General features: G+C 33.4%; 1 long non-coding RNA gene across 1 annotated transcript; it reads right to left on the bottom strand.

Annotated features, from left to right (window-relative positions):
- Positions 1-23611: 23611 nt before the first annotated feature.
- On the bottom strand, positions 23612-112348 carry LOC127539720 (uncharacterized). Its single transcript, XR_007948025.1, has 3 exons — positions 112268-112348; positions 29678-29749; positions 23612-25398 (listed from the first exon to the last, which is right to left on the bottom strand). It is a non-coding gene; the product is annotated as an uncharacterized LOC127539720 (long non-coding RNA).
- Between the last annotated feature and the right edge of the window lie 31831 nt (positions 112349-144179).

Below are 144179 nucleotides of genomic sequence, written 5' to 3'. Positions count from 1 at the left end.
CTGAAGGAGTCCTACTAAATTCCTTTTATGACACAGACATGGTACTGATACCTAAACTAGGAAGATTGAAAAGAGAGAAAGAAAATTATAGACCAATCTCCCTAGTGAATATTGATGCTAAAATCTTTAAAAATATATATTAGCAAAAAAATTACAGAAAATCATCCCCAGGATAGTACACTTTGACCAAGTAGGATTTATCCCAGGAATGCAGGGCTGGCTCAATATTAGGAAAGCATAATTGACTATATCAATAATCAAATTAACAAAAACCATTTGATCATCTCAAAAGATGCAAAAAAAGTGTTTGATAAAATCCAATATCCATTCCTAATAAAAATACTTGAGAGGATAGGAATAAATGGATTTTTTCTTAAACTAGTCAGGAGCATATATTTAAAACCATCAGTAAGCATCATATGTAATGGGGGAAAACTGGAACCTTTCCCAGTAAGATCAGGAGTGAAAGAAGCTTGCCCATTATCACCATTAGCATCCAATATTGCATTAGAAACACTAGCCTCGGCAATAAGACTTGAGAAAGAGAAATAAGATTAAATGAATTAGAGTATTGAGGAAACCAAACTATCCCTCTTTGCAGATTATATAATGGTATACTTAGAGAACTCCAAAGATTCTACTAAAAAGCTATTAGAAATAATTCATAACTTTAGCAAAGTTTCAGAATACAAAATAAATCCACATAAATCCTTACCATTTTTATACATTACCAACAAATCCAACAGCAAGAGATACAAAGAGAAATTCCTTTTAAAATAACTGTCAATAGCATAAAATATTTGGAAATCTATTTACCAAGGGAAAGTCAGGAAAAAAATGTTGTCTCCTCTTTGAATCATCTCCCCTCCCCCACCCCCGGCCGCAACAAATTAATTAATACAAATAAAGAAATGAATGAAAAAAAGCCCTAGAAAAAAAAAGAAAGAAAACATGAGATTTTCCTGCAAGTAAAAGCTTATGATAATAGCAAATATTATGCAATTTCCTAAATGTAATCTATCCTGTTCTTTTTTTCTATTTCTTTATTTGTATGTCTAGCTTACTGCTATCCTCAGTGTCCATCAAAGATAGAATATTGATAAATCATCACCCTGGGTTATCCTCCAATTGAGGGGGTCGGTAATGGAGGGAAATGTAGATGATATAAAAACAAAATATTAATTCTATTTTTAAACAAAGAGGAGAATTCTATTTTAAAAAATGAAGAGAAGGAAAAAACAGGAAAATATTTTCACCTTCACAAAAAATTTACAACTTAGAATCCAAAGGAAAAGAATCCCTCTTCACAAATGATCTTGTCCTGATTGTCTCCATCCTTATAACACTTCAGAGCTCTTGAGAAAAGAAAACAACTATAATCACTTATAATCATCCCTCCCTATCCACATAGGAAGAAAAAAAGAATGAAGATGACATATTGTCCAAACGATGCCATGCAGTTGGGGGACAACATGCACTTAAGGGACAATGACTCTAGCTTTAGCTATAATTGAAGAGGAAGAAGAGAACAAGATTGATTATATTTAGGAAACTGCATAGTATTTGTAATGATCATAAACTTCTACCTAAAAGAAAACCTCATGTTTTCTTTCTTTTGTTTTTATAGAGCTTTTTTGGGGTGGTAGAAGTGAGACAAAGAAGTTTTAAGTTAAACATCAGTTGATTAACTTTTCTAAGTATAGTCAAGAAAAATAAATTCATTCCTTACCCATGTACAAAAAATATGTGACTTATTCTGATAATTGAGTCTATCACTTCTCTTTTAGGAGGTATATAGCATGCTTCATCACTGATCCTCCACAGTTATGATTGGTTCCTACCTTACTAAATATGTTTCTTACATTGTTCAAAGAATATACATCTTTTCAAAGATGTAAATTAATATCCCAATTAATACATCATAAGATGATCACATTTATCAATCAATGTAAAACCCCTTAAAGAGAGACTATAAATATTTTTGTGCATTTAAGTCCTTTTATTCTTTCTTTGACCTCTTTGGTACTATAAGTTTTGCTGTATCATCACCTAATTAAAGATTTTATGCAATTTACTTTTCATAATGATTGGACCGATTAACAACTTTGCTTAGAGTAAGTAAATGCGCCTGTTTTCCAACAATTCTTCCAAATTTGATATTTTCCTTTTCTTTGTTTCTTTCCGGATGCACTCCTGACTCTCATAAACTTTCTCTCTGATATCTAAGAAACCTTCACCCTGAGACTTTACACATTAGAAGTAACTTCATCTTTTCCCAAGATACACTTTAATCTTCTTTTTATATCTTTGTTTTCCTGCACTGGAATGTAAGCTATTTAAAATTGGGACTTCTTTTTTCTTGCCTTTATATTACCAGTGCTCATTGAGCATAGTGTTCCTGGAACATAGCATATTATGTAATAAGACTTACTCTGGTGAGTTTGTGTCAAATTTGTCTAACTGATAGGTGTAGAATCTCAGTATGTATTTCTTTAATTACTGGTGATTTCACAGCATTTTTTTTTATTGTAGCTATAGTTAGTATGGATTTCTTATTTTGGAAACTTCCTGTTCATATTCTTTGATAATTTATCAATTAAGGAATGACTCTAATTCTTATAAATTTGAACCGGTTGCTAAGGGAAAAAAATTTCTGTAATAAACTATGTAAAATTTACTTGTTTCCTTACTAATTTTAGTTATACTGATTTCGTGTCAAAAGTTTTTAATCTAATGTAATCAAAACTGTCTATTTTATTTTCTAGGATCTTCTATATCTATTATTTGTTAACAAATTATTACTTTATGTGAAAAGTAAATTTTTCCTTGCTCCTCTAATCTATTAGTAATTTCTATGTTATGTTCTATTTGGAGATCATCTTGGATTATAATGTAAGACATTTGTTCTATACTAATACCTGCCAAACTGCCTTCCAGTTTTCCCTGTTGTTGTTGTTGTTTTGAGGGGATTTTTTTTTATTAAATCATGGGCTCTTATCCCAGTGGTTGAGGTTTTAGGATTTATCAAACATAGGTTAATAAATTCATTTATTTATATTTCTTGAGTAAGTAATCTATTCCCTGGATCAATATTCCTATTATTTAGCCAAATCAAATAATTTTTATGATTAGTGCTTTGTAATATACTTTAAGAAATGGAACTGCTAAGCTCCCTCTTTCCTCTTTTTTCCCGTCCCTTGAGATTGGTTGTTCCACCAGATGAATTTTTTTTGGTTTGTTTTTTGAGCTTAATAAAGTAATCCGCTGACAATTTAATTGACATAATACTGAATGGACCAATTGCTTTAAGTAATATCATTTATATTATATTCAGCTGGCCTACCTCCAGGATGAATTAATATTTTCCCAATTATTTAGATTTCTCTTTATTGTTGTAAAGAGTGTTTTAAATTTATATTCATACAATTTCTCTGTCTCAACAGCAGATTCTGAAATATTTTACATATTCTACAATTGTTATGAATGAAATTTCTCTCTCTTTTCTTGCGGAATTTTATTGATAATCTAGAGAAATATATCCTGCTGAAGATGGATATCCTTAAATATAGATATGTGTAGATATAACATATATATGTATATTTTTATTGAAATTATTGCTTAATGCATTTTAATGGACTTTCTAAGGTTTTATAAGTAAACCATGTTACATTATCTGTAAAAAAGCTATATTTTGTTTCTTCTTTACGTATGAATATTCCCTTTCACAATTTCTTTTTCTTGTCTTACAACTAGTATTTCTAATAGGACAACAAATAATAATGATAATAATAATGGCCTTCCTTGACCTTCTTGTAGAGGTCTCTAGGTTATTACCATTATAAGTAATCAATGCTGATTCTTGATTTTAGATGCATACTATTTATCACATACTAGTTCTATTAATGTTTTTAAGAGAAATAGATGTTTTGTTCTCAGTTAGCTAATAATTACGAGGCATTTAATCAGTGGTAAGTATTTTGCTAAATGCTAGGGAAAATCAAAGGGAAGAGAGAGGGAATTTATGTTTTAAATGCCTGATATCAATTCTAACTGTAATAAAACCCTTAATCTAGCTTAAGTTTTAAAAGTCTTTAGAGAAATAAAGAAAATAACAAGAAATGGAAAAATATTCATCAGAAATTTGGAATAATATTACTTTAATTCAAATGTTATCCTTAAATGAAGACCATTTGTAAATGGTCAAAGTATATGCATAGACAATTTTCAGATGATGAAATTGAAATTATTTCTAGTCATATAAAAAGGTGTTACATATCATTATTGATCAGAGAAATGCAAATTAAGACAACTCTGAGATACTACTATACAGCTCTCAGATTGGCTAAGATTACAGGAAAAGATAATGATCAATCGGAGGGGATGTGGGAGAACTGGGACACAAATACATTGGTTTTTTTTTTTGTTGTTGTTGTTGTTGTTGTTGTTGTTTTTTTTTTTTTTTTTTTTAACAAATACATTGTTGGTGGAGTTGTGAATGGATCCACCCATTCTAGAGAGCAATTTAGAACATGTTCAAAAAGTTATCAAACTGTGCCTTTGACCCAGCAGTGTTTCACTGGGCCTATATCCCAAAGACGTTTTAAAGGAAGGAAAGGGATCCCCACATGTGCAAAAATGTTTGTGGCAGCCCTTTTCATAGTAGCAAGAAACTGGAAACTGAGTGGCTATCCATCAGTTGGAGAATGACTGAATAAGTTATGGTCTATTAATGTTATGGAATATTACTGTTCTATAAGAAATGATCAGGAGGATGATTTTAGAAAGGCCTGGAGAGTCTTACATGAATTGATGCTAAGGAAAATGAGTAGAACCAGGAGATCATTGTATATGATAACATCAACATTATACAACAATCAATTCTGATGAACGTGACTCTTTCCAACAGTGAGATGACTGATGGCAGTTTCAATGATCTTGTGATGAAGAGAGCCATCTACACCCAGAGAAAGGACTATAGGAACTGAATATGGATCACAACATAACATTCTCACTTTTTGTTGCTCACTTGCATTTTGTTTTCCTACTCATTTATTTTCTTTTTGTTTTTAATCTTATTTCTCTTACACAGCAAGAGAATTGTAAAAATATGTTTATAGATATTGGATTTAACATAGATCTTAACATGATATTAACTGGAACATAGATCTTCACATTAATATATATTGAATTGGTTGCCCACTAGGAGAGGGGGAGAGGGAAAGGAGGAGAAAATCTGAAACATAAGTCAAATTATCCATGCATAAGTTTTGAAAATAAAAAGGTTAAAAATATTTTTAAAAATGAAGTCCATTTGAAAAGTACCCATCTTGGTTGACAGTCTGTTTTTATCATGTTAAACCAGTCTGCACAAAGTAGGAAAGAAAAATATCTCCCATTCAATGAGACAACCAATTCAAGGCTATGTGTCGTCTTCAGTTACACAGTGAAATGTTTCAAATGTATGCACTATGCCATGACTAAGTTCATTAATAACCTCTTAGCTCAGAGTTTGCTTCATTTGTTAACATCAAGGAGTTCTCTCATTTCTACAGAACTGAAAAGCTGCCTGTGGTTCACAATATAGCACACACAAAAAAGCACACAGCTGCTGTTCATATTCTCAAAGAAGTCTATTATGATAATGATGTCATGGAAAAGGACTGGGATCTATTAAATGTGTCAGACAGGCAAGTCGTTCAATCTCTTTAGACAACATTGGTGTGTACACACATGAGAGAGAGTGTGTGTGTGTGTGTGTGAGAGAGAGAGAGAGAGAGAGTGTGTGTGTGTGTGAGAGAGAGAGAGAGAGAGAGAGAGAGAGATATTGCACACAGAACATTACATTAAACTATAAAAAGGCAAAAAGTTCAGGTCTTAAAAGAAATCACTGAGGACAGGTAATTAAAGCCTTTTCATAGTTTTATTTTAATAAACTGTATTTACTACTGGAACTACCCAATAAAGTAACAAAGTCACTCACTCTCACAGTGAGCCACAGAAGGCTTTTAAGGGGGAAAAGACAGAAAGAAAAAGAGCTATGGAATACTACTTTCAGATTAGTAGGAAGATCAGGGAATTGAAAAGTTTGTTTAATCTAAGAATAAAAATTTCTTAGTGAATAACGGAAATTTTATACAGAGGGTGATTGTTGTCTTCTAAGAAACTCAAAACAATCCTACAATATGAATAATTATCATTTCACTGTGAGATTAGTTGTTACCATTCTTCTTTATACTTTTGTTGTTGTTTGGTCATTTTCAATCTCGTCTGACTTTTCAAGACCCCATTTGGCAAAGATATTGGAGTAGTTTGCCATTTTCTTTTCTAGATCATTTTTACAGAAGAAGAAACTGAAGCAAACTGGATTGCCATGGGTCATGCAGCTAGTAAGTATCTGAGGCTGGACATCATTTTAGGTCTTCCTGACTCCAGCTAGCATTCCCACTGTCCTTTTATATGTAGCAAAGATGACAAAGAGTTAAAACATCTGGTTAATAAGTCAGCAGAAGAGGAAAATCAGTGTTCAGTTTTACTGGTTGTAAACATATTTTACACGAAATGATGCCCACTGGCTTCCTCAAATTCTATAACTAAAAAGATTTACTCTTCATGATTTAGAATATTTGAGTTGATATTTGGAAATTCAGATTTGAAGAATGGAAGAAGTTTAAATAATTTAGAGTTATAAATGTCAATCTAACCTTTTCATGTTAACTATGAAACTTCTGGGGACAGATTTGAGTATTAAGAGAAAAGGTCAACAAGCAACATAATCAAGTGGGGAAAACAATGAAATTAAAGAATTCTGTGTTCTACTATCTGTTCCATTACTAGGACTAAAAAAACCATTTGGTAGAAGTTCGGAACTATCTTTTGACTCAAATATTATCATTATATGAAGTCCATTTTAAGATACAACTGACCTATGTTGTATGTATCAAGAAAGATTATTTATGTATCAAGATATATGTATTAAGAAAGATTATTCCTTGTTGGTCCTTCATTTTCAGAGGCCCATGACATCAGAAAAGTAGTGAGTTAAGGTGCAAGTGAGTGAAATTTATGTGAGGCCGGGCTGTGCAAAGTCTCCAGCCTTACTCTATCCTTCAAATTCATCTGGATTCAGTGGCAAGATATAAAAAAGGGCAAGTGGGAGTTGATCTTTTTAAGTTAAGGTCCTGCCCAGGTCTCAGTCTGATTGAGGGAAGGATCCTTCAGTAATTAGGACTGAGGCAAAGAAAAGCCTTTTTACCTAATCAAAACAACAGCAACGACCATCTGGGATAGATTCCTCAAGGTTTCTGGCTAAAACAGAAATGACTCCTATATACACCCACTCAAGGTCATCAATACTCAAACAAGGATCAAGTAAGACTTGAGCAGGCAACTACTGCTGGCCAAAAATGAGGGCCAAATGAGGAGCCTGGAGACCTGGGTTATACAGCCAGGGTTCCAACATTAAAGCACTGAGGCAATGATGCCTCAATGAAATAGAAATAGATTTCTGTGAGCAGCATATTAATAAAATTAATTAATACTATCTATTAACAAATTGGTTGGTTTACTAATTGGAAATAATCATTAATTGATTGAAATTAAAACCATCTTTTAACATACTTTATAAAGTATTAACATATTTTAAAGAGTATTCTTTATCTTGTAAAATATTTCCTATTTACATTTTAATCTAAATTTGTTCAAACAAACAGTATTGGTGTCAAATTGACATCTCTGAAGTAAGTGATCTTAGCCAAGTCATTTAACCCCTTAGGCTTCAGGTCTATTATATGAAAAGGTAAGGCTTTATTTTAAAAGATCTTCCTACTCTAAATTTTTCACAACAGGAAAACCTGGGCTATAGTAAAGGCTCAGGGCATTGGAATGGTCTATCTAAACTTTCTTGCTAATTGACCAAATTATACTTTTATTATTGTAGAATCAGTGTATAATCATAAAATGTCACATCTGTCAAAAGGAATTAGAACAGGAGTTATTAATATAGGTTCCTGTGTCTATCAATAAATTTCAGGAAATCCATGGACTTGCATGGAGAAAAAAGTCCATTTTTATTTTCTCTAATTTCTATTTTCAATTTAACCTTTTTTTTCAAATATCTAAAAACATTACTCTGAGGAAGGATCCAAATCTCTCTCTTTCTCTCTCTCTTTCTCTCTCTCTCTCTCTCTCTCTCTCTCTCTCTCTCTCTCACACACACACACACACACACACACACACACACATTGGGAATTCCAGGCTAAGATTATCAAGTCCAACACTCCCATTACATAGATGAAGAAACTAAGACACAAAACTATAAAGATACAAATTAACTTAGTGATTTCAGACCTTGCAGTGCCTCAGAGTGGTAAATGAAAACAGTCCTCAGTTTTCAGGATTTTATATGTGGACAACATAATTAAATGTAATTCTGCATGCTACCTACTTGTTTCTTTTGTTTCATTAACTAAATGCCTAAACCTCAACTTATCTTAAAATTTGCCCCCCTTTTCCAAAATGTTATTCAAGTCAAAAAACATTAGTGAAAAAGAAAAAAATCTGAATAATTTAAGGTTCTAGCTAAGTTGACTTCTGGAAATTATATTTTTCTCAAAAGATGCTATATATATATATATATATATATATATATATATATATATATATATATATATATTATATATATATATTTACAAGGGAATTATGCTTTAAAGAGTGCCACTTAGTTGCATAGGTATAAAACATCTAATCAGGGTCTGCCATTGTTAGCTAAATTATCTGCACATATGCTTTTACTTAAAATGGTATTAATGGAAAGAATGTGATCTTAAAGTGAGATTCCCAAGACAGAAGCCATTCCAATTTCATCTTAGTTATATGGAGAATTTCAAAGCAGTATCTGCTACCTATCACTACTAAAAGATTTTTAGGGGCAGCTAGTTGGTGTAGTGGATAGAGCACTAACCCTGAAATCAGGAGAATCTGAGTTCAAATCTGACCTTAGTTACTTAATACTTCTTGGCTGTGTGACCCTAGGCAAGTCACTAAACCCCAATTGCTAAGAAAAAAAGAAGATTTTTCATTCAGAAAGAAAGGTAATCACTACTATGGTGAACCAAAGTGAAAACTATGAAAAAGTACTAACCAAATATGGGAAACACTTTCATATTTTTATATTTCATATATTCATCAACAAATTCTAGTTCAAAAAATGATAAAATTTAGAAAATTTTTGCTTACAATAAAATTATGCTTCTTCCATCCCTCCTTATATAAGTTACTCTAAAAACTGATTTCTTCTGTCCTCAAACAAAACAAAACATCTTAAGGAATATTTTTAAAAGATTTAAGTGAGAGAGTATAAAAGAGTTACCATTTTGTAATATAATTAACACATAGCAATTTCTCTATGAAAAAGGGTACTTCTACCCATAAGTTATCCAAAGCAAGAATTTCCCAACAGTATTGGAAATTTCATTGCTCATTTTATATTGAAATTATTTGCTCCCAGCATTAAGAACTGTTCTGAAAAATCAAAGTATTTCAAAGAATTACAGATATATGAATATATTATCATTTGTAGTACAATGAGTAGCTATGCATATCTGATATGCTAAGTTTGGGGTTTTTTTGGCCTAAATGAGATATAAACTTCAAAATATTTCTATATGTTTGAATCTGTAAATATTATAGATCAAAAATTAACAAATCTTAGCTCTACAAGGAAACTTCTGTTTCATTTATTACGCTCAAGAATTGACAAAGATATCAGTTTGGTTTTTCTAAGGAGGCAATATTACTCATAAATTACTGAGAGTGGTCTAACTAACAGCCTTCTTTTTATCTTCCCACAGCTGTGAAAATAAAATTATCCTGGCCTTGTGAAATTCTTTCTAGCCACAACATTAATATATCAGCCAAAACACACAAGGTTAGAGTAAAATCTATTTTCAACAGCTGTGCTGCACACAAAACAATCACAACTCACCCACTTCCTACTTCTTTAAACCAATAACATCCACTTAGACTTCTGTTTACCCCCATGAAAGAGTCTCCCAGTCTTTATCCCATATTATGGTCAAGGACTAGAGAATACCTATTACAATGACTATTCAGAAGATAAAAGTCCTATTAATATACCAGAAGTCATTCAAAGGGTATATATAAGACACAGATGGGGAAACACCTTTGATAATAAAAAGCAAAAGCTGGGACCATGTAACAATCAAATCAAGGGAATGCTCTAGAGAACATTCTCTGCAATCTTTCTAGACTCAAGAATTTTAGGAGTGTATCAAAAAAATTGCAAGAGATAATCCATAAATATTTCTGCATTTCACTCATGTTGATTCAAACATGACTTTTTCTTCTGTAAAACTAATGTTTTTACATTAGGCCAATTAGGGCAAGGTGACATCATAGACAATGAGTGGGCCTCAAAGCCAGGAAGACCTGGCTTTCAACTCCAGCCTCAAGAAATACTCTGGGTAAGTCACTTAATCTTTGTTGGAATCTTTACAAACTGCTAACTCATTAGAGTTGATGTTTTGGGCCAGAACCTGAAACTAGATACTAAACAGAACTAATTAATACAATGCTTGTGTTTACATCTTTACTCATTGGAGTTCACAAGTATGGGAGATTCACAAAGTAAACTTTGTAACTTTGTGAATTCACACCTCCCTTGAAACTCTTAGGGCCAGAGAGCACTATGGGAAAAAACCCATAATCCCATTCTCTCAGAAGAGTCATATGTCATATATAAGCCCAGTGAAGAGAGATTCATTCCAATATTTTCCACTTGGCTGGCTGGTGGCAGAAGGGAGTTCAGCTGAATTACATTGGAGAAGAGCATGCTGGGACAGACTCAGAGCACTCTCAGAGGCAAGATAGATTCAAGTTGGAGCTGACTCTGGAGGCTGAAGAAAGCAGAAGCAAAGGACAAGGCTGCAAGAGCTCTTAGAACCAAGCAGAGAGATAGGCCTAAACTAACCTGGCTATACTGGAGGCAATAAAAGATCTGAACTTTTATCACCTGGCTGCGTTTTGGGTGATTATTTACTTTCAACTGCAACTAAGGCTGCCTCCAAGAAAACCTCCCCGAGAAACCTACTCCCTCCCCCAGAGAGAACCTTTATATTATTTTAAAGAAGTAAAAGAACACCACAAATCTCTCAGTACATGAGCAACTTAAAACTAAAAGTTGCAGAGAAAATTTCACCTTGCATTAGAAGAAAGTTTTCTTTCATCTTAAAACTTCCTAGATTAATGAAATCACATATATTGGTCTCCTCTCCCTCACCCCTAACAAACCAACAAAGTTTTAAACATACTTAGGGAGATAATCTTTTCTAGTTCAAAAGCCCTAATTTATAAAGCAACAACATCTCTTTATATAGGCTAAACTGGAAAAGAATAGCAATTCAGAGTTAGAAAAGACCATCCAGCCAGACCTCTCCTGAAGCCCAGGAAAGTGAGAGACACAGCTTTCAATTGAGAAAGGGCAGAGCTGATTTTTAAACCAAGTCCTTTGACCTTTCCAATAAATCAATAAACCTTATTACTGGATATGGATAATTTCATTTTTTCAGTTATGTTTAAGTTTTCCTTTTTCTTTGTACAGATCATCATTTTCAATTTGTGCTAGCATTTTTTCCCAATACAAATCTAAACTGATAGAACTGGAAAAAGCTCTAGAAAGAAAAATATGATTTAAATCATGCAATTCCAAATGACACCTTGAGTAATCAAAACAGATCTTGGCACCTCATCTTTTAATCTCTATCACCAAGAAAGGATAAGGAACATGAGATTAAGAATGAATTTTCCCATTTAACAATTAAATTATTCTACAAGACCCACTGGCATGAGAGAGTAGAAGCTCACTGCCAAGCTCATATATTCAGTGAGAACCTCAGTTTTTTTTTTTTAATAATAACACAACTAATAAGATGAATTAAAGTATAGACACACCTGGTTCAATTCTATTGGCTTCTGTCCAGGGTGAAAAAATAATAATAAATAAATTATAAAGTAATATGATTGAGTTATTAAAACATTCAACACTTTTATGAAATAACTGGGTTTATTTTTTTCCAGTTTCTAAAAGTTCATTTAAATTAGCTAATAAGAATGCAGTCATTACCTATTGTGTGCCTAATATTATATATTCTAGAGCAGCAGGGTCAAACAACTAGAAAATAGGATTACTGAACCATACACAAGGATTCCTGTTGGTCACATATTAACTATGTTAAAATGTCGTATTATCAATTTTACTGCATTTTGTAAATATTTTCCAACCACATCTTTATTTTGTTTGAGCTACAATTGGGAGTAAAATAGGCCAAATGCATGTCTGCCACCTCAGATATAGAGAATGTAATGACTGTCATGCAAGAACCACAGTGGATCTGGAACTATATAGAGGGAAGAAAGTGTAAGAATTGAGCAAATCACACATTCCATCTTGTGAGTCAATTCTAGATATAGCTCAGTTCATTTTTTTATTCTGTTATGGATCTAGTTCTACTTCTGTCTTGTGAGAAAATTTTATTCAATGATGGTAATTTTGGCAAAGTTTGAAGCTTGCCTTTCCTGACTGGGAAGTGGAACGACCTCCATCTGCTGCTTAGAGACTTTTAGCTAAAAAGTTACATTATGTTAACTGGTAGAAATCCAGTCAGTCAGATCCAAAGACTGGTACAAGGAGTTTTCTTAAAATTATACATTTCAAGCACCCATATATCTTAACTGAAAACAAACTTCACAGTAGTTGATCAATTAATGTTTTTATGTGCCTTTATTTGAATATACATACAGATATGAGGGGATTAACATCTTTTTCTACTTGAAGGAAAATGCACCTATTTACTTTCCCCCAACCATCATAGAAAGAACTTAATCTTTTTTCCAATTAGAAATTACATTGCTTAATTTTTTCAATATAGCTTTTTATTGAGAAAATATATGCACAGGTAACTTTTCAACAATGACCCTTGCAAAAATTTCCGTTTCAACTTTTCCCCTGTTTCCCCCCACCTTGTCCTCTAGATGACAGATACTCCAATACATGTTAAATACATTAAAGTATATGTTAAATAGAATATATGTATACATCTTTATACAGCTGTATTATGGGCCAGAACTTGAAACAAGGTACTAACTCCTTGATAGAATTGATAGAATTGATAGAAACTATGCTTATGTACTTGAGTTCACACCTTTAAAAGATCATATATAAAAAGCTCTTGGAGCCTCAGCCTGGAGTCAGTTGGGGAGAGTGAGAAGCCAGAAGTCGGAGATGAGCTAGAGACAGAAGCTGGAAGACAGAAGCTAAAGGACTAGCAACAAAAGCTCTCAGAACCAAGGAGAGAGATAGGCCTCTAAGAAAACTAACTGAGCTATTTTGAAGGAGACAATAAAGGATTGAACTTTAAACAGCTGGCTGCATTTGAGGTGATTATTGATCTGAACTGAAACTAAGGCTGCCTCCAGAAGCCCCCTGAGAAACCTGCTCCCAGAAAACCATCATATTTTAGAAAACAAGAGAACACCACAGAGATGTATTACTACACATGAAAAATCAGATTTAGAAAAAAGGTAAAAATAATCTGGGAAGAAAAACAAAAATGCAAGTAAACTAAATGCTAAGTCACTGGGTGTAGCTAGTTCTGTTCATTACTGATCAATTGGAACTGAGTTGGAACCTCTCATTGTTGAAGAGAGCCACTTCCATCAGGATTGATCCTCATATAGTATTGTTGTTGAAGTGTATAATGATCTCCTGGTTCTGCTCATTTCACTTAGTATCAGTTCATGTAAGTCTCTCCAACCTCTCTGTATTCATCCTGCTGGTTATTTCTTACAGAACAATAATATTCCATAACATTCATATACCATAATTTACCCAGACATTCTCCAATTGATGGGCATCCATTCAATTTCCAGTTTCTAGCCACTACAAACAGGGCTGCCACGAACATTTTTGCACGTACAGGCCCCTTTCCCTTCTTTAAAATCTCTTTGGGATATAAGCCCAGTAGTTACACTGCTGGATCAAAGGGTATGCACAGTTTGATACCTTTTTGAGCATAGTTCCAAATCGCTCTCCAGAATGGCTAGATTCATTCACACCTCCATCAGCAATGTATCAGTGTCCAAGTTTTCCCACTTCCCCTCCAACATTCATCATTATCTTATCTTGTCATCTTAGCCAATCTGAGAGGTGTGTAGTGGTATCTCAGAGTTGTCTTAATTTGCATTTCTCTGAAGAGTAGTGATTTGGAACACCTTTTCATATGGGTAGAAATAGTTTGAATTTCATCATCTGAAAATTATCCTTTGACCATTTGTCAATTGGAGAATGGCTTAATTTCTTATAAATTAGAGTCAGTTCTCTATATATTTTGGAAATGAGGCCTTTATCAAAACCTTTAACTGTAAAGATGTTTTCCCACTTTATTGCTTCCTTTCTAATCTTGTCTGCATTAGTTTTGTTTGTACAAAAACTTTTTAACTTGATATAATCAAAATTTTGTGATCAATAATGATCTCTAGTTCTTCTTTGGTCACAAATTCCTTCCTCCTCCACAGGTCTGAGAGATAAACTATCCTATGCTCTTCTAATTTATTTATGATCTCATTCTTGATGCCTAGATCAAGAACCCATTTTGATCTTATCTTGGGGTATGTTATTAAGTGTGGGTCAATGCCTAGTTTTTGCCATACTAATTTCCAATTTTCTCAGCAGTTTTTGTCAAATAAAGCATTCTTATCTCAAAAGTTGGGGTCTTTGGGTTTGTCAAACACTACATTGCTATAGTTATTGAATTTTTTGTCCCATGAACCTAACCTATTGTACTAATAGACTAGTCTATTTCTTAGCCAATACCAAATGGTTTTGGTAACCGCTGCTTTATAATATAATTTTATATCTGGTACAGCTAGGCCACCTTCATTTGATTTTTTTTCCATTAATTTGGGATCTCCTTCTGTAGGTGATCGATGAGTTCTTTCAATATCTCTTTTACCTTCTGTTTCCATGACATCTGGGCCATTCTCTTTAATGATTTCCTGAAAAATAGTGTCTAGGTTCTTTTTTTCATCATATATTTCAAGGAGTCCAATAATCCTTAGATTGTCTGTCCTAGATCTGTTTTCCAGATCGGTTGTTTTCCCCATTAGGTATTTTCTATTTTTTTCTATTTTTTCATTTTTTTGGTTTTGCTTGAATGATTCTTGTTGTCCTATTGAGTCATTCATTTCCATTCGTTCAAGTCTGAATTTTAGTATGTTATTTTCTTCATATACTTTTTAAAACTACTTTTTGTAGTTGTCCAATTGAATTTTTGAATGTTTTTTGTTTTGTTTTGTTTTGTTTTGTTTTATGGAATATTTTTCCACTTCACAAATTCTAATTTTTAGGGAATTATTTTCTTTTTCCATTTCACAAATTTTTATTTTTAATAAGTTATTTTCTTTTCTTGTTTCACAAATTCTGTTTTTCTGGGAGTTGTTTTCTTTTTCCAATTTATCAAATCTATCTTTTAATGAGTAATATGCTTTTCCATATCACTGTGTCTATTTTGTGTTGCCTTTTCTGGACTCTCTTGCAAGGCTTTCATTTCCATTCCGCACTTTTCCTCACTTTCTTTTAAGATCCTTTGTACGTTCTTCTAGGAGAGCTTTGTGTGATGGGGATCATATTATTTCACCCCTTTGAGCTTCATCTGGAGATAATGTGCCTTTAGTCTCCTCAGGGTTTTAAATCTTCTCTTTTGCCATAAAAGCTGTCAATTGTTATAGTCCTCTTTACTTTTTTATTCATTTTTTTAAAAGTTAAGGTCTGCCTTTAAGGTAGGAGAGGTTTTCCAGGCGATTGTGGTCAGCTGTTTGTGCTTCGCTGCCTCTCTCCCATTTCTGATTGATATAGGTCTTTTCTGGTCTGTTTCCTCCCATAAATTCTCTACTCCAAAACACTAAGCTATCTGCACTGGAGTTTGTGATCAGCTGTTTGTGCGGGCTGCCTCCCTCCCATTTCCAATTGAAACAGAACTTTTTTTGTAATTATTGAGAGGATTGTAAATAAGGTGGGAGAGAAATGTGTATCATCTCTGCTATCTTGGATCTGCCCCTGCCTAATTTTTTAATCCAAGTTGTTTTAATTGGTTGGTTTCATTTGGTTAACTTTTTTTTAATGCATAACAATCTGTATTCAGAGTTCAGTGCCAAACCTGAGAAAGAATTGGGGAACCAATTTGTTATTTAATTAATATGCATTGTTTTATCTAAAAATTCAGAAGTTTAAATCTTTGTTTCCTTAATCATTTCATCTTTCTTCAACTACAATAAAAAGAAAAAACTAATTTAAATAAAGTGATTTGAAAACATAAAGCATCAGACTGCATGGTATTGTATATGATGCAACATAAAAATTCAAGATAGGGGTTGACTAGAAGGACATCTTTAAGGATAAATAGTGCTTCAATAGCTCAAAGATGGTTTTTTAAAAAGAGCATTACACACATTGTTTAACAGTATAAGAAAAAGATGGATGATGAAAACTTTTAAAAATTCTATTATCACAATTTAAAAATTAATTGTAATATAAGAATAATACAATATTTTATAATATGATATAATGTAAGATTGAAAGATGGAAGGACTAGGGGCAGGAAGACTAGTGAAGACATTATTATAAGAATCAAGATATGAAGTGAAGATAGTGGTAGTGATAGGAATGAAGAGAATAAGAGGAACCACAGAAATTAAAGAATTAGGAAAAGAATTCAATGAACATCTATCCATACCCAACTGCCCCCAAAAGAAATCTCACTGCAACGTAGGAATAAGGGATTATATAGCCTGTGTTGAAAATTTCTAATAATTCAGAATATACCACTTTCTGAGGCACCCATTGCCCTTTAGGAAAAATCTAATTATTTGAAAGCTTTTACTGTCATCAATCCTAGATGTGCCTCTTTGAAAAATTTCTACATTTGCTTCTGGTTCTCTTTTCTGGAATTAACAACCACAACCACTAACACCACCAACAATTATGACCAACACAATAAAAATAACTAGCATTTTCACAAACCCTTAAGGATTGCAAAGTTCTTTGCAAGTACTAAATCATTTTATTCTCATGACAGTTCTAGGGATGAGATACTCTCATTATCTCCTTTTAATATGAAAGAACTGAAGCAGCAAAAAGTCAAGTGCTATATACCCACAATAAGAAAGGTCATACAGTTTTTGCCTATTGTTTGAGGACAGATTTGAACTCAGTTTTCCTGCATCCAGGGGTCCAGGATTCTCTCCACTGTGCCAACTAGATACCAAGATTTAAAAAAAAAACCTAATACAATTTCTCTTCTGCTTGACAATTCTTCAAAAATTTCAAGGTAACTATCATTTGTATCTAAGGTCTATCTTCTATGAGTCATCAATCCCTAATTTTTATAAGTGGACTCAAGGACCTTCACACCAGCTTTGTGGCCTTCATCTGGATGATTTCCATCTATTTCTATTTATCTCCTAACTCCATGACTTTGCAAAGGCTGTCCTCTTCCCTGCCTGCAATGTTCTCCTTCTCCCTGTCATCTCTCAGAGCTTCAGCTTTCTTCAAGGTTCAATCCTTCAAAAAATTTTTCCTGAATCTTGCAATCTTTAGGCTCTTCACATGTTACAAAAGATCATGGTACACTTATTTGATACATATAATATAAGTACTTATTTATTAACATGCTGTATTCTGCTAGTAGAATGTTAGCTTCTTGAATGTGGAAACTATTTTACTTTTGTATTTATATCGCCGCCTACCACAAAACCTAAAACTTAACAAATACTTACTAAATGGTTCCTTCATTGCCAAGTTGACTTTTTTTTAATATAAGTATATGGCAGGACATTTATTAGATTAAACTTAATGTTCCAGGCCATTAAGATCTTTTTGCATCCTAACCATTACGTAATGTGTTATATATTTCTCTCAATTTTGTGCCATCTACAAATGCAGCAAACATGGCAGCTATGCATTTATTCATCATAAAATTCAATTAATATTTATTAAGCACTTATTATGTGCAAATTTCCAACATTCCATGTTCACCCCACAGTTTCTAAATTACTAGCTTCCTTTCAAATATAAATATTCCATTTTCTAGGTAAAATCTCAAAAAAGCCTCACTGTCGCACCAGTTTGAGTCAGGAATTAGAGGTATAAAAGTGGAATAAAATAAAAGATATAAATAATGAATTTAAAAGAAATAAGCAAAGTAAAGGGTACAATATAAAAGAAGAGCAATTAAATATCTATCTCTTATTTTCTTAGAGGACTTTTTAACATATTAATAAAAGACACTAGCAAAGTTTCAACTAACTATATTATTTACATGAATAAAATAAGTAAAATGTTGTTCAGAAATGCCATGATTTTCATTTGCTTTGGCTAGACTTTTGATATTGCCCATTTTAGGACCAAGCTTTAAATTACAAAGTTCCAGAGTTTTACAAATCTCAAATATCAAATACAAATTCAGTCTTGAATTGCTCTAGGAAATATTCCAACTGTTCAAATCCAATGGAAACTCAACACAACATGCATACTGTTGTTTTATAGCATTTCATGACACTCTAATGACATCACCAACCACCACATTGTCATGAACTATTAATTAAATGTTGAAGAGTTTCAACATAAACCTCTGGTTTACATTCCTACACACAGAAGCTGGAAAATACAATCTAGCTGCAAAAGAGAAATGGAAATAACAGTAAGAGCTGAGTAGTTCTTGTTGCTGATTAAAATAGCATCTGTAGCACAAACTATAAATCTTTGGTACTACCCTCACCATCTGTTCCATTATTTATACATGGAAGACCAAGAACATCTAGATTGTGCCACTGTAATCAAATGATACCTATTCATCACCTGGCAGCTCCAAGTCTTAGTTTCTTTGCTGTCATCAACTGGGATGCAGCAGAGTACAGTGAAAAGAGGATTGAATTGAGTTCAAATATTGACTTGCCTTGTATGACCTGATCAGTTCTCATCTTTGTAGACCTCAATATTCTCATCTAAAAAGTGAGAAAAGACTATATGGCCTATGCAATGCCTTTGAGCTATTATCTTCTCCACTGTTATATGGCCTTAGGGCAAAAGGTTCACTTTTGAATGCACAACAACTCTAGTTTTACAGTAACTCAGAAAGTTTCAACTTTACCAGGTAGTTAGCAGAGCAAAGCCAATTACAGAGTCTCCCCATGCAGAGGGAGGATATGTAAGACCATCTTTTTCCAAAAATCGTGGACAGAATATCTGTTATCAGCCTCTTCCACATGAGACTTGACTGATGTGCCTGAATATCACTCCCTGTTCCCCATTCCCAATTACACTCACAGCTCTAATATTATGGCATGTTTGAGGTTTTCCCATTGGATTCATCCCAGGTATAGAAGTGAGTAGTTCTCTGTAGTTATAATTTCACAACTACAAACATGTGTGTTGCCACAGTAGTATCACCATCACCCATGTGTATTTACTAGAACTGATTCTGGTACAGTGTGAGGAATCTCTGGTTTGGCAGAAGTTCCATTTCAGATTTTAACCATAATTCTTTGTAAACTGCCTTCAGTTCTGGAACCCTCTCCTCCCTCACTTACACTCAGCTCTTTCTAGTACATGTTTCTTTTGGGTCTGTGTCAAGGAACCCTCGGGTTAAGCTAGAGGACTTGTTTGAGTCTTGCCTCTGTCCCTGTGTAAACTTAGACAAATCATTTCATCTTATCTCCATTTTGTCTTCTGTAAAAGAGAAAAAAAGATGACTGCAAGATTCCTTCTATCTCTTACTTTATGATCATATGAGACTTATTCTCTTTTTAACTATAGCATGTTATGAGTACCATCAAGAGCCACTAATCTCTGCTCCCCAAGAGAAAGAAGAAGCTTTAGCTGACTATACTTTTCTAGACATTTCTTTTTTATTATAATTAATTTTTTTCTAAAGTTTTTTATTTATAAAACCTATACATTGGTAATTTTTCAACATTGAGCCTTGCAAAACCTTTTCTTCCAAATTTTTGCTTCTTCCCCCAACCTCTTCCTGTAGATGGCAGCAGGTAGTCCAATATATGTTAAATCCAATATATGTATACATATTTATACAGTTATCTTCCTGCACGAGAAAAATCAGATCCAGAAGAAAGAAAAAAAACTTGAGAAACACTGCAAAATGTAAGCAAAAAAACAACAAAAAGAGTGAGAATGCTATGTTGTGGTCCATACTCAATTCCCACAGTTCTCTCTCTCTGGAAATATATGGCTCTCTTTATGACTGAACAAGTGGAACTGGTTTAAATCATCTCATTGTTCAAAAGAGCAACATCCATCAGAATTGATCATTGTATAGGCTTGTTGTTGCTGTGTACAATGATCTCCTGGTTCTGCTGCATTTGACTTAGCATCAGTTCATGTAAGTCTCTCCAAGCCTCTCTGAAATTATCCTGCTGCACATTTCTTACAAAACAATAATACCCCATAACATTCATATATCATAATTTATTCAGCCATTCTCCAATTGACAGGCATCCACGCTGTTTCCAGTTTCTTGCTACTACAAAAAGAGCTGCCACAAACATTTTACATATGTGAGTTCCTTTCCCTCTTTGGAATATGATCACAGTAGAAACACTGCTGGATCAAAGGGTATGCACAGTTTGATAACTTTTTGAGTTCCAAATTGCTCTCCAGAATGGTTAGGTGCATTTCACAGTTGCACCAACAATGCAGTTTTCCCACATCCCCTCCCACATTGATCATTATCTTTTCCTGTCATCTTAGCCAATCTGACAGGTGTGTGGTGATATCTCAAAGTTGTCTTAATTTGCATTTCTCTGACCAATAGTGATTTGGAGCACCTTTTCATATGACTAGAAATAATTTCAACTTCTTCATCTGAAAACTGTCTGTTCATATCATTTGACTATTTACCAACTGAATAATAACTTGAACTATTATAAATTCAAATCAATTCTCAATATATTTTAGAAATAAGCCCTTTATCAGAGCCTTTGAATGTAAAAAATGTTTTCTCACTTTATTGCTTTTCTTCTAATCATGTCTGCATTAGTTTTGTTTACAAAAACTATTTAACAATATAATCAAAATTATATATTTTGTAAGCATTAATGATCTCTAGTTCTTCTTTAATCACAAATTCTATCTGCCTCCATAGATCTGAGAAGTAAGCTATCCTGTGTTCTTCTAATTTGTTTAAAATATCATTCTTTATATCTAGATCATTAACCCATTTCGACCTTATTTTGGCATATAGTGTTAGGTGTGGGTCAATGCCTAGTTTCTGCTATACTAGTTTCCAATTTTCCCAACAGTTTTTTGTACATAGTGAATACTTATCCCAAAAGGAGGGGTCTTTGGGTTTGTCAAACTCTAGACAGCTATAGTCATTAGCTGTTTTGTTCTGTAAACCTAACCTATTGCACTGATCAACTGATCAATTCCTTAGTCAGTACCAAATGTTTTTGATGATCACCACTTTATAATATAGTTTTAAATCTGGTATCTTCATTTGCTTTTCTTTTCATTAATTCCCTTGAAAGTCTTGAACTTTTGTTCTTCCAGATGAATTTTGTTGTTATTTTTTCTTATTCAGTAAAATAGTTTCTTGGGACTTTGATTGGCATATCAGTAAATAAATAGATTAGTTTAGGGAGTATTGTCATTTTTATTATAATCACTTGACCTATCCAAGAGCACTTGATATTTTTCCAATTGTTTAGACCTGGCTTTATTAATATGGAAAATGTTTTGTAGTTTTGCTCATATAGTTCCTGACTTTCCTTTGGCAGATAGGTTCCCAAATATTTTATGTTATCGATGGTTATTTTAAATGGAATTTCTCTTTGTATCTCTTGCTATTGGATTTTGTTAATGATGTATTAAAATGCTGATGATTTATTTTGTATCCTGCAACATTGCTAAAGTTGTGGATGACTTCTTATAGTTTTATAGTTTATAGAGTGATTCTCTAGTGTTGGAATCCTTACAAAGTGTTAACTCATTAGAGTTGATAGAGACAATAATTATCTAATTTAGCATGGTCCAGTAAGATTGATCTGATCCTACAAGGAGATGTTATGGGCCAGAACTTGAAACAAGGTACTAAGTGGAATTGAGGAGACAATGTTTACATCTAGTTTAGAATTGATTTAATCTTACAACAAATAATGGTTTCCCAGTGATATAATGATTGGTGTGTACTCAGTGAACAGCATAAGCAAGAAACTCTCAGGGCCAAGGAGCACTCTGGGAGATAGAGAAGCCCACAAGCCCACCCTCAGAGGCGGAGTCAGATTCATTCCATCTTCCACCTTTTTGCTGGCTAGAGGCAGAAGAAAGCAGAGGCAAAGGACAAGCTGCAAGAGTTCTTGGAACCAAGCAGAGAGATAGGCCTCTAAGAAAGCTAACGGGGCCCAAGATTTGGAAGGAGAAAATTAACGTTTGGATCTTGTCAGCTGGCTGTATTTGGAGTGATTATTACTTTGAACTGAAACTAAGGCTGCCTCCAGAAAACCTCCCCAAGAAACCTGCTCTCCCAGAGAACCATCATATATTATAAAAAAGAAGAGAACACCACACTCTAGAGTTCTCTAAACCATCATATCATCTGCAAAGAGTGATAAATTTAGTTTCCTCATTACCTATTCTAATACCTTTAATCTCTTTTTCTCTTATTGTCAAAGCTAGCATTAATAAAGTAATATTGAATAGTAATAGTGATACTGGGCAACCCTGTTTCACCCCTGATCTTATTGGGAATGGTTCCAGTTTATCCCCATTACATATGATGCTTGCAGATGGTTTTAAATAGATGCTATTGACTGTTTTGAGGAAAAGTCCATTTATTCCTATACTCTCTACTGTTTTTAATAGGAACAAGTGCTGGATTTTATCAAATCCTTTTTCTGCATCTATTGAGATAATTGTATGGTTTTTGTTAATTTGGTTACTGATATAGTCAAAATGCTAATAGTTTTCCTAATACTGAACCAGCCCTGCATCCCTGGTATAAATCCTACTTGATCGTGCTGTATTATCCGGGGTTTGATTTTTTATATTCTCTTCACCAATATTTTAAGATTTTTGCATCAATATTCATTAGGGAGATTGGTCTATAATTTTCTTTCTCTGTTTTCAACCTACCTGGTTTAGATATCTGTAGCATGTCTGTGTCATACAAGGAATGTGGTAGGACTCCTTCAATTCTTATTTTTTTCAAATAGTTTATATAGCATTGGAGTTAATTGTTCTTTAAATGTTTGGTAGAATTCACATGTAAATATATTTGATCTAGGGATTTTTTCTTAGGGAGTTGATTAATAGCTTGTTCTATTTCTTTTCTAAAATGGGACTATTTAAGCAATTTATTTCCTCTTCTAGTAATCTGAGCAATTTTCATTTTTATAGATATTCCTTTGTTTTTGCTTAGGTTGTCAAATTTATTGGCATAAAGTTAGGCAAAGGAATTCCTAATTATTGCTCTAATCTCCTCTTCATTGGTGGAAAGTTCTCCTTTTTCCTTTTTGAGACTAACAATGATTTTTCTTTTTCCTATCAAATTAATTAAAGGTGTAGCTAATTTGTTGGTTTTTTCATAAAAACAATTCTTGGTTTTATTAATTCAATAGTTTTTTTTTACTTTCAATTTTATTGATCTCTCCTTTTATTTTTGGAATTTCAAGTTTCATATTTCTTTGGGGTTTTTTAATTTGTTTTTTTCCTAGCTTTTTTTTTTGCTTGCAATCCCAATTTATTGATCTTTTGTTTTTTCTATTTTATGCAAGTAAGATCTAGAGATATAAAATTTCCCCTTATTACCACTTTGGCTACATCCCACAAATTTTGTTATGTCTTCTCATTGTTGACATTCTCTTGGATGAAATTATTGATTGTGTCTATGATGTGCTGTTTCACCCATTTATTCTTTAGGATGAGATTATTTAATTTCCAATTATTTTTTGGTTTATTTTCCCTGGTCCTTTCATTGAATGTAGTTTTTATTGCATTGTGAGTTAAAAAATGCATTTTCGATTTCTTCCTTTTTGCATCTGATTTTGAGGTCTTTATATCCAAATAAATACATGGTTAATTCCATGAACAGCTGAGAAGAAAGTGTACTCCTTTCTATTTCCATTCAATTTTCTCAAAAGATCTATCATACCTAACTTTTCTAGTGTTCTATTTACCTCTTTAACTTCTTTCTTAGTAGTTTTGTGGTTTGACTTATCTAGTTCTGAGAGAGCAAGGTTGAGATCTCCCACTATTATAGTTTTGCTGTCTATTTCTTCTTGCAGCTCTCATAACTTCTCCTTTAGGAATTTCCAAGCTATACCACTTGGTGCATATGTTTAGCATTGATATTGCATTATTATCTATGGTATCCTTTAGCAAGATATAATTTCCTTCCTTATCTCTTTTAATTAGATCAATTTTTTGCTTTTGCTTGATCTGAGATCAGGAAGGCTACTCCTGCTTCTTTTTTTTTTTTTTTACTTCACCTGAAGTATAACAGATTCTGCTCCAGCCTTTTACTTTTACTCTCCATGTATCACTCTGCTTTAACAGACATAAACAACATATTGTAGGATTATGGCTTTTAATCCAGTCTGTTCTTCACTTATGCTTTATGGGAGAGTTCACCCCATTCACATTTATAGTTGAATGTAGTAATTCCATATTTCTTGACATGGTATTAACCCCAAATTATACTTTTCTCTTTCCTTTTACCCTTTCCCTCCTCCCTGGTATTTTACTTATGAGCACTATTTGCCTCAAGCAGCACTCCCTCTTTAAAGTCCCTCCCCCTTTCTTATATTTTCCCCTACTATTTCTGTTTTCCCTTCCACCCCTTTCTTTTTCCCCTTTCTCCTCCCACTTTTTTATAAGGTGAGAAAAGTTTCCCAGTGGAACCAAATAAGTCTAATATTTTCTCTGAGTCAAATCTGATGAGAGTAAGAGTCACACATTCACACATAGTCTGAGGGTTGTTCATCCCTTTCCCTTCTTTCCCTCTATTATAAAAGGTTTTCTTTGCCTCTTCCAGAGATGCAATTTCCCTCACTTTGCCTTCATTTTCCTTTATTTCCATTACATCCCCCTTTCCACATAATATAAAAAGATATTATAACAGTAAAAATCAAGTTAAATATGCACTCTCTATGTATACATATAAAAGTGATACAGTTTTCAAGTTTTTTTTTTCTCTTTACCTTTTTATGCTTTTCTTGAGTTGTATATATGGAAGTCAAATCTTCTGTTCAGCACTGGTCTTTTCATCAGAATAAATGGAATTCACCTGTTTCATTGAATGTCCATCTTCTTCCCTGAAAGAAAATATTTAGTTTGGAAGGGTAATTTATTCTTGGCAACATTCCAAGTTCCTTTGCTTTTCAGGATATCAGATTCCAGGACCTACAATCTTTTAAGGTGGAAGCGGCTAGGTTCTGGGTAATCCTTATTGTGGCTGCTCAATATTTGAATTGCTTTTTTCTGGCTGCTTATAATTATTTTTTTTTGGTCTGATAGTGCTGAAATTTAGCAACAATATTCCTTGGAGTTTTAATTTTGGAGTGTCTTTCAGGAGATGTTTGGTGAATTCTTTCCATGGCTATTTTACCTTCTGATTCTATGACATCCAGGCAGTTCTCTTTGATGATTTCCTGAAAAATAGTGTCGGCTCTTTTTCTTTCATCTTAGCTTTCCGAAAGTCCAATAATCCATACACTGTCTCTACTATATCTGTTTTCTAGGTCAGTTGTTTTCCCAATGAGATATTTTACATTTTTTTTATTTTTTTCAATTTTTTGGATTTGCTTGACTGATTCTTGATGTCTCATTGAGTCATTCATTTCCATTTGTTCAGTTCTGATTTTTAGTGAATGGTTTTCTTAATTTACTTTTTTTACTTCTTTTTGTATTTGTCCAGTTGAATTTTTAAATGAGTTGTATTTTTTTTCCATTTCACAAATTCTGTTTTTCAGGGAATTATTTTCTTTTTCCGTTTCACAAATTATGTTTTTCTGGGAATTGTTTTCTATTTCCATTTTGTCAAATCTATCTTTTAATGAGTTATATGCCTTTTTCTAAATCCTCTTGCAAAGTTTTCATTTCCTTTCTCATTTTTCTTCCAGCTCTCTTTTAAGATCCTTTTTAATTTCTCCTAGGAGGGCCTTGTGTGGGGACCAATTTATATCATCTTTGGGGGCTTCATCTGGAGATAGTCTGCCTTTAGTCTCCTCAGAGTTTGAAATTTGTTATTCTCTTTCACCATAAAAACTATCTATGGTAAGAGTTCTCTTTGCTTTTTTACTAATTTTAAAAAATGCTGAGGCCTGCTTTTAGGGCTGGAGAAGTTTTCCAAGCTTCCTCTACAAGCTTCAGCTTTCTCTATAAGCAGCAACTGCACTGAGTTTGTGCTGACTTACTCCTGGTGCTGGGTGTGTATGGCCAGGTCCCTTGAGATTCTGGCATTCCGGGGTTCACTATTTACGTTTTGTGTTTGTGTTGGATGATTTATAACTCTGCTGATCTACTGGCTTGCAGCCAGAGCAGAATAACCAACACTATTATAGATTCCTCCCTATAGCTTCTCTGCCACACAGAGCTCCCACCATTCTGGGTCTGCAATGCCTAACTAGCATCTATGCTCATCCTTCTTGCACTTGGCCCACCTCCCTTGGTGTGTGCCTGATTGAAACAGACCTTTTCTGGCAATTTTTGAAATTATCTTCTGCTGGTAATTTGTTGCATTCCCAATATTCGTGGATTCTGCCAGTCTGGAGCTAATTCAGAGGCTGAATTTGTGAATTAGTCTGAGGGTTGTAAGAGAAGGTCAGAAAGAAATGTGTGTCCTCTGTGCCATCTTGGCTCCATTCCCCTTTTCTAGACATTTCTAAGATGACTTGGAGGAAGAACCTCCTGGCATACATCTTGAGAGTATTTGGAGCCCAAAATCAAAGTGAACTTTTCCATTCTCACTCTGCTTTTCCTAATTTGGAACATCCTTCATATTTCATTCCAAATCTAACTTAGCTACATACATAATGATTTCTGGCAAAGGTATCATTTTCCCCAACATATCCAAGTCCAACATTAATTATCTTTTAAGGCTAGCTTCTGACCAAAATAACCTCTTGTCCTTCACAAATTAGCATTTACAATGAAGGAATATTGTTGGACAGCTTTTATGTGTGGATAGAAAGATCATGCTTAATACATATACATATGGCAAAGGATCATATTCCAAAATACCAAGAATGAAGCAGAGATACATCCATTTCCCCTCAAAATAAATGTTCTCTCTTCATATGTACTTTTTAAAATCAAGTTATCCAGTAACTTTGGCTGATTAAAAATAATAATTTTTTAAAATATATATTGGATTACTTGGCATCTGGGGAGGGGGCAGGGGAATGGAGGGAAAAATTTGGAACACAAGGTTTTGCATGGATCAATGTTAAAAAATTAGTGTCTTGAAAATAAAAAGCTGTAATAAAAAATAAAGGAAAAAAATTAAAAATAAAAACATAAAAAGGGAAATCTTAAAAATGATGCTAATATCCTTTAAAAACTAATTATTAACATAAATATGCACTCATCTGTAATGGGCTGAGGCTTGAGTTGATGCACTGAGGTCCCAAGCATGTGAGGCTAAATAGTAATTGGACCATACTCTATTAATATATATGCTTGGAGAAAAAATGGCCCCCACCCACTCTTTGTGCAAGTCCTGATGTGTTGTATAGGAAATGACGTTTTTGGTGGATGGAGGCAAGGGAATGGAAAGGGAAGCGGAAGGAGAGATTGCTGGCTGGCATCTTGTCACAGCTGCTCGCATTGCTATTGCAGTGACCCCTCATCTCCAATCCCCCTCTGCTAGCTGGCTTCTTGTCACAGCTGCCCATATTGCTATCACAATCCTTCTTGCCCATATTGCTATCGCAATTCTTTTTCACCTCTTCACTTCAATAAAGATTGAAGATTTTTCCCTTAACCTGAATTCCTGACTCCAGCTGATTTTAAATACACAACCACCACACTCATCTTAAAATAAATGCAATAATTTGTAACATTTCTTACTGAAGTACTAAAAAAAAATATGCACACATCCAATGGGGATTGACATATTTGGTTCCCTACTCAAGATCTACAATTACTCTCTGTTATACACTGGATCAAATCAAAATTTTCATTATGCTCTTCTTGCCAAGTTAATCTCTTCAGTCTTCTCTTACACTTCACTCTGACAAATATTTTCTACTCTACTCTGATGAGGAATTTATCTCCTTATAGTCCCCATACATCCAGGCTTATTTCCATAACCCTCATTTTAATCATTCTGTTCTTCATGTTTTCACTGTTCTCACCATCCTCCTTAACTTTTTTTCCCATATAACTTTAAAGATGACTTGCCAAAATAACTCTCTAGTGAATAAGACACTGAACTTGAAATTGGAAAGATATACATTTAAACCCTGCTTCAAATACTTCCTAGCCATGTGACCCTGTATAGGTCATTTCAACTTCTTGAGTCTGTCTCATTATCTATAAGATGAAGGGCATGGAATCATTGGCCTTGAAAATCCTTCCTGGGCCCCAGTCTTTGACAATTTGCTCCCTTACTCACTATACAAGTAATTCTTCCCTATATCACATTATGACACTTATTTATATACTATCTTTTAAAGCCACATGAAACTAGAATCTTGAATTAAGAGCTGAAAAAGCAAAAACAAAAAACAAAAAGAAAGAGGTCAATCAAGCTGATACTTTTAATTTTACAGATGAGAAAATAAAGTTCTAATAAGGTTGGGTATTTTCAGAGTTGTTCAAAGGTTGAAAAAAATCTAGTCTTTGAAATAGTCTCATATAGTATCACCATATGAGTCAATTTAGTGCAGAGGACACAATGGGCACTGATAAATACTTACTGTATAGAATTGTTACAACAAACTCTCCCAGTTTCTCATTTATTGGGTTGGGAGGGAGGTATATAATGCAATATGCATATAGAAACATACCATACTCTACTCTGAAAACAAGAAGAAACAGGTTATGATAGTAACATATTAAATGCTGGAAGAGACATTTTATCTATCTCCTGACCTTAAGATGTCTTTCAAACACTAAGTGTTCACAGATACTGGAATTCCCAAAAAAAAAAAAAAAAAGTGTTTGTCAAAGAGGAGTGGTAGTGAATTCATACCTGTTGTTCTAGCTTCTGTTGGTGCATTTGAAAATGAGAGCAAATAAAAACCCTTTCTGAAAGTCATAAATAAAGTCTAGTGGTTCATTCTGATTGACCTCTGGACTCTGTGTACTTGCCTTTCACTAGCCCCCTCCAGGAATTCAAATCACTCATAGCCTTAACACCTTCAGATCAGTACCAGCTGGCAGACAAATGGAGAACTCCAAGAGTGAAAACAACAAACACAAGTGCTTCAGGGATTTTTCCACAAATTCCATTCATTTTATTTATTTATTTATTTTGCAAAATGCAGTACACAAGTAAATGGTAGCACAGATTCACAGATGAATATTCCAACAAATATAGACAGCATGAAAACATTGCTACCCAATTCCACATGTGAAAGGTTCTCTTACCTGGTACTAGGACAAATTCTGAATGCCACTGTTGAGTTGTAGGTAGAGTGTCTATCCTTATCACTTTCTAATCTACAAATGAAGAATAAAATCAGCTATAGCAACTGCAGAAAATACACTCAGTATAAGGATCAAATTTCCTTTTCCCCAAAACTAAACTATAAATCTTTCATTCTACTTTTGAAAGCTATATGGATTGGAGCTGCTGTCTTTAAAAGCATGCCAGTACAAAGTACTGGTATTTTTTTGGACTCAGGCATTTGCAAAGCCTCATTATGACTGAAGAATACCAGAAAAGCCTAGGGTTTCCCTCTTCCATTAAGGGGAAATAAAGAAAAGAAATACTTGTCTACCAAGTTACCAACATTTGGCAGGAAACATTTTTGCAAACAAAGACTGAGTGCAAGAGCAAGAGCATGCAGGAATGAAATTCTAAGAGGAGAAAAAGGACTATTCAACAAAATATTTTTAATCATCTGTATTCAAATCATCATACTAGATGCTGACAGAAATACAAACTTCAAATAAAACAGGGTAACTGTCTACATAAAGATTATACCATTTCCATGGTACAGTGGAAAGAATTGAATTTGGAGTCAGAAGGCCTGGGAACAAATCTCAGCTCCCTTGTTTTTAAAGATATGACTTTGGTCATATCATCTAAGTTCTCGGCCTCAAGTTTCCTCATGGCAGAAACTAGGAGAGGAGGGGGTTGGATTTAGAGAGGTTCCACTTTGATTTTCAGTTCTGTGATTCTGAGACCCTAAACAAATATACGATATGATATAAGGGTTTTAGAGAAGTTGTGTGGTGCAATGATCATCATTACTAAGAGAAAAGGAGTTTAGGGAAGGTTTCAGAAGGAAATGACATGAGCTAGGTACAAGCTCAATAAAGCTAGAAAAGAAGACATTTCTTCTAAGAAGTTCTATGGTACATAGATTGCATATATGTCAGCAATGTGATTTAAGAATAGAAAAGTTCTTTAAGACTGTGGAGGACCTTGAATGCCAGACAAATGAGTTTAATCTTTTCTTCACAGGCAATATAAAATTGCTAAAGATTTTTGAGCTAAAGATTAACTTACCCAAATTTGGACAAAAACAATATGGCACAGAATGGATTTAAATATTACCAAAATTTTACTTTGAATCTTCAGCAAATGCTTAACCAACTATAGAACATTAGGTAAGATTTTTAACTTTAACAGTCCCATTCTCTCACAGATAAAAATTGGTGTAACTATGTCCAAGAACTGTATTTGTTGTGATGACCAAAACATTGCTTTGCAACCTTTAGAGTCTTATGTAATTATTATTATTATGCATGTGGAAGATTACTCAGTCAATAAGGAATATGAAGAATGGATTTGAGTGGAAAGAAGGCAGAGAAAGGAAAATCTGTTAGGAGCCAAGTGCCCTAATATTAGCAATGAATATAAAGAGATTATACTAGGGTGGGAGAAGCAGAAACAGAGAGGAGGGCATAAATATGAGAGATACTGAAGAGGTAAAATGGACAAAACTTGGTAAATTGATTGGATATTATTGAGGGAAAAGTTCAAAGTAAGCCATTTAAGATCCTGAACATGGCAGGTTATATGAATAAGAATGTCAATTACAAAAATAATAAAATCTGATGAAAACAAATTTGGGGTATAGAAGAAAAATATTGACATTAAAAATGTTGGATTTTAAGTGCCAATGGTATGTGCCAATAAATAATCGTAAGCATGTGAGATCTTTCTCTGGAGTTTAAAAGAGACATATTTAGAGGCAATAGCTAAAATCTGGGGGGAAAAATGGGATTATCACAGAATAGTTTAGAGACAAAAAAAAAAAAAAAGGAACCAGTAAAGGAACAGAGAGAGGAGCAAATCCAAACGGGTGGAGTCTTTGAAGTCAAAAAGAGAAAAAAGTATTTTTTGCCAATGGTCAAAAGTAACAAGAGAAATCAAAAATGGTGAGGACTTTGAAAAAATAGATTGCTTTTAGTAAAATGGTGAGAGGGAAAGCCAGAATGGAAGAAAATGAGGAGAAAATGGGTATTGAAGTGATAGAAACGTCAAAGATGATGGCATTAAAATCTTGACTATCTGAGGAATTCAGAAACATTAGAATTAATGAAGACCAAAGCTAAGCTAAACAAAACTCTGCCCCTTTATAACACTACTAAGAGCATTTATGAAAACCAAAGTATACAGTCTGTTTTGTATACTAAAACAGTAAAGATATGCAACCTAGAAATATGCTATGCTTAAAGGTCATGCAGAAAAAGGAATTTTTTTCCTACTATTTCTTCAAAGCCAGCACAGTACCATACATATAAAATAAATACTTTAAAAATGCTGTTTATAAAGGCATTGGTATGCCTTCCTTCAAATTTGTCCCTATGTCTGCCTTACAGAGTAACCTTCTAGTAGCTTTTTTTTTCCTAATAGGAAGCACTAAGCAGTATGACACCCTCAGCTAGAAGTAAACTATTACCTATTTGCAATAGACATAACAATTGTCTAAGCAACTGATTTGTTCTAGTACAATACTTATCAATATGAAAATGTATGACATTAATGAGTCCCTTCCACTTCTCTAGTACCACAAAATGGGTGTGGTGTTTTAGAAAAAATCTCTGTGGTATTATCTACTATACCTCTTAACCAAGTACTCTTAGAAAATTCATTTGATTCAGTCAGATGACTTAGGTTCAAAAAGTGGCTCTGTTATTTAGATATAGGACTCTAGATTCTGAACAAGTAGGGAACTCAGGAACCACTTGGTCCAACCATGTCATTTTACAAAAAAAAAGACACTCAATCTCAGAGATGTTAAGATAACATAAACTGATAGTTTCACAAAAGGATCTTTACATTATTAAGTTTGGACAAAATAAAAAGAAAGGCATATACCATATGTGATATAATTTGACCAATGACACAATTTGATTATTCAAACTGCTCACTTTATTAATGTTCTGAAGATCCAATATTGGCTCTACTCTATATACAGATACAAATGCTATAGAAAGAGGTACAGAGAAAGATCCAGATAAAAATGCAAACATAGATAAGCACCAATAGAGGTGTAGGTAGAGGTATATATATGTGTGTGTGTGTGTGTGTGTGTATGTGTGTGTATATATATATATATATATATATATATATTATATATATATTATATATATTATATATATGATGTACATATGCAAATATAGATATGTAGGTGCTATAGATATATAGCAATAACTATATAAACATAGACAGACATATAATGGCTATAAATACACAGAAAAATATAGACAACTGACAAAGCAGTTGGCCCAGTACCATGGACTTGAGATAAGAATATAAAATATACATTAAAAAAATACAATCCTTTCATTTTACGAAAACAAAAACTGAGGCCAGCCCATAGCCATGAGGTAATCTAAGAATCTAAGTAGCAGAACTAATGTTTAAAACCAGATCCTCTTGTTGATAATAAGTCATATTCAGAGAGTAACTGAAAGGCAAAGAAAAAGAACACATTCCTCTACTATAGAGAAGGATCAAGTCTAAGAATACAAAAATGTGTTTAAAAGTCCTTCAGTGGTGCCTTTCCCTCATCAAGATTTCCAGTAACCAGATTAGGGGTGTGGGAGAAGAAAAGGGGCAAGAATATGAATACAAATGAAATTAACATCTTTGAGTCAATAGTTCTTATGCTTACTTTTAAATTTTTCTCTAAAAGCTAAAAGTACACAGACAAAAACTTTATAACAATAAAAGCCATATAAGGGAGCATTATTTAAAAAAAAAAAAAAAAAAAAAAACCTTGGAATAAGAAAAAAAAAGCACACTTTTTAAACCTATCTTTAAAAGTACCAAATAGTAAATGTATATTGCTGTCTAAACTATAGAAAAGAGGCATTTTCTACACTCTAGAGATCCACATTTTTCTTCCTTATGTAATTCCCATATCAGTCATTAAGTACACAAACTAATTTGTCTCCATTCATACTATGGCAGTAATATTTGGGTTAGCACCTTTATCAACAAATTTCTAGCTCTTAATAACTTAATTTCTCAGGGAAATGTAAAATGAAATGAAAAAAAAGGAAAAAAATGATCTAAAAGCAGTACCATCCATAAAAATAGATGCTGTTTATGGTTACTTATATAATAGGGAGAAATCATCAATTTAGTTCTTACCTTCATAAGTTATAAGAACTAGAACATTTCATTGAAATTTTTAATATAATTAGCACTCTACAAAATCAGCCTAAAAGAATATTTATTGCATAGGCAGTACTTAAATGGGATCTATGTTTTCACTATTGTAAGTGTTTCCCCATGATGTTATAGGATCAAACCCACTCATGCCTGTCCATCCTGGGACAGCTTTGTCCTTTGGGATACTTTCACTATTAGAGAATTTTAAAACATAGTAGGGTTGAAGAGTTTAGAATTTTCCTTCTCTTGACATATCAAGGATATAAGTGCTACATATCAAATGTTTTCCTTCATCCTCACATTTTCTTTTTCCATCATACAATTTTTCATTGATATTTAAATGATATCATTTTCAGTATGATAAAGTTTTCCTTTATAATTCCTTCTCTGTGACTTGCTTATAACTATGTCCTATAAGTTACCCTCCCTTTTCAGAAATTGAAGTGTTCTACTCATAGAATATTGACATTAAAAAACATAACCTTTTGCTTGAGGGAGAAGCCTGGGATCATTAAAAGAACTATCTAATTTCCCAAAGGCAATTTGGCCCTTTTAAGTTCCACTTATTCATTTCTTCATCCACTTCTATATGTAGTTGAAGAAAATAAATGTGTGTTCCCCTGAACAGATATAAATGATAATTCAATACATTCAAATTCAATAAACATTTAGTCTTCTATATCTTAGTACCACATGACCACTATGCTTGTCTCCTAATCTCATAATCTTTTTTCTTCAATAGTATTTTATTTTCCAAATACACTTAAAGGTAGTTTTCAACATTCATTTTTAAGACTGTATTCCAATTTTTTCTCCCTCACTCCCTTAACTCCCTTTTTCTCAAGACAGCAAGCAATCTGATATAAGTGAAATATATGCAATTCTTTTAAACACATTTCCATACCTGTCATGTTGTGAAAGAAAAATCAAAGCAAAAGAGGAAAAACTATGAGAAAGAAAAAACTAATTTGATCCACATTCCAGTCTCCATAGTTTTCTCCTTGGATGTGGATGGCATTTTCCATTCCAAGTCTGCTGGAACTGCCTTGAATTTTACTGCATTGTTGAGAAGAGCCAAGTCCATCACAGTTGATCATCACATAATCTTGTTGTTACTGTGTACAATATTCTTCTGGTTCTAATCACTTTACTCAACATCAGTTCATGTAAGTCTTTCCAGGCTTTTCTGAAATCAGCCTGCTCATTATTTCTTATAAAACAATAACATTCCATTACATTTATATGTCATAACTTATTCAGCCACTCTCAGACTTATTAGTATGATACTTATTAGTTATCCACTCAATTTCCAGTTCTTTGCCACTATAAAAAAAAAAAGTGCTGTATTTTTTACACATATGGGTCCTTTTTTCTCTTTTATGATCTCTTTGAGATTCAGACCCAGTAATGACACCATTGGATGAAGAGAATATGCACAGTTTGATGATCCTTTGGTCATGATTCCAACTTGCTCTCCAGAATGGTTGGATCACTTCACAACTCCACCAACAATGCATTAGTATTCCAGTTTTCCCACACCCCCTTCAACATTTATCATTATCTTCTCCTGCTAGACATAAAATCTTAGAATCATCTTTGACTCTCCTTCTTCATATAATTAGAGACCAAATCCTATTATTTCCAGCTCCAAAACATCTCTTACAATACCACAATAGGATGATCAAGTTGAAGTTGGAATCCAGAACACCTGAGTTCAAATTCTGCCTCAGATATTTACTAGTTCTTCCAGGGCAAGGACTTACTTTGGCCTTTCTTAGTAATGTCAACAATACAATTTTTGCTGTATACATAATAGGTGCTTAATAAATGCTTACTGATTCATTGTCTAGCTTTATGATTCCAAGCAATTTTACATAACCTCTCAGGGCCTCCTTTGTTAAATGTAGATAATGCACAACATGTCTATCTCATAAAAAATTTGTGAAAATCAAAAGAGACAAAATGATGTACTTTGTAAACTTTAAATATTAGTTTTTATAATCTCCCACTGTCAATCTGTCTTCAGACAGTGAATATATCATTCAAAAATGGCAACAATAACAAAAAAGAAGAATCTTGTATCTGGTCTATCTTCAATAAACTGCCTTTTACACTTCTGAATAGGCAATATTCCTAAAATATGAATGTAACCTATGTGTAAAGCCTCTATTAAAACATCATTGTGCTTAAAGAAAAAATTATAAATACTTTATCACAATGTTCAAGATCTCCAAAATCTAGCTCCAGTCTTCATCTCATACAAATCTTATATCCTCCATTCTTGTCTTGATTTCTTCCATCTCTGTGCTCATTCAAGATCAATAAAGATGTCTCCTGCTCCTTGACACCTTCCCTAATTCCATTCTCCTCATCAAGTAAAAGTGATTTATACAGCATTTACCCTAGTTCTTCTAATACTCTCCTAGTATTTGTGTGTGTGTATTATTTATATATATATATATATATATATATAATATATATATATATATGTATATATATATATATATATATACATACACAAACACACGTATCATATATCCTCTCTCCATTAGATTGTTATATTACTTCTCTCTAATATTTCCTCAAATAAAAATAACAGGAAAGGCCATCTATTTATATATATATATATATATATATATATATATATATATATATATATATATATATATATATATATATATATATATATAATATATATATATATATAAAACCTTATTTGAAATACTGCATTTGGTTTGGAGTGCCACATTTTGAATGGAAGCTGGTGAATGTTGTATATAAGAAAAGAAACACGAATATGAAGAATTCAGAGAAGCATAGGAAGATTTAAATAAAATGGCAGTGAAGTGATTCATAATCACTACAAATATACAAAGGGGAAAAACTATAAAAAATGTTAACCACTATGTGATTAGCCCTAAAGAAGAAATTTATAAAATTTCATTCCAGTTAAGAAATAAAGAAATTCACCAGTCTTTTCAATGAATGCTATTCTTGAGAATATCTTTCTTAGGCCCATTTTTCTGCTAAATTATATCACAAGACCCTGCTCAAACTTCTAGATTTTTTTTAAAAAGGTACTTGTAAGAAAATGCTGTTTTTAAAAAAGTTAATAAAAATTATTAGGATTGCATAAGACTTCAGTATTTCAAGCAAAGTAACAGAAGTTGGAGTTTGGGTTTTGTTTTGTTTTTTTTTCAAAATATATACCCCTCAAATCAAAGGTTCCAGTCACACTATATATGACATTCCCTCAGCTATTATGATGAATTCTAAAAATGGAGTTCAATCCAAGATTACCATCATTTCTACTTCAGCAATCAGTTCATCCTTATTAATCAGAATTTCCAGAGTAACAGTTCTCTTCATCTTTCCTTCCCAAATCTAAAGAATAAAATTCTCATTAAGGCAGCACAATGAATGGCAAGTCGTAAAGTGTCAGTTATTTTGGAAGAGCTAAAGCTCTACTTAAGTCAACAGAGTAGTAAAACCTAAGATAATCCTTCAAAGTAGAAAATGTATATTTGGTTGGCTTGAAATAATCCCATCCATTCTGGAATAAACCCCAGAACATCAAGCTATATCAGCACTAAAATTCTCCCTGCTTTTCCACAATGCTACCTGATCAAGCATACAGAAAAGAATGGATAGATGACTGTATTCTTGATCTTTGCTAAAAGGCAATGTTTTTTAAATGTAAAGATGCATCCATCTTTTTTCCCCTAAAATATCTTAGAATTTTCATAAAGTCTCTAGTTTAAAAGAACTCCATACATTTCTAACAAAGCAAAAGAGTTTTCTTTCTTCAAAGTGCATATGAAGGAAGAATGAAGGGCCAATTCAGGAAGCAAGTGTTGATTCTGTGATCCTGCAGAAGCAAATCCTCTTGTTGGAGTCACTGGGAGGAGTCAGAAACTTGTTTGAGAACTGAACTCTTTTTCAACTTTCTTTCCTTAAGCAACAGTAAAATGTAACGGGTCTATCATCCTGCACAAACATAGTTTTGTTTGATGCAACTTTATCTGAGGATCAAGTAGGAGAACTTGGCACACTGGCATCCACAAAGACGTGCAGCTGCTGATATAAAATAGATATCTGAAAATCTGATTTCATATGTGCCATTTTCATCTTAATAATAGTACATCTATTTAAAATGTATGAAATATGAATAAATCTATAATTCAAATTATTTACATTTGAGACACTAGCTTTGAAGAAAAATGCACATAGGCAACACCTTAATTTTTAACACATTACAAAAATAACACATTTAACAGAACCTCAGGGATATTTAACTCACAAATCTCTCTTAGGAAAACAAAATTAATATGATATAATTGCTCATTTTTTCATTATTTTGGTCATTGAAACTCCAGGCTTTGTAAATCAAAGGTCCTTATTGCACAAATTATGTTTTAAAGCTCTTTTCATTTTATAATCTCTTTTCTGGGAGCACCCAGGGGTACTTTCATGGGTTGAGTTATCATTTCTATGAAGATAATTCCTAAATTTCTCTATCTTTCCTCATTACATTTCAGAGCTCCCACACCTCCAACTTTCTTTTGCAAAACTTCGCCTCTTTGTACAAAAGACATTTCAAATTCATTATCTTCTCTGTTTTGCCTGTCCTTCCTCCAAACTTTTCTGTTTCTGTCCAAGGTCTTATCACTACAACCACCCTAAATTGCTACTTCAGATTCTTCCCACACCTAAAAACTGGAACACTAATTCAATGTCAGTTGAAAACTGATCCAATCACTCTGGAGAGCAATATATCCAAAGTGATATAAAATTGTGCATACCCTTTGATCCAGACCAATATCATAAAAGAGGGGAAAAGATTCTCATGTGCAAAAATATTTGTAGCAGTCTTTTTTTGTGATGGCAAAAACTTGGAAATTGATTCAATGTCTACCAACTGAGGAATGGCTGAATAAGTTATGATGTATAAATATAATAGAATGTTTATATATACATATATGAATGTAATAGAATTATTATTCAATACGAAATGATAAGCAGGCTGATTTCAGAAAAGCCTGGAAAGTCTAACATGTATTTATGCTGAGTGAAGGGAGAAAAACCTGAAAAACACTGGGCAAAAACCAGAAACTCTTAAAGATATAAAGTGGAATTATTAACACTATCACCATTTTAAATGTTAGAGAAACTAGAATTGAAAGGAAGGTTTTAGAAGCAAGAAAAATCTGATTCACAAATTATGTGAGAATGGGATTGAGATTTATGGACCATGACTTAAAATAAGGAATTGATGGAGTTTCATGCTAGTGGTTAACCTCTTAGCCACAATTTGTTGCTCCAGCCAATCTTAATGATAGGGGAAGGAGAAAGAAAGGAAGAGATTCCTACACTTGTAAAAGTCTGTAAATATGAAAAGGGGGGATTTAAACTGAACATGGAGGGAGGAAGAAGAAAATTGACCACATTATTTTCCCTATGACAGACATTACAATGAGTAGCAGGTATGCCATAAGAAGACAAATATCAACATAAAAGATGAGAAAACAATCACCATGGAAAGGGGGCAGCAATCCAATTCATGGCTTCAGATGACTATAATCAATTTCATGGACCAGGGATAAAAAACAAAGAAAACTAGAATTCTTGACATTAGGAGGTAAATTCAGCCACAAAGGTATCAATAAATCAATCAACAAGAATTGATTAAGCACCTATGAGTCAAGTTCTGTGCTAGACAAAGACAGATTATGCTTTCAAGGCATTTATATTCAACTCCGTGGAATGACAGTTAAACCAATAAATGTACATACAACATTTTTATATATTTACACATATACACACATATGCATTGTATGTGTGCATTTATTTATTTGCTGGCTTGTTTATTTGTTTTTTCCAGATCTGTGATTTCACTGATGTGGGAATTCTCTACTTTTTGTAGGGATACACATATATTCTCTAATACTGACATCCAATAAATTCCAAACTATTTGTTTCTGAAGAGAAAGTCTTTATTGAGGGTGAAAGATAGTAATTGTTGTGATTGTTTTTGTTCAGTCATATCTGACTGTTTATGACCCCATGGAACGTAGTATACCAATGCTATCTATCAAGGGGATTTTCTTAGTAAAAACTACTGAAGTGATTTGCTGCTTCTTTTAAAGGAAACAGGTTAAGTAACTTGCTCAGGGTCACATAGCTAGTAAGTGTCTGTGGCTACATTTTAATTCAGGTCTTCCTTATTCCAGGTCAAATGATCTATTCACTGAAGTACCTAACTGCTTCCAGGAAGGTAGTAAGAATGATATATGAAAGAAGAAAGAAAAGGTCTAAAAAAAATTTAAGTAGTGATAGTGACAAATAAACAAAAGAAAGAACAGCATATCAATGAAATATTTTAAAATGCAATGAAGAGAGAATAAAATAGTACAAAAGGGAGATACAGGTACAATTCAAGTTAAGTTTAATATTTGTTTTTATATATTAAGTTCACAGTTTCATGCAGACATTACATTCTTTATAGATTGAAATATCTATTTTTAATTCATAGTAAACTATGATATATAAAGGTATTTTTAAAGAGATTTCTATTTGAGGGAGGTAGTTAAAACTTTTTTCAAAGTCAATTCTCCTCTTCACTATAATCCTTCCATCCCATGATTTTATATTTCCTGACTTGATGCTGATTTTAAAATCATCTGTAACCTTTTCCCTTTCTTTTTTTTTTAATTAAAGCTTTCTATTTTCAAAACATATACATGGATAATTTTTCAACAATTTCAACAACATTTTTCAACAATTTTTGCAAAACTTTGTGTTCCAAATTTCCCTCCTTCCCTTTAATCATCTATAATTTTTTCAAGAATCACATAGAAGTACCGTGAGGTCAAGTGACTTATACATGGTCACACAGTCAGCATAGAAAATAGAACTGAAAACCACTTTTCCTTAACTAGCAGGAGGGCCCTCTCACTCTCCACTGCTGTTTCTCATTCCTTAATGCATTTTGATGCCTTAGATTTAAAAATGTTATTTCCTACATTGTCATGATCCCAGCACAACTACAGTATCAAGAATGTTTACCATATGCAACCACTCAAAGGTCCTATTTAAAAGAATTTGTTTTTTTACTCTCATAAGAAACTTCATTCCTCAAATACACACATAAATCATTATAACAGTATAAAATACTATGAAAACAGTGATAGTTCACACACACACATGTACACACACACACACACACACACACACATACACACAAAATGCAACCAAATGGATAATCAAATAACTCATACAACTCAGCATGGATTGCTGACTTTGGAAAAAATCACCAAATTTTACAAGGTGTTTCTGAAAAAAGCAAAATAAAGCAAGTCCCCAAAGCAACCATGCTAAGTATAGATACATCTAAATTTCAGACAAATTATCTTTGGCTAACACTGTCGAAAAAGAAGTCAAAAACTGTAATGGGCTGAGGCTTGAGTTGATGCACTGAGGTCCCAAGCACGTGAGGCTAAATAGTAATTGGACCATACTCTATTAATATATAAGCTTGGAGAAAAAATGGCGCCACCCACTCTTTGTGCAAGTCCTGATGTGTTGTATAGAAAATGACGTTTTTGGTGGGTGGAGGCAGGGGAGTGGAGAGGGAAACAGAAAGAGAGACTGCTGGCTGGCGTCTTGACACAGCTGCTCGCATTGCTATCGCGACCGCCTTTCACCTTCAATCCCCCTCTGCTAGTTGGCGCTTCCTGTCTGCCCATATTGCTATCACAATCCTTTTTCACCTCTACTGAGAATAAAGATTGAAGATTTTTCCCTTAACCTGAATTCCTGACTCCAGCTGATTTTAAATACGCGGTCATCACAAAAAAACTACTAAAGTACAATTATCTTTTACTTAAATAGTTCTCTTACTAAAACCCTATCCTTCCATGAGGAAAAAAAAAAGAGAGAACAAATACAAGCAAAAATACAATAATGATACATTTTTAAAAAATTCAAGTCTGAGAAGTTTCATTGTTACGAATTTCAGATAAATTATAAAACAGTTTGTCAGAAGGAAAGGAACCACTAAACCTATTAGCATACAACCAGAAAGGATGAACATATCTTTTATAATTACAAGTAGAGCAGTTATATGATAAAACATCTTATCCAGAAAAAATAAACTGTTTGAACAGTGAGAAAGGTATTTTATCCACAAATCAAAAACTACCATGGAAATAAAAACCTGGATGATATTATTTATTAGTATTATAATTATTTATGAGTATAAGTTTAATCAATCAACAAAACACAAATCAACTGAGAACCTGCTATGTGACAAGCACAATGTTCTACACTAGGAATTTAAAAAAAAAAAAAAAAAGACTGTCCCTACCCTCAAGGAACTAACCATCTAATGGGGTAGATAACAGGAAAACAAATATATGCAAAGCAAGCTATATACAAGCTAAATAGGAAATAGCAGAAAAGATATTAGAATCAAGAACAGGGAGAGTTTATAGTTAAAACCAAGGAAGCCAGCAGGAGCTGAGAAAGAATATCCTTCCAGGCATGATGGATAGTGAGAGAAAATGCCAAGAGTCAAGAGATGAAATGCCTTGTTCATGGAACAGCAAGGAAGCTTTGAAGTACGTGTTTGAGAAGTATTAAAAAGAATAGAAAGGGAGGGAGGAGCTATGTTATAAATAGCTTTGAATGTCAAACAGAGCATTTTGTATTTGATCCTAAAGGTGACATGGAAGAATTCATTGATTTGAAGAGTGACATAGAGGCAGGAGAGGGGAAACTTTAGCAATAAAAATCTTGAGTTCCGTTTTAGAAATGTTGAGTTTAAAATGTCTGAAAGACACTTGGGACTGTGAGGTCAGCAGAGAGATCAGGGTAGGATAGGTGGATCTGAAAATGATCAGTAAAATAATTAAATACCTGGGAACTGATTAGTTCACAAAGAAAAATAATGTGAAGGGAGAAGAGAAAGAGGTCTGAGAGAGAATCTTAAAAAATACTGATGGTTGGGAAGCATGTTCTGGATGAGGAGTCAACAAAAGAGTTCAGAAGGAGTGATCAGGTAGGTAGGAGGAGAATTAGGACACAATCCCCCAAACCCAGAAGAAAATAATATCAATGAGGAGAGAGTGACAAACAATGTCAAAGTCTGCAGAGAGGTCAAGGAGAATTAGTAATGAGAAAAAGCCATTGAATTAAGCAAGGAAGAGTTCACTAGTACCTTTGGAGAAAGTAGCAGAAATAAAATGCGAAGGAAGATGGCATGACTATATGACAAAATGAAGTAAAATTCACCAATGGTTAGCTCTTCTACATTCTGGCATTTGAAATTCTTCATGAAATTGAACTCCAACAAACCATTATTTGCTGAATATCTCTACAACTCCAAAATGATGCCCTAACAGTTTGGTACATTTCAATAGAAAGTGTTTTCTTTCTTTCCAATAGAAAGTGTTTAAATTTCTTAAAACAATGACCACAACAAACTCCTGCATGTCATTCAGTATTGTAACTTTAGATTGGGACAAAGCTTTTCATCATTTCTCTTTCCTGTTATTCTATAACTATTTTGTATTGTGTGTGATTTTACTTAGAATTTTATAACTAAGTGCCAGCTACATGTATACAAAAAAGTAAGGTCTCTCTCATTAGGTTCCTTGTACATGGAAATTTTATTTCCCTCCTCTATGGAATTTAACCTAATATTTCCCATGGAGAATCCTATGAAAAATAAAACCCATAATCACTTCAATAAACCCTCACATGAGAAAAAAAATCAAAGTATTTCTCCTGACACTTGTGAGATAATTGATACATGTCCCAAAAGTTATTTATTTCTCTTATTTTTAGCTTTCTCCCTTAAAAACTAATCAAGTTCTCCCTTCTTTTTTCATTTACTCCATTAAGTACACATCTGGGTTCAAATGGCCTCAAGACATTTGACGTCATACTTTAAGACCTAGCATGCCCCCTTGATAAACTTGTGTAATCAAGTAACATTCACATATTCTCATTCCCCTCAAGGAATATGAAAACATGATGAGAGAGAAGAAGGGAAGTCTGGTTAGAAAGGAGAGCTTTACAATCAAAAGATCCCTTCTCCCCAAAATTAAATATAATAACCAAGTTTCTCAGAATACATTAGGCAAAAGCCAATGAAAAAATAACTAGAGGCTAAATATGAACCAACCTTTTCATGATATTAAGTCTTGAGGAAATCTCAGACCTCTAGAATTAGTCTTAATGTGGCCACAAAGATAAGATTATCCAACGTCATTTTACAAATAAAGAAAACAAAAATGTCATGATAAATAGTCAACTCCAAGTCGGGAAGAATTGAATTCAAGAGCCAAAACTTACCCACATTAGCTGTACGACCCTGGGCAAGACATTTAATTTCTTAATAAATAAGGCAATTCTCTAAGATTAAAAGTCACAGAACAGTTGGACATCTAAATTAATAAAGACATAGAGGAAAGTATAGAAAAGGAGAATTTACATAATAACAAGCACATTATAAAACAACCTGAAATACTAATAAACTCAGATAAATGTAATGACCAACAATGATTTCAGAGGATCTATAATAAAAATGCTAACAATCTTCTTCAGACAGAGTGATGATGGAGATAGGGTCCATCCAGGCTATGGGAATCTTTGACATGGCCAATTGTTAGAATTAGATTTACGTGGATGTGCATATTTATTCAATAAAATTTGATCTTATTTTATTTTTCTAAAGGGGCTGTGCAGAAGAGAAGGAGAGAAACAAAACTGATGCTAAATTAATTTTTTATTAAAGCTTTTTATTTATAAACCATATGCATGGGTAATTTTCCCAACATTGACTCTTGTATAATCTTTTGTTCTAAATTTTCCCCTCCTTCCCTCCATCCCCTCCCCTAGCTGGCAGGTAGTCCAATGCACGTTAAATATGTTGAAATACATGTTAGATCCAATATATGTATACATATTTATATAATTATCTTGTTGCACAAGAAAAATCAGATTAAGAAGGAAGAAAAAGAAAAACTGAGAAAGAAAAAAATGCTAGCAACAGAGAGAGTGAGAACTCTATGTTGTTGTGTTCCACACTCTGTTCCCATAGTTCTCTCTCTGGATGTACATGGCTCTCTTTGGCATTCCACAAAGGGGAATTGGTGTGAATCATCTCAATGTTGAAGAGAGCAACGTCCATCAGAACTGAACCTCATAAAGTCTTGTTGTTGCCATGTGATGATGACGGCTGCTTTATAATATAGTTTTAGATTTGGTACAGGTAGAACACCTTCATTTGATTTTTTTTTCATTAGTTCTCTTGAAATTCTTGACCTTTTGTTCTTCCAGATGAATATTGTTGTTAATTTTTCTAGAAAATAGATTTCTTGGAAGTTTGACTGGTATAACATTAAATAAATAGATTAATTTAGGGAGTATTGTCATCTTTATGAAATTCGCTTGACCTATCCAAGAGCACTTGATATTTTTCCAACTGTTTAGATCTGACTTTATTTGTGTGGAAAGTGTTTTGTACTTTTGCTTATATAGTTCCTGACTTTTGCTTGGCAGAAAAATTCCCTAATATTTTATATTATCAACAGTTATTTTAAATTGAATTTCTCTTTATATCTTTTGCTGTTGGATTTTGTTACTGATGTATAAGATTGCTGATGATTGATGTGAATTTATTTTGAATCCTGCAACTTTGCTCAAATTATCGATTATTTCTAATAGCTTTTTAGTTGATTATCTATGGTTCTCTAAATATAATCATCATATCTTCAAAGAGAGATAATTTGATTTCCTCATTACTGTTCTAATTCCTTTAATCTCTTTTTCTTCTCTTATTGCCAAGGCTAGCATTTCTAACACAATATTGAATAATAATGGCAACCGTGGGCAACCTTGAAATGGTTTTTGTTTATTCCCATTATATATGATGCTTGCTGATGGTTTTTAATAGATGCTACTTATCTTTAGTGTTTTTAATAGGAATGGGTGGTTGGATTTTATAAAAAAAATTTTCTGCATCTATTAAGATAATCATATGGTTTTTGTTAATTTGGTTACAGATATAGTCAATTATGCTAATAATTTTCCTAATATTGAACCAATCCTACATTCCTGGTATAAATCCTATTTGGTTATGGTATATTATCCTGGGGATGATTTTCTGTAATGTCTTTGCTAAGACTTTATTTAAGATTTTTGCATCAATATTCATTAGGGATATTGGTCTATAATTTTCTTTCTCTGTTTTCATCCTACCTGGTTTAGGTATCAGTGTCATGTCTCTGTCATAAAAGGAATTTGGTAGGAGTCCTTCATTCCCTACTTTTTCACATAGTTTACTACATATTTGTAACATGCATACTATGTAGTATTGGAGTTAATTGTCTTTAAATGTTTGGTAGAATTTACATGTAAATCCATCTGGTCCTGGGGATTTTTTCTTAGGGAATTTATTAATAGCTTGTTTTATTTCTTTTTCAAAAATGGGACTATTTAAGTAATTTATTTTCTTCTTCTGTTAATCTGGGCAATCTATATTTTTGTAGCTATTCCTCCATTTCACTTAGGTTATCAGATTTATTGGCATAAAGTTGGGCAAAATAACTTTTAATTATTGCTCTAATTTCCTCTTCATTGGTGATAGTCCTCCATTTTCATTTTTGAGACAAACAATTTGATTTTTCTTTTTCCTTTTTTAATCAAATTACCTAAAGATTTATTTATTTTGTTGTTTTTTTTTTTTTTTGTAAAACTAACTCTTAGTTTTATTTATTAATTCAATAGTTTTTTTTCTTTCAATTTTATTGATCTTGCCTTTTATTTTTAGAATTTCAAGTTTGGTATTTGATTTGGGGTTTTTAATTTGTTCTTTTTCTAGTTTTTTTAGTTGCAAATTCAATTTATTGATCTTCTCTTTCTCTATTTTATGCAAGTAAGCATCTATACATTTAAAAATTCCCCTTATTACTGCTTTGGCTGTATCCCACAAATTTTGGTATATTGTCTCATTGTTGTCATTCTCTTGGATAAAATTATTAATTGTGTCTATGATTTGCTGTTTCACACATTCATACTTTAGGATGAGATTATTTAGTTTCCACTTTCTTTTTGGTCTCTTTTCCCCTGTCCTTTTATTGAATGTAATTTTTATTGCATCATGAGCTGAAAAAAATTCATTTACTATTTTTGCCCTTCTGCATTTGATTTTGAGGTCTTTAGGTCCTAATATGTAGTCAATTTATATATAGGTTCCATGAACTTCCAAGAAGAAAGTATACTCCTTTCTGTCTCTATGCAATTTTCTCCAAAAATCTATCATAAGTACTTTTTCTAGCATTCTACCTCTTTAACTTCTTTTTTATTTATTTTGTGATTTGATTTATCTAGTTCTGAGAGAGCAAAGTGGAGATCTCCCACTATTATAATTTTGCTATCTATTTCTTCTTGCAACTCTCTTAACTTCTTTAGGAATTTAGATGCTATACTACTTGGTGCATATATGTTTAGTACTGATTTTACTTCATTATCTATGGTACTCTTTATCAAGATACAGTTTCCTTCCTTATCTCTTTTAATTAGATCAATTTTTGCTTTTGCTTGATCTGAGATCAGGATGGCTACTTCTACTTTTTTTTTTTTAACTTCACCTGAAGCATAATAGATTCTGCTCTAGCCTTTTTACCTTTACTCTGTACGTATCATTCTGCTTTAAATGTGTTTTTGTACATATATACATATTGTAGGATTCTGGCTTTTAATCCAGTCTGCTATCTGCTTACATTTTATAGGAGAGTTCACCCCAATCACATTTATAGTTAAAGCAATTAATTCTATATTTCTTGCCATCTTATTAAGTCCAAATTATACTTTTCTCTTTTCTTTTCTCCTTTTCCTCTTCCTCAATATTGTACTTATGAGCACTACTTGCCTTAAGCAGTTATCCCCCTTTAGAGACCCTCCTCCTTTCTTATACCTTTCCCCTACTATTTCTCTTTTCCCTTCTATTTAGTTTACCCCTTCTCTTTTCCCTTTTCCCCTCCCACTTTTCTATAAGATGAGAGATGTTTCTCGGTAAAATCAAACACATCTAATATTCTTTATTTGGGCCAAACCTGATGAAAGTAAAATTCACACAAAATTGGTCACCCTCCCTTCTTTCCCTCAATTATAATATGTTTTCTTTGCCTCTTTCTGTGATGTAATTTTCCTCATTTTATCTCCACTTTCTCCTTTTTTTGTTACAATCCCCTTTCTATTTCTAGTTTCTTTTTTAAATATTTAACAGTAAAATCAGATTATACATGTACTCTCAATGTATACCCATAACAGAAATACAGTTCTCAAGAGGTTTTTTTTTTTCTTTTTACCTTTTTATGCTTCTTGAGTTCTATATTTGCAGGTCCAATTTTTTGTTTACCTCTCATCTTTTAATCAAAAATAAATGGAATCCACCAGTTTCATTGAATGTCCATCTTCTTTTCTGAAAGAAAATGCTCAATTTAGCAGTGTAATTTATTCTTGGCTTCATTCCAAGTTCCTTCACCTTTTGGAATATCAGATTCCAGGCCCTTTGATCCTTTAAAGTGGAAGCTGCTAGGTCTTGAATAATCCTTATTGTGGCTCCTCAGTATTTGAATTGTTTATTTCTGGCTGCTTTTAATATTTTTTCCTTGGTCTGATAGTTCTCAAATTTAGCCACAAAATTTCTTGGAGTTTTAATTTTGGGGTCTCTTTCAGGTAACATTTGGTGAATTCTTTCAATGATCATTTTTACCTTCTGATGCTATGATATCCAGGCAGTTCTCTTTGAGGATTTCCTGAAAGATAGTGTCTAGATTCTTTTTTTCATTATGTATTTCAGGGAGTCCTATAATCCTTAGGTTATCTCTACCCTGTTTTTAAGGAGTTATTTTCTTTTTCTGTTTCACAAATTCTGTTTTTCTTGGAGTTGCTTTTTTTTTCCATTTTATCAAATTTATCATTTAATGAGCTATAGGATTTTTCCATTTCACTAAGTTTTTTGTAGTGAATTTTCTTCAGATAGTTTCTGTGTTGCCTTTTCCAAATCCTCCTTTAAAATTTTTCATTTCCTTTCCCCATTTTCCTTTTAGCTCTCTTTTAAGATCCTTTTAAATTTCTTCTAGAAGAGTCTTGTGTGGTAAGGACCAGGTCATATCACCTTTTGGGGCTTCATCAGAAGACAATCTGCCTTTAGTCTCCCCAGGGTTTGAAATCCGTTCTTCCCTTTCACCACAGAAGCTGTCTATTGTCAGAGTCCTCTTTACTTTTTTACTCAATTTGAAAAAAAAAAGTTAAAGTCTGCCTTTAGGGTGGGAAAGGTTTTCTAAGAGGCAGCAGCTGAGCTGAGTCAGTGCTAATTCACTCCTGGTGCTGGGTGAGTGTGGCCAGGTCCTATAAGATTCTGGTGTTTCAGGGTTCACAATTGATCTTTTGTATTTGTTTTGTATCATTGTTTTGGATGTTTTATAATTTCTCTGGTGATCACCTAATTTGCAACCAGGGCAGAGTGGCCAACACTGCTAGAGATTCCTATAGATTCTTCCCCTAGAATCTCTGTCACATGGAGTCTGCACCACCACCCAGAGACTGCATTGCTCGGGGAATCTGTGCTATCTGTGCTGACATTTGTATGCAGCTATTTGTGCTTCAGCGCCTCACTCCCATTTCTGATTGAAACAGATCTTTTCTGGTCTGTTTCCTCCCTATAGGAGGAATCCATGGAGACTACACCACTCTGGGACTCTGCATTGTCTATACTGGCATTTGTATTCAGCTGCTTGTGCTGGCTGCCTCCCTCCCGTTTCCAATTTAAACAGACCTTTTCTGGCAATCTTCGAAATTATCTTCTGCTGATAATTTGTTGCACTCCCAATATTTGTGGGTTCTGCTGGTCCAGAGCTAATTCAGAGTCTGGTTTTTATTAGTATGAGGCTTGTAGAGAAGGTCATAGAGAAATGTATGTTGATTCTACTATCTTGGCTCTGCCCCTGGAAGTCACTAATTTTAAATTTTTGTAATTTATTATTTCTATGTTTTATTCTTTTTTATCTGGTTTTCTAATTTTCAAGCTTTTTTCTTTTGTATTTGTAGCACAAATACAAAAGAAGAAAGCTCAAAAATCTAATTTTTAATTTGATATGCAGTTCATTAATCTATCTTATTCACATATGCTTTTAAATTCCCAATTTTTCTTCTAAACACATATTGGACTACATTCTAAAAATTTATTTTTTCTAAATAGTAATTTGAAAGATTTATTTGTTGAGCCAATCATTAACTAAGATCTCATTAGTCTCCACAACCTTGTATCTTTCATTTGTTTCCTGCATTAGCTGTTCTTGTTATGATCTGTAAAAGATATATGTAATATTTATTATTTAATTATATTCACTTATGATTTATTTGTGCCCTAGCATATAAGCTGGTTTTTAAAAAGTTACTATGTGTTATGGAGTTTACATAATTTCATGTGTATATTACATTATATGCTTGACCAGGTTTTAGATAAAAGAAAATGCTGCCATACTTTACCAGTCACCAATGGATTGAAACAAAGCTGTGTGCTTGCTCCCATGTTTTTTACCATGATTTTTTCAGCCATGTTGTCAAATATCATGAATGAGGAGATATATGGCATCAAAATTATTGTGCTGATGGTAAATTCTACAACTTGAAAAGGCTAGAAACCAAAAATTAAAGTGTAGATAGTGTTGATACAAGTTTTTTTTTGTTTGCAGATGATTGTGCATTCATTACATTCTTCAAGGCTGAGATGAAATAAAGTTTGGATCAATTTTTGTTGCTTATGTCAATTATGGGCTGACAACACTAGGAAAACATAAGTACTCCATCATTCTCATGTGGAACCATTGATTACAACAAATGGAAAAGTTTTGAATGCTATGAATTGTAGCTAATATCCCAGTCACTAACACAGGTAGACAACCTGTGATTTATCAACCAGGGAAGTAGTAGCATCAGGCTTACTTTTACATACCCCTAACAGACAATCTGATGATGGTTGGCCAGATTGTGACTTCAAGCAGCAGAGTCCAGGAATATTTTGGACTGCAGCTGTGACAGATGACCAACCTATGCTCACTATTTATGTGAATGGAATACCATTAAAAGGATTGGTAGACACAGGTGCAGATCGTACTGTCATTAGAGGTGCCAGCTGGCCCAGTCACTGGCCAAAGATTAAGGCAGACACCTACATGTCTGGTGTAGGAGGATCAATAGCAGCAGAAGTTAGTGCTGCCCCTATGAAATGGACATTTGAAAATGAAACAGGAGTTTTTACTCCTTTTGTGGTTGAAAAAATCCCCATCAATCTGTGGGGAAGAGACATTTTACAGCAGATAGGATTAAAATTAAGTACTTCGGCTTTTTAGGCAGGGCTGCTGTTGAAGGCCTGCCAGCACTCTCACCGTTTCCTATTCAATGGATAAGTGATATACCAGTGTGGGTAGAACAGTGGCCCTTAACAAGAGATAAAATTCAGGCCTTAGTAGATATAGTGCAAGAGCAACTTGATCAAGGACACTTACAACCTTCTCTAAGTCCTTGGAATTCTCCAGTATTTATTATAAAAAAGAAATCTGGAAAATGGAATGGATCTCTCTTGCCTCAGAGAGTGGGCTTCTGGCTCTCAATCTCCCAGAGTTCTCTGCGTCTGTGCCAGCATGCTCTTCTCCAATGTAATTCAGCTGAACTCTCGAATCTTAGCTTCTTCACTCTGAAAAACTCTCTTGACTGGCCCATTGAAGCTCTATTTATGCTCCTTTGAGAGAGAGGGATTATGGGTTTCTTCCCAGAGTGCTCTCTGGCCCTAACAGCTTCAAAGGAGGTGTGAATTCACAAAGTTACACAGTTAATTTTGTGAATCTCCCATACTTGAGAATTCCAATGAGTAAAGGTGTAAACACAAGGATTGTATCAATTAGTTCTACTTAGTACCTTGTGTCAGGTTCTGGCCCAAAACATCTCAACTCTAATGACTTAACAGTTTGTAAAGATTCCAACAATGAATAAGTTCATTTACCTTGGTAGTGTACTTTTCCAGGTATTTATATGTTGATAATAAGGCTGACACAAGCATTGCCAGGGCTAGCTCAGTGTTTAGGAGGATTCAAAGGAATGCTTGGGAAAAAGAAGAGTTATTAGAAGAGTTATTATGTTGTGCTCACCTCTTTATTGGATACCTGTGAAACTAGGAAAGTGAATTAATTCCATTTGAATTGTCTTAGGAATATTCTGAAGATCAGTTTGCAGGATAAGGGGTGTGTGTGTGTGTGTGTGTGTGTGTGTAATTGTGTCTGTCTATGTGTGTGTCTGTGTGAGATGTATATATCATTGTATATAGTGTGTATCATAATCACAAGATATCATATTGCCTGCTTTCTCAGTGGGTGAGGGAGAGGGTAGAAAGGTGGAGAGAATTTGACACTCAAAACTTTAAAGGGAAAAAATGTTTGTTTTAAGATAAATAAATAATAAAGTTATTTTTAAAAGAAAATAGGATACTAAGAGAGATTCTTAAATGCTTCTATACACAAGAGCCCATAAATCTTACAAACCTCACATTTCTGAAGTATTTTAAGATCTATATGTTTTTTAAAATGTTAATTATATTGATCTCTGAAAGAGGAACATTGAATTTGTATTATTAGCTATCTACTTTTTACCCCATTCAACCATATTTGGTCCATCTTACCTATATCCATATCTCCTCATCTGCCCTACACATGGGACAGTGACTGTACTAGAGTCTAAACATCTCCCTACAGTGGGTGAATAGGATTTGAATAGGATTTGAATGGATGATTCTGACTCCGAGAAGATAGTCTAATCAATAGCCTATTCCCCCTTATAATTATTATGAGATCTCTCCACTTCCAACTCAGAAATAGAATTTGCCATCCAACTATTGTCCAAGTGCCAAAGTGTTGGGGTGGGGAGAGGGCTCTTGCTTCTACCTTTGCAACCGATTGCTCCACTTCACTGCTCTTTCTGTATTATTTCTGCCCCTTAGATTATAAAATTTTAAAAATGAGCTAATTTGCTTCTCAATGAAATTTGAAAGGACTTTGTCTTTATTCTTTAATACACTTCAATACACAGTAATTATCACTTCATTTGTGAGGGATCACAGAAACAGAATCCATGACTAAGGGACTAAATTATTATTATATAATAATCTGTAAATATCAAAAGACTTCAGAAAAAAAGAAGAAGCCATTTTAAGTACTCAATATACATGTAATCCTATCACTACTGAACTCCTCATCTGACCTCACTGGTTCTAAGTTTCATCATCTGTAAAAATGAGGTAATTAGACCAAATAGTTTCTGGATAAGATACTTCTGAGCTCTGAATTACTTATACTGTTAATACTTATTTTTTTAACTAGGAATACTCTGAGAAACAAAGTGGGAAAACCACTTTTAGTCCAGTAATTTGACTTCTAAACACATATCCCACAGAGAACAGATTGAGAAATAAAACAACAAAAAACATTCACAATATCATTCTTGGTGGTAGAAAAAAATGTAATTAAAATGAATGCCCATCAATTTGGGGAAATAATTAAATCAACTGTGATATATGAATATAATGAAATATCCTTCTTATTGCAATAATACTGGCTCAGACCACCATTATTTCTTGAAGTACACAGGCCATTGCTCACTTAACATCTGGATTTCTCAAGATTTTCTGCCTCTCCTCTTTTTTGACAACTTCTTCACTTCAACTACCCCTACCCTGTTGTCTTCTATAACAGACAAGTCCTTGATATTAACCACTATTTCCTATGTGGCCATGCATTTCTACTTTACTCCTAACTCTACTACTTATTCTTATGGCTTTCCTATGGAGAAAATACCCACAAGCCTTATTACTTTATAGTTACCCTTTTCCCTCTTTTCTAGTTTTCTTTTATGTATTTTCTCCCATATTAGAATGCAAACTCTCTTTGAGGATAAGGACTGTCTTTGCTTACATATCTATCCTCAAGCCTTAGCATATTATCTGGTACATAATAAGTGCTTAATAAATAGTATCTGAAGCAATAAAAGCAATTCAGAGAAAGGTGATAAGAAATGAATTGATACTAAGTAAAGAAAGCAAAATTAGGAAAATAATATACAAAATGACTAAAATAATGCAAAGAAAAGCAGGATTTTGAGCTATACTTAAGTTAATTTCAATAACCAATCTTAAATTGAAGAGATGAGAAAACATACTTTTATCCTTTTACCTGAAAGGTAGAAAATTATTAAGCATTGAATGGTTTTGTATATCATGAAAGATTGTTGTTGTTGAGTCAGTTCTACCTTTTCTTTATTATAAAATAGTGTTCAAACGGAAAAGAGAAGATATCAGAAAATGACTAATGCACAAAACAAAAGGCAACTTTTATAATATATTAAAAATAAAAGGAATTCATAAAAGAAGAAATCATTAGTCCTCCCATACCACTTTCCTTCTTAGTCAAGATAACAAAATTCCCTTATCCCCCACATAAAAAAAAATCAAGTTTTACTTTTTTTTGTTTTCTCATTAATATCACTAAGTGTTAGGATTCTTACAAGGTACTACGTCAGTGGAATTGACAGAGACAATCGTTATCTAATTTAGCATGATCCAGTATGATTGATTTAATCCTACACGGAAATGTTATGGGCCAGAACTTGAAACAAGGTACTAAGTAGAATTGAGGAGACAATGGTTAAATCTAGTTTAGCACTGATTTAAGCCTACAACAAATAATGGTTTTCTAGTGATATGATGATTGTTTTGTACACAGTGTACAGCATATAAGCAAGAAGCTGTCAGAGCCAAAAGGACAGGTGCACTAGAAGCTCTCAGAGGCTGAGACAGATTCACTCTATCTTCCACCTTCATTGTGGCTGGAGATTGAAACCCAAACTTTTGGATTCAGAGACAGTTGGAGAGAACTAGGGAAGATCACAGAAGTGGTGGTAGTCCTCCTGCCTCCCCCACAGAAACCAAGACACATTCAGGAGGACCTCAAGAAGCTGGCAGAGGCAGAGAAGACAAGGGACTGGCAGCAGGAGCTTAAACTCGTGGAATCAAGGAGAGAGATAGGCCTCCAGAAAAACTAGCCGAGCCCTAAGTGAATGAGACAACTTTGGAGGAGACAATAAAGGATTTGGACTTTAACTCCTGGCTGCATTTGGGGTGATTACACTGAAGTGAAAGGAAGGCTGCTCCCAGAAGCCCCCCAAGAAACCTGCTCACAGAGAACATTACATTTTAGAGAAGAATATTAAACTAATTGGACTGCATTATACTTTGGCCCAATTTCATTCAAACAATGTATTTAGAGAGAACTTGAAACTGAATTTCATAACTCAAATTGTTCACAAACCAAAAAGAAAAAGACTTCCCCATGTTCTAACTGCAATTGCTTCTACTCACTATAACAATATCCAAGTGACCTTTTTGGGTTTTTTAGTGAACTTTGCCCTCCTTTGCACTTCTAGTTTTATTTAGTATAATTTTTAACTGTGTTTTCCACAGTTAATACTAAGTTCTAAAATAATAGAAATTGTTTCTCACAAGTTTTTATCACCCATAGCATATGGGAAGGTTGAAGGGAAACAGCTAGATGATGCCATAGTACATATAACACTAGACCTGGAGTCAAGAAGATTCCTCTTCCTGAGTTCAAATCCAGTCTCAGATACTTACTAGCCGTGTGACCCTGTTTACCTTACTATTCCCATTTGTAAAATGAGCTAAAGAAGAAAATAACAAACCATTCTTTGGTAAGAAAATCCCAAATGGGGTCATAAAAGAATCAAACATGACTGAAAAAAGTTTATTTTAATTGAAATTTTACTAAATCAAATTAAGGATGAACTCAATTCCTCCAATACATCATATTCATAGAGCTCTGCATTCTCTTTTTCTTTCATAAAAAAACTTATTTGGATATCCTTAATGTAACATAACAGCAGGTCTTCCTCTACTATACAAGAAAAATAACCTCTTCCCCAAATGTACATGTACTTAAGGTACAAAATAAGACTATAATTAGAATCCAATGTATCATAAAGAAATTGTCAAAATAGGATCATTCAGAATGAGAATAAAAGTATTGCTCCAATTTAGAATATTTTTAAAAGATTACACTTGTCCCTTTTATTTTATTCCTTTATCATCTTTATTTTCTTCATTTATATCATAATCCAATGTATGTCTTAAATTGTCTCTATTGTATTGTATATCTTAATTCTATAAGAAATAATATCATAAATAGGCCTAATTTTATTCTTCTTCCATAGGACTCCACTAACTCTGCACTGTCTATAGTTTATCCTTGTGTGACACTGTGACATAAGTAGATAGGCTGAAATAAAGATTCATTAACATACTATCTGAGGTCACCTTCTCCCAAAATATCCTGTTTCAATCCCTAGAGAAAAGAAAGGTTCAGCATGCCAGGAAGTAGATTCCTCCAGGCCAAATGAAAACAATTTTAGGATTCAGAGGAGAAGAAAGGCAGAGAACTGGTTAAGTTCCAGTTATACTCAAAAAATAATACAGAAAAAAGATAGGTAATTTTTTTTCTTCAAAGAGTGGTTATAGGTTATTTATGCTTTAATAAAATTGGATGATCAGAGTGTACATGCTCTTTTAGCCATTCCAGAGAAATAAGGTAGTGAAGCAAGACTTTTGAACACAGTATTCTAGGACTGTTTGTTTGCAGATAAGTGATGGGTTATCTTTGCTACAGAAAAAAACATGAAAAGTTTAGTTACCCGTAGTTTGGTTTTTTTTTTTTTTAACAATTGGAAAACAATATATGCCATGTCAAATATCAATATAAGCATTAAAGTCATTAATAGTACAGTTTTTTATTTGAATTCAGTCCCCACATATTATCAAATAAATTATCACTGAATCAGGGGCCACTGTTTAAAATCCAGGCCACATTTGGCATGTTTTGCAGCTCTGCTTATGCTCCTTGGCAACAAGGAAATGGCTAACCCAAGTTTTTTTGTGTTTTTTTTAAAAATGTTCTTTCTTGGAGTGTTTGACAACACCACATTCCCACAGTCCTTTAACATGGGGCTTCCCCAGTCAGAGATCCAGATACCACACTGAGCCCATAAAACAATTAGTGGGAGGCCTTGGCTTAGGATTCAAAGATCTTTTAAAACACCAATGCAGCCAAGTACATAAAAATCTGACATGTGGGGAGCTCCCATAAATCTCTTTAATGGAAACTAAGGGCTTCTCCTGGAAAATGCAGAGAAATTCTGTACTCACCATAATTCATTAGAATTCGTTAACAAGAGACAAGTAGTTTAATTAAAATAATTTAAAATTTTAAAAATGTTTAAAAGTTTATTTCAATTTGGAAAAGAATTGACAAACTAGCAACTCATTATAAAAAGGGGTTTCTCTAGAATTCTTTGGATTTGGGGGGGTCTGTTTAAATATAAAATAATTTATCAGCAGTTATGACAACTTGTATGGAAAGTTAAACTACCGTGATTATCCTTTCCACCACAGCTCCCCCAACATATTTTTCAACACAACTTAGATACTTCTATTATTATTGAGAAGAGTCTAGAAATACTAATTCTACAGGGACAAGACAAAAAGAACAAACAAAAAATCCTCATTTTTCCCACTAGGGCACAAATACAAATATTTCAATTATAAAATAGGTGAAAATGTGAGGGCAATTTGCAATAATTCAACCAATATAACCATTATGTGTATTAGGTGGATGGTCATTCTAAATTCTTGAATAAATAATAACATAAAATCCCAGGATCATAGATGCACAGTTGAAGAAAATATCAAGGAGACCTATTTCCTTTTCATCAGAAGAAAAACACGACAAATTTAACTATGCGTATTATTTGAGGGAAGAAGTAAAAAGGCAAGTGAAGAAAGAGAAGATGAGGGATAAAAAGATGTATGAAGGAATGGGATGGGGGAAAGGCGGTGGGAAAAAAGAAAAAAGAGAAAAGGGAAAGGAAAAAAACCAGGAAAAGGAACAGGAGGAAAGTTGAAGACGGGGAAATGAGAAATAGATTAGAAAGTTAAGACAAAAAAGAAGGAAAGAGGAAAGAAAAAGATATGAGATTGTATCACAGGTATTTGGCTAAAACCTCAGTATACTTGAGCTAATGAAATGAACATTATAATCAACATGACAAATTATGTAATCAGTTTCTAATATTATCTTTGAAGCTGGAAAATCATCAACAAACATTTACTATACCTAATATATTGTAGCTAATGATATTTACTAATATTTTACATGTGCTTAATTACACTTAAATCAATACATTTCTAAGAAAATTTCCTAATAAACAATTTATAAAGACACAGAATTCTTACCTATTTTTTTCTGCCACTGAAACTAGAAAGCAAATATAAATAGAACAATGGTACTAATCTCCTTCAGTATTCAAACAGTGTAAATAAAGCCACTCCAGATGATTAATACTTGGGTGGAACAATTTTTTTCAATTTTATTTAATAATAGCTTTTTATTTTCCAAATATATGTAATAAGTTTTTTCATCATTCAACTTTGCAAAACCTTGTGTTCCAAATTTTTCTTTCGCCTCCCCACCCCATTCCCTCTCCTAGACAGCAAGTAATCCAGTATAGATTAAACACATGAAATTCTTTTATACATATTTCCAAATTTATCATGCTGCACAAGAAAAATCAGATCAAAAAGTAAAAAATGAAGAAAAAAAAAGCAAGGAAACAAAAACAAAAAGGTAAAAATATTATATTGTGATCCACATTTACTCCTCACAGACCTCTTTATGGATGGAAATGGCTTTCTCCATCACAAGACTATTGGAACTGTAGTCTTTAGCAAGATATAGTTTCCTTCCACAAAATAAAAAATAAAAAATAAATTTTAAAAAAAGACTATTGGAACTGGCCTGAAGCACATCATTGTTCAAAAGAGCCATGTCCATCAGAATTGATTATCACATAATCTTGTTGCCATGTACAATGATCTCCTGGTTCTGCTCATTTCACTTAGCATCAGTTCATGTAAGTTTCTCTAGTCCTCTCTGAAATCATCCTGCCAATCATTTCTTATAAAACAATAATATTCCTTAACATTCATATACCATAATTTATTCAGCTATTTCCCAGCTGAGGGGCATCCATTTAGTCTCCAGTTTTTTGCTACTACAAACAGGGCTGTCACAAACATTTTCTCATGTATAGGTCCTTTTCCCTCCTTTAAGCTCTCTTTGGAATACAAGCCCAGTAGAGACACTGCTGGATCAAAGGGTATGTACAGTTTGATAGCCCTTTGGTCATAGGAACAATTTTTTAAGTCTCATGTAAGCTTAAATTCAAAAACATTTTTCAAATTGGGGTCTGTAGAAGTTGGTTTTCTACTCAATGTGAGTAAGAATTCTGTGAAAGTATTGATAGTTACTATTTGTTCTAAAATAGAACACAATCTTTGTTACTAACATGACCTCCATATAACTAAGGATCTCTTCCAAAGCAAATCAATGCCTTCTTTGGGGCACTGAGAATTTAAGTGATTTGCCCAGGATTCCTAACCAGTTTGTGTCAGAAGTGGGACTTGAACTTCACATTTGCTAGGTGTCCATTCACTATGCAATGCTTCCTAAAAACTAAATTTTATTTTAATTAATATTAAATACAAATTAACTTCATGAAATTATGGTTCTATAAGAAGGTTTTTATATAAGCCATTGGAGGAAGAAGAGGAGAGAGAACAGGACTTTTTTATTGATACAGAGATGACCTGGATGAAGAAAATCCTCTCTGACAATTCTTTCTAATTTATTATAATTGAAGATACTACCATCTACCCAAACTCCAAACTGAAGTGATATTTTTGCCTCCTGACTCTTCAGATCCAATAAGTTGTACAATTCTATCACATCTATCTCTGTAACATATCTTCATGTATAAGCTACCCCCTTCTCTCCTCTGACACTGTCACCATCTTGGTACAGGCCCTTATCACTTCACTCTTGGACTACTTCAAAGAAAGTATTAGTCTATCCTCCAGTCATCTATGAAATTAATCTTCCTCATGCACATACCTATGTCACAGATATTCAATAACTCCCATGGCCCCGTTACCTCCACAAATCTTCTAGTGTTAAACTTTTCTCCCCTCCCTGTAGATTGCAAGCCAGTGACACTAGTTTAGTTGCTGTTCCTTGCACAAGACGACAATCCATTTCCAAACTTCAAGCTTGTGCACTGGCTTTCTTCCAGGCCCAGAACTTCCTCCCTCCTCATCTTTGTCTCCTGACTTTTCAGTATTCAAGTTCCACCTTTTAAAGAAGTCATTCCCAATGTCCTTAATGTTGGTGCCTTCCCTCAGAGACTTTTCTGACAAATCTATCCTGCATGTACACAGCTGTTGCCATGTTGACTTCCCCATTAGACTGTGAGCTCTCTGACAGCAGGATTTGCTTTCTGACTTTCTATATAGCACCTTCATAAATGCTTGACTCATTACTCAGAAATTTACTCTCTTAACAAGTCGTATAAAGTACTGAAGTCCATATACTTACCCAGGGTCACAGTAGTTCTCATAGTATTGCTCTTTGGCTCTTCCTATTATACTGCATGATTCCTCAGGTTAACTGAGAACGAAGAAATCTTGGTGAATGAAAAAACTGCCATTTCAATCAAGTGATGAAGATGAAATCATACTGAAGAAGAAACACATAAAGAAGAGAGAAAATGCAGGCACTAACATAGATGAGTTTCTCCAAGAAGTTAGAAAAGAAAGAGAGGCTTAAGTGCAATAACTAAGTGAGGAGAGAATCATCTAAATGATTTTTAAAGGATGAGGGAGAGAGGACCTATTAACAAGCAACAGACTGAAGAACAGAGAGGAGGTAGTCAGCTAAATTAAATAGGATGGAAATGAATGGGAATCAAGTATTTGTGAAAAAAGGTTTACCTTGGCAAGGAAAAGGGCCATCTCCTCATGAGATAGTGAGCAAAGATACCTAATTAATTGAATTATTTTCACTGTAGTGATTGTCCCTCATTTCTTCAAGAGAACCAATATCATCAAAAAGGTAATGTCATGACTTAAAAATGAACTGAATTTAAGTAGGGCCAAAGCAACCAGTCTCACTCTCTCCTCCTGAGCCATCTAAGTCCAGTGACTGACTGTCTCTCTCTCTCTGTCTCTCTCTCTCTGTCTCTCTCTGTCTCTCTCTCTCTCTCTGTCTCCTCCCCCCCTCCATATATATATAGATTTTTATTTATTTACACACACACACACACACACACACACACACACACACACACACAACTGGAGATGGCCCTGGATGCAGTGAAAAACCTTGGCCTTTTTAAGCTAAGGTCTTTCCTAGTTCTCAGTTTGTCTGAAGCCATAGCCATTCAGTGATTATAGGTTAAAAAATGAGGCAAAGAATAGCCTCTTAGCTAGTCCAAAAAAATATCAATCCTGGAGGGGAAGACTCTCAAGGTTTCTGACCAAAATAGAAAAAAATCGCTATTTACATTCACCCAGAACCATCAATATCCAAACAATGACTAAGTGACTCTTGGTCTAGGACTTATGGATGGCCAAACAATAAAAGAACCAGAGTAAATTCAAATGAATTTAATACATGGTCCTTAAAAAAAGAAATCTAGCCAGTAAATCCCAAGATACCTTAAAAGGTTTCAGCAATCGAAATGTATATTCCTTTTAGGCAGAAAACTCACATTCCCTATGTGGACAGAGGAATAGGAAGAAAGAAAATGAGAGGACAAGGATAGTGGAGAAAGGAATGTAAGGAGGGAGGAAAGAAGGAAAGAGAGGAAGAAAAAGAAAGGAATGAAAGAAAGTAAGAAAAGAAAGGAAAATGAGGAGAGGAAGGAAAGGATTACCCAACTTGAACTGGACAGTTGAGTTCACAGTGAGGAAGACACTATTACTTACAGATTGTGGAGGGAGACAAAAAGGAAGGTCTGAGCAAATATTCTGAGTAATGATGCAAGGTCCTTAGCTGACAGGATGGAGGAAGGGATGACAGGGGAGAATTAAGGATTAGAGATGAAAATGTTTAAAATAGACACTTACTGAGGGGAGACAGAATTGCTTTGTTGCAATGAGTAACCCATATGATATAAATTTAGTAAAATATGTACAACATAATATTAATATAAATATGTAATGTAATGAGCCCCCCCACATGGTACAGCTCTGTAACTTTCTCTAAATCTGCTTAACAGTTTGGAGAAAGAAGGTGACAAATAATGGGAATAATGAAAGGGTAGGATCTGGCAAGGTAAAATTGGTGAGAGAAAGAAGAGAAAGATTCAATTCAATCAAATGAAGAAGATTAAGTAAAAATTGAATTGATGCATGAAGAGAAGAAAGTACAAGTACAGGGTTAATGGCCTGGGAATTGACTGAGGAAACGAAAAGGCTTGGAGGTCATGGTTAAAGTATAAGACAGATGGAAAGGTGGAAAAATAAAAGGTTATGATAAGATAAAATAATTTCAGAGAATATGAGTATAGGGCAAGACATTTATGGGTAAAGGTAAGATCAAGAATATGACAATATCTGTATGTAATTAAGGTGTGCTGAAGGAGTAGATCATAGAATTGATTAGATTAGGAAATGAGGAAATTATTATTTAAAGTCTCCTAATAAGAGATCAGGAATTGAAGAGGGGAGAAAGATTGTGAGCAAGGCACTAATTAATTGACTGAGGAAAGAAGGAGGTTCTAGGTGTCAACAGATAATGGCCAGAGGAATCTGGATGGAGTAATAATTTTGAATAGAAGCAAGTTTGGGGCATAGAAAAGGAAAAAAAAAAAAAAACATGCACACTACAGTGCCTTGGATAAGCATTTCAAATAGACAAGTCAACTAGATCCAGAATTGAAATGTACAAACAAGGGAAATTATATAGCTTTTCCTTTCAAAGATCTTCATTTCCTTATACAAAAGTTGTAATAACCACTATTCTGCAGAAATTCTAGGTGACTGTCAATCACTGAATTTCATGATCTCAGCATCAAAATTTCAACGACAAATAAGGGAAGGACTCAGGATGGGCATAACTAACAGACAGTACATTAGCAAATTTGACTTGCAGGAAAGAAATTATATAAAAATATCAAGGAATTACTTGGAAAGAAGATGGACAATATGAACCTAGAAGAAAAGATTACATAAATAAGCATTAATCTGGTAAAGAAAATATTAGAACTAGGAAACTTCCTGAATGTTATGTAGATAGATCTTCAATGGGGAATTTATGACAATGAATAGTATGTGAAATAATAATAACAACAAAAGCATTTATGTAGTGCTTGAAGACTGGAAAATTACTCTACGAATATCTTATTTTGACACAAATATAAATAAGCTCACAGATCCACTGACATACCAAAATACTAAAATATGGGCCATTTAATGTTAACAGCTTAAATTATAAAAGCAAGAAAAGTAATATTAAAAAACTCATTTGGACTCTATTTGAAAAATAAATTGTTGGTAACAATGCCTGAGCAAAAATAGTTTTACTTCTGAGAAAAGAACTATGATATAAACTTTTATAAGTTTATTGACAATTTATATTCATATGAAATAAAAAGTAATTCCTTCTATATAATAAACTTCTAATCTTACCTACCAAAACCTTAGGTTTTGCATCTGTCCATATGCAAACTACATCATATTCTTATTAATCACACATAAACCTCCACCTTTTAAATTCTGGTTTTAAACTCTTTTAACTTAAGACCATATGCATCTAAAACAAAAAATGATGAGTAGTAATGAATGAGAAAGTAAATTTTGAAAAGCTTATAAAATCCTGAAATTTACAAGGGAATCAGTAATGTCCTTCTGGTACCAACTCACAACAATGCTTATCCTTAGTCTGTGTTCAATAATGAAAGAATATTTCATTACTGTACATGGGGTAAAATTATGCTTGCTGAATAACCAGTGGACATAGAGAAGTGAGTTCAAGAAAGTCCTTTAAGGAAACAATAAACTTTTCTCTCACATAAAATGTTATGACTTTTAAATTACTAATACATTTTTAACAGAAATCACATAATCTTACAGGAGGAAATTACCTCAAAGAAAGCCTTCCATGATACAAAAACAGGTCTTAGAATTACAAAGTCAGAGTTCCAGTACCAAGTCTGAATTTGTTAGCTATGAGCATGAGCCAGTCCCTTATTTTTTTGATCATCAGTTTGTGATACAGTTTTGTGATACAATTTTCAACTAATTAGTACTTCTCTCAGCAAGATCACAGATCCAAATTCCTAGAGTTGCTTTCCAAAAAACATCTTTAATTTGCAGACATAATTAAAATATTACACTATGTGAAAATCCAAATTATATGGGAAAATGTATGATATTTAGCCTATATCTCCTCTGTAGCACGTGCACGCACACAAACACACACACACACACACAAATTTTCTTTTATTTCATTTTTTTTTTTTTTTGCTGAGGCAATTGGGGTTAAATGACTTGCCTAGAGTCACACAGCTAGGAAGTGTTAAGTGTCTGAGGTCACATTTGAACTCAGGTCCTCCTGACTTCAAGGATGATACTCTATCCATTGCACCATTTAGTTGTCCCTACATAACCATTTTAAATAGGCACCTACAATATAATTTGAAACATAATTTTTAGGAACATTCTTAAAAAACCTTTTAGAAACACTATCAGATTTCCTTCCCTTATCCCATAGGCTCAAGAATTCCTCCAATCCAACTCCACATTAATAATTGTTCAGTTATTTTTGGTCATGTCTAACTCTTCATGACTTCATTTGAGATGTTCTTGGCAAAGAAACTAGAATGGTTTACTATCTCCTCCAACTCATTTTACAGAAAAGAAAACTGAGGCAAATATGGATAAGTGACTTGTCCAAAATCACCAAATTACTAATTCAGGAAGATCTAGTATGCCATCTAGCTGCCCAATTGATTAGAAGGGGACTTTATTACCCACATTAATAACTAAGCTTCTGACCTAGAATACAAAGCATTTTTAAAAAGAGAAATCACCAGCAAGGTCAGTTTAAAAGGATAATATGGTAGCCTCTTGCTTGTTAAGAGGTTTTTTTTTACTTCAATCCTGTTTGGTCGGGCAGATGCCTGAGCCTGTATGGCAATATGAGAAAAGTCAGGGACAAATATATCTTGAAATGATCCTGTAAGCACAGTACAGTTTCAACTGCTATAAACTGGGATCTTCAAGTGACTTTTGGAAGATGATTAAGGAAAGAGACAGGCAAAATTGATTAATATGATACTTTGAACACAAAGTCCAAAGGAAATGTGAGAAGGGGTAAGATGAAAAGACAAAAAAAATTAGTATGAGATAGCAGAGAGGAAGGGAGGAAAGTTATATTGATTGAGCTTAAGATATTAGGAAAAATACGCTGACATCCTTAATGACAAAAATGAAGATAGAATGAAGGAGTAATAAATATGACCAAATCAAGATTAAGGCACATGAGGAACAGAGAAGAGAGCATGAAAAATTAATTTGGTTTAAGAGTGCAGGTAGTCAAAGTCACAATGTTTAATCTCCCCCATCTGCCCCATCATGCTGGGGATACATGATAACTGCTCAGAAAATCTCTCCAGGGATTTAACAGTCATGGAGGAACTAGCCATAGAGAACTCTCTGCCCTTGAGGAATTAAGTAGTTATCCTAAGGACACTATCAGAACTTCTGAAAAAGGGAGGCAATAGGCATAATGGATAGGTCTAGCAAAATCCCAACCCCCTAACTAAGAAACATGCTCCCTCTAACTCAAGTTTCCTCCCTGTTCCAGGTCCTCAAAAGCCCCTTTCTGCTAACTGCTCCCTGGAACGTCTTCCCCTGCCAACTTCTACTTACCTCTCTGTTGTCACCAGGCCAGTTCTCCCTACTCCATACAACAAATACTCTAAAGTGAATTGGTCTCTTCAATAAAAGTAAATGCAGTAGAGAGAGAATACTTAAAAGTGGAAAAATCTCAGCTTACTCATCAATACAATGAAAATCTCTCCTTCAAGAAAATCAAATTTAGTCTTAAAAATAAGAAGAGAGAACTTTCCTTAATGAAGAGGAAATTAGAGCAATAATTAGGAATTATTTTGCCCAACTTTATGCCAATAAATTTGATAACCTAAGTGACATGGAGGAATACCTACAAAAATATAGGTTGCCCAGATTAACGGAGGAAGAAGCAAATTGCTTAAATAGTCCCATTTTAGAAAAAGAACTAGAACAAGCTATAAGAAAAAATTCCCAGGACCAGATGGATTTACATGTGAATTCTACCAAACATTTAAAGAACAATTAACTCCAATACTATATAAACTAGTTGAAAAAATAGAGAATGAAGGACTCATACCAAATACCTTTTATATCAAAGACATGGTACTGATACCTAAATTAGGTAAGACAAAAACAGAGAAAGAAAATTACAGACCAATCTCTCTAATGAATTATTGATGTAAAAATCTTAAATAAAATATTAGCAAAGAGATTACAGAAAATCATTCCCAGGATAATACACCATGACCAAGTAGGATTTATACTAGGAATGCAAGCCTAGTTCAATATTAGGAAAACTATTGGATTTTGATTATATCAATAACCAAATTAACAAAAAAAACATATGATTATCTCAATTGATGCAGAAAAAGTATTTGATAAAATCCCCATTCCTGAAAAAAAAACACCCATTCCTAATAAAAACACTAGAGATTATAGGAATAAATGGACTTTTCCTTAAAATAGTCAGTAGCATATATTTAAAACCATCTTAGTAAGTATTATATGTAATGAGGATAAACTGGAACCATTCCCAATAAGATCAGGATCGTGAAACAAGGTGCCCACTATCAAAATTATTATTCAATATTGTATTAGAAATGCTAACTATGGCAATAAGAGATGAAAAGGAGATTAAAGGAATTAAGAGTAGGAAATGAGGAAACCAAATTATCACTCTTTGCAGATGATATGATGGTATACTTAGAGAACCCCAGAAAATCATCTAAAAAGCTATTAGAAATAATCCACAAGTTTAACAAAATTGCAGGATACAAAATGAATCCACATAAATCATCAGCATTTTTATAATCACTAACAAAAACCAATAGCAAGAGATACAAAGAGAAATTCCACTTAAAATAACTGTCTATAGGATAAAATATTTGGGAATTTATCTGCCAAGGGGAAGTCAGAAACTATATGAGCAAAACTACAAAACGCTTTCCACAAAAATAAAGTCAGATCTAAACAATTAGAAAGATATCAAGTGCTCTTGGATAGGTCAAGCAAATATCATAAAGATGACAATACTCCCTAAATTAATCTATTTATTTAATGCTCTACCAATCAAACTTCCAAAAAACCTATTTTACTGACCTAGAAAAAATAACAACAAAATTCATCTGGAAAAAAAAAAGGTCAAGAATTTCAAGGGAACTAATAAAAAAAAAATCAAATGAAGGTGTTCTACCTGTACCAGATTTAAAACTATATTATAAAGCAGCGGTCATCAAAACCATTTGGTATTGGCTAAGAAATAAACTAGTTGATCAGTGGAATAGGTTAGGTTCTCAGGACAAAATAGTCAATAAATATAGCAATCTAGTGTTTGACAAACCCAAAGGCCCCAGATTTTGGGATAAGAATTCAATATTTGACAAAAACTGCTGGGAAAATTGGAAACTAGTATGGCAGAAACTAAGCACTGACCCATACTTAATATCGTACACCAAGATAAGATCAAAACGGGTTCATGATCTAGACATAAAGAATGAGATTATAAATAAATTAGAGGAACATAAGATAGTTTACTTCTCAGACCTGTGGAGGAGGAAGGAATTTGTGATCAAAGAACTAGAGATCATTATTGATCACAAAATAAAAAATTTTGATTATATTAAGTTAAAAAGTTTTTGTACAAACAAAAGTAGTGCAGACAAAATTAGAAGGGAAACAATAAACTGGAAACGCATTTTTACATTCAAAGGTTCTGATAAAGGCCTAATTTCCAAAATATATAGAGAATTGACTCAAATTTCTAAGAAATCAGGCCATTTTCCAATTGATAAATGATCAAAGGATATGAACAGACAATTAGCAGATGAAGAAACTGAGGTGCTCCAAATCTCTATTAATCAGAGAAATGCAAATTAAGACAACTGAGATACCACTACACACCTCTCAGATTGGCTAAGATGACAGGAAAAGATAATGATGAATATTGGAGGGGAAATGGGAAAAGTTGGAAACTGATATATTGTTGATGGAGTTGTGAATGAATCTAGCCATTCTGGAGAGCAATTTGGAACTATGCTCAAAAAGTTATCAAACTGTGCATACCCTTTGATCCAGCAGTGTTACTACTGGGCTTATATCCCAAAGAGATCTTAACGAAGGGACCCACATGTGCCGAAATGTTTGTAGCAGCCCTTTTTGTAGTGGCAAAAAACTGGAAACTGAGTGGATGCCCATCAGTTGGAGAATGGCTGAATAATGGCTTTTGGTAGTAGATGAATGTAATGTAATATTATTGTTCTGTAAGAAATGACCAGCAGGATGATTTCAGAAAGGCTTGGAGAGACTTACATGAACTGATGCTGAGTGAAATGAGCAGAACCAAGAGATCATTATATACTTCAACAACAATACTATACAATGATCAATTCATGAGCGTGACTCTCTTCAACAGTGAGATGATTCAAACCAGTTCCAACTGTTCAGTAATGAGGAGAATCATCTACACCTAGAGAGAGAATTGTGGGAACTGAGTGTGGACCACAACATAGCATTTCCACTCTTTCTGTTATTGTTTGCTTGCATTTTTTGTTTTCCTTCTCAGGTTTTTTTCTTTCTTTCTAGATCCAATTTTTCTTGAGCAGCAAGATACTGTATAAATATGTATACATGTATTGGATTCAGCATATACTTTAACATATTTAACATGTATTGAACTACCTGCCATCTCGGGGAGGGTGTAGGGGGAAGGAGGAGAAAATTTGGAACAAAAGGTTTTGCAACACAATGTTGAAAAATTACCCATGCATATGTTTTATAAATAAAAGCTATAATAATAATAGTAATAATAACAAATAGTCCCCTTTTCAGCCTCAAACCTATGATCCTTCATTTATTTAAATAAAATATTCCTAAAACAAATGCCCATGCTTATCCTCCTGCAGGGACCAATCTGCTAAAGAGTGTGTTGAGGGGAAAAAACAGTCAAGGGTAGAGGAAAATGATTGTAAGACAAAGAAAGGAAAAAGTTAATGAACCACTTCAAATGTCCATCAAATTATCCCTCTTTTACATGATGACTTAATAATCTTCATAAAAGACCAAATTTAGTCTTATAAAAAGCATTTGTTACAGCATAGGGCTCCCTCAGAACTGAAAAGAAAATACCTTTAATATTAGCATTTCTACTATCAGCAAAACTGACATCTTCTGCCTAAAATGTCAAATGCTCCAAAGAGCAAAACACTTTCCAATTAAATAACTGCAGAAAAAGATCTGAAGTCACTGATAGGCTACCATGTAACTGATTAATTACATGGCATTTCAAGTAACTGGGTCACTAAGAGGTCAACTACTCCCTTACATTCCTTTACTAATTAACTTTTCAAAATATGTAACTTTTAGATAGATGTTGATACCAAGACTCTAGAAAAGATTTTATTATTTTTATTTTAAAATTCCTAATTCTTTTAGATTTCTTTCAAATCTGTGTCTATAATGAATCAGAAATAAATAAAAGTATTAGTCAGTTAGGAAAGTACTTGTGTGAATATATATATATATTCAATAATAAAGTTCATCATGAAAGTGGTTTATAATTTTCAAGAAAAGACAAGGTATGTTATATGCTGAACTGTTTTAACAAATGTTAGATCATATTAGACTACAAAGTTTTCTACTGTTATAATTGTAACCATGGCATTTTTAAGTCACCTTTTCATTAAGCTTTAAAGTTTCATTCTATATCTAATCAATATAAATTTTAATATCTTTAGATACTTTTAAATAATTGTAAAGCACATCATTTTTATGCTCTATCTAGTTAAACTCTTTGGGGGTAGAGTGTTATATAAATAAATAAATATAAATATATATTTTAAATATATTATATATTATAATTTATATATGTATATCTATGTAAATCCTCTTTGTAATTTTTCTGAACAAGGTACATCCCAGAAAACAACACAAATTCAACCTTATATTTGATTAAGTTTGGCTCCATTGAAAACCTAGAAATAAACCCATTTAAAGCTTCTTTATGGTTTTCATGGTAGAACAGTCTCTCAAGATACAGCACTGAATACAAAAAATAAATGTAGAGAGTTAATTATCATGCAAACTACACATATTATGTTTGATTCTGCTTCAGGGAATTGATAATCCTGGCCATATTGGTTCATTTATGCCATAGGGTGCTGTATTGATGTATCTTGTTTTGTAGTCTCCTGCTGAAATGGAATGGATCAAGTTCCCCCTATTTATTTTTCAGTAAAACTTTCCTAACCACCACTCCTAACCTCTCCACTCCTACATACCAATATATTCCCTATGGACCTGCTGTCAAATAGGATAAATGGCCTCTGAATTGGCCCCTGGGCCTCAGGGCTAAACACAATCATTTCTATGACTGCTATATTTAGAATACTTTTCTCTGAATTGAGGTAATACTATAGGTTTGCGTGTATATACTGTAGAAATAATGAACCAAAAATGTTACAACTATTATCTTTCCCTCTGAGAATATTGCAGTAAATTGAGAAAATTTTCTTACTTCTGCAGCTATAATCTGAGTTCAAGGTTATTGCTCAGGTATCAGTGTTATGAACACACACTGTTCCCCCACCAAAAGATACAGTAATAGGAATATCTTGGGATAACTATCTAATAATGGGAAAATTCTGAGCCTCTTCACTCTAGAAAAAGATAAAGTTACCTTCTAAAAAACAAATATAACAATGTTGAAAAATATGAAGCTTGGTGCCCTAAGGATTATCAGTAAGGCCTTAGTGTGTTAGTGTATTTTTGTGGTATGCTGGACAAGGTTTGCCTTAAAGTATTATCTACTGCTGAAGCTGTTTGTGGCCAACAGATTTATTATATTTATATTATATTTTGCATGCCCACTATATATACTACTTGAAAACCTGAAGGAAAAAAACCCTTATTGATGAGATATGGTCAGCAAAAAAAGCCATAGCTATACAAAAATGGATTGTAACATTATACAACAGTAGGTGGACACGCTAGAGATGCTAATACATTCATAATTTATAACATATTAATAAGAGAAAACAGAATTTTTTACTTGTACTATGCACAAATGTCTCTAAAAGAAGAAGTTTATTCCATATATAAAGAAATATCATTATCTCAAACTCACATCAATGAAAATACTAAAAAGACATATTTTATTATTCTTGGGCTTTCTTCTTTATGAAACTTCAAAAATTAACATGAGAATGAAAGTTTTATGTTCATAAAAATGCTGAAATATGCCTTTGGTGTTGAAATAATTTTGTTTAAAGTTTTAACTTTCTTTTGTTAAATTACTTCCTGGACTGAAAAAAAAAAAGGTAGGAGTTAGGAACAATAATAATGTTTAAAAGGCAAGGGACATTCATGATAATAACAACAATAGCAATGGTTATCATTTATGTAGCATGCTTTAAGTTTAGTTAGTGCTTTATATACATTATCCTATCTGATCCTTAAAACAACCCTGGAAGATAGCTACTAATATTATCTCCATTTACATTTGACAAAACTGAGATAGAAAGAAGCTAAATGACTTTGTCAAAGATTATGTAACTAGGAAGCATGTTAGGCCAGATTTGAATTTGTTTTTTTGATTCCAGTTTCCATGCCCTATCCATTGCACCACCTAGCTACCTATATAAAAATTACAAGCATATTAATTTATATTAAAATGTAAAATTCCTCTTCCACATGATAAGTCTTCAAATACTTTAGGATCACAATTATGTCCTTTCTAAATCATCTCTCCCAGGTGAAAGCGCGAGTATTTTCCAGATAACATAATTTCTTCACCGAACAAATGCTTTTTTAGCAATTGAAAGCTAAATGTAGGTAGTATAACTGGAACCTAGAACATCTGCCTAGCATTAAGCAAACCAATGATTCTGTGATCCTTTTTATCTATTAGGGTCTCCATACACTTAGCCATATGTGTTTTATAATTTTCAAAGAAATATAGAACAATGAAACAAACCCTTCTCAAAGTTCAATTTGACATAAAGTCAAGGGATATAGCCCCATTTCTCAATCATCTATTTTAGTTCTAAAAATCCATGATTTAATAAAAAGTTGTTCATGGAACTTCTTTCTTTAATTATAGCAAATACTATAATGTTTAATTATATTTAATATATATTTTATGAATACGTATATTTATTAAGACATTAAATAATATTTAAGCATCATCCTTTAGAAAACTGAAACCTTCACAAATGGAAACTTTCCTAATCTAAAATAATACAAATCTAACTACTCAGTACTAGTTTACTCTTCTATAAAATGAGCTGAAAAAGGAAATGGTTTGCCACTTTTATTATCTTAGTCAAGAAAACTTCAGAGTAGCAAAGAGTTGGACAGAACTGAAATGTCTAAACAACAAAAATCATAATTTATATGCACATTTAAATAATAATTTTTGCAGTGTTTAACTTGTGTTGTTTTAGGTGACAACTTAGTCATTCAGATTTAATAGAGTGTTATGCAACTATAGTGTATCAAAATAGATGTTTTGATAAATGATTTTCTTAATCAAAATAATTGTGTTTTGTATATAATAAAGATCTAACTCAGAAAAAAATAAAGAAAATTAGTGAACATCTTTTAAAAAAAAAAAAGTCTGGCTCTTTTAAAAAAGTCTAGATGGGTCAAATGGTTTCAAACAATTCCTTATCATACCTACTTGCTATTAGGATATGTGGTGGTATGTTAGCCTAAATTATTTTATTTGATGGTGAAAATAGAATTTTGTTATGGCAGGAAGATTATAGAAATGTCCCATCCCCTGTGCTTTTGGATTAAATAAGAATATCTGTGATTTCATCAGTGTCAGTAATTCCTTGTGAAGAAATTCCCTGGACTCATGCAAATGGTAAATGTCAATCCTGATAAATCTTAGGCAGTTGCCTGAGACACATAGACTAAGTGACTTAGCTAGAATAGGGCCAAAAGCAGTATATGATCCCAGGCAAGCCTGACTTAAAGCTTAGCACCCCATCCACTAGCCAAGCTGCCTCTACATGATTCAGAAGCAATTCAAAAACATCTCTTGCCAAGTGGGATTTCTCTTTGCATCATTTTTGAAAAGGCATTTAAGGTTTCATAAACTTTAAATGGAAATGAGGAACTTTTTTTAAAAAAAAATCTAGTTAGCAGAAACAATGTTCATGCTTCATGCTAAAAAAAAAAAACTTTATTATTTAAAGACTAAAACTTTAGAGAAGTATTTAAAATAGAAGATTTTTAGAATGGATTATTTAACTTAAAATTTTTCTTCTCATAGCATTTAATTATACACAAAGAGATGTTTTGGATGTTCTTAAAAAGTAAGAGACAACTATATTTCCAAGATGGCTTTTCTTGAAATTTATACTAAGTATAAAGCTGAGGAAGAAAACCAAGCTAATACCAAAAACGTATGACTATAACTGCAGATTAAACATTTCATTGTCCTTGTCTTTAAAGATTTCACTACCCCTAAATATGAGTTTTTATTTTAGTGACTTAATTCCCTAAAAATCCCCTACCATTTTTTATAAATAAACAAAATTATAATTTTACATTATTTACCTCACATTGTGTTTTAAAAGCTGCATTAATGTGCTTCTCCAATACCTCATTGTGGTATGCTGGTGATTCATGGTTCCACCCGCTGGGGATAAGCTCTGTCAGACTATAACCAGCTGGAAGGCTTTGCATACAAGCCCATTAACAGACATGTTTCTTTGTCATAGAAGGACCAGTCTAATTAAATTCATAGTGGCTCATCTTCAGTTTGAAACAAAGTAATGATTTTTGGGGGGCAAAGTAACTTTCAAAAAAGATTTGTATTATAGACGGTTTTATGTTATACATCAGTGAAGAAGCACTCACAAAATTATAAATTCATATAATAGTGTAGTTCTCTTAACAGCATAACATAATTTCTTCACCCAACAATTTTTTTTTGGCAAATGAAAACTAACTAAGGTAAGTATAATTGTGACCTAGAACATCTGCCTAGCTTTAATTTAAGCAAACCGATAATTCTGTGAATCTTTTTTAATCTGTGAGGGTCTAGTACTAAGCCATATGTGCCTTATAATTTTCAAAGAAATATAAAACAATGAAACAAATCAAAAACTATATCCAAAATAAAATATAACTTAACCTTTGATCATTTAAAAAAGCTCTCTAAGACATGTCTTAAGGTCAATACCAGGAAATATCAACTATCACTAAAATTACTTTAGATTTAGATACTGGAGAAGACTGAACTATAGATATTTTGAAGCATGACATACAATAAAAATCACTTCTTAAAAAGAAATTCCTGATGATGTCACTTAATGGGAATAATAATTACATGTGCAGAGTGCTTTATTCTTTTCAAAGTGATTTCATGTCTATTTTTTTATTTGAGCCTCAATAATCCTGAGGAATTGGTAATGTGAAGGGTTCATCATGATTCCCCTTTTAAAATAAGTAAACTAAGCCTCAAAATACCCTTTGAGTTACGAGTTACTAGATGAGCTAAATTACTAGTACAAATGTAAAGAGCTAATAAGTGGAAGCGTTGGACCAAGGTTAGAACCCAGATTTTTTAATTTCCCAACCATCACTATTTATTATTATTATTATCATTATTATTAAATCATATTTCTCATCATCCCCTGTTATTTGCATGTTTCTCATTAAAAATAGGATGAGTGTGTACAGACAAACACAGACTCTCTGGACTTTACCATCATGCCTAAGCTGCCTTCTCATTCTAGAAGTTACTTTATGACCTTCTCTCCTGGAACATTCCTGCCCCTACAGATACCTTCTCACTGATAATTTCTTCCCAGAATTTTCATTTTGAAGAAAAGCTAGATTAGCCATCTTTCCTTCCTTTTCTGCCTCTGATTCTGATTCGCTGAACTTAACCACCATACCTTGCCTGCACAAATGCCTCCCCCTCTTACTCCATCCTTACTACCATTTCCCACTGCTTTTTGGCTTCCATTTTATTTTTTTGTTTTCTCCCATTAAAGCATAAGATTGACTTTCTTTTTGCTTTTACACAGTGTCAGGCATGTCATAAATACTTGTTGACACACTCAAATCTGTACATTCTAGATTAGCTTACTACTGAGCATAAATTACCGATATTTATTGGTATAATGAGCTTATTATTAGTAGATTAGATATGATCATTAATTACTCCAAATTTAAGTCTATTTTAAGTGAAAAGTGAAAGGCAGTGTGATATGACTAATAGCGGACCAGCCTTGAGGTCAGGAAAAACCTAGTTCAAATGTCACCTCTGACCATGTGATCTTGGGCAAATCAATTAATCTCTCAGGGTTCTAGATCACTCTCTAAAACTCTAGTACCTGCTTCTAAACTATAAATGAAAAGGCTAGAGAGAGGTGGGGGTGGGGGAAAAAAACAAGAGCAATGAGGGGAGGGAAGCATGATAATGCTTCTAATATCTTTAGAAAAGACTTGTACAATATTTGACAATAGAGGATGAAATGATTTCAGCTCCATATAGGAAAAAAGTGTTAACATTGGTGGTAACAAAATCTGAATCATCAGAGAAGGTATGTATGCATTCGATATAATAGATTCAGGTCTTTTCCAATTCTGAATTTCCATGATAATAAGTTTTATGACTTTCATGTTTGTAAAATAAATAGGTTAGACTTAAACCATCTTAGAAATTCTTCCACTTTTTCAAATGTATGAGTCTTAACTTTTTAAATGTAACCCATGTAAGTTCTGAGGATCCTTAGCCCAACTCACAATAGCTTCCATGATTCTCAGATCCCAGTGCAAGGCTACTTTTGCCCCTCAGGGCTCTAGATTTATTTCAGCTTCAGCATCAAAATTATCACTTGAAAACATTTAATCAGCCATCTTTAAGTAGCGTTTAGAAGGGAATATTTATAAAATGGTATATAGGGCAGCTAGGCTGTGCAGTGGATAGAGCACCAGCCCTAAAATCAGGACAACCTGAGTTCAAATCTGGCCTCAGACACTTAACATTTCCTAGCTGTGTGACCTGGGGAAAATCACTTAATCACAACTGCCTCAGCAAAAATAAATAAAGTGGTACATTAATCTTGGTACAAAATACCACCAGCAAGACTGTGACATATTCTCCCAGGCTAGAGTAGAATAAGTTCAAAGTTTAGGGAATATAAGTGGCAAAAAAGTAACCCCAATTCCTGGTTGCTGGAAATCTTTTTCTCTGATCTGGAAGGATGTGTGTGTGTCGGGGAAGGGAGAGGGGTCAGGAATTTTCTCTTAAGCAAATGAATCTAAGGCTCCAAATTCAGGCAATGCTTTCCATTCTTTCAAGAAAATTAGTACTGTAAGATTTTGATGTATGTCAATTTACTGTACAAAGCAATCATGAATGTCATATAACCCTGCTATCATATTTTGAAAGAGAATATTTTTTCTCTTTAATTCTTCTATATATAGACCATGCCTTTAGAAATTCATTTCCAAATTCATAGAGTCAAAGTTAATTAGGGAAATTTAAAATGATATCCAGAACTATGGAATCCAAATCAAGAACCAGTAGTATCTTGTTGCAAGTTACATGTGGCTGGCAATATGGAAGTTATTTTTTTAGCACAATTCCTTTAAGCCAAAAACCTCAAAACAAACAAAAATAAATTAGATAAGCTTATGGCAATTAAACATGCAATCATTAGTTGAGAAGATCTTGGACAAGTTACCATTTCCTATGTCATGCCTATGTCATGTAACCTATAAAATGAGTCCCTTTCAGCTCTAGACCTGTAAAGGTCTTCTGAAATAACACTGAAAAGTTAAATTAGAAATTCTTACTAACCCTATGTAACCCTAGTCTCTCTTGAACTGTGAAAAGTGATCAGCGCAAACCTGACAGTCTTATGGTACTACAAATGGCTAGTAGTCTCGATCCAATTTTCTCACAGCAATGACTTTAGTCTGAAACACATCCTATAATACATATGAAACTCTGATATTCTCCAGTTATAAAATAGCAAGGAAGTACAATTGAGGAGGAGGGAAAGAAAATGTGGTAGTATAGAACAGGTTAGAAGAAAGGAGGCTTCTTAATCCAAAGGAAATGATTTCCCCAAAGGAGGGGGGAGGAGTGAGCCTGAAAAATTAAAGTCTATGAGAAAAAAAAAAGATGTAATATATCTTGATTCCAAGCAGATAAACTAATAGTGAGACTCACAAAGAGAAAAGAAAAATGAGTATGATTTTTTTTAACTACACAATAAGTATTTCCTAAAGGGAAAAAAAAATGTAAACTCCTGATGAAAAAGAACACAAGAAAATAAATTATGCAGTTTCTGCAGATCAGGTAACAATAGCAAGAAAGAACAAATAGTTCAAAACAGAAATAGTACTTTTAGATTCCTGAAAGAAGAAATATGTAAGATAAACCAAAAAAAAATCCAATCATTATTTGGAACACAAAACAGAGAACCTTTCCCCAAAGTAGATGCTTTAAAGTAAGAAAATGAATAGATTTAGAACAAAAAATACAAAAGAGAAGGATAAAAAATAACTATAGGAATACAACTCTAAAATAATACATGATTTTTTTTTTACTAGCTGAAATGAATGACATTGAAAACAGGATGCACAGGAACAATTTAAGTACCATAGGTCTTCATGAAAAATATGATAACCTAATAAAAGCCAAAATGCCACACTGTAGGAAATGATGCTAAACGTTCATGCAGGAAATTAGAAAACAGACAGCAAAGTACTCATTGATAGAATCCATTGATGAAAACAGAGAAAATACCATTCTTAAAACTCTAACATGTAGAAAATAACTATATAAAAGTTTAGTGAGAAATAAATTATGCAAGAAGACAATATTTTCTGATGGCTCCTGGGTGTGATTATCTTATTACCTATTTCAACTGCTGTGAGGCATATCAATTACCCAATCCTTTCAAGAAAATCAGTACTTTAAGATTTTGATATCTGTCAATTTACTGTTTCCTCAGCCAATCTGAATACTGATTCTTGTGCAAAGTCATTTTTGCTTGAAGGACTTTTCAAACTTATTCTAAGGCTTATAACTAACTTTTATAATATAACTTTTCCAGCTTAAAAAAAAGTTCATTAGAAAAGCATAGGATTATTCTATATCTATAACAAACCAGACAAGAGACTAGTATGTGATATCCCCCAAAGAAAAGATTCATAAATACCTAGAGCTCAATGACACACTAAAGGACATTTAATCTGAGGAATTCATAGAAAAGAGGAAAAGACCACTCACTACCCAAATATTTTAAAAGACCAGGCCAAAGTAACAAAGTCAAGATTCAGCTTCTGGCTTTGTAACAACCAAATTCAGTCCTCTTTCATCTGCATGCTGCTGCTTTGAGATAAGGGTATAATCCAATGCATTATATTTTATAAATCTCAACCCAAGCATCAAAAACAAACAAACAAACAAATAAATAAGCAAACATATGGACCTAATACTCCAAGCAAGATAAAGTCAAGAATGGTAAATAAGTATAATTATCAAGAAAAAATTAAACAATTTGGTGGATTCTTTCATATTCCTGTTGCAAGATGACACCATTGTTTTTAAAACCTGATCAAGGGTTAAAAGCAAGAGGAAATTACAATATTGATGGAATATTTTATTATTACTTTTTAGAAAGACAAAAATTCTTTAAAAAGAATTTTTTGTTAAGTACCTAATATGTATGTATCACACATAAATATTACTTTATTTGATCCTCTAACAATTCTTGGAGCTAGGTCCTACCACTTTACAGTTTTACATTTTGCAAATGAAAAAAATTAAGGCAAACAAGAGTTAAATGACTTGATACAAAGCCAGTAAAATCTTATGTCAACTTTAAATTCAGTTCTTTTTGACTACAGGGCCAGTCTTCTATCTACTGAACCATCCTGATGACTTGATCTATTCTAACAATATTTTGTTCTAAATATCAATCCATTTCCATTTTCCTTTTTTCTTTGTTCCTGTCTACTGCACAGTAAGGGTGGGACCAACATTCTACTGTACTTCTCTCCTAGAATTGTAACTTCATGAAGTTGTCAATGTTGCATGAAAATCAGTCCTTTATAATGACCACTCATCCCATCTAAGTTAAGTATATCTTACCTTTGGATCTGAAAGTACAGTCTACCACACAAGAGTTCCTGAATTATTGGAGTATCATAATTTTCAAAATATTTTCTGAGTAATCTGTAGACTCAACTGAGTCTGTCATATTTCCCAATAAATTACTTGCAAGATGATACTCAGTTTAGTCATGATCTCTGGTGGTCCAGACTGCACTTCCAAAGACACTATCAAATCAGTTAGTCATCAGTTAAGTTCAAATAACTGTTAATACTCACTTCAAAAATAGCCCATAGAATGACAGTATTATCATATTGCAAAAGTGCAAGCCAAGAACATTTCCCAGTAATCAAGGCTAGATGCATGCAATGTTACTCGATATACTGAATAAGCTAGGATTTTAGATACAACATTAGTCATAACAAGACTATTTTGTGCCTCTGGAAGATAATTTTTAAAAATTATCTGAATAAGTAATAACTAGCTAATACATATCATTAATTACATATATCTCATTGGAGTCTTGTAAAATCTATGAAATAGGTATCAAAGATATTATTGCAACCCAATTTTACAAATAAAGACAAAGCTCAAAAAGTTTTGAAGACACACTCAATACAGCAAATATCAGAAGTAGAATGAGAATCTATGCATTCTGAGTTCCATTCCCATATGCTATCTTTCTCTGCCACCTTGAGACTTCTTATCACCAACCTTACTACAAGAATAAATCTTTAACACTTCACAACAAATGATGTGAAAAAAGTGATAGCCTTTCTTACATTATCTTTTATTCCTAATAGTTCCCAGCATGTATTTTGAATAATTCTTGCTAAGTAAGCTTTAAATATTTTCCTTATACTTCTATAAATCTAGGAAAGTACATCTCTTGGTGTATGTACTATAAATAATGTTACATAATTTGGATCAATTTACTGTGTTTCAACTCACTATTCCCTCAACTACTGCTAGTATATTTCACTCCTCTCTCCTTTCCTTTCTTTCTTTTTTAAATAGCTGAAATGTAAAAATATGCCATCTAGCCAACTGACGTAGACGTTTCAACTCATACACAAAGCCTGTACTGAAGTAGATTGGGGGATCTGGTACATTACACTGTAGTGTCTTTCTAAAACCGTGCATGGAGTCCAGCACAGAATGTTATGATTGGATATGTTACAGGTTTCCAAATAAAAAACCATGTTTTCATTCCAGTCTTGTTTATGTAAAGGTTCTGAAGATTACAACTAGCAGGTTATTTCTAACTGCTGCCTTTTCGCCTACCTTTCTTCCACTGTAGTCTCAAGCTGCCCTTCCAGTCTAAACGTGACAACCTGTCGACTTTGGAGCTGTACAGTAGCAACTAGAGCAGCAAAGATATGTGCCAGCTATAGATTGTCAGTCTCATACCCTGTGGGTGGCCAGTAAGATTGTTAAATCACCATCAAGAGCACATTTATAAGGAAGAATGACAAATTGAATTCCTGCACCATCATTTGGTTTCCAAAAGAAACAGTCTCAAAATTTGACTTAATTTTACCTCAATAGTATTTACAATAAATTACCCTGATCATGGATCGGCTAATTTAAAACTGGAAAATTCATGTTACTTCAGCTTCCTGGAAAGGTGGTCCCACGAATGATTCCAGCAAAGGCTAGTTCCTTCTAGAATCAATTTAGGAACAGTAGGAAATGGTGCCAAATGAAGCAGAGGAGTGAATAAATGAGATATGAGATATAAGTAACACAAGTTTCATTCAGAAACAAGAAAATTACACTCTATAAGCCCTAGATTTGAGCCAAATAAAGCTCTTATTCTTCTTTCTGAATCTGAATCACAGAGGTTCCAATTCAATGTAATGGGACCATTTCTTGCTTTCTCCTTAAATAATGAAGATATTAGTGAAAGAGGAAAATCATGTACTTTTTGTCCTTGCCATGTGATCAGTCCATTCATTCTCTTTTTAAAAAATCATTTATTTCTCTAATGATATAATTGCTCAAGTTTTTTTTTTAAGTTTACTAATTTGTTATATGTCACAGACTTTCCAAATATATCATGGAAATGAAAATCATGACCTTAACATAATGCCTAAAATAAAGTAGGCACTTGACACATGCTAGTTGACTGACTAATTACTGATCTTAAGCAACAATAAAAATGGATAAGATTAAAGAATGAGATATAAGGAGGGAACTTAAACTATATTTAAAAACACCACAAATAATATCATTACTAAATATATATGCCCTAAAATGACATAGCATCTAAGAATTTAAATGAAAAATCATTTATTCATAAAGAGAGACAGAAAACAATAATCATAGGGGTCTTCAACGTATCTACCTTTCAAACCCAGACAAATTACTGGAAAGATGAACAAGAAGGTAGACATAAATGAAATTTTAGGAAGAAAATAGACATGATAGCTACCTTTTCAGTATATTTACAAAAACTATTGCCAAGAATAAAAAAGAACTCATAAAAAATGTAGAAAAATAAGAATGTTAAATATATACCCTTTGTGGACCTTAATACAACACAATATTTTAATCAAAAAGTAAAATCTGAAGAGCATAAGAATTAAATTGAAATTGATATGAATTTGATACACAACTAAAGCAGTCGTGAGGAAAAATTATATGCTCTAAATACTTGTTGATAAAAGAGAGGAAAATGAGATAAGCTGAGTATACAATTTTTTTTTAAATTAAGAAAACAATATATTTTTAAAAGCAGAAACGGAAGTAAAAGTAAATACAAAGATACCAATTACAAAAACCAAATAAAAGGTAGAACAGAAATGTAATGATAAATCTTAAGATCTAGTTATGGGAAAGGATTTTAAATCCTAGTATTTGGGTGCTGCTTTTCAAACAAATTTTAAAACTTTTAAAACTTTCCATAGTTTCCAAGAACAAATTATTAAATTACAAAGATATTGTCAATTGAAGACATATTATATATACATTTGTGATTATGCTTAGGGAATTTTTCAGGACTTTAGTAGGAATAGAAGACAGGAATTGGACCACTCGCTTCACTTACACAAATAATTCTTAGGTGAGAAACACTTTCTATCAATGTAGATTAGCACCACATCTGCAACTTTTAACCTTATATAGGTATCTAGGAGAGGTGTCTAGCAGAAATGTCAAACTCTCTGTCCAAACTAGGTTAAAATGCAGTTGGAAAATGTTTTAACAAAATAAAAAATACAACATAACTATATATTTATTTGTGGTTTTAAGTTAGTGTGAAGTCCACAAGGATATGTTTCTGTTTAATTCAACTTCTACTGTGATGGGACACAAACATGACAGAATTCCACCAGAGTATATAAAGTGGAAGAAATATCATTTCTATTTTTAAGAAGAAAAGGAGATATTTTCAGACTAGGATAAATTTTTTGTCAATTTTCATTTCTAAAGGGAACATACATATATTACTTTGGCAAACTCCATATGTCAAAATAGCTCTAATTTCATTTCCGCCATTTACTTCAAATGAATTTGGAATGTCAAAGACTGGTTCATCAAGCCTGACAATAAATTACAAAAAACTATTTATCTCATGTACAATACAAATAATTTTTAATTTATCTTTTTTATTATTAAAGCTTTTTATTTGCAAAACATAATTTTCAGCATTCATTCTTATAAAACCTTGTGTTCCAAATTTTCTCTCTCCCTTCCCCCCATCCTCTCCCCTAGACAGCAAGTAATCCAATATATGTTAAACATGTGAAATTCTTCTATACATATTTCCACAATTATGCAGCACAAGAAAAATCAGAGCAAAAAGGAAAAAAAAATGAAAGGAAAAAATGAGAAAGAAAACAATATGCAAGCAAACAACAACCAAAAAAATGAAAATACTATGTTGTGATCCATACTCAGTCCCCACAGTCCTCTGCATCCTCTGGATGCAGATGGCTCTCTTCATCACAAGACCATTGGAATTGGTACAGATCATTTTTGAAATATTAAACCATTAACAATAAAAAAGTTAACTTTCTTTAACCCCCAAAATAAAATTATGTACTTATTTCTTGATCTACTATTAGTAAAAAATCAGAATATGCCTCTAGAAAAGAAATACATTCTCAAACAAAATCCAAAAGTGTTTCCTGTTAATTGTGCAACATAGACAACACCCTGCTAATTCCCTCTTCCTCAAACCTAAAAATAAGTTAGTATAAACTGTTAAAAAATGAAAGAAAAAAATCAGTTGGACATCTCCAAGAGAGTTCTAATGATCCTCATCAAGAATTGGCATCCTAAACTGTGCATAACCTTTGATCCAGCCATGTTACTACTGGGCTAATATCCCAAAGAGATATTAAAGAAGGGAAAGGAACCTGTATGTGCAAAAATGTTTGTGGCAGCCCTGTTTGTAGTGGCTGGAAACTGGAAATTGAATGGATGCCCATAAATTGGAGAATGGCTGAGTAAATTATGGTATACAAATGTTATGGAATATTATTATTCTGTAAGAAATGAATAACAGGATGAAAACAGAGAGGCTTAGAGAGACTTACATGAACTAATGCTAAGTGAAATGAGTAAAATCAAGAGATCAATATACATTTCAACAGCAATAGTATATGAGGATCAATTCTGATGGAAGTAACTATCTTTGGCATGAGAGGATCCAATTGATTAGTAATGAACTGAACCAGCTACACCCAGCGAAAGAAGACTGCAAAATAAGTGCAGGCTACTTACATTTTTTGTTTTTCTTCCCAGGTTTTTTTTTTTACCTTTCTAGATCCGATTTTTCTTGTGCAACAAGAGAACTATATAAATATGTACACATATACTGTATTTAAGATATACTTTAACATGTTTAACATGACTGCCTGCCATCTAGGGGAGGGGGTGGAGTGAAGGAAGGGAAAAGTTGGTACTTCAATTTTCAACGGTCAGTGTTGAAAAATTGCCTATGCAATATGTTCCGTCATTAGAAAGCTATAATAATAATAAAATTAAAATTAAAAAAAAAGAATTGGCATCTCCCTGCACCCAGCATTTAGCTAAGAGAATGTCCTTTATTCTGTGATTTGTGTTTTTGTCATTTTTTCTAAAGTTTAAACAATACAATCTACTCCCTCTTTCTATTACAGGATACTTTACAGGATCATTGATCCAATAAATGAAGAGAAGTGAAGAATAGTAGTTTAGACAGACTGATTCTGATTTATGAAAAAGGTATTACTACATAATACATTTTTTCCCAAACACTTCATAGGAGACATATATTACACACTTCATAAACATAACAAAGTCTATTTCACAACTAACATGCACAGCATACCAAATAGTCAAACAAATGTAACTAACAAGAGGCTATGCATGTGAATGATGATGCCTCTAGGTCAATATCCAATATATTTTTATGGTACCTGTCAGAAAATAACAAATTAACAAATTTGACAGCAAAAATGAATGAACAACAAAATTAAGTTAGAACGGATGTTCCTTTTCATCTACTCTGCTTTAATATTCAGTGACTACTGCAGAATTAACCTTTTTTATCATGTAATTTTAAAAAATAAAACATTTAGTTAATTAAAATTTGATACTTTGAAAATTATTTCATCAATCCACAATATTTGAAAGTTAACGGTATCAATAATACTATTTTTTACCTATAAAAAAATAAAAAATTCTTAAGATTACAGAGCACCAACTTCTTTATGCCCATTTAGAAACAGCCATTTTTTTTTGAGGCATCAGTGATCTCGAGGATTTTTTTTTTCTTGCACAAGTTAGAATAACAATAAAATTCCATAAAGTGTCAATCTCCTACAAAAATACATTGTGTACCATGTATTTAAAAGTTGGGTACAGTACAAGCAAATTTAATGAATGAGCAATCACAGAAAAGTATTTTTGACTAAGCTACTCCATCACACTGGCCTGCAAAATTTTTTTTAACTTAAATTTATTCTGCACTATAGGTTTCCAAAATAACCAATATTACGGATTTGTAAAATGACTAAAATAAAACTCAAAGATGAGTTTCAAAGATGGGCCAAGGAATTTCAGCTTTGTTTTGTTTTTACTATAAGAAAATATATTAAAATATATGGACTATACCTCCCTCACTGTTTTCCATGTAGTTTTCAGTGCCCTGGCTTGGGTAAACACAAGGAATCATTTTGTATTTGGCACAAGACCTAGAATTTCATTAACATAGGGAATTTCAAGTGAGGAAACTCCCTCTTACCAACAAATTGGCACCTGCTTTGCAACTTAGCACGGTGGTTAGCACAGTACCTGACACATAGTAGGCACTTAATAAATGTTTATTGGCTGGTGGGCTGACTGAATTATATAGTCTTTGAGAGCAATCTGGTGCCCATGAGTTGAGACTTGTCTGGGGTGATGCTAGCAGAGATGAAACTTGAACTTGGGTATCTTCCAAATACCAAAGATGGATCTCTTCTACACAATATTATTTTTTCAAGAAAGACAAATACAGTTGACATTTAAACAATTTCTACTGTTTGCAAAACATCTTTTTTAAATGCCTCTTTTTCCTTTACAAAAGAATTACAGTATTAGTCAGTAGCATTAATGGTACCCTAATGGATAAATAAGAAATAGACAGGGAGATATAGAGTTAAAGAATGGCCATACTCAGAACTGAAAAATAATGATTATAATGTTGACAATGAAGATGACAATAATAATGACAATGATGAAGATGATGATGATGATGTATTTGATATAGTAAACAAAACTGAGGACAATGCAGAATAGCACTCTATGTTCTGATATCACAAGATGACAAGACAGATTGGAGCAAATCAAACAAAGCAAACTATAATTTCTTGAAAGATAGCTAAGTGGTACAGTGGATAGAATGACAGGTTTGAAGACAGGAAGTCTCATTCATGAGTGCAAATCTCAGATACGTATTAGCTGTGTGAGCCTGGGAAAGTTACTTAACCCTATTTGCCTCAGTCTCCTCTTCTGTAAAATGAGCTGGGTAAGGAAATAATAAACTACTCTAATATCTTTGCCAAGAAAAGCCTAAATAAAGTCACAAAGAGTTGAATATGACTGAAACAATTAAAAAAACATTTTCTGGAACAATTTCTGGAAACGCAAACTATATACATGCATAAAACTAAGAAGTCATGACTGCTTTTTATTATGCAATAGTACTATAGCATAACAAAACTAGAAACATATCTGCTCAGTTTATTAAAAGGGGCTTGATACTGCTTTTATCAATAATATCCTCAGCTCTAACTTATAACATAGTATAGATAAAACAGGAAAATTATAAGAAAGAACTGTATTCTAAAAACCCAAAGTAGGTTTAAAAAGAACAGAAACTGAAGTATTACTTAAATCTAAAAAGGAAAAAGTTGAAGATTCTGAAAGCATGAAAATGGAGGCTTACCAAAAACTCCAAATGTTACTGCCAGATAAAATGAAAAATGCCAGCCTCAATGAAAACAAGATGATAGTTATACCAATGTATATTGAAAAAAATGACACGAATCTACCAAAGACATATTACTAATAATAATCATAATGATTACAATCATAATGTGGCCTTTATAGCACTCAATGGTTTGCAAGTTGCTTTACCAACATTTCATTTGATCTTAATTTAAACCCCCAAAAGTATAAATATTTATGGGAAACAACATAAGCTAAGAATCAAAAAGGATATCCAAAAAGTCATTTGGCACAATAATAACAAAAAAAAAGATAGTATGAGTAATTTTGTACATGGGTGCTTTCTTTTTCTCTTTCACCTTTTTCAGGTATATGTCTCCTAACTTTTTGGTGACAGTGTGAAAATGCTTTCCAGACTAGCTAGACCAGCTCACAACTCTATCAAAAATATACTTGTGCTCACAAAGATCTTTCAATAATAGTCATTGCCTCCCTCATTATATTTTCACATATGATGGATGTACAGTATAATTTCAGTTATTTTAATTTGTGTTTCTCTATTTGTATTTGTATGTCTACAAACAGTGATTTGTAGAATTTTTCACATGGCTGTGGAAAATTTGTATTTCTTGTTTTGAAAATTGCTTATTCAACATCTTTTGAAATGGCATTGATGAATATCTTGCCTGTACCTGTTGGAGAATAGTCCTTGTTCTGATACATTCATTTCAATTTCCTATATACATTCTACATATATTTTTTATCAAAGAAATCTGCTACAAAGATTTTTTCCTCATTTAAATATTCCCTCCACATTTTAACTGTATTGATTTTACTTATGTAGCAAAGGAAGCATGTTTTTCCCAATGGATTATATAGAACACACTCAGAACCTTTCTGATTCCAATTTGACTCATGAAATTCTTGAATTTTCCAGCCAAAATAACTCAGAAGTTAGTGGTTTGTGATAATGAAAAGTTGTTAAATTAGCTGCAGAGCTAAGGGTACATGCGAAAGCTATGACCCACAAAACTTTCATTGTCTTTTTCTTGGTGGTTTTGTGTGAAAAAATAGGTTTGAGATTCTGGATGAGGGAAGGCAACTGGATGCTTTCCTATATCTGACTACCATGTGCCTGTGAGCAAAGAATGCTTCTGTTTTCTTTTGTTTATTTTTATTTATTATTCTAATCTTAAGTGAATGAATATTCCAACATGTCAGTGTTCAAGCAATCGTAAGAGTTCAGAATGACTTGAGGTCTCACAAGAGATGGAAATGCCAAGGAAATCTTGTGATTCAAGTGATCTTGAGGATCTATCCTAGATGTCATGGACTCAAACCAGTCCCCTAGTCAATTTAGTTTTGATAGAAGAATAAAATTAGACAATTTGAAGTTACCAACAAATAAAAAGATGAATTCTTCTTACCTAATAATAAAGCACTTAACTTAAATGGACACAGTTCTTCCTAGTCTCCATATAAAAAAAACATCTGGTAAGCAGGGCTGAGTCTAGTTATTCATTCAAGTTCAAGGTATCTATCAGGTTTGGAGGAACTCAACTCCACTTGACCAAGTTTTTTTTTATTCCTTTACATAATAAGAACTCTATCTTAACCAGGACTGATGCCACAACAAAGTTGCAACAATGATGATTCTTGAGTCCTGGTAACCTAGACTAGTCAAATCTTAGGGTGAGCTTTAGATAAAGAACTAGCCCAATCTACATGGTTAGACTTTTCAGTATTTTAATACTACCAGTTGCTGAATCATCACGAGGAGGTCCAGAGGAAAAGGATTAAGAAGGAACAATCAGTAGATAGTCACCTTATTTCAAGAGTCCTCACCAGCAACCAAAGTAGGTAAAAGAAAAGCAACTTTGAGGTACATAGACATTTCTGAGCAACAACATTGTGGGCATGGGAAGGTCTAGACGCAGGGATCCTCAAATTACGGTCTGCGGGCCAGATGTGGCAGCTGAGGACGTTTATCCCCCTCATCCAGGGCTATGAAGTTTCTTTATTTAAAGGCCCACAAAACAAAGGTTTTGTTTTTACTATAGTCCGGCCCTCCAACAGTCTGAGGGACAGTGAATTGCCCTCTATTTAAAAAGTTTGAGGACCCCTGAGAGAATCTGAAAGTCAGCAATTGAGCAGCTATTGAGCAGTATAGTTCAATAACAGTTGACCTGCCCAGGAATGCTTTACTGCAGATGGGAACTTCACAAGAATCACAAAGATAAATTGGAAGTATTCCATAAACATGTGCCAAATAACTTATCAAGACATGACCTGGTGACTAGAGGTATATATCAGAAGCGTGCTATCTTGCATAGACTAACAAATGACAAATCCCCATATTATAAAGAGATCTCAAAGTATCCAGTAGAACTTAACTATTAAACTGCTAGAATCAGACTACTACCACAGACCAAACGGTTGCCAACAATTGTCAGGGAAGAACACTGATCCATAAAAACTAAAGAAGAATGCTTTTCTTAAATGTTACTAAATCTAATAACATGCAAGCTACATAGAACCAAGAGTTTTCAGTATATAGAAACCTTGCAATTGATATCAAAATAATGGGAGAATAGAATAAAGCACATCCTCATTTTCTTGTTCTTCAACCTATTCATAATATGGAGATTTGTCTTCTATCAATCTATGAAAGATAGCAAGCTTCTGAGGTCTAATTCTAGTCACCAGATCATCTTGTTAAGATATCTGTCATATAATAAATTCTTACATCCCAGAGTTTCTACCATTTCTTCATACTAAAGCTGCTTTCAGTGAGTAGACTTAACTAAAATTTAACTACTAATAGTTATTAAACTAAGTATTTATATGATGCAGGTATTACATCATAGTTTATAGAATGTTAAATAAAATAATAATAAAAGGATTGTAATTTGTCCCAATTTTCTATCTGAATTTTATTTCTATCTGAATATGCTCTCAAAATAATGAGAAGGATAAAATAAGAATAAGAATGAGTGAAAAGCATGAGGCATATAATCCATGTCTGCTATTGGAGTTGTTTGGAGAATGCTTTCTATGAGATCACAAAACTTGTCCTACATCCCAAAATCTTTATTCAATCATATAGGAAAAGTAATAATTTGCCTATATATGCAACATGTGCACCAAACATTATACAACACACAACCCTCCCCCCAAGATACTGGCTTGTCTCAGGACCATTTTAATCTGAATTTTATTTTTAAATAATGAGAGGAGTAAGATAATTTTAATAATCCAAGCTTTGAAAAAGCCAGGTTGAATGTCATTTAAATCTCTTTAAAATGGAGGTAATAAGTCATTTTTTTTTAACTGAAAAACTTTGAAAGGTACAATCCTTCAAAATATTTTTAAATAATAATGTGGAACAAGAAGAATGTTGAAAAAGATCAGGTATCACAATACTGATTTATGACTACATGGAAACTTTTTACAAGATTTGGAATTAGGTTATTTTGTTGTTGTTTGGCAAAGACAATAATGACCATGTCTGTTAGGGAAAGAGAGGCGGGTGAAAGGTATATGTGCCTGCTGTTAAAGAAAAGCTTGTTTGTGCCTCATACATTGGAGAAATTGTTCCAGAACAGTTGATCCATGTGCAAATGTGACCCTGAAATGCTGCCAAGGTCATGGAGACCCAGAGTGATCCACTGCACACAAAAAGTGTCATGTGTGTAATTTAGAACAAAGTTGAAGAGTAGAGTTAATGTACATTATGCATCCCACTGCAAATAACTAGAGCATAGTAAAACATTGGATGCATATTTATGTTTCTTTTCTTTCCAAATTCCCTTCTGTTGGATTTCTAAAAAAGTGAGGGTGTCATGTTTGGGAGGCACATATGATACCATCAGAGTGTGGGAGTCTAGCAACATTGATTAAGTGAAATATAGGAGTTATCATTTTCAAATTCAATTTCAATAAGGACTTTAACATGACATTGGCAAAAACTGCCAATGTCAACATAGCAAGTCTGTCTGTCAGGAGTAGCAGGATTCCCAGGGGAAATGGACCTTTATATGGCATCTCAATTCATACTGCTGCACATTTCTATTCAGTTACGTGCTGCCACAGAGAAGGTGATTTTACTATTTTATCTTTCCTCAAATTAATATCTTCCATTTTCATTTCAGTTCTCATGGGTGGCTAAAACTGTTTAGCATTCCCCAAGGATGTACATTTCTACAATTTTAAAGAAATAATCGTGATTTAAAATATTGGTAAAACCAGGAACAAAAACTGCAGCTTTCTACTGTCTAGAAGAAACCAAATTTCTATTTTTGTTTTCTATTTCCTATTTGTTCCTAAATAAAAAATTCTCAATTGCAAGAGAGACATTGTTTTCCTGTGAGTTTGGTTTTTTTAATTCAAAATAAAACACTAGACAGGCATTAGTTACATGAACAAGGTGTATTTCCTGTTTTAATTATATTCTCCTTTTTATTTAGGATTAATGCTATGAACAACATAATTTATGAGATGGAACTATTAAAATAAGGAATAAATAACATTTAAAATGAGATACTATGGAATAGTAAATAAAATAAAAAAGTGCCACAATTTATCCATAAAAATAGTGAGGATGAAATAATAGTATAAACATTATAACGCATAATCCCTTTTTGCTATTATCAATTTGAGAGTGCTTTTCGCAGTATGCTATCTGGGACTATATCTTAAAAAAAAGAAAAAGAAAAAGAAAATTCCTTGGTTAGCCCACACACAACATACTTGAGAGCCCACTTTACACAAATTCACTAGTCAAATATTTAAAAAGCACTGAAAGGAAGCCTCATTAGGAAAGGTCTAAATGGCTCATCACTACAGACAGAGAGGAACTGTCCTAGTCCTGACTATAAAAACTACAGCATAAGAACTAGAGCCAAAAGAGAAGTTTGCTTTACATATTTTCTTCTTTTAGCTGGCAGTCCTTAGTTGTTCATGTTTTTTTTAATCTCATAGATTTATTTAGAATGAATGTAGAAGCTTCTCTGGGCAGGAAGAGTGATTTATGTACGTCCCCTTTAATAAATACATCAATTGATTTTTCAGTTAGACCAAATAGAAAATTTAAACATTCTTAAGTAATAATATTTTTACTCATGATTCTGCTTCCCAGTTCAGTAAAAACATCACAACAATTTCCACACCCATGTGCTCAAGGCTCTCTTCCAAAAGGCAAAATATGACCACACGTACAAAACCGGAAACATTTTCTAGGTGGACAGATTGAGGCTCAGGGAATATATAAGACTGTTCAAGGTCACATAAATAATAAGCAGAATTAAGATTAAGAACTTATTTTCTACCTATCATGGAGACCTTAAAATAAAGGGTCAAAAGTCAGTCATGTCTCCAGGGATTCCTTTTGAGTTTCATACTCTCCTTTCTTAAGGTTCCTATCTAGACCATCAGCTGATGTTTTAGCTATGCTTTATCTTTTGGCTTCTAATGCTTTCCTTTGGTCATTCAATATGTTTACAACTTTGTTTTCCTATGGCTTTGGCAATGTAGTACCAAATATATCTTATTACTCAATTATCCTCTTTTATATATCACTGACATAAACATATATATATATATATATATATATATATATATATATATATATATATATATTATTTATGTGACTTTGAACAGTCTCATATATTCCCTGAGCCTCAATGTACCCACCTATAAAATGATTTTAAATACATAATTTCCTCTATGGATAACCGAACATTACTTTTTTTTTTGGGGGGGGGGTGGGAAAGGTGGAGAGATGACAAGTAGGAAATAATACAATATATTTTGATTTAGTTGTATGACCAAATTCAAAAAGTAATTGTTAATAGCCCAATATCAATGTGGCATGAGGTCTCCAGGGGAATATCCTAAAGATTTGCATTTGACTCTGTATTATTTATCATTTTTTATCAGTAACTTCAATAAGACATGGATTACATGCTCATCAAATTTGCATTTGATATCTCATAGAGCTAGGATGAATAGCTAAAAAGACTGAATTATGGAAGAGCCAGTAATTTCCATTTCTGAATTTCCATTATTGAAATTAGTAATCACTGATACTATAAGTTTTGTACTTATTTTATGTCAAGCAAAACTAAGGATAGAGACAATTACAAAAGATAAAATAGATAATTTTGATTACATGAAATCAAGAAGTTTCTGTACAAATGAATTTAGGATAATAAGTGAAATATTTGAATTGGGGGGAAATCTTTATATAAAATTTTTTTCAGATAAGGGATTGATATCCAAGATGACAAAAATTTAACAGATATAAATAAAACCAAGAGTCATTCCTCAGTAAATAAGTGATCAAAGGACATGAACAAAGATTTCTCAAAAGAACTGCATACTGTTAACCATATTAGGCATAAAAGAGAATACTCCAAAAAACTAAGGAAAGAAATCAGGATTAAAACAACCATAGTTTTCAGCACACACCCTGAAAATTGGCTCCCCAAAAAAGACAAAAGTTAACATGTCAGAGTTGGAAGAGTTGTAGGAAGATAGGCATGCTAGAACATTGTTAATGAAACTGAGAATTAATACAACCATTTTAGAAGGTAATTTGGAATTATATAAAGAAAATGATTAAATTTTGATCCAGAAATTCACTCATAGGCTTCCTACTCCAAGAATGCCATTAAAAAGAAGCAATTCCCGGTATGCACAATTTTATATATGCATACATACATATACATATGTGTATGTATGTATATATAGACACTGTGATAGCAAACTGGAAATACAGTAGATTTAGGTCAATTGGGTAACAGATTTAAAAAAAAAAACAACTATGGGATATGAATATAATGAAATATTACTGTGCTATAAGAAACAAGTATGTAAATACAAATGGAAAAACCTATATGAACTGATGAACTGAGACAATAAAATAACAAACACAATGACTACAACAATGTAAATGAAAAGAAAATAAATTATGCCAAATATTAAAGGACAAGCAAGGCAGCACAGAAGAGATATGAAAAGAAGAATGAAAAGAATGAAAAAAATACCCATTTGCAGATGAGGGAAGTTTATAACATTACACATATTTTCAAACTATTTTTTCTAATTTTTCCTTTTTGTCTGAAAAATATTATTGGTTATATATGATGATTTTCTAAGAATACAATCGATATTGGAGGAAACTATACAAATGAAAAAAGATATCAACAAAAATATTTTTAAATATTTCCTATAAACAAAAAGGTTGTCAGAATGTGATTCCTTAGTTTTCTATTTCCATAAAAACACTAAAATATTTTAATCCCCAAAACAGTAAATGTCTATTGATATAGCCAGCACAAGAAAAACTCTTTGTGGTCCCTCAATAATTTTTGGATTCTAACTCCAAAATGTTTGAGAATCACTTTAAGAAAGTCAGTTCTACATACCAATGTAAAGATAAGGGTTTACCCTTCAAGGTAGGGATTGGTTAATTCTTTGTATTCCAATATCTAAACTAGGGCCTGGCCCATTTGTTCATTAAATAAAAAACACTAGCTTAGGAAGAGCTATTTTCTAAATAGATGACTCTAGGCATGCCCCTTAACTTCTAGGAATCTGTTTCCTCATCTGCAAAATAAAGAGATTGATTTGATCTAAAAAGGATATCCTCCTAATAGTCTCTGATTCTGTGAACATTTTTATGCCAACTGAATGAAGTTCCCCTTTGCCCTTAAAAATGTGATTCAATTTAATATTAAGTGTCTACTATGTGCAAGGTAATATCACATTCTTAGCTTTCTATTTTGTTGTGGGATATTGGAGTTTTTGTTTTGTTTTGGGGTTTTTGTTTTGTTTTTTGGTAAGGCAATCCGGTTTAAATGATTTACCCAAGGTCACACAACTAGTAAGTATCAACTGGCTGAATCTGCATTTGAACTCAGGTCCTCCGGACTCCAGGGTCAGTCCTAACTCTAAGCTTTCAAAAATTGAAAAAGGAAAATATCCATTTCAGTGAAATTAGAAACATTCAAACATTTAATTTGTTATCTAACTAGATTTCAGGGGGGAAATGTTTCATCCTGATAGTTATGAGGCAATGGATGTATAATTCATTTTTTAAATTTTCTTAACTCACCAATATTTTCTAATTTTAGCACAATTTATATCACCATGTTAGTTAGTTCATGATATTCATAAGATGATACAGTCAGTGCTGAGACTGACTAGTAGATAAAGAGCCACCGATAGTCCAATCCTTCATTTTACAAATGAGGAAAGTGAGTTGGAGAAAACTTAAGTGACTTATCCTAGATCATCAGGGTGAAGCAGCTGTGGAATTCAAATCCAGATCCTTCCAATATAAACCCAGCAAGGGTAGTACTTTTGCTATCCTCTTTACCTAATGATTATATTGCTTATAAGGAAGTAAGCAGAGTGCATTATCAAATCAAACTTCTTAGCTATATTTAACAATTAAAATTATTTCCATAATCGAAATTTTTATTATATATTATGTGCTGATGATAATACTGGGGCACGCCACAAAGATATCAAGAATCGGCATGATTTTAATTTGAAAGTCATTCATCCCCAAGTTTTAAATTACTCACAACACTGCCAATTATTTTAACAAGTAACCCACAGCTAAGCATGGGGAGAGAGTGCTCGTTAGCAATGAGTGCAGGCACGAAGACATACCTTTACACAAACCCTCTTTCAGCAACATCAGGAAGATGCATGTGTCACTTCTCAGGAGCAAGTTTCTAGCATGCTTCTTTTTATATTCAATTAGCTCCATGCCAAGATTTGGTACATTTCATAACAAATCCCTTGACCGCATTAGCTGCAAGCTAGGCAGGACTGGAATGGCTCCATTCATTAAGGCAGCAAACAAGCCGCAAGACAGACTTACCACTAGGCAAAGCTCGCCCACTCGAAGGCTTCCGACACAGTATACTTTTTAATAGCCACCTTTTCTCTCTCTCTTTCCCTCTTTCTCTTCTCTTTCTCTCCGTACCCGCTCTTTTCTTCCCTCCCCCTTTTCTCTCCTCTCCCCTTCCTCTCCCTTTCCTCCCCCTTCTTCTCTTCTCACACTCTACCCTCCCACCGTGGGCTTAGTGGCTAAAGAAAGGACATAACCCCCACTTAGTCACGAGACTGTCATTAATGAGTTTATGAAAATACTCTAATTAGCTTCTGTTTTCATTCCCTCCCCCCAGATCATCTTACTCATTCCCTAGCTCAAGAGGGGTGGGGGCGGGGAGATAACTAAGAGTTACTGGGTAAATGGGATTCGGGGTATGCATTTAAACATTAACTATGTATTACAAGCAGGAAAACTGTGGCTCCTTCTGGCTTTTATTGCAATTTCGAAACTCTAACATTATTAAGATAATTAAGTTTCTTTCGGATGGGGAAGTTCTCTGCAAGGCACGCAGCAGGAGCAGCAACAGCAACAGCAAGATCAAGAGAAAGCACCACCTCTGAAGATGCAGGTCTAGATGCCTATAGAGGGTGATTAAAGCTTCCTTATTGTTTTCTAGATTGCCACTGTCTCTGCAGTGCCAAGTTAAGGGTTAATGACACTGAAACACCAGCAAATATCTTGGGTTAAGATTCACCAAAGGCTACAGAGGAAAAAAATTCAGCTTAAGGCAGCCCTCTCTCTAACCTGCTTCAATGGAATTTAGTTACTTATGCCCAAAAGACCTCTTCAAAGGAGGCAATCTCTCCTAATATAGCAAATTTTGTATTTGAAACTTGGGGAGGGGAGTGGAGGTGGACAATGAATGATGAGAACTGACAAACAACAATTCTTAGTGTGTAAGCAAGGGTGGAATAATAGCAAGGTCCTTCAAATATCTGCAATAATTACAATTCACATCTCTATTTTGTTCCATAAGCTTTAAAGCACTTATCTTCTGATAACCCTATCCATGAAATAGGAAATAAAAGTCATAGAGGTTCAGAGTTGCACAGGAAAATAGCAAAAGGAATAGGCATTAAGAGGTTAAGTCAAGCCTTATGATTCTAAATTCTTTACTCATTAATTTATTCATTCACAGATTTCATTGTCCCCAAAAAAAACTGCTTCTCCATTTTATAAAACATACACAACTTTCCAAATATCTGTCTTTCCATTACAACCTTAGGTACTATACATTGTATTGGAATCTCACAATTTAGCTAGAAAGACTTCCCAAAGGTGTGTACTTAAACAGTTTAAATGGAGCATGACAAAAATGGGGGAGGGGTGTCCAGATGGGAAAGATGGAGTGTTTTGCTACTGAAATACAGACATAAAAAAAGGAATGGGGCAAAGAAAACAGAGGGCAATGATCTTTCCTTCTTCCTTTAATTTTTGTTCCTATCTGATGTGATCTATGGTGGGGTTTGGCACAACATCATAGATCATATTACAGCGAATACCATTTACATGGCAATTAAAGTGAATTTGGGGATAGATATGGGCATCCTAGGCCTATCTCCATGTAGCTCATAGAACTGGGGTTTTTTTGTTTTTTGGTTTTTTTGGGGTTTTTTTGGCAACCTTAACTGGAGATTAAATAATAAATTAAATACATTTTTCTAATTTTTTAAGAAAATTTTTTAGCCATAAGAGGCAGCATAATGAAACGGGAGGGTTCTAGGTGAGGATGTCAGAGCCTGGATTCAAATGCAAGCTCTGCTGTTTATTACCTGTCATAACTTGGAAAAATCGCTTGATATGTTAGACCTCAGTTTCCACGAGCTAGATCATCTTGATTCTGTTGACCTCTATAAACTATATGCTCTAGATTTTTTTTTAAGGAATCCATTAGAAATTAAGAGAATCTATTTCCATGCACTTCTAACCAATGAGACACCTGGAATAATAAAATGTTAGAGTAAGATATTACTATTTTATTTTTCCTGTTACTGTATAAGATTGAACATCATGTAACAATTTACTTGGAAGAACATTGCAAAGCCTTGGTTTGTAACTACCTTGAATGAATCAATCAACTTATCTGGGGAAGGGAAAGGAAGGAAAGTTTCTTTATTTGTAGCATTAATAGATTGATTTAGTGTCCTCTCTATATATCCCCCGTGTACTTAACTCGGTGCTTTCCACAGTATAAATAATAGAATTAGAATCTTCTTGGAGCTTAGTCTAGTAGTAAGATAAAACACTCATTAATCAATCAGTTAGCAGGGATTAAGTATTTATTAAGTTCTAGGAAGGATGCTAAGCATTGTGGCTACAGAGAAAAGCTCTAAACAGAGCTTATTAAACTTTTTCCACACCAGAATCCTTTTCCCCAGAACAATTTTTATAAGACCTCAGGTATATAAGTAAGTAATATAAGTATATAAATCAAACATTTGCTGAAAATAAATCCTAATTTCCCAATTCCATATGAGGTCATGACCTACAGTTTCAGAAGTTTTGCTCTAAAGGAAACTGATAATATGATGAGGGATACAACATACAAACAACTAGGAACAAACGATGCATTCAGGATCAATTATGGGTGTTTTCAAAGGGAAGCCACAAAGACTAACACTGAGAAGGGTTTCTTGAAGAAATCATAATTTTAGCTGAGGAAGGAGGACATTCCAAGTATGAAGGATATCCAGGGAAAATATCCTTTATAAGAGGATAATGTGTAGACTGGAAAGATGAGACATAAAGAGTTGCTTTTTGTCCCTTCCTTTTGCCTCTTGTCCACAAATCTTTTTCTCTATTCTTTGGCTCTACAATGATTCAAAACATTCAGAATTTGCAAAGCATAAATTTGTGAGATAGGTAAGAAATATCTCCATGTTCAGCCCTCAATCATTACCTACAATCTCTGGGAGATAGAAATATACACATACACATGCATACATACACACACACACACACACACACACACAATATTGCAATGACATCTCAGAAATTTTGTTTTTGTTTTCTGTTCAGTTATTTCAGTCCTTTTTGATACTTCGTGACCCCATTTAATGTTTCCTTGGTGAAGATACTGGAGTGTTTTGTCATTTCCTTATCCAGATTAATTTCCAGATGGAAAGACAGAGACAAACACGGGTAAGTGACTGGCCAGAATCATAGATCTAGTAAGTGTTTGAAGCCAAATATGAAGTGGCCATCTATCTACTGCAACCCCTAACTACCCCCCTTTCTACATATAAAGGCAAATCTGGGAAGCCATATTTATGCTATTGCATTTCAAAAATTAGAGTGAAATACTAATGATGCAGGAATAGATAGTTGGCCTGAAACTCAATCCACAGATTTAAGAACAAAACATAAACTTCCTAGAAACACCTGAAAAGAATCTCAGCATTCTGGCCTTTGGCCCTAGATTTTTTTTTCCCCCTCTCCATAAGTGCTGGTGTGAGGACATATTTTCATATTTCTAATTGGTTGATAAATTTATCACATAACTATCCATTTGAAATCATTTGCTAATAAATGGAATGTGGTAAACAGAAGAGACTGAGCATCTCTCCAATATTCAGAAATAAGTATATATGATTTGCCCAGTTCTTCACAAGGCATGTAATAAGTGTTTAATATTATTTGTTGACTCTTGTTGAATTCACAAATAAAAGAGAGGAAAGGGAGTATAGCTAAAATCATCTGAAGAAAGCTATATTTATATTTTTTTTAAAAACTATATAGGTAAATAGTGTGATAGTATAGCTAATTAAGTGATGAAATTTTATCCTACATTAAGAATCATGTCTAGTCCAGAGGCAGCTAGGTGGCATAGTGGACAAAAAGTGTGAGAAGAAAGAGCAGGAGGGGGATGGTGCTGACAAAGTAGCTGAAAGGCATGGAGAATTGGACAAGAAAGGAGTTAAGTACAGTGCTAATGAGGTTAAGGTAGGTGCAGATCATACAGTCATTAAAGGTGCCAATTGGCCCAGTAATTGGCCCAAGATTAAGGCAGACACCTATATGTCTGGCATAGGAGAATCAATAGCAGCTGAAATTAGTGCTACCCCTTTGAGATGGATATTTGAAAATGAAACAGGAGTTTTTACTCATTTTGAAGTTGGAAAAATCATCAATCTATGGGAAAGAGATATATTACAACAGTTAGGATTACAATTAAGTACTTTGGCTTTTTAGGCAGGGCTGCTTTTGAAGGCCTGCCTACACTCTCACCTGTTCCCATTCAATGGAAAACTGATACACCAGTGTGGATGCAGCAGTAGCCTTAACATGTGAAAAAATTCAGGCCTTATTAGATATAATACAGGAATAACTTGACCAAAGACATTTGCAACCTTCTCTAAGTCCTTGGAATTCCCCTGTATTTGTTTAAAAAAAAAAAGAAACCAAGAAAATGGAAGATATTGACTTATTTAAGAAAAGTAAATGAACAGATGGAAACTATGGGAACTCTTCAGCCTGGACTTCCATCTCCTACTCAATTGCCCAGAGAATGGCCTCTTTGGGTTATGGACATTAAGGATTGTTTCTATTCTATCCCTCTGGATAAGGAGGATATGAAATATTTGCTTTTTCAGTGCCCAGTGTTAATTTAACTGAGGCTTATAAAAGATTTGAATGGGCAGTTTTGCCACAGGGAATGAAAAATAATCCTTCTATGTGTCAAATGTATGTGACTACTACTCTTATTCCAGTAAAAAAAGCATTTCCAAAAGTTATTTGTTACATTACATGGATGATGTCTTGGGGTGTGTACCTGAGGAACAAATGTTAGAAGCATGTCTACAAAAGACCATAGAAACACTAAGGAACTACGAACTGCATATAGCTCCAGAAAAAATTCAAAGGCATGCTCCTTTTCAATATTTAGGATATGAAATATATCCTAAGATGCTTACAGTACAAAACCTTTCTTTAAGAACAAAGAAGTTGAACACTTTAAATGACTTTCAGAAATTGAAATTGATAGGAGATATCCAATGGATGTTTCCAGTGTTAGCTTTAACTACCCATCAATTACAACTATTATATGACATTTTAAGGTGAGACAGTGCTTTAAACTCACCACACCAGCTTACAAAAAGAAGATCAAGAGGCTTTGAGAGAAGTTGAACTGGCTTTATCTGATGTGTTTGAAAGAGTAGTTCAAAAACCCTTGGAAATATCAGTTTTTGCTACAAAAGAGGCATTCATAGCAGTCCTTCATCAAGGAGACAGAGTGATCAAGTAGGTGATCCTCCCAGCACAACCAGACCAAAGCCTTATTCCTTACCCAGTGCTTATGACTAGAATTTTATTAAAGATCATTAAGAGAGTTGTACAATTATCTGGGATAAGACCTGACAAGATATACACCTTTTATATCAATGCACAAATTAATGTATGCTGTGAAACCATCCCAGAGTGGCAAATTTTATTGGCCACAGATCCAAATTTTACACACAGGTCTCCATTAAAGATAACTCAACTATTACATAATTGGCAATGGATTTTTGAAGAAAAGGTTTCTAAGGTTCCTCTTAAAGGACCAACTATCTTTACAGATGCATCCAAATGTAACATTTGTGCTGTATACTCTCATGACGTAACTATAAAGAGTGTAGTCAGAACTCCTTTTTAATCCACTCAGCAGAATGAATTGTATGCAATATTCTAGCTCTTACTTATTATCCAGCAGATGTAAACATAATATCTGATTCAGCCTATTCAGTAGGTATGCTACAAAGAATTGCCCAAATGAAATTTGTAGCTTCTGATATATCAAGAGCAAGTAAGAAAGCATCAAGGTAAGATTTATATCTTTCATGTCCACTCTTATAATGGTCCTATTTTTATGGTAATTCAAAGACAGGTAGCCTTCTAACCATATTAGCCAATACTCCTTTATTTCAGGCAGCTCAAGAATCTCATTCTAAATATCATCAATCAGGTTGCTCAAGCTTTACGTTTGCAATTTGGGATAACAAAAGAGGAAGCTAGGAGCATAGTAAAAACCTGTACAGCTTGCCTTCCTTTCCACTCTCCTACCCATTATAAATCTTTTGGTCATCTGTCTTTTATCCATGTTGTAGTAGACACCTTTTCAGGATTTACTTTTGCAATACCAGCAGCAAAAGAACCAGCCTGAGTGGTCACTGAATTCCTTATACAAGCTTTTGCAATCATGGGTGTGTCACAAGCAATAAAAACATATAATGGACCTGCATATATGTCTAAATATTTTGCACACTTTTGTGCACAGTATCAGATTTCACTGATCTGTGAAAGATCTGTGAAAGAGGCCTTTCAGTCCGCAAGGACAGGCAATAGTAGAGAGGAGAAACAGAGACATCAAGATACTCCTCCAAAAATAAAAGAAAGGGGGAGCCACAGGTAACCCTAGAGAACTTTTAAATTTAGCTCTTTATGCTATTAATTTTTTGATTTTTGATAAAGATGCATTGGCTCGGGCAGACATTTTATAACCCACCAGAAGAGCAGTGTCCAGTGTGAGCAGCTCCACTATCTGTGATGTGGAGAGATCCAGAAAGAGGTGAATGGAAGGGAATAGATAGGTTAACTGTTTGGGGGAGAGGGTTTGCTTGTATCTCTACAGATGAAGAATGAATCAGATGGGTGTCAATGAGCCATATTCACCTTGTCCATTCGAGAGAGACTGAAAAGACCCTTGAAACAAAGACCCAAGAAATATCTAGTGGTTCCATCTCTGACCACCAATGCCACTGAAAAAGTCTGACTGTTAACCTTATGAATATAGCAATTGACTCATGGACATTAAAAATTGTTAATGGGACCCTTCAGTCCAGATGAAACCTGCTAACAATATTTGGTTTGACGCCCCATTTCCCTTTGGTGTCCACCTCCCTTCCTGAGAAGCAGGGAGGGCATGATAATCTCCCTTTGGCATTCTCATCTCCCTTACTGAGAAGTCAGGGAGGGTTGACCACCTATGTTCTAAAACAAAAGAAAAAGGGAGATGCAGAGGACTGTAGATATTGGGGAACTCTGTGAAAAGTATACTTGAAGCAAGATACTTACAGTAGGGAGTTTACTCAGTATGATTGACAAGATAATGGTTCTCTAGTACCCATATACTTAGTATTTAGTATGGTGATATAACAGTTGGCACATGCTCAGTGTGCTGTAGTGATGTAATTGTACTAAAGTATTTAAGGGGTGAGAGGACTTGAAATAACCAGACTTGAATGTGTGTGTTCTCGATCTCAACATCAGACTCTGGACTCCATCCCTGACTATCCTTGTGGTGATTCTCATGCTAAGATCAAGGCCCATGCTCTAGAGATCCTCCAGAAAGCTAGACCGGACATTACAATTCTACTTTTGCAACATCTCACAATTCTCTTTCTTTCCCTTCACATGACTACTATCCTAGCTTAGATCCTTAACATATCTCACTTGGACCATTGCAATAACTCCATATGGGACTTTCCCTCTCTCCCCTCACTAATCTACTTTCCATACAACTGTCAGAATCATCTCCCTAAATGATAGCTTGGACCATATTTCCTTTTTCAAGAAACTTTAATGACCCCATTATTGCCCATATGATAAAATATAAATTTTTTACCTTGACATTAAAGCTTTTCATTACTGGTCATCCATTTTGGCTTATTAATACCAATTCTCTCCATACAAATTCAACTTGCCTATTCTTTGCTCACCAAACTTGACATTCTATCTCCTGCTTCTGTCTTTTTAAAAATATCTCTACAAGATATTTCTTCATCACCTGCATCTCTAAGAATCCCTAGCTTCTATCACTTCCTAAGGGAAACCTTTCTTGAACTTACTAGCTTTTAATACTTTCTGCTTCCTTAAATTTATTTTACATATCTCATGAAACATAGCATACTAAAACATGATATATAATAAATATGCCCTCAATAGAATATGAGATCCTTGAATAAAAAAATTGTTCTTCAATTTGTTATTTGGTTTTTGGGTTTTGGGTTTTTTTCATATTTCTGGAATGAGAGCATGCCAAAGTGAAGAGGGAACTAACCATAGCTCCAGGAAGACTTGGATTCAAATCCTTCCTCTAGTATGTGCTGACTATGTGATTGTGAGTAAATCATTTAACCTTTCAATGTTCTGACCAACTTTCTACAACTATAAGTTGAGGAGGAGGTATTGACATATATTGACAGAAAAAGGTTCCTATTTTTTTCATAATTATAACTTTTTATTGACAAAATCCATGCCTGGATAATTTTTTACAATATTATCCCTTGCACTCATTTCTGTTCCGACTTTTCTCCTCCCTCCCTTTCCACCTCCCCCAAATGGCAAGCAGTCCTATACATGTTAAATATGTTACAGTATATCCTAGATATAATATGTGTGTGCAGAACCAAACAGTTCTCTTGTTGCACAGGAAAATTGGATTCAGAAGGTAAAAATAACCCAAGAAGAAAAACAAAAATGCAAACAATTTACATTCATTTCCCAGTGTTCTTTCTTTGGGTGTAGCTGCTTCTGTCCATTATTGATCGATTGAAACTGAGATTTCTTTGTCGAAGAAATCCACTTCCATAAGAATACATCCTCATAGAGTATCGTTGTTGAAGGATATAATGATCTCCTGGTTCTGCTCATTTCACTCAGCATCAGTTCATCTCTCTCCAAGCCTCTCTGTATTCATCCTGTTGGTCATTTCTTACAGAACAATAATATTCCATAACATTCATATACTACAATTTACCCAACCATTCTCTAATTGATGGGTATCCATTCATTTTCCACTTTCTAGACACTACAAACAGAGCTGCCACAAACATTTTGGCACATACAGGTCTCTTTCCCTTCTTTAGTATCTCTTTGGGGTATAAGCTCAGTAGTAGCACTGCTGGACCAAAGAGTATGCACAGTTTGATAACTTTTTGAGCATAGTTCCAAATTGCTCTCCAGAATGGCTGGATGTATTCACAATTCCACCAACAATGTATCAGTATCCCAATTTTCCTACATCCCCTCCAACATTCCGCATTATCTTTCCCTGTCATTCTAACCAATCTGACAAGTGTGTAGTTGTATCTCAGAGTTGTCTTAATTTGCATTTCTCTGATTAATAATGACTTGGAGCATGTTTTCATATGGCTAGAAATAGTTTCAATTTCTTCATCTGAGAATTGTCTGTTCATATCCTTTGACCATTTATCAATTTGAGAATGGCTTGATTTCTTATAAATTTTAGAGTCAATTCTCTATATATTTTGGAAATGAGGGGAAAGATTCCTATTAATAGAATCTCAGATCTATTGTGTAGCCAGGATCATACTGGATGTGTCTTATACACAGAAGTATTTAAGGATATTTATTACTGAGTAGGATGAATTTTCCTATAAAATGGAGATGGATAGCTGAATAAGTATCTGAATTCAACAATATGTTGCTTGCAGGAAAGAGTAAAAATGAGAGACAGATACAATAAAGGGCTGGAGTAGAATTTTTAAAAAAAAAAAAAACAGGAGGAATTAGTCATAATCTCAGACAAAGTTAAAGCTGAAATAGATTTAAATAAAAAAGAAAAATAGAGAAACAATATTGAATAATAATATTAATGAAACAGTATAGTTTTAAATGATTTAAAGTAACTAGATAGTATAAAATACCTGAGCATACCTACCAAAAACAGACAGAGGAACTATATAAACATAAAACACTTTTTATACATATAAAGTCAGATTTAAATAATAATCTGAAATAATATGTATTGCTCATGGATATGTAAAACTAATACATATTTTTAAAGGGACAATTTTTTCTATTTATTCAATGACATCCCAATTAAATTACTAAAAAAAAACCCTACTGAGTTAGAAAAAATAATAACAAAGTTCACTTGGAAGAACAAAAGGTCAGGAATTTTAAAGAAAACAGGGAGTAAAGATATAAAGGAAGGAGATTCAGTGGTATCACACCTTAAACTATATTCTAAGAACAGAGCATTATTGAATTGCAAAATGAATAACTTCCATTATTTTAAAGATTTCTTGTATAAATAAAACCAATGTGGCCAAGAATTGAAGGAATGCAGAATATTTTGCAGAAAATCTCTCAGAAAAGATATGACCTGATTGGAATATTGCTATGATATAGAAAATGATGAGTTGGTTGATTTAAAAAAACATAGAAAGATTTGGACATATGTAAAAAATTGCTATTTACCTATGGAGAAAGAAATGACAAGTGGAAATATGCATAATGTAGTCTTATATATACATGTATGAAAGTATATGTGTATATTTACAATTATCTATTATCTAATGTGTATGTATACACATGCATGTATTTAATATATTTTAATTGTAGCCCTCTTTAAGAAGGGGAAAGGAAGGAGAAAAAAATAAAGTAAAAAGTATACAGTACAGAAACAAAAGAAAACCTACAAGGAAGCAAAGAAAAGATGGACAGCCCTGAACATAATATGTAGCATTTATAATAAACATTTTTCTTGAAGTGGAAATTATTATGTTATGTTGAATCCTCTCATGTTCTGCTATGTACATGTTTTTTTTCCTCTTTTCTTATTTTGTGTTTAATTTTAAATGAATTAAAAATTTACTAAAAATTGTATTTGTTAAGCTTGATTGTAATAGATTGAGAATCATATTCTACAATAGAAATCAAATATCCCAAGATACCAAAGATTGCCTTATCTAACCTTCAAAATATGCCTTCTAAAACACCATGCTATCTCATTAATTAAATTTTCAATCTAAATATATCACATAAAATGAAGGCCCATGTTCCTGTTCATCCTCTGCCTAAAAGCTGATTTTTATGTAAATGGTGTTAAACAGGGAAGAATATTTTAGTGTTGTTAGTAGAATATTAAGAAGAAATAGAGGAAAACAGCACATCAGGGAAGTTTTCAGGAGAACCTATGGAAAACATAGACAAGAAAGCAAAGATCTGCACAGATAAAGAGCCCTAGCAACAGGATCACTACAGAGAATATGGAATCACTAAAGTAGAACTTTATGCATTTCAATTTCTTTATTTCAATATGTGGCAGCTTAGGAAACTAAGAGTGATTTGTCCAAAGTTATCTAAGGAGTGGTGGTAGAGAGGGCAATCAAATCCAAATCCAATGAGTCTTCGAAGTTTGCTTCCCTATGCCACAGTACCAATTTTTGTGCAAATAAAAAAAAAAGTATCATAAATAACAGAACAGAAAATGTCTTTTTAAAACACAAAAATAAAAGGAGTTCATGTTTTTGTAGGATTACTCTTGAAATGAAAATTGTAAGGTTTCTATATCCTGGAGTGTCTATTTGATATCCCACAGCTGGAAGAGATGAGATTTTCCAAACAACTTTCAACTTTAATGTAACCTTAAAGCTTTCAACTACAAGTGTATATCCAGTGATAATCCTATTACCAGATATAATGTTTATTTTTTACCCCATCAGGCAAGTTTATTTATATAATGATGCAACTTATGTGAGACCCTATGATAAATAATTTCTTCAAAAGCTTTCTTCAAAGTCAGATTTTAAAGGTATCTGTGAGCAATTCACCAAACAGCTACTGCATCAAACTTTTCTTCCTAAATACACTTTCTCTTGAAATCAATGTGCTAACTATGTTTGAGTCTGGAGGCAAAGAGCATTAAAATCATACAATAGATTGTTCTATCTTCTTTCACTTTACAAGTTAAGGAATACTTATCTGGCTTTTTTTTTTTCTATAGAAGTTCATCAAATCAGATTGATGCCTTTAAATCAGACTCTTTGAAATGCAAGCAATACAGCATCAAATATATAAAACAAAACACATGAATTGAGCTATAGTTTTAGTCAGATTATTCTTTTCTAATATAAGAGGTAATCTTAAAAGAAAAAAAAAACATGCTTTAGTAAGATACAGCTTCTCTATTTCCAAAAACATTTCAAATTGCTTTCCATCTTGGTTGGCCCAATTTACAACGGCATTAAGATGTATAAGTCTACATAGCTCTTTATAATTATTTCATTTACTATTCTCATCTTGTTATTGTTGCCATTTTAATAAGCATGAGTCAAAACCTCAGGGTTATTTATGCATATTTTACTTATTAATGATTTGGAGCAGCAAAGTTTCATATAATTATTTGTAGTAGGTAATTCTTCTTTTCAGTTTCTTTGTTTGAATCCTGGAGATGGATCTTGATGATAGATAATAGACAGACAGATAGGTTGACTGATTGATAGATATATTGATAGACATGAGAAATATATAATAGTATCCCTGTATATCTATATATCTATATCTATATCTATATCTATATCAATCTATCTAGATAGATTGATATAGATATAGATACATATAGATCCAGGCTATCAGAACTTTATCATAAACATTTGTTGTAAATTTTTTTTCCCCAACTGAATTTTTTTCTTTCTTATCCTACAAGAACAGATTTTGTTCGTGGTATGGATCTGTTCTACATAAAGCTATGTTAGCCCTTTATTACTGCTTCCTTTTTTCAAATCTTCAGGAATTTCACTAGCCTAGAGTGTACTTATCTATTATCTTTCTTTCTTTGAAAATAGGTTCATTTGCACATTCCTATTGCTGCAGTATTCGTACCATTCCCCACAATCATCACTAATAATTAATTTGACAATCGTTTCACAATCATAAGGAACATCTCTTTCAGTACCAAAAGATACAGATTATCTGAACAAGATTACTGTTAGGTTCTCTCTTACTAACTCCCTATTAACCATGTAACTCAGTCCAAAGAGTATTTTTCTCCCTTGGCAAGGAAAAACAAACAAAATTATAACAGGGGTAGTATTGCTTTCATTCTGCTGTTTAGTTAATTGTCATTTGTCCTGAGCAGTGATCCGATGTTATCTTTCATCCTCTATCTTTTCTAGCATATAAATTTTTTAAAAAAGGGCCGGGGGGAGGAGGAAGGGAAGGAAGAAGGAGGGGTGGTTTCTTTTGGTTTTGGATTTCTTTGTTAAGCTCAGCTTTGAGTTTTAAAACTCCTGTCATTTTTTTCTTGAAATGTGTGTATGTGGGTGTATGGGAGGAGGTTTTGGGAGGGTGGGAAGGGTGTGGGTGTTGAGCCTTTATATTCACCCTGAATTACTTCCCTTGCTACGATACTTTTAAAATTTATGTTGGATTCCATGTGTATCCCCATTAATCCTTTAGTTTGTTTCCTTTTGGGTTAACAGAAATTCATTCTAAAAAGTTCTCTCAGGTTGACTTTCCATTTAGAATTTAGTCCATAGGAACATACCTAGTCTTCCTCTAACTTCTTGCTTTGCTCTCTCCCAAGATGTACAACATATATGAGACCATGAATGGTTTTCCTCTTTTTCATTATCGCGAATCCTAAGATGAAGCATTTACTATCTCACAAGTCAATCAGTTTCTCCTTTCTCTCAGAATCAAAAGAGATAAGATTTGTAAAGCACTTAGAACAATATCTAGCTCCTGAGAAGAGGGAGGAAGTGGAGAAAAGGGAGAAGAGGAGAGACAACAGAGACAGAGAAAGAAAGATCAGTAAAGTGATACAAAGACTAGAGACAAAAAGAGTACACAGATAAAGAAACATACAAATCCAGAACATATCCAGATAATTTACCTCCCCAAACACTTTATGTTGGAATCTTTACAAACTGCTAACTAATTAGAGTTGATCTAATCTTACAAGAAGATGTTTTGGACAGAACCTGAAACAAGGTACTAAGTAGAATTAATTGATACAATGCTTGTGTTTGCACCTTTACTCATTGGAGTTCACAAGTATGAAAGATTCACAAAGTAAACTTTGTAACTTTGGGAATTCACACCTCCCTTAAAGCTCTTAAGGCCAGAGAGCACTATGGGAGAAAACCCATAATCCCTCTCTCTCGTATCCCACAATTCCTCCCTCTTGTATAAAAGAAACAGACAGAGGCTCTCGATCAGATTTCACCAGAATTACATGAAGAGTGGAGCTGGAGTGAAGGCTGAAGAAAGCAGAGGCAGAAGCAAAGGGACAAAACTGCAAGAGCTCTTGGAACCAAGCAGAGAGATAGGCCTCTAAGCTAACTGGGCTATATGGAGATAATAAAAGATCTGAACTTTTATCGCCTGACTGTGTTTTGAGAAGAAAAAGCTCACCACAACTTTATTTACTTTTCCTAACTTTTGAACTAGGTGACCTATAATTTATCCAAGTATAATAGAGGAAGCTAGCCAATGAAGAACCAGTTCTTACAGCATCTATAATATGCCCTGCCCAATGGTAATTCACATGTTAGTATGTTAAGCCCATGGATGGACTGATTGTTCTTTATCAAAGAACATAGTGATAACTGCATAGTAGTTTTTTTTTTTTAAGCCTTTTTAATGGCTTACGGAATTGAAACTAAATTTGCACTAAGAAATGGAAATGCTCTGTTTCCTAGTATTGAATGAAGTGAAGATTGCTATCAAAGATGGAAAAGCAGCAGCCAAAGTAGCCATCACTTACTGACTGATGCCAACTGCTAGCTGCTTTATCCACGCACACCCCCCAAAAAACTACTATTGCTGCATGTCTATTTCTTTTGACTTCTATTGTTTTGTTTTCCTATAGCTCTTCAACTGAGTCTAACATCTCCACACCACTAAGAGCTCTGCCAAATTGAAGGTCTGAAATGTGATTTTTTTTTAATTACACTGTCAATTGACATTAAAGCCAAGATAACTTAGAAAAGAAAGTGAATATAATATGGTGGTTAAATGTTTTTCAGTTGTGACTGACTCTTCCTAACTACATTTGACATTTTCTTGGCAGTGATTTGTCATTTCTTTCTCTACCTCATTTTACAAATGAGGAAACAGAAAAACAGCATTGTGTGACTTCTCCACAGTCATTGAGATAGGGTCCAAGACCAGATTTGAACTCACATAGATGAGCCTTCCTTACTCCAGGAGCTAGCAATACCTGTAGTTATTAGGGACCAATAGCTACCTAAATAACAGTCAAAATCATGTCATATATCATTGAAAGACAGTAATGGCAATTGCCAGAGAGGCAACAAGTAGAAGTCCAAAACAAATACTCAAAGAAAAATAAAGGATTCATTTTAAAAACAGGTGACAATGCCTCAGTGAGAAGTGAAAACATGAGTAAAGATTTTATTCTTGAAAGAAGAATGAACCTCAATAGGAACCAAATGAAACTTTTTAGATTCGTATACTGTTGGAATACGCAGGAGTCACCTGACAGTGGCTGCTGGAGATCCAAATCACAATGGATCTCCTCATGTGAGAGGATGATACGGAGAGGCAGTTGCTGTTCTCTGACCTCTCTGACTGAGAGGCCTTTGCATTGTCTGACCTCTCTCTTCTTCTCTCTGCCTCCAATTTATCTTATTCCCAGTCCGCAACACCTGTGTCAGCAAAGGCTGCCTTGCAACTCCTTCAAATGTTATGATCCACAGCTGTGGAGGCTCTTGGAAAATTGACCCTTAACAATATACTTTAAGATTTCTGATGAAGAAAAATGCATCTGGCCATAAGTATGATTCAAATACAATTGATTTACATTTGTTTTTTGCTTCAGGAATCTTATTTTTTAATCTCATTTTTGTTAACAATTGTTGAACATTTTATCTGTATTAAATCTAAAAGGATTTAAGTCTTTTGAAAGATTCATGATAGCTAATAAACAAGATGGGATTTTTAGAGATATTCCATAAGGAGTACACAAGAAGTAATAGCACAGTTAAGTGCTAAACAGGCATTACATGTATGAGAAAATAAGAAATTAAATTGTGGGATGATACTAAATTATCGAGGATTCTGTCATCCTGATGACCACCTCTCTATTTCCTATACTTTCCAAAGTTTAAAAGAAAAAAAAAAATCAGTTGTCACTAAGATTATTAGAAGAACATGAGGAAAGTGCTCTGGACTTAGATTTGAACCCTGGCTCTACTATTAATCACAGTTGTGACCCTATATAAGTCATTGAAGTTCTCTCAGTTTCTTTATATGTAAAATGAAGAAGTTGTACTTCATGACCTCCACCTAGATTTTTTTTCCATTCTGGCTCTATGATCCTATGACCTATTCCAATGAATTATTGTATAGATGTGGCAAATGAAAATGTAGGTGACTTTCCAGAGGTTATATAGCTAATTCAATTAATTAAATTTAAGTATTTTTTTTTAAATCTAGATTCTATTTGCCTGGACAATGTTATCTTGATGATATCAACTATAAGGCTATATTTGGCAAAAGGTGTTAAATAGTACATAAATGTTTGCTGAATAAGTTGGCTGTGAAAGCCAATATGTCAAATGAAAGGCATGGCTTACTTTCTAATTATGTAACAAATTGACAACCACTTTGTCATGCTGATTTACTTCCATTTTCTTATCTCTTGTGGACCTACTGATAACTCAAGGAACAATTACACATTCCATTCATTGTATAAAATAAGTTATCACCAAGTTCACTTTGACATATTGCAAAGCTCTAGCTGGTTAAAAAAAAAAAGGAAGAAAAAGAAAAAAGAAAAGAAAAGAAAAGAAAAGCATATAAAATAAACCTTTTTTACTCTTTAAGAATAGGTGTAATCTTACCTTTATCAGTAAAGCACTAAATTGACCTTCCTTTTCTTTAACTTCCAGGAATTAAAAAAAAAAAAGTTTGAATTCTACCCTGTAAGCAAATAAAAAGATGGAGTTACTGTTTATGTTCATGTTTTAGCATAAGGAAACAATAGTTAGGAATCTCTTTCTATGTCTATGGGATAACCTTCTAGTTATCCCCAAATAGTAAGAGGAAAATTAATTTACAATTTAATACTTCACATGTTTTGCTGGTCCATCACCTTTATAAACATAGAAAAAATAATGTGATACATAATGGAATTCCAAACACTAGTGTGGTTTCAAAGTTAATACCCTACTACATTTTCCCCAAAAGACATAAACACTGATGATTAAACACTTAGGCTTTTTTTTTCTTTATATATATTTTAGTATTTTATTTAAAATATAAACTGAAGGATGGACATAGATACTAAGAGATATTTTAAAACCTAGAGTTTTATTGATATAATTTTCCTCATCATCTGTTTATTGGGAAATGGAAAGCAAGAAAAGCAATGAGAGATATTTAAAAAGCTAGATTTCTATTAACAGCATTTATTTTTTGTCATTTATTTGCTAGAAAATGAAATGCAAGAAAAGCAAACTTCTAATGCTTTTAGAGCATATCATTAGCATCTCATTCTAATAACATGTACATTTGTGTGACATTTAACTAACTGCAATCTCTACTTATATTTCTTTTTTTATTAAAGCTATTTATTTTCAAATCATATGGACAGATAATTTTCAACATTCACCTTTGTATAACTTTGTGTTCCAATCTTTTTTCCTTCCTTTCCCTCTACTCCCTCCCCTAGAAGGCAAATAATCCCATATGTTAAACATGTGCAATTCTTCTGTACATATTTTCACAATTATCATGATGTACAAGAAAAATCAGATCAAAAAGGGAAAAAATGAGAAAGAAAACAAAATTCTAGTAAACAAGAACAAAAAGAGTGAAAATACTATGTTGTGATCCATACTCAGTTCCCACAGTCCTCTCTCTGGGTACAGATGCTTCTCTTCATCACAAGATCATTGGAAATAGCCTGAATCACCTCACTGTTGAAAAGAGCCACACCTATCAGAATTGATTATCATATAATCTGGCTATTGCTATATACAATTTCTTCTGGTTCTACTCACTTCACTTAGCATCAGTTCACGTAAGTCTCTCCAGGCCTTTCTGAAATCATCCTGCTGATTATTTATTATAGAACAATAATATTCCATAACATTTATATACTATAACTTATTCAGTCATTCTCCAACTGGTGGACATCTACTCAGTTTCCAGTTTCTTGCCATTACAAAAAAAAGCTGCTACAAACATTTTGCACATATAAGTCCTTTTTCCTTTTTTATGACCTCTTTGGGATCAAGGCCCAGTAGAGACACTTCTGGATCAAATGGTATACATAGTTTGATAACTCTTTGGGCATAGTTCCAAATTGCTCTCCATCAACTCCATCAACAATGTATTACTGTCTCTCTACTTATACTTCAAAATACAAAATAATGCAATTTATCAAAAAGCTAAGAAACCCTGAGAGGGAAAATTTGAATGATGGGATAACTTCACCCAAATACTGATGGTACCACTGAACAATCAATTCTCCTCCAAATTTTGATGGTGATTTAACCTCTTCTCCTCTAATCCATTCCTGTATATTACATCTATAACTTTCTTATACATAGATCTCTAACAGAAAGTTAGAAAGATCTTAGAATCAAAGATCTAAGCCTAGAAAGAAGCCATCTAATCCATTATCCCTTCATTTTACAAATGAGAAAACTGAGGCCTGCAGAGTAGCAATCATGAATGTTATGAATGTAAGAAGGGAGCATTCTAGGTACGTTTGTAGTTATCTATGTTGGTATCAAGTAAGCTATGAGAACAGAGACTGCGTCATGTAAACTTACCTCATCCAGTTTGGATTATCATTTATTACATCACTATCACCCCACATATCCTTTGGAATAGAATCACTGTTCTACAATAAAAACAAACTCTTAAAAAAATTCTATTGCTTATAGGTGGCACATATTCTTCTACAGTAAAAGACTCTAAAAGCCAGGAATTTATGCAATTTGGGAAAGTGTGATGAAACAAATGGAATGAAATGCAGTCATATTTAATCTCTATGATTGAAAAAACTCAATATAAATAGCCCAAAACACTGTAGACTGGATTTGCAATCACATTAAATGCTGTGTGTGTACACGTACCATGCACGCAAACCAACTGCCAGTTATCTTCAAAAAGCAACTTAGTCCCATCTGTGGAATTACAGTTAAATTTTATCTTTAGTCTCATTCGCTCCCTCCACTCTTGTTAGAGAGCCAAATTCTTAGATGGTAATCAAAACTCTAAAATAATTTAATCTTCCAAAATAATGGCAGTGAATGTTGGAGATGTTGAATTTTGCATAGGGAAAATCTCCACATATATTCAAAGATAATCAAAACAGCTATTTTACCAGCAAAAGAATGCTAGCAAACCATAACAAAGAATACTGGGAGGAGGAGAGAAGTGAGTACTTATCATTTTGGAAATGAGGAACAAAGTATGGTATGTAAATATCATGGAATATTATATATTTAGCAACTAGATGACACAGTGGATAAAACCCAGGCCTTGGAGTTATCAAGATCTGATTCTTGCTTAGTACCTATGTGACTCTGAGCAAGTAATTTAATCTCTCACCCTCAGATCTCCTATTAGTAAAATGGGGATAATAATAGCTCCTATATCATGACAGTTGTTTTGAGGACCAAGTGAGATAAGCACTTTAGAAATGGTTAAATACTATATAAATGTTAGCTATTGTTTTTATTGTGTTATTGTGCCGTAAGAATGACTAAGAATTCAGTCACCTAGTCAGTCAATAAGCATTTACTAATGCTGCAAATACTGTACTAAGTGGTAGAAATGCTAATAAGTGTAAATGCAAAGATAAATAAAGATCCTCAAGGATCTTATACTGTTATGAAGAAGATAACACATAAAAGAAAACTACAAGTAGAGGAAGGAGTATAATAGAGAAATCCAGAGGACAGCTGCTTAATGGGAAATGAAGGGATGGCTGGCCTGGATACCTTCCTTAAATGAAGGTTCTGGGAAGCACTCTCTGCCTTTCCATCAGAGAGAGAAGTGAGCTCCTAGAGTGATATGAAAGAAATCTTGTATTGTAGAGGGCCATAACTCTGAAAAGGTGTACTTGAATCTAGGTTAGCATGGTGTTTATAATTAAGTACCTATTCAATGTGAGATAATGGTTCTCTTTATTGATGTGATGATTGCCCTGCTCAAGTGTGGTGAAGTGATGTAATCGTACTGAAGTATTTAAGGGCTGGGACAACTGGGAAAGCTCTCTCAGCTACAGCTCTCAGGCACAGACACAAAAAAAGATGCCAGACTCCAGATTCCAGACACCACCTTTGACCAGCCATGTGGTAGTTCTCCTGCTTCACTCCTCCTCTAAGACCAAGGACTCAGGCTGATCCTGAGGTCCTCCAGAGAGCTAGTCCAGACATTACATTATATCACCAAAAGACCTCAAAATTCTGAATATTAGAATCACCAACCTAGTCTTCAGAAAACTTATGTAAACTATGCGGTTGGTTGTTAGTGGTTGTCCTTCATACTTACAGAGGACTAAAATGACATCACTAAGAATCAAGTTATAGTGTGTCTGACTGGGGTGATATTCCAATATAAACTCAGAATCCTCTGCCACAGGTCAGATACAAATGAATGCTTGAAGTAGTTTCTTTAATTTTGCATATCTCACATTTCTTTTGGATTAATTCAATTGTATTTTGCGTATAGAGCACAAGTGAAATATGTACCTCCTGGCTAACTGCAGAAAAGAAACAGATCACTGTTATAGAATGATACCTATTGTTTTATATACATGTATTTGACGAACATCTTTTTTTTTTATTTAATAAATATTTATTAAGTACTTAAACTCTGTACAGGATTTTGCTAGGTACTAGAGGAGCCATACTGTTTTTTGTTTTTTTTAATAACTTTTTATTGACAGAACCCATGCCAGGGTAATTTTTTACAACATTATCCCTTGCACTCATTTCTGTTCCGATTTTTCCCCTCCCTCCCTTCACCCCCACCCCAGATAGCAAGCACTCCTATACATGTTAAATAAACTTAGTACTTAGTATGGTGATATAATGGTTCTACAGTTGGTACATGCTCAGTGTGCTGTAGTGATGTAATTGTAGTAAAGTATACAAGGTATATAAAGGCTGAGAGGACTTGAAATAAGCAGATTTGAGTCTCTTTCTCTCTCAAGCACACACACTGAGCTCGAGCTCATACACAGTCTGCTTATTTCAAGTCCTCTCAGCCTTTAAAAACCTTAGTACAATTACATCACTAAATCAAGGTTTAATTGATCATTGAACTATTAGAAACAGTACAGTACACATCTCCTAGGTTCTCTAAAGAAAAAGAATTAGATCCAGATGAGTAGAAATTAGTAGGGGAGCAACTATGTGAATACTACAATAATAATGGACCTGACTCAATTTCCAAAGAATTTTGTACATATAATTTGATACAACTGGCTTTAAGAAATTATATAAGTTATAGAATAAGTAAAAAGAAGAAAGAGCAGGAAAGGGAGGGTCCAGATAAACTGGGTGAACAGGATGAAGAATCATATAAGAATGGAGTTAAATACAATTTTGAGTGTGGTGTTTCACAGCAGGAGCAATTAGGGCATTCCCCAACCCCTGACCTACCTCCCTCAATTAATCTTTCATGGGTAGAGGGAGAAGGAGGAGGGGAGAGGCAGTAACACAATCAGCACCACTTATGAAGCAGTCTATGACAAATTTTTAAAAAGGCACTGGTTAAGCTAAAAAAGAAGGACAGGATATATCTGATTTAAAAATAAATGCATACCCTGTTATTGAAGAGCTTGACTCTTCAGTTCAACAGAGGATAAGATACACTCCTTTTGATCTGGAAAAAAATAATGATTTGAAAAAGGCTTGCACTCTTTATGGGACTACATTGTCTTATGATAAAATGGTACTAGATAATTTGGCTTATGAAATCTTAACCCCTAGTGATTGGAAATCCATATCAAAGACATGTTTAGAACCTAGACAAAACTTGTTGTAGCTTTCGGAGTATAGTGAATTATGTAGGATACAAGCCCAACACAATAGGCAAACTGGAGTCACCTTTGACCAACTAGCAGGTGAAGGTCAGTACGCAAACAATTCAGCACAGACTAATTACCCCATAGCAGCATAGGAGCAAATTGCTGCTGCTGCTATAAAAGCACAGGGCTCCCTCTCAGGAAAAGATCAAGGGGAAGCCTTCACGAAAATAGAGCAAGGTCCCAATGAACCTTTTGTTGATTTTGTGGGATGTTTGCAAACAGCTGTCACAAGAAGCATTGGAGAAAATGCAGCTACAGGAATTATGATAAGACAACTGGCTAAGGAAAATTCTAATGAGGTTTGCAGAAGAATTATATGGAGATTACACAAAGATGCTCCTTTAGAGGAGATCATAAGATGCTGTGCTACAGTGGGCCAAGAATAAGACCTAAGAACAAAATCTGCAGGAATCACTGGATTCCCTAATACAAGATGAGACTATTGCAGGATTTCAAAATTTGTAGGATTGGATTGTTATGGACAATAGATTCCTTTTGGACTATTTCTAGGACTTATAGATATATATAATTCCTAATTTTGATTCATGTTATTTGTCATATCACTACTAGCCTGTGATACTATGTGCTTATGTAATTTATATAATTATGTGTAATACCTACCCTGTTGATGGATTTATGTATACCTGTTTTAAGAGTGAGACCCTTCAGAAACCCATTAATCTGTTTTGTTTTCCCATTTCCTTTAGTGTTTTCACCTCTCTTCCTGAGATGTCAGGGAGGGCATGATCACCTCCATTTATGGTGTTTTCACCCCTTTTTTGGGCAGTCAGGGAAGGTGTGATAACCTCTTTTTTTGGGTTCTCACCACCTTGAGAAGTCAGGGAGGTCATGACCACCTATGTTCTAAAAACAAAAGAAAGGGGGAACTGTTATGGGCCAGAACTCTGAACTTGAAACAAAAGATTTTTACAAGGTGCTAAGTCAGTGGAATTGATAGAGACAATGGTTGTTTAGCATGGTGCTTAATAATTCTCTAGTTCAGTACATGTACTTAATACTTACTATATTTCTACAAAATTCACACATTATAAGAGAGCATATAAGCTCAGACAAACTCAGCCAGAATCAGAACTGGAAGACAGAGACCATGGTGGTGGTCCTCCTGCCTCCCCTACAGAAACCAAGACACATTCAGGAGAACCTCAAGAAGCTGGCAGAGGTAGAAAACACAAAGGACTGGCGTCAGGAGCCCAAGCTCTTGTAACCAAGTAGAGATAGGGCCCTAAGAAAGCTAGCTGGGCCCCAGGAAAGGAGACAAGACTTAGAAGGAGATAATAAAGGATTTGGACTTTAAAACCTGGCTGTACGTGTAGCGATTACTGAACTGAAATGAAGGCTGCTCCCAGAGACCTCCAGGAAACCAAAAAAGAGAACATTACAGTTGGTCCTTTAAGAGGAACCTTAGAAACCTTTTCTTCAAAAATCCATTGCCAATTATGTAATAGCTGCATTATCTTTGCAAACCAAACTGCAATTTAGTTGTCATGGAATCTGAAAGTTAGAAAAGGCTTTAATAATTATCTAGTCCAAATCATGCACCCAAGGAGTTTCCATTGCAGCATACTAGAACTACTAGACAAATGATTATCTAGCTTCTACTTGAAGACTTTCAAGGAGGGTGTTATGGGAGCCACCTGCCAGTGGCTACTGGGGATCCAACTCAGACCAGCAGAATGGAACCCTTCATGTGAGAGGATGATAGTGATATAAGGAGACTGAGAAGCAGTTGCATTCTCTGACCTCTCTTCTCTTTCCTCTTGCCTCCAATTTATTTCATTCCCAATCTACAAGCAACATCTGTGTCAGTAAAGGCTGATTTGCAATTCCTTCAGGGTTGTTATGATTCACAGCTGTGGGGTCTTTTGGAGAGCCGACCTGCTCCTTTACACTTAGATGTGGTCCTTAACAATAGGGGGAACCCATGCCTCTCTAATCAACCCATTCAGCTTTCAGATAACTCCTATTGTCAAGTTTTTCCTGAAGTAAAGTTTAAATTTATCTCTTTGCAACTTTGAGTGAGCATTGCTTCTGGCTCTCCCCAAAAAGAGCACATTTAATTTTTCTTAATTTAATTTAAGAAAAAACACATGACAGCTCTTTATATACTTCAAGGCAGCTACCTCAGCATCTCTCTTCTCTTCCCAGAGACTTCTCTTCTCCAGAATAACTATGCCCATTTCCTTCAAATGATGTTCATATGATAGCAATATGAATTTTCACCAATCTAGTTGCCCTCCTCCTTTGGACATTCACCAGTTTAGTAATGTCTTTCTTAAACTGTGGTGTCCAGAACTGAATAAAATACTACATGAAACATCTAACAAAGTCAGCATACAGTGAGACTAATGTTCCCCTAAAATAGGGAATATGTATTATGTACCTGCCTGTTAGGATTCTTATAAGGAGCTAAGTCACTGGAATTGATAGAGACAATAATTATATAATTTAGCACGATGCTTAACAGTTCTCTAGTTCATTAATATACTTAGTACTTATTAGAGTTCCACAAGATTCACACCTTTAAGAGAGCATGTATAAGAAGGAGCCCACTAAAGGACAAGCCCACTAGGAGACAAGCCCATTCTTGGAGGCAGAGACAGATTCATTCCATCTTCCACCTTTGTGCTGGCTGGAGGCTGAAGCTGGCAGAGGCAAAGGATTAGCAGCAGGAGCTCTTGGAACCAAGGAGAGCGATAGGCCTCTAAGAAAGCTAATCGGGCCCAAGGAAGGAGACAATAAAGAATTTGGACTTTAACTCCTGGCTGCATTCGGGGTGATTATTTTGAAATGAAACAAAGGCTGCCTCTAGAAGTCCCCCAAGAAACCTGCTGCAAGAGAACAATATATTTTAGAGAAGAGAATATTACACCTGCCCAATGAAATTGTAATTAAAAAACTTTTAGAAATAGAGTTCCAATGGACTTTGGACAATCAAAAAGCATTGATTAAGTGCTTATGTTTGCTAAGCATTTTGCTAAATAATGGGATTACAAAGGAAAGCAAGCAGCCTCCTTGCCTCAAGGAACTCATTGTCTAATATGGGAAACAATAGGTAAATAATTAAGAATAAGAGATATACAGAAGAAATGGGAGATTATCTAGTCCAATTCATTCATTTTACAGAAAACAGCTTCAGAAAAAAATGGGTTAACTGCTTAAGGTCACAAAGCAGTACTCCTCTTAATTCTAGATATAAAATTCTTTCTATTGCATCAAAATGCCATCACACTGTCTTCAAATAACTGTTCTTTGAAGGGTGTTTTGTACATAATGATTATAGTATATTTTATAAATGAATGACAATCATAATTTACTATATATACTTGATTTTATGGAACAATATTAGTTATTAAAAGAATTCAAGGAAAGAAACTGCAAGTAAAAACAGATTCAGGAAGATACAAAAATCTCATTAAATAAAAAAAGGAGCTATCTAATTTTTAAACTTATAAAAATAATAAATTTACATATTATGTTTCTAAAAATATTATTAGTGAATAAATCTTAAAACCACTACTAAAAAATGTCTCACAAGAAAAATACTATCCATAACAAGAGAAAGAATTGTGTCGGGATACAAATTGAAGAATAGTTTTTTAAAAACTTTTTAAAGTTTTTTTTTTTTGGGGGGGGGAGATCTGTTTTCTTTTGCAACATGACCTTTATGGAAATATTTTTCATAATTTCACAAATGCCTTCTCAGTGGAGAGGAAGAAAAGAATCTGGAACTCAAAGATTTTAAAACAAATACTTAAAATTATTTTAATTAATGGGGGAAAATAAAACATTAAACATAGTAATAATATTAATAATAAAATAAAATATTAAATATACTTGGAAAAATACAAATTGAACCTCAATGATTGCAGAGCATGAGATCGGTGCCAAGATAGACATTTACATTTATAATCTCAAAACAAAATTTCTCTATATTTGGGATATCAAATCAATTATTTCCTTTTTCTAAGCAATGAAAAATTTGGAATAACTAGATTTTTTGTGATGCTGTAGAGAGTGAAAATTTATAGAAATGCCATCCTGGAATGAAGTGAGTTGATGCTCAAAAAACTCAAAGTTATTTAGCCTCCCGAACAAAATATTTCTTCTTTTTCCCCTACCCCCCAAATTCATGTCACTGCTTAATGTCAAAATATCTTAAAAGTATACTGCTTTGGAGTTTATAAAATGGTTGAAAAAACGTGGATTTTCATTAAATAATCAACTATAAGCTATTTAACATATAACTACAGAGTGTTTTCAAATTTTTACTTTCTCTAAATATTTTATTTTTAATATATGCAAATATGCATTTAATAAATCCTTAACCAATATTCCACCATTTCCCAATACAAAACTAATAGACATTGACTCATTCAAAAAGGCATCTTTGTAAGTAGCAGAGCACCCAAATACCAGTAACAAGAAACATGAGTTGCCATTTTAATGCCAATTATCAAGATTTCTGAGCAATTACTCACAAAGTGAAACAGCTTAAAATCATTATAAAGATTACATTAAGATAATTAAACAAACTACTTGGAATCAAGAGTACTTAAGATCTATTCAGAAAATTGAATAGACCAGAAGACAACCACAAATACTTATAGAAATTATAGAAAAGTGTTACAACATGAATAACCATGTGTTTTCCCCCAGAAAGTCAAATAATGTCCCACTGAAAAGTTGTTTTTTTTTTTTTTAATGGATATAAAATGTAGCTCTGTTGCACATTCTTCATGCAGCATGTAAGAGGTCTGAAATGGCAGCAAGATCAGTTATGGAGATTTTATAGCCAAACCACTCAAATTCAATAATGTCCATACTTATATTTATTCACCTAGGTGCTATGTATACAGAGAAACTGTCCTAATTATGCCCCCAAGAGTTACTAAACTGTATATATCCTTTACCCAGCTATATATAACAATTCAACTTACTCCTGAAGGAAATCAATGAAAGAAAAAGGAACAATATGCAGAAAGGTATTATTGTAGTGCCCCAAATCAAAAACTAAAGGGCTGTCTTCATAATGGAGGATGGCTAAACATGTATATACATGAATAAAATGAAATTTTGTAATCCCATTAAAATGATGAAATGGACAGATTCAGAGGAAACTGGAAAGATCTCTATAAACTTATGAAGAAGGGAATTAACAAAACTAGAACAATCCATACAATGAATGCATTATAAATAAAATTTTAAAGAACTACCTTGAAAGAGTTCAGAAACTTGGTTGATGCAATGATGCATCACTTTGTCCAGAGAACTAAAAATGAAATATACCACTCACCTTCAAAAGAAGTGATGAACTTCAAAGGTTCTGATAAAGGCCTCATTTCCAAAATATATAGAGAATTGAATCAAATTTATAAGAAATCAAGCCATTCTCCAATTGATAAATGGTCAAAGGATATGAACAGACAATTTTCAGATAAAGAAATTGAAACTATTTCTAGTCATATGAAAAGGTGCTCCCACTCACTATTAATCAGAGAAATGCACATTAAGACAACTCTGAGATACCACTACACAGCTCTCAGATTGGCTAAGATGACAGGAAAAGATAATGATGAATGTTGGAAGGTATGTGGGAAAACTGGGACAATGATATATTGTTGGTGAAACTGTAAATGGATCCAACCATTCTGGAGAGCACTTTGGAATTATGTTCAAAAAATTATCAAACTGTGCATACCCTTTGATCCAGCAGTGTTATTACTGAGTTTATATCCCAAAGAGATTTTAAAGGACGAAAAGGGATCCACATGTACCAAAATGTTTGTGGCAGCCATTTTGTGGCAAGAAACTGGAAACTGAACCCATGCCCATCAATTTTGAGAATGGCTGAATAAATTATGGTATATGAATGTCATGGAATATTATTGTTCTGTAAGAAATGACTAACAGGATGATTTCAGAGAGGCCTGGAGAGATTTACATAAACTGATACTGTTGGAATCCTTACTAACTACTAACTAATTAGAGTTGATCTAATCTTACAAGAAGATGTTTTGGGCAGAACCTGAAACAAGGTCCTAAGTAGAACTAATTAATACAAGGCTTGTGTTCACACCTTTACTCATTGGAGTTCAATTAGTTCACACCTCCCTTGAAGCTCTTTGGGAGCATAAATAGAGCTTCAACGGGCCAGTCAAGGAAGTTCTTCAGAGGAAGAAGCTACAAGTCAAGATTTCACCGGAATGACATGAAGAGCGGTGCTGGCTCTGGAGGCTGAAGAAAGCAGAGGCAGAAGCAAAGGACAAAGTGGCAAGAGTCCTTGGAACCAAGCAGAGATTTAGGCCTCTAAGCTAACCGGGCTATATTGGAGATAATAAAAGATCTGAACTTTTATCACCTGGCTGCGTTTTGAGAAGAAAAAGCTCACCACATGATACTAAGTGAAATGAGAAGAACCAGGAGATTATTATACATGGCAATAAGACTATACAATGATCAATTCTGATGGGCATGGCTCCCTTCAACAATGAATTGATTCAGACGATTTCCAATTGTTCAATGATGGAAAAAGCCATCTACACCCAGGGAAAGGACTGTGGAACCAAGTGTGGACCACAACATAACATTTTCTCTCTTTCTGTTGTTGTTTGCTTGCATTTTTGTTTTCCTTCTCAGGTTTTTTTTTTCTTTCTAGATCCAATTATTCTTGTGCAGCAAGATAATTGTATGGATATGTACACATATATTGGCTTTAACATATATTTTAACATGTATTGGAATATCTGCCATCTAGGGGAGGGAGTCGGGGGAAGGAGAGGAAAATTTAGAACAGAAGGTTTTGCAAAGGTCAGTGTTGAAAAATTACCCATGCATATGTTTTGTAAATAAAAAGCCATAATACAAATAAATAAATAAATAAATAAATGAAGTGATGAACTTAAAATTCAGAGAGACACATTTATTTTCCCACATGGCTTTGTTTTGATGTATTATTTATGTTTACCAAGATTTTATTTTTCATTTGTTGCACAAGTGAGGGAGAGGTAGTGGTGATAATGTCACAGAAGGAATTTAAATATGTATAGAATAATTTTTTAAAAAATAAAACTTTCCCTGCATAAAACTTTCAAATGCATATAAAAATGCAAGACACTGGATTCGTAGAATTGTTAATAAGAAAAATTAGAATCATGTGACATTACAGTTGCAATGTCCTTCCAAGTCAGTATATCTACATCCCAGTGGGCTTCTATATGATCTTCCAGAATTAGTCAGAGGATAGAAAGATGGGTACTATCCCATCTTCCCTAAGATATTTAATCTCAAGAGTTTCTCTCCAACAAAATTCTACCTTCACCATTTTATTAATTATCACTCAACTCTTCTTCATTATAATACTGTGCTAATGCTGAGTAATCAGCACTCACTAGCTCTCTTACCATTTATGTACTTCACAGCTTCTTCAAATCTGGCTATTCTTGGCATAACTGGACACAAATGAAGTGCAATCTTCCAATTTCTTTCCTTCTGTTCCAGCTATTGGCTCCTCAGGATGATTATAACCTAACTAATTAGGTTCTCCAAGTGTAACATCCCAGCTTTAAGGGAGGTGTGAACTCACAAAGGTACAAAGTTTACTTTGTGAAACTCCCATACTTGTGAACTCCAATGAGTAAAGGTGCAAACACAAGTCTTGTATTAATTAGTCCTACTTAGTACCTTGTTTCAGGTTCTGCCCACAACATCTTCTTGTAAGATTAGATCAACTCTAATTAGTTAGCAGTTTGTAAGGATTCCAACAGTGTCCATAAAAATAAGCCTTCAATAAACCAAAATGGGCAGCTTTTCTATCACAAAATGACATTAAAAAACTGAGGGCAGCTTCTGTTACATGGAATCCCATGAATTACAAGATAAATTCTCTATATTCCTATATTAAAAGTTTCATCAGAGATACTGGGGCCATTAGAATCATGGGATGTTACACTTGGAGAACCTAATTTGCAGTTGGAAATGATTGTGTCCATTGTCCCTCATTTTATCCATAAGGAAAATTTGGCTCATAGAGATGAAGAAACTTGCCACATTGGGGAATGGAACACTCTTTTTTATTCCTTTCATTAATAAAACTTCTAGAAGGAGTAATAAGCATTCACTAGCTCTCTTACCATTTTACAACTTCTTCAAATCTGGCTATTCTTGGCATAACTGGACACAAACATTAGGAAATGGAGACGATATTCAAAATATATTATTTAAATTGTAGTAGTCTAGCATAAGTTGAACCATAATGCCCTGTTATTCCACAAATCATTCCAAAATTTCATTGGAACTGATGCCTTTCTTTATTCACTGACACATTCTCTACTAAAGAACAGAAGAGTTAAAGGTTTTTTCTCTCAATCAGTCTTAGATTTTTAAAAATATCTTACTTTTATTGGCACTTAAATTTTTTTTTACATTCATTTCTAGATATAATCTACTGCCTCTTTTTATTCACCAGTGAGTTATTCCTTGGAAAAGTAAGAAAAAGCCAAAAAAAATAGATGAGCAAAATTAATCAACACATTGACAGTGCCTCTCAGTCTATGCTCTATCTCTGATACAAATGGCGAAATTCATCTTCTCTTTCTCTTAGGACCAAGAAGGATAATTATAACTCAATTTGGATTTTTGTTATATTTTGTCTTTTATTTACATTGTCACAGTCCTTTTGGCATGTCGAGGTTTTTTTTAGTTTTTTTTTTTTTTTTTTGCTTCTGTTTAATTTATTCTGTTTTTGACCATTTCTCAAGTCTTCTCATACTTCTTCATATTTGTTAAAAATGTCATTGGTGGTTTCAGTAGAATCATAGAGTGCTGATTCTAGATTCAGCAAGACATGAGTTCAAATCTAAACTCAGATACTAACTAGCAGGTCACTTAACCTTTGTCTTAATCCACTTGAAAAAGAAATGGCAAACCATTCCAATATTTTTGCCAAGAAAATCTTATACAGAATCACAAAGAAGCAGATACAACAAAGGATCACGAATCTTAAACCTCCAATTATCTCCTCATTTCAAAGTCAGTGTTTTTATTTTTTGATAATCTATTCTGCAAAATGGGTAATTTTGACTATATTAAGTTAAAAAGTTTTCATACAAACAAAACCAATACTGACAAGATTAGAAGGGAAGTAAAAAAACTGGGAAAAAATTTTACATCCAAAGGTTCTGATAGAGGCTTCATTTCTAAATCATGTAGAAAATTGACTCAAATTTATAAGAATTCAAGCCATTCTCCAGTTAATAACTATCAAAGGATATGAACAGACAATTTTCAGATGAAGAAATTGAAACCATTTCTAGTCATATGAAAACGTGTCCTAAATCACTATTGATCAGAGAAATAAAAATTTCTCACTGATTATCACTGTATACCTGTCAGATTAGCTAAGATGACATGAAAAGAAAATGATGAATGCTGGACGGATGTGAGAAAATTGGTACACTAATACATTGTTGGTGAAGTTGTGAACTGACTCAACCATTCTGGAGAGCAATTTGGAACTAGGCCTAAAGGATTTTCAAACCATGCATACCATTTGATGCAGCAGTGTATTTACTGGGCCTGTATCCCAAAGAGATCACCAAATAAAGGGACCCACATGTGCAAAAATGTTTGTGGCATTTGCTTTTTGTAGTTTCCAAGAAACTGGAAACTGAGTAAATGCCCATTAGTTGGAGAATGGCTGAATAAGTTATGGTATATGAATGTTATGAAATATGGTTGTTCTATAAAAAATGATCATTTCAGAGAGGCCTAGAAAGACTTACATAAATTGATGCTAAGTGAAGTGAGTAGAACCAGGATATCATTGTATAAGGCAACAGCATGATTATACAATGATCAATGATGGACATGGCTCTTTTCAACAATAAGATGATTCAGGCCTGTTCCAATGGTCTTGTGATGAAGAGAGACATCTGCACCCAGAGAGAGGCCTATGGGGACTGAGTGTCCATCACAACATAGTATTTTCATTGTTTTTGTTGTTGTTTGCTTGATTTTGTTTTCTTTCTCATTTTTTCCTTTTTGATCTGATTTTTCTTGTGCAGCATGATAATTGTGGAAATATGTGTAAAAGAATTGCTCATGTTTAACATATATTGGATTACTTGCCATCTAGAGGAGGGGGTAGGAAGGGGGAAAAAAAATTGGAACTCAAGGTTTTGCAAGGGTGAATGCTGAAAATTAACTATGCATATGTTTTGAAAATAAAAAAGCTTTAATAATTTTTTAAAAAGGAAATATTGTTCAATTAAAAAAAATTAAAATTTTTTTAAAAATTAGAACTCAAAAAAAGAGAAATTTCTCTTTTTTGTGAATAATGATTTAATTCAAGTAGATTTTCTTTGCTTTTTTTTCCTATTGCTGATTCTGTAGGGTTTTTGATTCAATTACTTACACAGAGTTAGATTAACTTAATAAAAACATAAGTAAATTTTAGGTTTAAAAAAATAATCCATTCCACCATGCTTCCTTGCCTTCTCAATTTCAATGCCTTTCCTCTGGGATTATCTTCAATTAATCCTATCTTTGTCTTAGTTGTACTGTTAGACCCTTGAGGGCAGGGACTGTCTTTTGTCATTCTTTGAATCGTCAGAATGTAGCACAGTGTAGACACTGTGTAGGCACATACTAGACAGTTAATAAATGCTTGCTAATTTATTGACTTTCATCTTAGTTAATAAATGCTTGCCAATTTATTGACTTTCATCTTTGATTCATTCTTATCTAATTAAATAGCAAAATGTAAACAAAAGTATTAGTAAAAAGTGAAAGTTAAAAAAGTAAGCAAGCCAAGCAATTAATCCTATATGTATACTTGATTGCCAACAATTTCTAGTAGAGCAAAAAGTCCATCATCATTGCACATAGATAATATAACCATGTTAATATCATTCATACCACAAGGGATATAACATTAATCCTTGTTTGCACTAAACCAATTCAATATACTTAACCCTAAACAAAGTGGGGGAAGGGGAAAGAGGGAAGTCAACAGCACATCTACAGGGCAGTCCATAGATCTGAAGAACAATGGCTTTGTGACTATTGTGGGTAGTGAAAACCTATTGTTAACCATGAACTCCCAGGTTATGGAAATTTTCAGAAATTAATCCAGCTAAAACCCTGAAGTCAATTTAGAACACATCCATTTAAAATGAAGTTGAATCCTAAGGAATGAAAAATAGAAATGAATTAATATTAATCAAAGTTCATGGGAGGAAAAAAAAGAGAGCTTAGAATGTTATCCAAATAGGCGTTTTCTTTTCTTGAAAAATTAAATTTTCCTCAAAATTTAAAAACAATTCTTACTTTTTATAATGTACACATAATATTATCTCAAACCCATGAACACAACTTGCTGAAATATTATCCAGAAAGTCCTATTAATAGCTTATCTAGTAAGTTTTTTTGTAATTAAGTGCAAAAATATTAACTACTCTGTTCAAATTAAATAAATGATTCTTTTGAAATTTACACATAATTTTTACTGTGAAGAATTAAAGAACTGTAAAGTTCTATTAATCATAGACATTTAACATGTGCCCAAGAGTTCCTTCCCATATATGCTTGTGTTTAAAAGAAGCATATTATTTGAAAGTTTAAGACCTTTCCTGCCTTTACAACATTTTCCTAAAACACACAAACCAAAAAAAGAGGACAAAAACATGTTGAAGTTCAGACCAAGACAAAGATAAAGGTTAGGAGATATGTGTTATCTTAGCAAGGAAAGTAGTGAATGCAATGGACAATAAGTCAGTCAACATTAATTAGTAAGCCTTTAATATTTCCAAAGCAAATAGGAATTAATTTCTTATTATCTGTATCAAAATTGAATTTGTAAAAGTTCAAATAAATTTAGTATTCTTGAGTAATCAGTATTGTATCAAATAATAATTTTTTCTATTATATATGCATATATAATTCTATATGTGACAATTTAAGCAGTCTCAAAGAAAGAGAAGAGGCATTTGAATTTATTAACATGGAAGACTGACTTTAGAGAAACAATTAGGCTTTTTTGGTGCTAAAAGACAAAAGTTTGAAAAGAAAAGTTACAAAATAAGAGAGAGAATCTTAATGAAAAAGTAATAGATAAAATTGAAATATCTTACAAGTTTTGAAATGAAAACTGGATTTTTTTCACTCAGGTTTAATGGTTAAAGGTCTCAAGAGAAAATCAAATGGATTTTAACAATTACATGAAATTTTTTTATCCTTAAAATGAGAAAAATATTTTTTAAAGTAACCTTCCAAAAGTTTTACCACTCCTCCCCCCTTTCTACATACAAGCAAATAGGAAAGGTTGAGATTAATCAATTTATTCAAATTATATTTAACAAGGACATGTAGAGGCCAGGATTAACAGTTGACCTTCCTGTTTTTAGGCCTATCCTCAGAACACTGATTCCATTTTCAAATACTGGTTAGTCTGGCAGGGACGACATTACCATGTTTTTGGATAATGACAGCACTAGCCACTCTGTGAAGAGGCACTCAAAATGTTTAGAAGGCATCTCCAAGACATTAATATCTGATTAACCATGTCTTACAAAAGGAAATGCCAGGTGTTTGTTTGTTTGCTTGTTTTCCATATCTTTTGTGTTGGCTAGGAGAGCTAAATGGTACAGTGAGTAGAGTGCTGATCCTGGAGTCAGGAAGACTCATGTTCCTGAGTTCAAATCTGTCCTTACACTTATAAACTGTGTGACTCTGGGGAAGTCACTTAATCCTGTTTGCTTAACCTCCTCATCTATAACAAAGTTTCTTAAATGCTGGATTGCAACCTTATGTAGAGTTGCACAACTGAATGTCACACTTGTGAAAAGTTTGGCAACAGTAAAAGGTATCAAAAGAGTAAAAGAATAAAATATATCAAATATCCACAAAGATTTACTCCTTTATATAAAAATAAATAAGCACACTATCTCATTAGTATGAAAATTTGCTTTCATCTTTAATAAATGATACCAAAGAATTGTGTGAAATAAATTTCTTTATGATTTATTATCAGTAAATGTTTGATTTTATTACCTATATACCTAGATGTAAAGGGCAGGAACTCAGTATGATTGATTTAATCCTACAACAAGGTGTTAACTCAGTGGAATTGATAAAACAATAGTTATATAGTTCTCTAGTTCAGTATGATTGATTTAATCTTACAACAAATAATGGTTCCTTAGTGATATAATGATTGGTTTATACTCAATATATTGTAAGGATGTAATTGTAATAGAGTATATAAACTGGAGACAAACTCAGCCAGAGACAGACTTCAAGATAGAGACCTTCTAGGTGGCTCTCCTGCATTCCTCCACTGAAACCAAGACCCATTCAGCAGGGCCTTCAGAAAACTAGCCGGGCCCCAGGCAAAGGAAACAGACTGTGAAGGAGATGATAAAGACTTTGGACTTTATCCATGACTATTCTCATGGTGCATGGTGCTAAAACCAAGACTGGTCCTGAGACCTCCAGAAAGCTAACCAGAATCTTACACCCAGGGTCTCATAAAGATTTCTCAGGTGAAAAAGAGTCACAGGGGGAAAAAGTTTTAGGAAGCCCTAATCTATACAGCTGGAGGAAAAAAATGGCAGTATCTTTGCCAAGAAAATCCCAAATAGAGTCTCAAAGATGGTTAATGCTCAAAAAACAATCAGTAAATTAGTAGGGTCTTCTTGTTTTCACATGTCTAATTTTCCATGTCTTGCTTATTTTCATATAATTTTCTTTATGCTGTTTTTAACAATGCCTAAAATGTTACATATATATTCTATATATATAGTTTTTAAAAAATAGAATAGAGTAGTCCGTGAAGAATATTTTTGCATAGAAAACACATTTGAGACAAAAATAATGCCATTATATGTTTTATTCAGCACCACCCCAAAATGCCATGAAAACAAAGAGCAAGAAAACCCAAACTATGATGACAGTGATTTAAAAAAATTAATTACATTTTAATTCAAAGATAAGTATGAAAATTCATGACACATAAATTCAAAGTATTCTTTTTGTACTTTTACACTTTATTCTCTTGTTAAATACAAAGATATATACAAAGAACTGAACTTGGAGTAAAAGAATTCCTGAGTTCAAATCCAACCATAGTGCCTACTAGCTGGGCAAGTCATTTAACTGCTGTGTGCCTCAATTTCTTCATATGTAAAATGAGGAGATTTTACTTTGGTTTTTGAAATCACTTTCAGCTATAAATCTATGATCTTATGACCTTTTACACTCTTTTTTTTTTTTTTCCAGGCCATTGCAATCTGGTTTCTGTTCCTATCGTTCAACTATACCTGTTCCCTCTAAGGTTATCAATGACCTCTTTATTATTTAATCAATTGACTTCCTCTTAAACTTCAGTCTTTTTGACCTTTCTGAAGTACTTTATACTGACTAACCTCCCTACATTTGGAAAACCTCTCTTCCCCAGGTGTGTTTGTTTTAACACTGATCTGTCATGCTTCTTTTCCTCTATGTTTGACATATTCTTGTCAGTCTTTTTTTAAAGACCATCGTCCATTTCCTGAACAGGGCTATCTTGGGCCCTCTCCTGTTCTGTTTAAATGCTCTCTTCCTGGAAGTTTCAGAGGAAAAAGAAGAGGAGGAGGAATAAAAGAAAGAAAAGGAAGAAATCTAACCTTCATCTTTCCTGAACTCTTGTCCCTTATTTCCTGGTGGATCCTCCTGTGTCATTTCAAATTCAACATATTCACCAGAGAATGTATTTTTCTTAGATCCTAAATCTGCCCCCTCTTAACTTCTTATCTTTGATGTCATGAAAACCACAATTTTTCTAGTCAGCCAGATTTGCATCTTCAGAGTAATACCCATCTCTCTTCTAAGTAGCCAATGTGTTGGTTCCACTTTCAAAAAAATCTCTCATTGATCCCCATTCTCTTTACTAGAATCAAGCAGTTCTAATGCAGGCCTTCACCATTTTTTGCCTTGAAGAGCCTTCTAATAACTCTCCTTGTATCCAGTCTCAACCCTCTAATCTAATCTCTACACACAACTATTCAAGTGATATTCCTACCATGATAGTCCTTTACCCAAGAAGGAGCCCCCTCTATTGCCTCTAAAAAATACATTCTCCTATGCTTGGCATTTGAAGTCCATTATAAACTGAATCTAACCCATCTTTTCAAGACATATATTGCTACCCATCACACTTTTTCATTATTCAAATATTTCCAGTGAACTGAATTTTGCCTCAACCCCAAAGAGGCTATAGGTTAACTAGAAACAGACATAAATATAAGGGTAAAAAAAAGAATCCAACTTCTGCTCAAGTTTTAGGAATTTTCCTAATTGAATCAGAATAATTATGACTGAACTCAAAACTTTTCATCTAAAATAAACTCCCTAAAGCCAAAAAGGAAGGAACAAAGTGGACCTTTGGGTCACTTTATTTATTCTACCCTTATGTTTAAAACAAGCCAATTAGTATTACAAGATGTGAATTGATTTAGAGTGAATAGAGGTAGGGAAACAAGTTATACCAAGACAGCAATATTGTAAATAAGGACAACTTTGAAATACTTAGGAACTCTGATCAATGAAAAGACAAATCGTGTCTCCAGAGAACTTATGATGTGTTAACTTCTGAGCAAAAATGTGATGGATAAAACTCGGAGAAACATAATTTTTGACATGATCGCTACATGATTTAATGTTGCTTAACTATGTTTATAGAGTTTTCTCTCCTTTTCTTGGTCAACTGAAGAAGGGAGAGAAAAATTATCATTAGTGATGACCAAAAAAAGATGATTGAAAAGTTTTTTAAATGCACAGAAGAGATCAGAAGAAAGCATTGAAAAACAGGATAATTTGGGAAGTGTAGAATTATTGTATAATTTAAAGGGGAGGAAAGAAAGCAGCAGTGTGAAATGATCAAACACAGTTTTATTTAAATTTTTTTTTTTACTGCTCTGTGCATATGAAAATGTTCTTTTCAGGGTTAAAGTTCACAATAGAAAGATAAAAGATTAGAAATAAAATTATGTGTTAAATTTAAGGCATAGAAATGTTGGACTATATCTATATAACATAAAAATCATGAGTTCACATTCCCTAATAGTGCAAACAATATACTTATATATCTGTTTAGAGTTTTAAGCCCAATTTGAGGGATTTCTAGAGACCTCTATTTATTAGGAATAACTTCCAAAAAGCTAATATGTATGTTCTTGAACCTATAGATATATTTTTCAAGTACATGACACAGGAAACAACTATGAATGGTGAGGATGAATGCAAAGGATTTTTGCTTCTCTCATTTGTTTAATTAACTAGTGAACCTCATTTCATAACACATTTAAGTCTGGTTCACATCACCAAGGATGCAACTAAATAAAACACAGCCACATTGTCTCCTTGAGTTCTAAAAGGACATTAAAATAAAATGTTAAGTCCAGTGAAAAATTCAACTGACTGAGACATTTACCAAAACAAATTTTCTGTTTGGAATTATAAAGAACTAAATTTATAGATCAGCTAACAAAGAAAACTTATGAAAAGGGCACCAGCATTCTTCCAACATTTTGTTCTGAAAGGACAACAACAATTATCCCATAAAGACTTGTGTTTTGGGGATAGGTTCTACTACCAATTATTTCATATTAAATGCTGCAGTGGAGAGTGCCGCCTATAGTAGAAATAATGGGTTGCAAGGAAGAAACAAACTCATATATTGAGGCCATTAGTGATTACTACAGTTTAACACTAAATGACTATGAAATGACTATGAAACATTATTTAAGGCATTATTTCAATCAATGCTATAATTTTCTCTAAGGAATATTTAGAGATTTTTAAAGTTAATTTTTATCACACAAAAATTATTGAAAAATCTTTTTTTTTTTTTTTTGGAAACAACTAAAGTTCAAAAATTGTTAAATGGCTGAAATAAACAGAAAATAACATTAAATTTACCCATCATAACCACAGAGATATGATCAGAAACAAAATTCAAAGGCACTAATAAATGCAAACTGTGCACAATTAATTACTGTTAATTCAGGGACACTTAACCAAATTCAATGATGACTTAAATAGAAGCTTGATATAAGGACATTTTAAATTAGGTTTCTAATAATATAAAGCTAAAAAATGAAATTAAATTTCAATTATTGTATTAAATGGGATTTGTGATTCTTTTTTGAAAATGTGCAGACATATCAATTGATCAACCATTGGATTAATTATGGACATATTATGGACAACTATAGTAAGCACCAGTGGCTAATGGTGAGATGTAGAAAACAGGACTCTGCCCTATAGCAACAATGTAGTTGGGAGTAGGAACACAGTCCAGAAAAAAAGCTTTTTAAAAGAATATGTCAAAGTAGTTTGACATAATGGACCAATAAGGACCACCTGGCTTCAAGTCCAGACTTGCCACATACTGAGATGTGATGAATGGACCCCATGCAAATAGCCCAATCTCTCAGTGTCCCAATTAAGCAGCAGAATGGTTGCCGAGGGAGTATCTTTATGGGGAGTTCTCTAACCTAATGAAATCATAAAACCAGACCAATAATAATTGGTAACAATAATAATAACAAATACATTTTAATTAAGAATTAGTCAACTAGGAGGGCTTGCACAGCTGAATTATAGATTATGATGAAGTTATTCATGATCATGTAGTTCCAACACTCATATGAGTGATTCAGTTCTACTGATGATCAACATTTCATAAGTATCTAATTAGATTCAAGGAATTTTGCTTGAGAATTGAGATTCTTCCTTCCTTCCTTGCTTCCTTTCTTTTTTTAAATATAGCTGTCATCTCTCAAAGAGCTAGATCTCTAACTGCCTGCCAGACATGACACATTCAACTGAATTAAAGTCTTTTTTTTTTCCCTTTTCATATTGAGGTGAAAATGACTAGGAATCTGGACACTTGAGAGAGTTAATGCCAGATCAATGCAAGTGAGCAATGAGATAATTTCCTTACAGTGAATGGGGAGAAAGAATCCAAGTTAAGAGGAAAATGTCGATCCCTTCCCGTGTCATGTTATCTGAGGTTACTAGTGGCAACAGAAATCTTTTCTGGACAAAACACTGATCTAAATCCATTTTGACAACTCTCATATTAAAAGTATATTTGTTTTCGTACTAAGAAAATGAAACAATGGGATACACTTCACATTCGTTTATCACCACAGAGTTTACAAAGGATTTCCTCATATATCATTCTAGTGCATACATTATTACAGAATTATGTATTTAGTATTAGCAATTATTCATTAGCCTTGAAATCCAATCTTTTCATTTTATAAATGAAAAACTGAGAAATCTAGAGATTTTAACTGGCTTACCTTAAGCAATATAAGTAATAAATGATACTCAGAATTTGAATCTAAATCTAGTGACTCCAAATTTAGCAGCTCATTCTAGGGGAAGGAATGCTTATTGTTAATTCTCTTAGATTAAGAAAAATGGTCAAACCACTTTATCTGTATTCTTTGAAAGATTAGACATGACTCATTCCAAATTACATGATGTTTGCATTTGGAATCAGCATTTATTTCGTGATCCTGAACATGGTCCATTCACCTGAATCTGTTCAAATGCTTTCTATCTCTAAGCTTTCCTTCTGAAGGTTTCTAATATACACAGCCTAACTTCAATTACAAAGATTCCAGGGAAAAACTGTGTGAAGCTAACACAAAAACTTCTTTGGCTTTCATTAACAACTCAGTTCACCAAAATATAACTCAAATAAAAAGGTCTTATCTTTAATGATAATTAAAATGTGATGATGTATATTTTATATACTAAAGACCTTCCATTTCTATTTCCTCCCTACTTTTGGAACATTCTCCCTTTTCCCCAATAAAGCATTAGGAAATTCCTAGTTTAGATAGTGCAGAACCAGGAATAATTTGCTATTCTTCTTGCAATTAATCAGGGACAGTTTCACTCTGTGGGTGGAATTAGAAATCAAATGACCAAAGTTTAACTAGTTATAGATGAAAGCCACCAAATCTGTCATGATCATCATCTAACTCATTAACTATTCCCTGGAACTCCAGAAGATGAAGAAGCCATTTCAATAAAGAAAATGGGGAGGTTTTACTTTAAGAGTCCACTTGTAATCATTTCTAGACTTTTAAGGAATTTGCAAACACCTGGATCAAGAAATTGAAGGACTGTTCTTTTCTTCATTTCTAACATGAATTTTTCTTATGAAATCAACCTTTGGTTGAACAGTGTACTGAAGATCAGAAATAGTTTTAAGCTGCCACATCCTCTCTCTTTGATATTCATCATCTATTTTGCCCCTAGTTTAGGATTCTGCTGTAAAATCTCCAGAGACTACTGATGTCAGCTTCTACAATAGAACTACAGGAGTAGACCATATGAGGGACAGCAATGCTTTCTCTTTTTTTCATATTCTGAAAATGTGTACAAAATATCACTAGTGTCTATATATTTTGAATGTGTAGATTTATATCACATTTCTGAAAATATTTCTTAATTGGGAAATGATATGATATTGTGCTTTATAGTCTTATAATATACAACACTAACTACAATAATTCTTCCTTCAAGATGCAATTTTTTAAACCTTAATAAAATGATTAATTATATAGATTATGATTTTTTATCACAATTAATGGTCATAATTGAGGGGGCAGAGACCCTATTCATTTTATTATTTTTATAAACACAAAGAAAAAATCGCCCATTGTAAGCTAATTATACCAAAACCATAAAGAATTTCCTTAAATTTAGAAATCTTCACTTAGTTTCAAGAAGAAATTGCCTTAAAAGGTTTCCAAATCAAAGCACCTCTCACTTTTAACCTACTTTAGAGTCTAGTGAGAGCATATTTTAGCTATTTTTATAATATATACATCTTTAAAAAAAACAGCAATCTAAATTATTTCCAGATCTGCTTACATCTAAAACTTATCACATTAAAATAAAGTGATTACAGCAATAGTGAAATATGTTGAAATCCTTATCAATTAACATAACAACTTCAGAGAGAAAGATAACCATTCCTTAGAGGAAAAGAAAAAAAAAGAACAGTGTAACAAAAACTTCAATATTTTTTCTCTTGGATGTAATTTCATCTGTGAATAATTAGAGGAATTTAAGCTGATTTTAGGAGGAAAAAAATTCTCTTGAGAGACAGGGTTCCTGCGTATTTCACTTTGATAAAATGAAAAATGAGGAAAATGAGAAAGTTACAAAGTTCAGTAGAAAAACTGAGCAATCCAAAGGACTTTTCCTCTCCATGCAGCATCTCTTTGTAAGTGAGGTCAGTACAAACAGTACCCTTTTCTTTAAAAACTGTAATTGTCTTTATATTTTGATTTATGCTAATAACCCTTGCTCCCAATATTTCCATAACTCATCATCTTCACTTCAGCTTCACTACCTCTAAATATAGTAAAAAAAAAAAAAAAATCCAGAAACCAAAAATTAAAAGCATTTTTAAAATGCTAAGTATCATTTTGTTTATGCAATGACTTGCCTTAGAACTGTTTCACTTCATACCTTCAGTTGACTATTATTAAAATGTGAGCCCTAAAATCCTTCAATTTCAAACAGAAGTTAAGCTCGGATTACTTCACCATAAACTAGAAGGAAGAGCACTTTTTTCCTTTCATTTTCCGTTATTTGTTTTAAATAAAGTCATTGTGGCTAAAAAGAGCAACACTAAAAGAGTCAAGACACTAAAGGCCTCTGTTTATCCACTGCAGAGTGATATCTTTAGTGACTTGACAAAACAAGCTTCCTAATCTTCCTAACAACTGGCACCAGAAGAATTGGGGAGGGATTTCTCCTCTCCTTCCCTTCAAATTCCAAGTAGTTTATAAAAGGTGAGTGCTAGTTTTCTCGGTTTTCTGGCTTTTTTGTTTGTTTTGTTCTCATTTTTGGAATTTTTTTTAATGTTCAAAAAGTTCTGGTTAAGTATCTGGTCATATTGTCATAGTTTTCTTGTATGTTAGAGCACAAAATCAGATTTAAGTCACTTACTTAGCTGTAGCAGGCATGAAGACTCAATTCACCCAATTACATCATATTTATGAGAAAGATGATGGTTTAGGGGATTCAATCCTGTACTTGGATCAGGAAGACCCGAGTTCAAATTTGAACTCAGACATTTCCTCGCTGTGTGATTGTGGGGCAAGTCACTTAAATTTTGTCTACCTCTGTTCAGGAGAATAATAACAGTACCTATCTCCCAGGGGTGTGGTTTAGGTCAAATGGTATAATATTTATAGTATGCATTAAAATCTTAAAAAGTTATACAAATTCTACCTGTTACATACATCATTGTCATCATTATTGTTACAAGACTAAAAAAGAAATGATGTGAAGGGAAAGGAGAGAGAAAGGTATTTTATATAATGCCCACTATGTGCCAAGCACTGTACTAAGCACTTGTGTAGGCAATAGAGGACTATTTTCACTGTCAGGGAGTCTTGTCTGTGACATATATTGGCCACTACTCTGGGAGAGACACTAAACTCTGTTTTCCTCCTCTGTCTGCCCCACTCTCAGGCATGCTTTAAGACTATAAATTTCAGAGCAGGAATCTATCTGCTTTGGGATAGGGAATGCAGCAAACTTATTTAGAAGTTCCCTTACATTGAAATCATTGGTCTGAACCAAAGCAAAAACACAAAAGCAATAAAAAATTTACAAGTTACTCTCTGCACTCTCCTCATTTATTATTAAGCAGTTTAATATAACAAAGAAAGTATCCCCACTATCTCCTCATTTCCCAACAAAGAAAACCTTCAAATTTGGACAATCTTCACAATTCAACTTGTTTGTTTTTTAAATCTGATCCTATCCTTTCACTTTGGCTTTACTCACACTATTCCCCTATGTCAAGAGGAGCTATTTCCTTTAGTCCCCTGCAAATTTTCACCCCTTCTCTCAGGGCCCAATTTAGATCTTATAACTCCTTTGTGAAGGCTTAACAAGCACCTCTCCTACTAACTGAACATAATTTCTTCCTCTTTAATTTTTTCATGACACTTTGCCTTTATTTGTTCTTTGCAATTTATCTTAACTCTTCCTAATATAGTTATTTACATACTTCTTATTCCCTTCACTATATTCAAAGTGCATGAGAGCAAGACCTGTATCTTTCTTACCTTTTTTGTCCCCAACATCTAGCATAGTACCTTACAATTCAATAAGAATTTAAGTACCTAATATATGCCCACCTCTGTGTTAGGCACTGGGCATAAAAGGACACAAATGAAATAGCCTTTGCCTTCAAAGAGCTTATGAAGGAGCAACAAGTTGTTTATAGAAACTTAAATACCACACATACACACACACACACACACACACACACACACACACACACACACACACACAGAGTTTCTGGAGGGAGGGCACAAGACTAAGGTGAAGAGCAGCTTGTTAACAATAGAACAAGGGGTTCCAGGGGACACAGTGGAAATGTAGGTTAGAGTTCCATAAGGACACAGTAGGGATGGAATTGACAAGGAAAAGTATGAAAAAGCAGGGAATGGTGACCATGGAAGGGAGTTTCAAAATAGGCATCCTATTCCTCTAAGAGGAATTCATTTGACCAGAATCAAAGAGCGGCAGATCATCAGGATTGTTGTGACTTTACGGTAACAATGGTATTAGAAAATATAAATCCAAGAGATAGTAAAAAAAAAAAAAAAAAAAAGTGGGAGAGCTACATATGGAAGAAGTACTCATGTAATAGCAGAGCCTTGTCTCTTCCTCGTTATCAATGCAGGAATTGGTGGAGTCCTAGGGTCTGGCTAGAGAGAGAAAATATGCGCATCTCTGCCAGGCAGAGATGTTATCAGGAAAAGTTTGAATCCTATATTACAATTTTTACAAATATTAATTGTTGTCACATGTTGTATCACTGAATTAAAACTGAAACAAAATGTGAAGAATTTATAGGATATATAAATATATCTTTATATTTATAAAATAATCAGCATTTAAAAAAAAAAAACAACTAAATTATCCTCAAGAAAAATTGTATTATTTGTAATTTTACATGACCCTGAAAAAGATGAATAAATGACATTACCGAGAATACTTAGAGCTAGGTGACTGCTCCTACCCATGAAGGAGACAACACATATACAGCCTGAGGGACCCATTTGGTTCCCATCCTCTGTCCCAAAACACGAAAACAACAAGGAGGAAGGCCTTTTTCCTACACACTATATTCTTTAAAGAGGATTTATGGGATTAAATGGACACAATTTACAAAGGGTAAAACATTACTATCACTGAAAAAATTACATATATTGGATGGAATCGTGGTTCTATCGAAGAGTAGGAAATGTAGCCTAGAAGTAGATGAATTAACAGCTTATGAGTTCCTCTCCTAGAAAAATCAAAAAATAGAATCTCAATCACAAAATCATGCAATTTTTCTTTATAATTTTTATGTCAAATCAAAAAGTAGTCAGCTCTAATTAATCACTAGAGAAGAACTAGATAAAAGACAATTCATCTTTTACACATACTTTTCTTTCCACTACACCAGGAAAATCTAGTTACTGAAATACAAAAACAAACTTGTTACAAAGTAATTTACTCATAAGACAGTCTGATATCACATATTATTGTTGTAGTGCATCTGAAGTTCAAGAATTATTAAAATGCCATTCGTATTTCTTTACCTTAGTATACAGTAAATGAATTATAACTACATGGACTTCAAGACAAATAAAAATTACTTAGATTCATAAGTTTAATTTATTCAGGTCAATTAATACTTTTGTGCCAAGTAACACAAGGAAGAAACAATACCTCTCATTTACTAGCATTTATATAATACTTTAAGGTTTTCAGGGCACTTTACAAATATCTCATTTTATCCTCAAAAACAACTGTGGAAAATAACTAGGTGTTATTATTATCCTCATTTTACAGATGAGGTAGATAGAAGTTAGTGTTTTGCCTAGGGTCACATGTTAGTATATGTCTCAGACCACATTTGAACTCTGGTTTTTCTGACTTCAGATACATTGTTCCATTCTGTCCACTGTACTTGCTTGCTTCCTTCGAAGTTTCTCCTTTACTATTTCTTCATATTTTATCCTCTAAACATCAGCTTACCTGGATGCTGAGGTCTTACCTTTTCTGAACATATTAAAAATAGTATAGACTAATACAAATATAGACCTAAAGACTATATAACTCCACTCCAATGACCATTTAAAAAATCATTTTACATAATTAACTTCCTAGTGATGGCAATTTAGAACTGTAATTTTTCTGATTTCTCAAATTGTTAATTCACAGGATCATAAATTTAGAATTGAAAAGGACCTTTAAAACCATGTGTCTTTATATTTTACAGACAGATCCAAGTTCTCTAATTTAAATTCAAGATCAACTGGTCAATCAACCAATAGGCATATCCTAAGCAACTCCTACTTTCCAGGCAGTAGGTTACAAACAAAAAAGCAACCATCCAAACTTTCAAACAGTTTATATTCTATCATACTATCTCCAGTATATTTTGGTTTTATATTTCAAACTAAAGAATGCAATTGTATGGAAATATTATCCTTTAAAAACTTGAATAACCTCAAAATGACTAAATTAAGTTACTTTGTTGTGTGTTTTTTTTAATTTAAATCTAAACACAATTATACAAATTAATCCAAGTAAGAATTAAACTCCACGGAAAGGATTCAAATTCATTTCTGGTCATCACTATCTACTCAGACCAATACCACATGCATAAGAAGATATTTTAAATTTGAATTAAATTATTGGCTATAGCAAAAAAAAAGTCAGAAGCTTTTGAAAGACTCAACCTCAACTACTCTTTTAAAATTTTCTGAGCATCAAAGCTGCATATTCTTCCTCCTTTAAATTATAGATCAAAAGTTCAATTTTTCTATATACTCATTTTCTTTAAAAAAAAAAAAAAACTATTCAGAACTTCATACCACCCAATGTTTCTCTGCTGTCTATGTTCCAAAGGTTTTCAATGTAGCTGAATTCCACACATGGTCTCCATATCCTCAAAGAAATACTCTTTCCAGATGAGTTCCTAAGAACAGAACTATGCTTCTTCGAAGAGGGCAAGGTATTTATAAAAACTATAATAATCCCCAAGGGAAGATCAATTGGTCAGTGCATAATTACTCTCTCTACAATCTAATAGCTGCTTTACCCTCTCTTTGTTTAAAAGGGGGGAAAACATATCGTGATGATCAAAAATAAGACAGATAGAAGGGGAAAACTTCAAATCTGTTTGCCATTCAAAGGAGATTCCTGTTAAATAATTCTCATAATGCTGTCAAATCTGCAAGTTGCCTACTGAGTTGGCATTTGGATGGATGAAAACCTGCAAAGAGCTCAAGAAACTTCTATGCTGTAGCTGCACTGGAATAAAAACCATGTCATCTTAAATGTGTTAGTATGTTTTTAAAACTAGTTGTGAGATCACCACATAAAGTAGCTGGAAAAGCAAGACACAAGAGAATGACTATCACTGATGGGACAAATCAGGGGGAGCCTAGGGGTGTTACCTTAGAGCATGAGTTATTTGTTATCTTCCTAGCCTAGCTTCTCCATTAACCAATCTAATGCCCGAGAATGTACTGCTAGTTTGCAGTTGCTCTCTATATTTCCACCAAGCTAGGTTCTGTAGCTGCGACCCAGGGTAGGAAAAGAACCACTAGTTCTTAACCAAGAATCGCAGCCACAGAATGTAAATCCCTGACAATCAGATCTAGCTCAAGACCAAAGGCTCAGGTACCTAATATTTCAGTCAAGAGCCCAGTCTGAAGATCTAGGCAACCAGATCTTACCCTCAGGACCACATTCACAAATAGGTCCAAACTTCATCACACTTCCTACAGTATAAAAGAAAATTTATTCTACCAGGTCACAGTGCTAATCAAAAAGTTTTCCTTACTCTCATCCTAAGGCTACTAAATTTCCACCTATTTCTCTCCTAATTCCACCAAATGCTAATATGAAAACCACACCCACTATGATCTCTCTTCCTCCTCAATTACATTTATTCTAGCAATATTTTATGAATATGTCTAGGAATATGTTTATGAATATATTGGAGAGTAAATTGAATAAAATAAAGATGAGAAAATGGGGCTTAGAAAATCAGACTCTAGAATTTGTCTTTTATTTGACAGTCAATAGAAATTTTCTAAAGGTTTATGATCAGAAGAATGACATCATATGTGCATATTAGGAAGATTAGGGCAGTAACATTTTAAGTGGTAGATAAAGGAATAAAGAAACCAAAGGTAGAGAGACAACTTCAGAAGCTATTACAATTGTGTAAACAAGAGACAATTATTAGTAAGGTAAGATATGGGACAGTAGGTCACATGTGAGATTACAAAGGAAAAATTATCAGGATTTTACTGTGAGACAGTCCATTTTGGTTTATTGGTTTATTTTGCCATGCAAAAAAAAAAATTCCAACTTTCTAACTTCTTACCTAAATAAAAAAAAACTAGAAAAATGATCCATTTAGCACTGAAAAGTGATACTTGCCCTAGTCAGGCAAACTGTTCTAATATCTTTTTTCCCCCAAGTCAATTCATTAAACATTTATTAAGAGTTTAGTATCTGTCTGGCACTATGCTATGTTCTAGAGATGCAAAAGAGGAAAATTCTCATAATTCTGTCAAGTCTGC

This window comes from Antechinus flavipes, chromosome 6, assembly GCF_016432865.1.
Source record: "Antechinus flavipes isolate AdamAnt ecotype Samford, QLD, Australia chromosome 6, AdamAnt_v2, whole genome shotgun sequence".
NCBI classification, from domain to species: domain Eukaryota; kingdom Metazoa; phylum Chordata; class Mammalia; order Dasyuromorphia; family Dasyuridae; genus Antechinus; species Antechinus flavipes.
The sequence above is the reverse complement of the archived record's forward strand: the minus strand, read 5'-3'. Positions and strand labels throughout refer to the sequence as shown.